Source organism: Acomys russatus, chromosome 19 (assembly GCF_903995435.1).
Source record: "Acomys russatus chromosome 19, mAcoRus1.1, whole genome shotgun sequence".
NCBI classification, from domain to species: Eukaryota; Metazoa; Chordata; class Mammalia; order Rodentia; family Muridae; genus Acomys; species Acomys russatus.
In genome coordinates this window covers 3,236,780-3,358,675 of record NC_067155.1, presented here as the reverse complement: position 1 = coordinate 3,358,675, position 121,896 = coordinate 3,236,780, and the positions used below count along the sequence as shown (strand labels likewise).

At 46.9% G+C, this 121,896-nt stretch overlaps 3 protein-coding genes and 2 pseudogenes across 3 annotated transcripts; 2 read left to right on the top strand and 3 right to left on the bottom strand.

Annotated features, from left to right (window-relative positions):
- The first annotated feature begins 566 nt into the window (after window positions 1–566).
- Slc7a9 (solute carrier family 7 member 9) lies at window positions 567–19,059 on the top strand. Its single transcript, XM_051162188.1, has 12 exons — window positions 567–694; window positions 2,375–2,522; window positions 2,822–3,064; window positions 3,473–3,598; window positions 4,314–4,413; window positions 6,094–6,138; window positions 6,849–6,972; window positions 7,801–7,904; window positions 14,195–14,291; window positions 15,120–15,269; window positions 17,002–17,176; window positions 18,641–19,059. The coding sequence occupies exons 1-12, from the start codon at window positions 608–610 to the stop codon at window positions 18,703–18,705; spliced, it is 1,464 nt and encodes a 487-aa protein (XP_051018145.1). The 5' UTR covers window positions 567–607; the 3' UTR covers window positions 18,706–19,059.
- Window positions 19,060–22,433: 3,374 nt separating this feature from the next.
- Tdrd12 (tudor domain containing 12) lies at window positions 22,434–101,321 on the bottom strand. The gene is made up of 31 exons (XM_051162186.1): window positions 101,298–101,321; window positions 95,387–95,545; window positions 84,240–84,376; window positions 82,166–82,285; window positions 71,020–71,075; window positions 70,325–70,410; window positions 66,484–66,673; window positions 64,070–64,164; window positions 63,402–63,478; window positions 61,426–61,506; window positions 55,593–55,653; window positions 55,159–55,266; window positions 51,393–51,578; window positions 49,513–49,669; window positions 48,972–49,099; window positions 47,510–47,701; window positions 47,209–47,337; window positions 45,800–45,917; window positions 44,845–44,984; window positions 44,440–44,660; window positions 42,742–42,841; window positions 32,792–32,979; window positions 31,913–32,123; window positions 29,857–29,949; window positions 28,025–28,197; window positions 24,909–25,018; window positions 23,566–23,629; window positions 23,369–23,482; window positions 23,125–23,278; window positions 22,977–23,043; window positions 22,434–22,528 (listed from the first exon to the last, which is right to left on the bottom strand). The coding sequence occupies exons 1-31, from the start codon at window positions 101,319–101,321 to the stop codon at window positions 22,434–22,436; spliced, it is 3,834 nt and encodes a 1,277-aa protein (XP_051018143.1).
- On the bottom strand, window positions 78,862–78,960 carry LOC127204087 (uncharacterized; annotated as a pseudogene).
- LOC127203425 (histone H3.3A-like) lies at window positions 96,150–97,047 on the top strand (annotated as a pseudogene).
- A 10,259-nt stretch (window positions 101,322–111,580) lies between the features above and the next one.
- On the bottom strand, window positions 111,581–118,327 carry Nudt19 (nudix hydrolase 19). Its single transcript, XM_051162185.1, has 3 exons — window positions 117,503–118,327; window positions 114,001–114,208; window positions 111,581–111,989 (listed from the first exon to the last, which is right to left on the bottom strand). Exons 1-3 carry the CDS (start codon window positions 118,214–118,216, stop codon window positions 111,775–111,777), a joined length of 1,137 nt encoding a protein of 378 aa, XP_051018142.1. The 5' UTR covers window positions 118,217–118,327; the 3' UTR covers window positions 111,581–111,774.
- Between the last annotated feature and the right edge of the window lie 3,569 nt (window positions 118,328–121,896).

Below are 121,896 nucleotides of genomic sequence, written 5' to 3'. Positions count from 1 at the left end.
GATTTAGACAGAGGGTACCACCATCGCCTTAATGTACTTTGAGCTGTTCTATTCCGGCAAACCACCCCTTGCTAACATTTCAGTATGTTTCAATTTGGTTTACTGTATTTATTTATTTATTTTTCCTTTCCTTTTTTTTTTAGAAGCAGAGTCTTTCTATGTATCCCAGGTTGGCCTGACTTGCTGGGTAGCCCAGGCTGGCCTTGAGCTTGCGATTCCTCTACCTCAACTTCCCCAGCGCTGGGAGAACAGGTATGCGCTATTATTTATGTAATGTGTAATAATCTCTTTTTAGTTTTGAAAAACAGTGACGCGCGGTTAGAAGTGGAGTGTGTTTTAAATGTAGTGGGGCCGGAAGGAGGGTACTGAGTAACTTTGGAAGAGGTACAGCAAGCTCTGTGGCCTGGAGAGCATCCTTTCATCCTGGAGTGGAGCAGTGAATCTGTGGGGGGATTGAGGGCTATGAGCCTTGCTTTGGGGCAACCACCTAGCTGCCCAAGCGCAAGAGAGAGCTTGATGAAGTCCCCTCTGCGTGTTGCTTACACCTACTGACTCAAGGTTAGAGTCTGGCTCTCCTTCCAGACCCTGGAAGGAGCCTTGAGGAACAATGGAAGAGACAAGCCTGAGGAGGCGGAAAGAGGATGAGAAATCCACCCACAGTAAGAAACCCAAGACCACAAGCCTCCAGAAAGAGGTGAGGAGTGGCGGGGCTGGGGCTGGTGGCCCCACTGGTCCCTGGAAAGACAGACAGGGTTTGCTTGTTTGTTTGCTGAACCAAGGGCCCGCTATAGAGCTCTGGCTGGCCAGGAATTAAGGATTCTTCTGTGTCAGCGTCCTTAGTATTATAGTGACAGGTCAGCAGTGCCTGGATGTGTTTTTGTGGTTTTGGTTTGATTTTTTAGTCTGTTTGTCAAATCTTGCTGAAGCTGTAGCTACAGGCAGTTGTGAGCCACCACATGGGTGCTGGGAATAGAGCTTGGGCCCTCTATAAGAGCAGCACTCACTCCTAACTGCCCAGCCAGCCCTCCAGCACCCTAGCTGGTTTTGCAAAGCGTGTGTGTGTGTGTGTGTGTGTGTGTGTGTGTGTGTGTGTGTGTGTGTGTTTATTTTTATTTATTTTTTATTTTTTGGTTTTTTGAGACAGGGTTTCTCTGTGTAGCCTTGCCTGTCCTAGACTTGCTTTGTAGACCAGGCTGGCCTCTAACTCACAGCATGCAGGGAGGGGACCAGCTGACTGCACCAGACCTGCTGTGGGGGGAGGGGAGCAGGTAGGCTGAGGGGACAGGGTTCCAGGGTAAGAGTGGAGGTAGATCGGAGCTGGGCACTCCATCCTGCGCCTATCCCAGGCACACAGGCAGAGCAGGAGCCAGACATGAAGGGCCAGGGGGCCTTTGAGGCCCATAGATGAGGAACCAGGTCCCCAGGGCAGCCCAGGATAGACTCTAAGCTTCAGGGACAACACTGAGGGACTGACAGGGTGGGGAACTTCTGGGTCCCACCCTGTGGCAGGCAGAGGAGCTGGAGAGGGCTACAGGAAGCTCTCTGGCCTGGTGGGGGGAGGGTGATACACCTCACCATGGACCAGCATGGAGTCTTCACGCCCAGCTGTCAGACTTAGGGCAGTGACACTGTCCTCCCTGCCGTTCTGAGTCCTGACTCCAGCAGTGTCACCCAGCACAGCAAGCAAAGCCCAGGGGTCTATGCTTAGGCAGCCAGATGCTGACTGGCTACTGGTATCTGATTTGGAAACTCTGTCTCTGTCTCTTTCCTCTCCTCTTCTCTTTTCTGTCTCTCCCTTCCTCCTTCTCTGTTCCTCTCCCTCCCGCCTCTCTCTGTCTCTCTCTGTGTCTCTCTCTGTCTCTGTGTGTGTGTGTATATCTCTTTGTCTGTGTGTGTGTGTGCGCGTGTGTGTGTGCCTGTGCGTGTGTCTATCTCTCTTTGTCTGTCTCTGTCTCTCTCTGCTTCCTCAGTGCTGGGATTACTGGTGACCTTTGTCACACCCATTAAAGAACTCTTTCCTGCTCCGACCAACCAAGAGGCATTTTCCACAGGCTCTTGTTTCTAGAAGCCTGTTGCCCGAATCAGTGTTTACATGGAAGGCGGGAAGCAAGCTTTGCTTCGCCTTCCTGGCTGTCCACCTCGATTTCCCCGTGTGTGAAATGGGCATGATAGGTATAGCCCAAAAAATGGGGCGGTTCTGAGGTCTCCACGTAAGGAAAGTGGCCTGGTGCTCCCACGGCAGCAGCACAGGGTGGGCACGCCTGGGACATGAGTTAGTTTGGGCCGTTCTGGTCACGCTGGGCTCTGGGGGGCGGTCACCTCTGCCTCCTGTGAGCGCCTGGCTGTTCAATTAGCTCCATCCTTGGACACGCAGGTGGGCCTTCTCAGCGGCATCTGCGTCATTGTGGGTACCATCATCGGCTCCGGCATCTTCATCTCTCCCAAGTCTGTGCTGGCCAACACAGAATCCGTGGGGCCTTGTCTCATTATCTGGGCAGCCTGTGGAATCCTGGCTACGCTGGGTAATAGAGGCGACTCCCGGGTGACCTCCCCATCGGGTGACACGAGCACAGGGCCTCAGTTTGTAGCCCAGGCTGGTCTCAAACCCTCAGTCCTCCTAAGGGTCAGGGTTATAGGCTTGCGGCACCATGCCGGGGCTGGGTCCTTCCTGTGGGTGTGGCACATAAGGGAGAATCCAGCAGCAGTCAGAGGCCCAGAAGCCAGAAATGGGCACTTCGGGATGTGAGCACCTGAGGGAGGAAGGCTCCACAGAACGGGATGCAGCCTCACAAGGGGTCGGCTCCCCTCTTCTGCGTTCCAGGTGCCCTGTGCTTTGCGGAGCTTGGCACAATGATCACCAAGTCTGGGGGTGAGTACCCCTATCTGATGGAGGCCTTTGGGCCCATCCCTGCCTACCTCTTCTCCTGGACCAGCCTGATCGTCATGAAGCCTTCATCCTTTGCCATCATCTGCCTCAGTTTTTCCGAGTATGTATGCGCAGCCTTTTACTCGGGCTGCAAGCCTCCTGACGTGGTTGTGAAACTCCTGGCAGCCGCCGCCATCTGTGAGTGCCAAGCCTGCAACCCCGGGGGTGCGGGGAGGGGGTGGGTTGGAGGGGCGGGGGGGGGGAGGCAGAGAGGGCCTGCTGGATTCTAGTCTAGGCTCTTCTTTCCCCAGAGAGAGGCACAGCAGGCCTGCAGGGTCTGGTAAAGCAGGCCAGGGCTGGCTATCCCAGCAGGCCTCTGGGGGCTATCCTGGGCTATCCTGGCTGCTTCTCCTTTATGGTTTGAGACTGGGCATGATTTGAAGGTCAACATTGGTGCATTTTTAAAGGTGCCGAAGCAAGCTTATTTAGTTCTTCATTGAGGATGTTGCGGGGGAGGGTCGGGGGTAGAGGACTAGAAAGGAAGGGATTGCGGGACCCTGGGAAAAACCATGACTACGGAATGTCATCCCACTTGGGCCTTCCCAGTGCTTATCACTACCGTGAATGCGCTGAGCGTGCGGCTCGGGAGCTACGTCCAGAATGTCTTCACGGCAGCCAAGCTGGTGATCGTAGCCATCATCATCATCAGCGGTCTGGTCTTCCTGGCCCAAGGTGAGCCGCAGCCCCACCCGGCCAGTGACGTCTTGTCTTCTGGAGCAGTCTTGCCCAGGAGCATGTGTGTTTTCTGCCTTATGTATTTGTGCTTGCATGTCAGTGTTTATTTATTTATTTTTATTTTTACTTTTTTTTTTTTTTTTGTCTGTTTGCTTTTGGTTTTTTTCGAGACAGGGTCTCTCTGTGTAGCCTTGGCTATCCTGGACTCACTTTGTAGACCAGGCTGGCCTTGAACTCACAGCGATCCGCCTGCCTCTGCCTCCCGAGTGCTGAGATTAAAGGCGTGCGCCACCATGCCAGGCTTCTTTTCCGCCCCCCCCCCTTTGGTTTTTCAAGATAAGGTTTCTCTGTGTAGCCTTGGCTGTCCTAGATTCCTTTTGTAGACCAGGCTGGCCTCTAACTCACAATAATCCTCCTGCCCTTGCCTCTCTGAATGCTGGGATTAAGGGAGTGCACCACCATGGCTGGATTGTTGGTATTTATTTATTTATTTGTTTGTTTATTTATTTATTAATGATACAGGAACTCACAAAATATAGCCCAGTCTTGCCTCTAACTTGAGATGCTCCTGCCTCAGTATTCTAACTTCCACACAGAGTTTTGGTTCCTATAATAAACAGGGGTCACGAGTGATGCCTTTCTCTCTGGTAGACAGGGGAATGAAGTCAGCGTCTGGGCAGCTGACATTCACTCTTCACTGGCTTCGTTTCAGGACACACAAAGAACTTTCAGAATTCTTTTGAGGGTGCGCAGAACTCTGTGGGTGCCATCAGCCTGGCATTTTACAATGGCCTCTGGGCCTACGATGGGTGGTAAGTTCTCCCGAAACCCCCCAAGTCTACTGGTGGGTTCTCAGGACAGTCTGATTTCAGCTGCTATAGAAAACAAAGATGTCGGGGTCTGGAGAGATGGCTCAGTGGTTAAGAGCACTGTCTGCTCTTCCAAAGGTCCTGAGTTCAATTCCCAGCAACCACATGGTGGCTCACAGCCACCTATATTGAGATCTGGTGCCCTCTTCTGGCGTGCAAGCTCACAATGCAGGCAGAACACTGTGTAAATAATAAATAAATACATCTTTAAAACAAAACAAGATAAAACAAAACAAAGACGTCTCCTTTTTGGGGTTCAGTAGCACCACCTTCATAGTTCTTTTATGTGAAGTGCCCAAACCCTGAATTCCCCCCCCCCCCCCAACACCTCTCTAACCTCATGGATGAGATCATGGGGTCAAAGTTCTTGCTTAGCTTGAACTGGCACCAGCTCCTGACAGTGTCCAGGGAGCGGGTAGTTGGTGAAGCCCTGTTTAGAATCTTTACCAGGAGAATCCCATCTGAGCTGAACAGAGGCAGCACGGACTGTCCCACAAACCTGACAAGAGCAAGGAAATTCAATGGCGCTGCCACAGCAGTCCTGAAAACATTAGGTGGACTGTGCGTGTGTCCTTCAAGGCAGAAGCATGGCCACAGTAGTGCTGCCCTTCCCCCACTGCTATAGATTTCATCTTTCTTTCAACCTCATTCCGGTTTTTCTTTTCTTTTTACTTTCTTTCTTTTTCTTTTCTTTTTTCTTTTTTCTTTTCCCAAGACAAGGTTTCTCTGTGTAGTTTTAGGCTTTCCTAGACTTGCTTTGTCGACCAGGCTGGCCTCGACCTCACAGTAATCAGCCTGCTTCTCCCTCCCGAGTGCTGGTATTAAAGGTGTGCACCACCATGCCTGGCTTCTTTCCAGTTTTTCAAAGTACTCTGAATATTTTTGAAAATTCATGTGATTTCCACAGAGAGCAAAGACTTAACCCATTGATAGACACCTGGCTCTTGGCAGTTGTGAGGCTGTTACCACCAGATCTATGGGGCAGAACTTACCTGCATTTGTGTGGGGAAAGCTCTTTATGGTCTTTTTATTTTTTCTTCAGCAATTACCACTTTTTTTTTTTTTTTTTTTTTTTTTTTTTCAAGACAGGGTTTCTCTGTCCTGGACTCCCTTTGTAGATCAGGCTGACCTCGAACTCACAGAGATCCACCTGCCTCTGCCTCCAGTTATGGGATTAAAGGCATGCGCCCCCATGCCCAGCTTCTTTGCATTATTTTATTTTGTTCTAATTTTAATGTTGGGGGATGGAACCCAGGGTGTTTTATATTCTAGGAAAGCATTCTATTGCTGAACCACACCCCAGCTCCTCACTGGGGGATTCTAGGCAGGGGCTCTACCACTGAGCCACACCCCAGCCCCTCACTGGGGGTTTCTAGGCAGGGGCTCTACTACTGAGCCACATCCCAGCCCCTCACTGGAGGATTCTAGGCAGGTGCTCTACCACTGAGCCACACCCCAGCCCCTCACTGGGGATTCTAGGCAGGGGCTCTACCACTGAGCCATGCCTTTAGCCCTACAGTAGAAATCTTAAAATGAGCCATCATTTGTCATTGCTCCACAAACTTAGCCAAGAAATTCACATAGCAAGTCACAGTGACACCCTTGTTACTTTTCTTCATCTAGGAACCAACTAAACTATATCACCGAAGAGCTCAGAAACCCTTACAGGTAAGAGCACTGCAGGAGACAGTGTGCCTACAGCGTATTTCTCCTCTGTGTAAGGCAGAAAGTAGGGCTCCTGCCTCTGTCTCTTATTTCATGACCCTCTCCCGCTCAGTAGATCCCACCCCCTACCCCTGTGGGTGTGGAGCCAATGCTGTGAGCATGCCGACCAGTGCTCTAGCCCTAGGCAAGGCACCTGGCACTGAATGAACCCATGTGTGCCCTATCCCGTTGTTACGTTTGTGCCATTGGACAGCGACATGGTTGGTAATTGGAAGGAAGACCATTGGCTTTATCTCTGCTTTAACCACTCAGTTCTCCTGCTTTGGAGTATCCTTTGAAAATGTCTCTTGTCTCTGTCGGTGGCCCCAAGTATTCCTGGGGCCTCAGTGTACTTCGGAGTGGAGGCAGGGCTGACAGGAGGGAGATGAAAAGTCCATCTTGCTGAGCAGTGGTGGTGCACACCTTTAATCCCAGCACTCGGGAGGCAGAGGCAGGCAGGTCGCTGTGAGTTCCAGGCTGTCCTGGTCTATGAAGTCAGTCCAGGACAACCAAGGCTACTCAGAGAAACCCTGTCTTGAAAAACAAAACAAAACAACAACAACAACAAAAAAAAAAAAACGAAACAAACAAACAAACAAACAAAAAGTCCATCTTACCAGCTTCATAGGATGCTCTGGTGTGACTCTGGGTTCCTGTGTCTCTGTCCCTCTCAGAAACCTGCCCATGGCCATTGTCATCGGGATTCCCCTGGTGACAGTATGCTACATCCTCATGAATGTTTCCTACTTCACAGTGATGACCCCCACAGAGCTCCTGCAGTCCCAGGCTGTGGCTGTGGTAAGTGGCGGTGGCCGTGGAAAGTGGCTGTGGCCATGGAAAGTGTCTGTGGAAAGTGTCTGTGGCTATGGAAAGTGGCTGTGGCTGTGGAAAGTGGCTGTGGCCGTGACCTTTAGAAGGAAGGAGACTCGAAGAACAGAAGGCTGGGGCACACATTTAGGCTGGGCGCCAAAGGTAGTGGTTAAGACTGCCGATGCGCAGCGGGCCATTGCTCCGAGGACCCGGGCGTCCCTTTCAGGTACATACAGCAATGGCTGAAGGACCCTGGGCTGGAGTTCCCAGTGGAAGGAAGGAGGAGAGTGCAATTGAGTGAGAGGAGGTGATTTTAGTAATGGGTGGTGGGACCCACACCGCTGAGGAGGGGTTTCTAGGATGGTTGAAAAGTCCATAACCCTGAGATGGGTGTTAAGGCAAGGCCATGTCTAGTGAGGGGACCAAGGAAGAAAGCAGTAAAGTAAGGAAGATAGGGCCAGGAAGTGAGGTGATTAAAGAGAAGTGGGTCAGGAAGTAAGTGAGGTACACTAGGGCCAAGAAATAAGGTAAGTGAGGTACATCTGGGAGGTGAGGTGAAGGAAAGGAGGCGGAGCTAGGAAAATGAGGTGAGAGATGAAGTAGGGCCAGGAAGTGAGGGGCAGGTCGGTGAGATGACTGAGAAGGCCAGGGATGTGGGCAAGGGTCCTGTCCTCAGCAAGACACAGGGCTGCTGTTCTGAAGGTTTCTCCCTTTTCTCCGGTAGAGGGCCCCAAAGGCTGTTGTGGACAAGTGAAGTGAGGTGGGGGTGTGGGTGCCCCGAGAAACCCCTCAGGATTGCCCTCTGTTTTTCTCCAGACCTTCGGAGACCGCGTTCTCTATCCAGCATCTTGGGTAGTCCCCCTATTTGTGGCATTTTCAACCATTGGTGCCGCTAATGGGACCTGCTTTACCGCGGGCAGGTAGGGTACCACATCTTCTCACGCTCTCAGGATGGGCAGTGGGCAACAAAGCCAATGATGGATGCCCTACATCCTTAGGGCTCTGGCAGGTTAGATCTCACATGGGGTGGTGGGCTGACCCCAGAGCATGCTGGGTACACATGCACAAACTCTGAAGTCTGGACAAGGGATGTAGTTTGAACCTCAAAACAGAGTAGCGAGAATGGGGTGGGCAGCCTTGCTGGGTAGAGCTGGGCATGGCTTGTGTAGTTCAGTGACCCTGGGCTCTAAACTAGGAAATGCTGGCATGGCAGAACAAGGCTGAGGGTGGTGTCACCAGGTGAACAAGGCTTGGCTCTCATGTGGCACTTTCCGTTTCATTTTCTCTCGATGATCCTTCCCGAACATTCTGTCATGTTAATATATGCCTGGCCAGGAGTTGACGGGGTCAGTCTGTATCATGCCTCAGCTCCGTGGAGCCCTGGACAGCTCAGGGCTTGTCACCTGAGTAGGTGTAGTTTGTCACTCTCTAGATCCCACTGGTGTGGACAGTTAACAATTGTGTTCTCTCTCTCTCTGTCTCTGTCTGTTTGTCTGTCTCTCTCTCTCTCCTTCCTTCCCTCCCTCTCTCCCTCCCTCTCACTGTGAGGGGCATGCTTTAACAAAGCCCACAGTGATGGACCAAGCGTGGGTTGTTTCTATGAGCACTGCTGTGGGAACATTCTGAAACATGTCTTTGCGCACAGTAGTGCTCTGAAGAATAGACTTCCAAGTGGCCTGTCAAACACCACATGTTAAACATGAATTCCAACTACAAACTAACCCTGCTAAAGCTACAGCGGAGCGTGGGTCTATCTCACACTCATCCCAAGCATTCTGAGCTCGGGGCTGGACTCAGTGGTAGACTGCCTGCCTAGCGTGTGCCAGGTCCTGTGGTCCTTGCCTAGCAAGGAAGGGACGAGAGATAGAGACAAAAGAAAGACACTTTTGGCTAGTCTAGGGCCTTGGTATTTATGCATAAATTATGTTTTCTCATTAGCAAATAATTGCATGTGTTTCTGAGCATCAAGATGATGTTTTGATAGCTGTGTGTACTGTTGAAAGAGCAAATTAACCTACCCGTCACCCCGCATGCTTATTGTTTCTTTCTGCTGAGAGCATGTCCCATCAACTCTTTGCAGTAGTTTTGAAATATGCATCAAGAAAGCAGCAGTAGACATGTGTGTGAAAGGATCTCTGCAGTAGGACCCTTAGGTCTTTTGGGGATCCACCCAGGCATGTCAGTGCTGGGCTATGCGGAAGACCTAGTTTTAGTTTTCTGAGGAAACTTACAGTGGTTTCCAGTGACTGTACCTGTTTTCTTTTTCTGTTTCTGTTTTTGTTTTTCGAGACAGGGTCTCTCTGTGTAGCCTTGGCTTTCCTGGACTCTCTCTGTAGACCAGGCTGGCCTCTGTGGTTGCTGTGGTTGAACTCACAGCGATCCACCTGCCTCTGCCTCCCAAATGCTGTGATTAAAGGCATGCGCCTCCGCCGCCCAGCTGACTGTACCAGTTTTCAATTCCACTGACAGGGAATAAGGGTTCCCTTTCCCTCACATCGTTGCTGGCGTTTTTTCCTGATAGTGCTTATCTCGATTAGAATAAATGGAATCTCAAAACAGTGTTCAGTGGCGGTCCCCCGCGGCTACGGATGCTGAACACTTCTTTTTCTCATATTAAACTCAACATTGTCTTTATGACACTTATTTGTGCATGTGCACATGAGTATCTGTGTGGGCATGCGTGTGCTGTGGTACGCATGTAGAGGTCAGTGCAACTTTCAGGAGTCAGCTCTTTTCTTGTATAATGTGAGCCCCAGGAATCAGCCAAACTTCATTGCTAGGCTTTGCAGCAAGTGCTTTCACTTGATGAGCCATCTTTCCAGCCAAACATGGGTGTTGAACATTTCTAAATTTTGAGACAGGGTTTCTCCATGTAGCCTTGCCTGTCCCAGACTGGCTTTGTAGACCAGGCTGGCCTCGAACTCACAGCGATCCGCCTGCCTCTGCCTCCCAAGTGCTGGGATTACAAGCGCGTGTGACCGTGCCTGGCTTTGCTGAGCACTTTAAAAAGTGCTTATTACTTATTTGTGTTTCTTCTCCTGAGGATTCTGTATCCACTATCCCATTTAAACATTTTTTTTCCTAGCTTCGTTTTAAAGTAATTCGTGTCAAGTGTGTGGCTGGCAAAGATGTTATCCATTTTGAGGACTGCCTCTGCGCCCAATTAACCGTTTTTCCTTTGCATTTCATTATTTTCCATTTGTCAACTTTAGTTTTGTTGCTTGAGTGACTAGAGTCCTTTTCAGAAAGTCCTTACCTATGTCTGTTTCTTGAAGTGTTTTCCTTACTTTTTCCTTTCAGTAAAGTCTTTGATCCACTAAGCTCTAGTCTCACTGTCTGTCTGTCTCTGGCACTAGAATTACAGGATATGCCTTCATGACTGGCTTTTCTCACAACTTAAAAAAAAACCCTTTTTATTGGTTCTTTGTGAATTTCGCATCAAGCACCCCAATTCCACTCATTTCCCCATCCCTTCGTACCCCCTTCCAGCCTTGCAACCCCCCAACCGAGGAAAAAAAACTTAATGTGGAAGCTACAGTGTGCCCCACAGTGCACCCTTCTGTCTGCCCGCACTTCTTTGCTTGCAAATGTTCATGGCAGTGACTCGGTGGTCTGGTACTCGGCCTCCGGCTTCTGCTGCTCTATCAGTACCGGAACTGGGACCCCTCTCTGACACCCTGTTGTTGGCCTGTGTCATAGAGATCCTGTAGATTTGGATCTGAGGGACCGGCCCCTTCATGCACTCCAGCAGTTCATCAATGGGGTAGGTGCTGGGGTGGGCCGATTCAAAGCCCTGGATCTGGGCCTGAGAGGTGTCTGAGCAGGTCAGCCCACTGGCTCTCCTGCTCTCATGCCCTCGGGGCTGGCTCGTCTACAAACCCTGCTGCCCAGGCGAGGTTCAGGGCCCGTGCTCTCGAGTGCTGCAGCTGGTGAGGGACATGGCCAGCTCTCCTGCTCTCATGACCCCGAGGCCAGCTCTCCCACTCTCATGACCCCGAGGCCAGCTCTCTTGCTTGCCATAAATGGTGAGGGATGAAGGCGTGGTGCGTAGCATCTCTCCCTCACCTACACCACCACACAGCAGACAAGCTGCATGGCCAGCTCTCCCACACTCAAACCCTTGGGGCTGGCTCACCCACTGCCCCACTGTCAGGGTCAGCTCTTCTGTGCTGCCCAGGTGAGGTTCTCCCCTCAACTTCTGTTCGTTTGCTTTGATTATTGAGATGGGGTTTCTCTGTGTAGCCTTTGGCTGTCTGGGGCTCTTTGGCTGTCCGGAACTTGTTCACAGTGATCCTCCTGCCTCTGCCTCTCGAGTGCTGGAGTTACAGGCATGTGCCGCCATGTCCAGCTTCCCATCTTTTAATAGTTTTTTGGCAATTTCATAATACGCATACTGTATTCTAATTATCGTCACCTTTGAGCCCCACCCTAACCCCTTTTAATTCCCTTTCCCAAGCCATGCGTTTTAACCAGGGCCACTTGTGAGACTGGAACCAACCGTTGGAGCCTGGTGGAATAAGAATGTATCTAAAACTGAGGCCTTCCTCCCTCTCACAGAATCCATCAGTAGCCATAGTTCAGGAAGAGGAGGTAAGGTCCTAAGGTGTCTTCCCAGCCTGAGAGAAGCTGCTGACGGGTTGTCCTCTGCAGGCCCACTGTGCGCAGCTGCAGCGCATGGAGACCATGTTTGAGTTGGTTGTGTCATACTCAGGATAGATCACAGCCCTTCACCTGGGCTCTGGATTTTCTATTCTTTCCACTCTCCTTCCAGTGATTTCCTGAACCTTCAAGGGGGGGTGGGGTAACTATCCTGTTTAGGGCTGAGCCTGCCTTACTTGCATAGCCATGTGTCTCTGTATTCAACTCATTCATTGCAAAGAGAAGCATCTCTGTTTAAGGCTGTGAGAGTGGCACAGCTCGTCAGGAATAGATCTTTCTGTGGCATTCGTCTCTCGTCTGATCAGAGTGGTCAGTTGCGCCCATAGCAGCTGTGCCACCATCACATTGACATCACACCTGACCCTGACCCTAACCCTGTGCCACCATCACCACTGACACCTGTTTGTTTTGTTTTAATTTGGATGCTGGGGCCTAAACTCAGGTGCTCATACTGGACAGCAATCATTTTACCCTCTCACTCATCTCCCTAGCTATGGAGTTGATGTGTATATTGAGTTAAAAGATCTGGTTTTGTTGGGCATAGTGGCATACACTTTTAGTCCCAGCACTTGGGAGGCAGAGGCAGGTGGATCTCTGTGAGTTCAAGGCCAGCCTGGTCTACAAAGTGAGTCTAGGACAGCCAGGGCTACAAGAGAAACTCTGTCTCAAAACAAAAACAAAAACAAACGACACTTTAGCTGGGTATGGTGACGCACGCCTTTAATGCCAGCACTCGAGAGGCAGAGGCAGGTGGATCTCTGTGAGTTCGAGGCCAGCCTGGTCTACAAAGCAGGTCCAGGACAGCCAGCCAGGACTACAAGAGAAACCCTGTCTTGAAAAACAAAACAAAACAAAAAGTGGCTCAGTGGCAGAGCCAATGCTCAGCACATGCAGTGTTCTCATTTTACCCCTACAATAGTAGGTTAAGACATGACTGGTTTTTGTTTTGTTGTGTTTTTTTAAGATTTACTTTTATGTATACAGTGCTTGCCTGCATGTATACCTGCAGGCCAGAAGAAGGCACCAGATCATATTATAGATGGTTGTGAACCACCATGTGGTTGCTGGGAATTGAACTCAGGACCTTTGGAAGAGCACTTGGTGCCCTTACCCTCTGAGCCATCTCTCCAGCCCAGCTGACTTCTTTTTAATTGCTTACAAAATTATGAAATTTATGTTGTATAGATGTTTCCCTTATTAAAAGACTTATTGAAGCATATTGCAGTCAGTACTGCTTCTTATGACTGTAGTGAGAGTTTTGGTTTCTTTAAAGACACAGAACTATTATGGGGCTATGCCTTCATTTTAATCCCAGGTGTGGGATATGGGGCTACTTGCTGCAGCTGACTATGATTTGTCTCGCGCTCTAGCAGAGGTGTGGTTTTGCCAGCTGCAGATAGTTTCTATGATTGTGTGGCACTTAGAATTCTGGGGACCTTTCAGAGGGTATATAAATGCTAGAGCCCCAATAAGTGGGTTTTGGGGTTGCTGTTGGTCACAGTTTGTTAAATAGTTGGGCACAAAGAAGAAATTAGATGTTGTGATGGCAAAGGTCAAACTTGTCCCAAGAAACTTGACACGGCAGGGAGGAGTCTAAGGATGACATCGCCCCCTTCCTCACCCCTGACTTTATTCAAGGGTCTCTTTCCTCTCCATCCTTCTCTCTTACCTAGTGTTAGAGGCTGAGAGGGAAGAACAGGCGTGCAGGGTGGAAGAAAGGCTGCCCAGGTGCTTCGGGTGACTGTAATTCTGCTGCACTGTAACTAGAAACTTGAGTCTTTACTGACATCAGTACTTGAGAAATATTTTGCTTAGATTTTTATGTTCAATTATATGTCTGTGTCGGTGTGTACATGTGAGTGGACACCTGTGGACACTGGAGGCATCAGAGTCCCCTGAAGCCAGTCAGGCAGCTGTGACCCACCCAGCATGTGTCCTCTGCCGGAGCAGTGTGCACTCCATAACTACTGAGCCAGCTCTGCAGCCTCCAGTTTATTGTTTCTGTGTGTGTGTGTGTGTGCGCGCGCGCATATGCGCGTGTGCGCCAGCCAAAAGTGTCAGGTCCCCTTGAACTAAAGTCACAGGCAATTATGAACCATCTGCTGTGGGAGATCAGCAAGTGCTCTTAAATTCTTAAGCATGGCAATTTTCATGTATTTTCGATCTTTCCTTTTTCTCTGCTTCACATTTTAAACAGTCTGATTGCCAGATGAGGCGGAACTGGGGAAGAGAAGGGGTCTGCTCAGGTCTCCTTATGTGCCTTTAAGACATGGGGCCAAGGGCTAGGGCCCCTCGGCTTCCTGGCCGGGCCCATGCTCTGGACTAGACTTTGCACCTCTTCTTGCATGACTCTTGGGAGTTGAGCAAGAATCCACTCCTAAGCTATGTTGGCCCTGCCCCATCCTAATGACTCCATGGGACCAGGATGAATTCCTCATAGGCGCAGTTAACCATCACACAGGTCCTCCAGCCTCTTCCAGGGCCTTGCCGGAGAGGTCAGAGGCAGGCACACCTCAGACTCACCCCCAGTGCCTTCCCTGTGTTCTTTCAGACTCATCTATGTGGCTGGCCGGGAAGGCCACATGCTCAAAGTGCTCTCGTACATCAGCGTTAAGCGCCTCACACCTGCTCCTGCCCTTATATTTTATGTAAGTATGAGCTCTACCTGATGACACCAACCAGCAAGCGGAGTATCTTTCTCGGCAGGGGATGAAGTACAGCTGTGCCGCTGAGCGCAGGAGTTTCTGAGTGAGCCAGGCTCCTTCATTCCCTGATACAACCCAGAGCCTCCCAAGTCTATGTGTGCTGCGTTTCTTACATGCATGCCCTTATTCTGAGGCAAATGACACAGAGGCCTAGAGTTCCAGGGAGGGGACAGGTACATCCTTCATGGTGCCTGCTAACTTGGATCATCCCCCATGGCTGCGGTTTCTTGGGGATAGATAGGCCTGGCTCAGGGCCACAACGCTAAACTTATGTCTATTTCCCCACTGACTCTGAAGATGAGTGAACAGACCCAGAAACTGGGATCCCAAGTCCAGGACCAGGCCACAGATGCAGTCATGACCACACCTGAGTTTCATCAGGCACCAACCCATAGTGAAAACTCTTCCTAGGCTAAAGTCATCCTTGTAAAGCTGGTGCATTTCTTATTACTGTTTTTTTCTTGCTTAGAATCATGACTTTAGGTCAGACATGGTGGTCTACACCTGTTATGAGGCAGGAAGATCCCAAGTTTCAGGCCCGCCTAGGCTATAGAGCAAGACTGCACATGTGCATGCATGTGAGAGCACACATATGCAAGGGCACAACTTCACAGGCTCAAAGATTGTCCAAGCCCCTGCTGTGGAGCCTTGAGATCAGGGGTCAGCGGGGCATGCTGGGGCTGCCGGTGTGTCCCGGGGAGCCAGGCCTGTGCAGAGAGGCTGCTGCGTGTGTGCACTGCCTATCTGAAACGCTGCTCTTCTTCCTACTAGGGTGTCATAGCCACCATTTACATCATCCCGGGTGACATCAACTCCTTAGTCAACTATTTCAGTTTTGCTGCATGGCTGTTTTATGGGATGACAATCCTAGGACTCGTTGTGATGAGATTCACAAGGAAAGACCTGGAAAGGCCCATCAAGGTAAGTCTGTGTCTGGATGTCACTGCAGCTCTGGTTTCTGGGAAGAATTGGAAGGCAGCCATTTCCATTGCTCTTCTTAGCATGGCTGCTCTCCTGCTGAGCACCGGTGCTTATTTCAAAGGGTAGCTTATGATCCACAGAGACACTGCAGTGCTCACCATACAGGGGACCTGCTTCCCACCTGTGCCTACTTCTCACAGGCCATCCTCACACAGTGATAGGGACTTTAGAACCTGCCCTGGTCCCAGCCTGTGTACATGCTCAGCGTGCTTCCGCCCTCCATGTCCTCATGGCTGATGCATGCCCACACACACACACGGAGGCGGCTGACCCACCATGTTACTTTATGCTTCTTGAGGTGGAGAAGCACAGAAGGGCTGCAGTGATCAGGCTCGGGGTAAGGAGGGCCCAGCTGCTTACAGCTGTCTGATGGTCTAAGCACCACCACATCTAGGGTCATTTAGCATTTCCAACAGGCAACATCTTGGTGGCAGTGTGAATTTTTAATATTCACAGTCCCCTCATGAACAGAGTGACAGATTAGGGAAGGCAGCTCAGTCAGCGTCATCACTTGAGCAGATGAGTGATTGCCACAACCCGACTAGGCTGGAGACACCAGTGACCCAGGCCCATGTGCTCTGGAAGGCGCACACTCGGGGGGGGGACCCCAGTAGGAAGACCTGGGACCCACCAGAGGACGTGGGAGAGCAGTGTAGCAACCTTCCCGTTCCAGGGTCTTAGGAAGTCCCCACAAAGCCCCCTGACCTGGACAGAGGCATTTCCAGAACTATGGAGATGACACCCCCAATTCGCTTCTAGAGGAGAGGGAGTGGAGAAAGACAAGAGCAGCATCGGTCCCTTTCCCCACTCTCTGCTCAGATGACAATGCAGTGCTACCCAAAGGAAGAGAGTGCAACCAGGCCAACTGCACTTGAAGAGCAGCTCCCATGAAAGGCTCCAGGCTGGTAGTTGCTGTGAGCTCAGTCTACGCCTAGGAGACCTTGTTTTGGGGTGAGGGAGGTACACAGCGAGGAAGGGGAGAGGCATAAATATCAGGCAGATGGGTTGTGATCTTATCATACACCTAAGCTCAACGCATTGCTTAAGACAAAGATAAAACAAAACAAGAAACCACAGTGCTACCAGCCAGGACGCACAACTCTGAGGTAGCAGCTGGGAAGGCTACTTACAGCTTAGAGCAACTGTGTTCACAAAGCACAAGAGAAAGAAGATCAAACACAGCAGCAGGCCGCGCGCAGACCCTCCCAGTCTGCATCAGTAGTGAAGCCAGGTGGGGAGCAGCCTGGACAGAGCTCGGCCACCCCCGGAAGGAGGTGAACAGCTGCAGGAACCTGCCTCCTCCAGGGCACCTGAGCAGTACATGTGATTATCCTAAGGTGTTCCAACACAAGTATTCCACCCACCCGTTTGCAGGGAATGAGACTAACACGTGGAGGAAAAATTCACAGAGGTAAGAGTCGGACACTGTATCCATCAATCACCAACTCTCTGATCTATGACAGAATAAGGCAGGCAGGCAGAGGGAGGGAACGTGAAAGTGGAGAGCAGGGAGCCTTCACCTGTAGTGATGCACACTTTATAGTTCAAAGACAAGACAGAGATGGACGAGGAGAACTGATGTCAAAGTGCCGCAGGGCTCCCCGCACCTGTGCTGCTGTCGGGAGCCATGAGCAATGAGAGGCAGGCTGACGTGTGCACGCTCTGCTCGCAGGTGCCCATCTTCATCCCTGTCGTCGTGATTGTTGTGTCAGTGTTTCTGGTCCTGGCCCCGATCATCAGCCAGCCGGCCTGGGAGTACCTCTACTGCGTGCTGTTCATACTGAGCGGACTTATATTTTACTTCCTTTTTGTCCACTACAAGTTTGGATGGGCCCAGAGAATCTCCAGTAAGTATGGAAAGCAGGGCTGCGAGGAAGGTGCACCATCGCCAGAGTCAGTGTGGGCCCTTCCCTTACAGCACACCCCCTCCCCAGGGACACCCCTGGATCCTGCCTCAGTGTCCTCTGCTCCCATCAATCACTGTAATGAGGAGAAAGCACCATTTTCTTCTGGTACTGCAAAGTACACATTAGTTGGTAACAGTTTACCACGAAGACCACCCTTGAGGGTGTAGTTAAAAGTATAATCTCATTAGATGAGGTCTTTGCAGAACAGCACCTTTTATTGTTGTTGCTTTGAGGCAGAACTCAATAGTGTAGCTCTGGCCCCTGCTTCCTATTGAGACCCGTGGCAGACATCTAAAAGACTCAGTAACAGCCCCCAAATACCCCAAAGTGATTGTCACTGCACTCAGCTACGCCTTACTTTTAAAGTCTAACAAGATCATATTCAGTGAGCTTTTGCTGTAAAGCAGATTTGGTTGCAAGAAACTCCACTTACACAAGTTTGGAGGCTCCTCAGCATTAGCAGATGGTGATGGGACCCTAGCATGTCTCCTCCTTGTGCAGCGTGTCCCTGCAGGACAAGGACTGAGCCATGCAGGTCAATCCTGCATGGGTGTTCAGTGGCTGCAGTGTGAGCTGCAGACCCAGCACTGAGGATGAGATAGGAGGGCTCCACAGACTGTTTCCATAGGAAAACAAAACAAAAAGCTGCTTTTTAAGTAGAAATGTCCCTCTGGCCTTTCCATGTGGGGATACACACACACACACACACACCCAGTGGGGCTGCAGATGGGAAAGGCCACGTTCAGTGGGAGTGGAGCCAGACCGTGAGCCCACGGCTACTCAGCTGTGAAAGCTGGCACCTCCCTCACCTCACAGTGCTGCAGGAGCAAGATGGAGAATTTAGTTCCTGTTGACTGAAGTAAAATATAATCTTCCTTGTCCTGGGGTCACTAGCTCCTAACCTCTTCAGGGACAGCACAGCCTGCACAGAGAGGTGAGGGCTGTAGTGTGAACTTGCAGTCACCACCCTGATAGCTGCTCACTCTAAAAACTGCTAAGGCCTGATGACAACTCTCAGGAGTTTGAGTGAGGCCAGCCTGGGCTACGCAGCACGACCCTGTCTCAAACAAACCACAAAAACATTAAAGTGGCTTAAGATGATAAAAGGAAAATGAATAATCCTGTATTTTAAACAAAACTAGTTCTGGTTACTTCAGATGAATCAGTGCTTAGCAGCAAATACACATAACTGAGCCACGTGCCCCAGCAGCGTGAACTGTCGGGCAGAATATAACAGAGAAGCAACGTATCTCTGAAGAGGCGCTGCAGTGATTAGGGAAGCCCTGATTAAGCGTGACCACCAGCTGCCCCCCAGTGCAGGGTCTAATGACATCACCAGTCACGGGAGTGAAGCCCTGCAGCCGCACTGCTCTAACAGCACCAATGCCTCGGCTTCCATTTCAGGGCCAGTCACCAAGCACCTGCAGATGCTGATGGAAGTTGTCCCCCCAGAGAAGGACCTGGAGTAAAACGTCCATCACTCATAGCCCAGAGCTGCAACCAGTTCATTTTTGTAAGCATTATTTGTGGTTATTTCTTCCTGGTGTTTTTCTTAATGAAAACATGTACTCAGATATTTGCTTAATATTATTATTCTTAGCCATCCCTAATTCTCTGAGTTAAGGGTGTTTTATAGAGGTAAGAGATGTTTTTAGACATCTCAGGCGTGCTGGCTGTGGTGGCGCACACCTTAATTTCAGGACTCAGGAGGCAGAGGCAGGCAGAGCTCTGTGACTTTGAGACCACCCTGATATACACAGTGTTCCAGGCCACCAGGGCCTCATTGAGACCCTGTCTCAAAAATAAAAAAATAGGGGCTCAGAGGTTAAGAACACTGGCTGGAGCCGGGCGTGTTGGCGCACGCCTTTAATCCCAGCACTCAGGAGGCAGAGGCAGGTGGATCGCTGTGAGTTCTAGGCCAGCCTGGTCTACAAAGTGAGTCCAGGATGGCCAAGGCTACACAGAGAAACCCTATCTCAAAACAAACAAACAAACAAAAAAAACCACACATACATACTGGCTCTTCTTTCAAAGGTCCTTTCAATTACCCCAACTGCATGAAGGTTCACAACCATCTCTGTGAGATCTGGTGCCCTCTTCTGGTGCATAGGCATACATGCAGGTATATATAGTAAATATAAAACACAGAAACCCAAAAGTTAACAGGAGCTGATACGTGACAGTGCTGATTGCGAGGGAAGCTGCATGCCAGCCCCTCCCATCACACATGTGCCATTTCATAAGGCGCACACTTGACCCAAGACAGGGCAGAGACAGGGTGGTAGCTCAGGTGTTACTCTTGCGGAGCACATGTAAGGAAGGCTCTGTGTGTGTTACTGCAGACAACAGAAGCAACAGGCAATCCCTAGACCCAGTCAAGTCCACACTCATACAAAGACGCTGCTCAGCTCCACTCAGATCACTGGCAGCGGCTTTAAACTTGTTTTTTTCCTGCTTGTCCATACCACACAGTGCTGCCACTCCCATTTTTTTTTTTTTTTTTTTACCCCGTGCTGTGTGTAACTATTCTGTGGCCCCTGCAAATACCTAAGGGAGCTCTGCTGGGGTCAGCACCGTGCTCCCTCGCCCGCCCCCGCCCCCACCCGTGCCTCAACTCACTGCCTTCACTGGTATTGTTTCTAGAAAGTGTGGACATTACTTTGCATCTGAGCCAGCAACATTTGTGTAAGAACACTGGCGCTTTACTGATGATGCTCACAGCCCATGGGACAGTTCCAGAGCACAGACTCAAGCATTTCCATTTCCACCTCACATGTCAGAGACTGACCCCAATCAGTAGACTTTAATACAGAAAAGCTGATAGGCAGCCTCCTATGTGCTACAAAAGGTTCAAATATTGCACAAGTTGACCACCTGAAAAAAAAAAACTATTTAAACAGAACTGTTTCCACATTTCCGTGGATCTTTGGAGGCAGCCTGTCTCTGCACTCTGTAACCGCTGCCACCACAGCCCTCTACCAGCTGGGTGACCTGCAGAGACTGACAAAGCCTAGCCCCACAGCTGGACTGTCCCAGCAAGATACTGTGCTTTCTGCTGGCTCGAGTTACTTTGCTTTATGGCTACTCTGATACCTGCCAATCAACCTGAGAGTCAAAACAGCAGAACGGATGTGTTCCTGACCATTGCACAGGCTGGGCAGCCCATGACTGCTGGGCAGAGGTCATGCCAGCATGGCCCTCGTTCACAGCTGCTGTGAAAGCCAGGTGACCACCTCACACCACCCTGGACTCTTTTGGGCTTCATGTACTCAGGTCTAACTTTACACACGAGAAAACCAAGAACCAGGGTGGACCCAGCCCCCAGCCCTACTCTTGGCACAGAGAGCCAAGAGAGTGTGCGTAAGGTGTGCAGCAAATTGCTCCTGGGCTCCGAAGTCTGCACAACTGTGTTGCTTTTTTTCCCCCCCTCAGGATTTTGGGTTTTTTGTTTTTTGTTGTTGTTGTTTGTTTTTTGACATTAGTTCATATGCATCCAGGCTGGCCTGAAACGTCCTGGTGTCCACCTCTCAAATGCTGGACTTACAGGTTTGGGCCAGCATGTCCATCTCTGAACATCTGTATTTTCTGATGTATAAAGAAATAAACTCTTGGGGGCTGGAGAGATGGTTTAGAGGTTAAACGTACTGACTGCTTTTCTGGAGGTGCCGAGTTCAATGTTCGGCAACCGCATGGTAGCTCACAACAATCTATTATGAGATCTGGTGCCCTCTTCTGGCCTGCAGGTGTACATGCAGGCAGAGCACTGTATACATAATAAATAAGTAAATCTTAAAAAAAAAAAAAAAAAAAAAAAAAAAAAAAGCAAGTCTTGGGGACAGTCTCTCGACAGTGCTGCTTCCCCAACCCCTTTTCACCTCTAGGAGAGCTAGAGAACTTCTAGACTTGTAAAGGTCCCAGCTATCTGAGTGACACCCCTCCCCAAATCTTGGTGTGACAGTCACATTCAAAGTTGCTATTAGGCTGGGCGTGGTGGCGCACGCCTTTAATCCCAGCACTCAGGAGACAGAGGCAGGCGGATCGCTGTGAGTTCCAGGTCAGCCTGGTCTACAGAGTCTAGGCCAGCCAAGGCTACACAGAGAGACCCTGTCTCGAAAAACCAACCCAACCAAACAAAAAAACAACCAACCAAAACAAAAACAAAAACAAAAACATAAAGTTGCTATTAGTGTTTTCAGGACTTGCCTCATCTGGGTGCTCCAAAAGTTAACTACAGGCACTACACAGGTTCTTTTTAGCATTTCTGAAACAAAGTTGTACCCTATTTGCCCAGAATCCTGCAGGTCATTTGGCCCCACTGAGCTGAGGCAAGATTATCTTGGCTTTGGGAAAAGAAGCCAATTTGCTTTTCTTAGTTGCTGTCAAAGCCTGGACAACTCATGGAGTGTTTGTGTGGTGGCAGTAGGTCCATCAGGTCATGGTGCAAGAGGCTGGCAGGCAGCAGCTGAGTATGAATGTGTAAGCCAGGGGGCTACATGGCAAGTGAGTGCCCGTAACTCCACATGGTACGATCTATTTCCTACGCTATGGTCTGCTCTGTCTGTGCCTCTCTACCCTGACTCGTCAGGATGAGCTAAGAGCTAATGAAAGCACATACTCTATAAGCTTGGCTTACATTGGACCTCTGCTTGAAAAGACATTTTTGGAAACAGAATCTTCTATAGATGCCAGGCTGCCCTTGGTCTCCTGAGTGCTGGGATTAAGTGCCTCTAATTTTGTGTGTGTCCACTGCAGACCCATCGTGAACTCTGTGTTGACAGTCGTATCCTAACCTGTCAGCTGGCGTGCCCACCTGCTTTCCCTTATGTCCATTAAGAGATCATTATCAAGCTGGGTGTGATGGCGCACGCCTTTAATCCCAGCACTTGGGAGGCAGAGGCAAGTGGATCACTATGAGTTCGAGACCAGCCTGGTCTACAAAAGCGACTCCAGGACAGCCAAGGCTACACAGAGAAACCCTGTCTTGAAAAACAAAACAAACAAACAAACAAAACCAAAAAAAAAAAAAAGAAAGAAAAAAAGGAGATCATTATCATCATCACTGCAGAGCCACACGCTGACAGTGAGATTCACTCTCCAGATGAAAGATTTACACATGACTTGTTTTCTTCACTTCTGCCCCACAGCTGTGTCCGTTTCTGTTTAGTCTTCTCACTCTTGCGGTTGGCTCACTCGCTCCTCATTCACTCTCGCTGCCATCCGGGGAGTCTGAGGAGGTGCCGCTGCTCTCGGCCAGCACTGCCACTTCGCAGGGCCGGTTTTTAGAACTGACAACTAGAAGAGTTGGTGTTACTAAAACCGGTTTAGTGCAGGTTAACTACCCACACCCCATTATTTTGGTCAGTGCAGCAAACGTCCCATGGATCTGTTTTCTTTTCAAATTATTTAAGCAAGTAATGAACAGGTAAAAACACTCAAAGAGTTCTAAGGAGGAACATGGTAGAAGAGTTTCTAAGGTGTGCTTAGCAACTCAGTGGTAAAGCACTTCCCGACTATGCATGAAGCCAAGGGCTCCGCCCCCTGCACTCAGACTGTTCAGAGAACACTATCGCCAAGTGTCATGGCATGCCCATGCCTGAACACGGAACACAAGATCAACCCAAAGTTTATGGACTGTCATTAATAGCCTATTTCCAAAAAGTAGAGTCCCTAAGAAGAACGGGTGTGTTTACCCAATTTCCCTGCCCCACCCCACCTGAGGAGCAGGGCCTGCCCAGCTCACCCTTGGAGAAGGGGCTGTCCTCTTCACATTCCTCCCAGTGCTCAAAGTCAAAAACCACGTTAGGATTCTGTGTGATACAAGAGTGGATGCAGGTGAGTAAGTGCAGAGAGCTCAAGGTGAGGACCGGGTCACAGGCACACCAGCTCACCCTCTGCTTGAGGAGGCCGCACCAGCGTGCCTTTTTCTCTTTGGCAAGTGTGATGAGAGGCTCGTCATCTTTGATTATGCACTTGCAGTCATCTTTCCTTATGTCACCTTGCAGTTCCAGATCAGCCAAGTAAAACTTGTCTCCTACCCAGGCACTAGGTTTTCAAGAAGAAATAAAGCTGGCTGGCCATCTAAAATGTTGTATGGCATTTCAACTTTACTTTATCACACACACACAAACCTACCTGAAAATGACTCTATCTGTAAAGAATTTACACTTATAATCTTTGACATTCCTGATCTTTATCTTTAAGATGACCACATCATCTCTTTGGAACCACTTTACTTGTGGGTGAAAGCTGGAAGGAAAGGAAAAGGGTTTGCAGTTGTCAGCGCACAGCACAGTCGAGAGAGGTGCCCGGCAGCAGGAGCACACGGATACCTTTTCACATGTGACTGTGTAGTTCTGCTAATGGACTCACTGCCAGTGTCTTCAGATAAAACTTCTGTAAAAACAACAACAACGTTAAGAATTCCACAGGTTTTTTGTTTGTTTTTTTTTTCCCGGTTGGATGGAGCAGGAAAAAAGAACACCCAGAGCGACACGGGCCCACACATACACACATTTTTGTACCCAAAGCAAGGGAACTTTTACAGGCTGAATTATGTTAAGAATATAAATTTTAGGCAGAGGCAGGCAGATCGCTGTGAGTTTGAGGTCAGCCTGGTCTACAAAGTGAGGCCAGGACAGCCAAGGCTACACATAGAGAAACTGTCTCAAAAACAAACAAGCAAAAGAATATAAATTTCAGCCAGATGTGGTAGTGCACACTTTTAATTTCAATCCTTGGGAGGTAGAGGCAGGACAATTTTTGTGAGTTGGAGGCCAACCTGGTCCACATAGTTCCAGGAGAGCCAGAGATATGTGGAGAGACTGTGTCCCAAAAAAAGTATAAATTTCATTAAAAACTTAGGTATCCAGTAGCAAATAATAATTAGAAGAAACTAAAATGCACATCATATAGGAAATGGAAACAATAATCTAAAATATAATAAATTTTCAAATAGGATTTAGCAGGAAAGCGGGCTCTGTTGAAGGGGAGCTGCGGATGTCACATGACTGGTGTGGTGCACGGACACCGAGCTTGTGGGGCTCCCCCAAACCTGCAGGCTTCAAACGGAACAACTGCTGAACACACATTTTGTAAGACAATGGAATTTAGGCTTCTCTACCTAAAACATTTAAAGTTACCATTCAAAACAGAAAACAAGGCTCTTTAATTTGATTCATGGCAATGTAAAAAAAAAAAAAAAGTACTGAGCGTCTTCAATCACAACAGCGCCTACTGAGAAACCACCTTAGCGTTTCGCACCAAACCCTTGGTACAAAGTAAACCTTGGCCTATCCACAGTGTAGAATATAATCTAACCAAAACACAGCGCTGGTTCTAATGCTGTAGATTGGAGGGAGCACAGTGTATGCTACATGCTTCCAACTCAGCAAAACCAGCAGTGACAGGAATAAAAAGGGTAAACTGGGTCCCTGGAGAGAGTTCTGGAAACTGTTAGCCAGCATGACTTAGGACAAACCTGTGCCGGTGCTCACTTCACTGGCTAAACACTGCGTACAGAGAAAGCACTACTGAGGAGCATCACTGGCAGCCAGCACAGTCCGGTGCTGTTAGTGTGCTGCTCTGTGTCCCATATCCCACAGTGAAAGGGAAGCCTACATACAGGAAAATCCTAACTTGAGTTAAGCATCTGCATTTAAATGCAGGCACTAACCAGGCTTTTGGTTGTCTGAGTCCACCTGGAAACCGGCTCCACCTTCTGTACCTCCGTGTCCTTGGTGAGTGCCCTGCAAACACATGGCATCTTCCACTGTGCTAGGTATCCTGAACAGAAGAGGCAGAGGTTAATTGGACTCCAGGAGACTCTGGAAAAAGAGGACACAGACATTTGGTAACTGAGGTGCTTGTGTGTGGCCATCAGCTTTGCTCCGACCAGGCACCCAATAGCGAGGGACACCCATGATCAGAGAAAGGCACTGTCATTTGCTCAGCTAGCCTTTCCTTCAAGCTCACTGAACTAGGAAGAGGAACATATGTAGTTTCATACAGAAACCTACTAAATCCAACACAGCTCCCTTTAATTTTGCCTACTAGCTAATTAGAGATTACTTAACTCAGGTGACCACACATATGAATATATCTCTCAGTCAGGAGTGGTGCTGTATGCCTTTAATTCCAACTCTTAGAAGGCAGAAGCCAGCCTGGTCTACATAGTGAGTTCAGGGCAGCCAGGGTTATGTAGAGACCTTGTTTCAAAAAAAAAAAAAAAAAAAAAAAAAAAAAAAAAATTAAAAAGTTCCATATCACTGTTGTTTTGGCTCTTTAAGCAGAAAGCAGTTAGTTGTGTGTTAGGGTTGGTACTGCTGTGATGGAATACCATGACCTGTAGAGAGATTTTAATCTAGCAACAAGGCTACTCTGGCTGGAATACAGACATGCCCTTAGCACACACATTTATTCCTAAACAATGAAGGTAAAGTTCCTTTACAGAAGGGAACACCCGTGTCTGAGAGTGATGTCTAATTGAGAGGCAGACAAAGCGATGAATCAGAGAAAGATGTGACAACTCTTGAGGGAGAGCAGCACAAGGGAGAGGAAGGAGAGGCGACTAGAGGGAAGCAGCAGAGAGAGCAGGCAGGAGGAGAGGCACTGGGGCAGCTGTGCTGAGACAGGTTGCTGACACAGGTGAAGATGGACGAGCCAGAGAATGAGAAGGAGCCAGAAGATTAGAGCAGATCGCTACAGTTAGTCTGAGGCCAAGCAGAGAAATTTTGTCAGAGGCAGCGAGAGAGAAACTAGATGAGTCAGTCAGCTGGGAGAGGAGTTTGAGCCAGAACAGCTGGGTTGAACCAGCCAGCCAGAGTTTAGAAAGAAGCAGAAAGGGCGAGCTTACCCAGCAGTAAGGCTCAGAGGCTGAAAACACCGTGGGCCTACATTAGAGTGCATGGAGGCTGGCAGCTCCCAGGACTAGGTCTAGGTTAGCAGATGGAGACTGCCTCCAAGACACGGGGGACATCAGGCAAGTGTCTTTGACCAAAAGAAACTTGGAGAGGAAAGGGTTTATTTGAGTTTATAGCTCCTATCACAGTAGGGTCAATGCAGAGGCCATGCAGGGTGGTGCTTACTGCCCGCTCCTGGGGCTTACTGTGGGAGAATGCTGAGTGAAGGTATCAACTGGCAATAAAGTGCTGTTTAGCCAATCAGCTGGGCAGAAGGACAGGAAGTGGAAGGCGGGACTTCCAGGAGGGGGGAAAGGAGTTTGACAGTTGGAGAGAGAAGGGGACTTGGCGAGGACCGGCCCAGGGGTCACAGTGTCAAGTGCCTGGAATATATGTGTGTTACAAGGTTTAGAGTAGTTTGTTTAGTTTACGAGTAGATTAGAATCAGTTCAGACTCTCAGCAAAGTGCTGGCAGCTTTAAAGTACGTTTCAGTCTCCCTGTATCAGTTATTTGCTTTGTAGGCCGAACAGATACAAAATACTGCAATGGCTTGCTCAGCTTCTTCTCTTACACAGTGCAGGACCACCAGCCCAGGAGTGGATGCCCCCACAGAGCACTGGATCCCCCCCCATCAGTCACTAAGAAAATGCCCCACAGGCTTGCCCATTTTATGGAGGCATTTTCTTAGTCACGTTGTGTCTTCCCAGCTGAATTGACAAATTAGATTATATGAAGTTAAATTTCTGAACAGCAAAGGACACAACCACTAGAGTGAAGACAAAGCCTATATACATGCAGGAAAGATCTGTGCCAGCCATACTTTAGACAGGAGTCTAATATCCAGGATGTATAAAGTATTGTAAAACCTAAACACAAAATAACAAAATTATCCAGTCAATAAATGTGTTGATTAAGAAATACAAATGACCAATAATACTTGGAAAAAGTGTTCATCCTTGGAGGTCAGGGAAATGCATATTAAAACTTCTTTGAGATTCCATTTCACCTTGTCAGAAAGACTATTACGAAAACAAAAGACCATAAATTCTGGTGAGGGTGGTTCCTGTGGGCAGGCAGACAGACTGTGCAGTCACCATGGAAATCAGTTCAGAGGTACTCAGAACTGAACCGGGGACCTCAGTGGAGCCCCCTCTGCAGCCAGCTCCTCCCCCGCACACCCCTGGCTCTTACTTGCTCATGCCTGCTGGCAAATAAGCAGAGCCCAAGCCCCTTCCATGTAGTAACTATATACCACCTTGAGAGGCGAGGGGGAAGGTGTAAGGGCGGTGTAGATACGATGGAGGAGTGTTGTGCGCATGTGTGACACCATGATGACACCCACAGCTTGCTGTGATGCATGCTATGACAGAGAGAAGCTGGTGGCAGCAGCACAACTCCCTTCCAGCCACCAGAGACCACCATGAAGCACGGGAAGGCACACAGCATCCTGGCCCACAGCACACCAGGTGAGCATGAGGACACACACACTCACAGGGACAGAGAGAGAGAGCACGGTGTAGAACTATATGCTCAGTGTGACATAATGTGGCCAGGCACGGAATAGACAAAGCACATATGCTGTCAATCAAACGAAGCCCAAAGCCAGGGAGCCCATGTCTGCTCCTCCCCTGGTGTCCCCAGTGTACTGAGTATATCAGGGAGTTCAGAATATCGAACTGCACAGGGTGCCACCTGCAAATAAAATATCAACAAAAGTGCTCTCTAAAAGAAAGCTAAAGCGCCTGACTTTGTTTACAGCAGCAGCGGGAGGAAAGGGGTGCCTAGAATAAGATGCCCTGAACCCCGAAAGCGCTGAAGCTCAGTGCTACAGCACTATCACGTTTCCATAAACCCGAACAGCTTTTCCAAAGGAGACAGAAATGCACTCACGAGGTCTGTCCTGGAAGGTCCTCGAAAGCTGGCAGTTTGGCTTCTTTGTAGAGTTTTTTCAGTTGTTCTACATGTTCTGAATTATCAATACCCATTCCCATGGACAAAATTTCAGCTCGAACATTATAATCAATGATAGAAGTCTTTAGATTTGAAAGTTTCGTAACATGCACCTTCAACCAAAGGGGGAAATACATAACATTTGTAAGAGCCACACTCTGAATCTTGACTGGATCACGAGCACTCTCACAGCCTCACAAGTTCTCCTGAAAGTCACATGACTCGGATACATGCCTCAGTCTGCAAGGGCAGACGCCTCTGAAGCCCTGTCCCACACTGTGAGACACCATGAGTTCTGGGCAGAACCCTGGCATGCCACCCTAGTGCCCAGCAAACCAGGACACTGCAACCAGACACACTCTCTCTGTGCCTTGCTCTTTCTCGCTGTCCTGTGGCCTGTCTGAGCAGGCTCAGGGCCCTCATGTGCCTCATGCCGAGGCTCCAAGCCCTGTGTTCTACACCACTTCATCTATTTGTCTTTTCTCCAGCCATGGCATTTCAACTTATGCAACTTAAGCAAACCATGAAAACCTGCAATGGTGGGATTCCTGTGTGGAGCGGTGTGGACACAGGTCAGGTGCCCCCTTCTGTAGGAGGACAGGCTGGCCCTGCTAAGCACACTCCAACCGAGGGATGCAGAGAAGTGTCAGCCCTCACCCACAGGGAAGGGGAGCTGCTCTGTGAGGCAAGCTGGCGTGTGCCTCCCTTGGTATGTCAGCAGACACTGTCAGATGCTCTGCAGCTGCAGAAGCATGTTTTCAAGTGGGTTTCCTTTTTTGATTCTTACTCTGATGGTATTTAAAAATAACTTTGCTTAATAAATCTCCCCCTTTTCCCTCCAATAAAGAACAACTATAATCCTACCTATAACAACACTACTTAAGGCTCCTAAATAGCTCTCCTCATCTGCTCTGGTAATTGATATCTGTCTTTCCTAAAAATGGCTTTTTCTCTTATTCATAAATCTTATACCTAAATTCCCACTTTAATGTGTTAAAAGCTTTTCCAACTTTAAGAAATTTACTTTCAACAAGATAGGAACTGAATTCTGTTAAATATTAACAAACACGGCTTGTCTAATCCAGCAGAAGTGCGAGGAACTCCACAGGCCTCTGAGCCACATGTCATTGTGTCACACTTTCTTCCCCACAGTGGCACCACAGGGCCTTTTTTTTTCTTCCTACACGTGGAACTCAAGGGTGCAACCTGGCCTTAGCTCAACAGATGTCGATATAAAGAAACAAGGCAGGCAGAAGCTATGAACCTATGAACACAGCTCTGAGTGCCAAGGCCTGGACTCCTCATTAGCGAGTGCTGAGCATGCCCCAGGGCTTTCAGAACTAGGAGATGCAAGCGCCCTGGCTGCAGACTCTGACCTGTGACTCTCAAATAGGTTGAGCAGTAGGCTCACAAGCCTATGTAATGATCTGCAATTTATAATTCAGAGGGTAAAGTGACACACCATTGTAAATACTGCAGAGTGCCATGTGCAGTGAGCAAAGGGTCATGTTGTGCATGTATGGTACATACCATACACATGGTTCAAATTATGTGTGATACAGATGTGCATATACACAATGCACACACGCACTGTCATCATGAAAAATATATCATCACTAGACGAAAACAAAACCCAGACCAAACTCATGGCCCAAATAACATGAAAAGCACCCCACCCCCATCACAGAACCTCAAGCAATAAACTAGAATCTTCTGCTTCATTTCTGGGGGCCATCCATGCAGACTTCTTTTGAAGAAGACCATATACTTACCATTGGATCAACCCAAAGGGTATTTCCCAAAGCCAGTACCACTTTGGCATCGTGCATTTTCCCAACAATTTTATGATGAATGTATCTAGTAACCTGAAACAAAGTACTTCTGTTACTCAGCTGAGACTTTAGGCACGCATCCCACACTCTATGTGCTGTCCAGCACACAGACATCCCACACTCTGCAGCTGCATCTCCTAACAGCTCTGTGACGGTGGGCATGCAGCAGCCTCTTTCCTTACCAAAGGTTCAGTAGAGTTTAACCAGAAAGAGCAGGTCTGCAAAGCTGCAGGAACTGCCAAGACCTCACGTGAGGTCTGAGAACAGGAGGGGTCTTCACTGGACTTGTAATGTGTTTCTCACCATGGCTGGAGGACTCATCTCCTCTATCAACCCTCAGAATACCTTCAGCATCTCCAAGTTTCCTTCCTTGACAGCTCAGTGAGTGAATAATTCTGCTTGCTTCTCCAGAAGGCATTATGGCCACAGAGCTCTTTGCAACCAGTGACACACAGCGGAGGCCCTGCCCTCTCACAGGCATGTTACTACTTTCTTCTCAGGAAGGCCACAACAGACAAGACCGGTCTGAGTTATCGCTCATGCCTTTAAAGCAGGACAGGAGAAAGTTGGCCCTTGTCATGATATTGTTTTGGTGCCCCTGGGACAGTAAGTGATCTAGGAACAACTTAAAGAAGAACTTGTCCCATGTGCTGGCAAGTTTTATATCAATTTGACACAGGCCAAGTTATCTAAAAGGAGATTTAGAAAATGCCTCCATAAGATCTGGCTATAAGCCATTTTCTTAATTAGTTATTGGTGGGGGAGGGCTCAGGCCATCGTGTGTGGTGCAGTCCCTGGGCCTGTGGTCCTGGCTTCTATAAGGAAGTAGGCTGAACAAGCCATGGGAACCAGTCAGCTCCAGGTCCTGCCCTGCCTCTTTCAGTGACAGACTACAGTGCAGCAGTGTAAGCCAAACAAGCCCTTCCCTCCAGAACCTGCTTTTGGTCACGGTTTCATCACACACTAGAAACTTTGAGTAGGACCTCCATTTCTACAGAAGGCCCAGCCCTCTTTACAGACCAAAGGTTTCTGAAGGGCAAGAACTCATCCTCCTGGTGAGCACAGAGCTCAGCATGGCCCCGGACACACAATGGGCACTCAGGAAGTTCTGGTTAGAAGAAAGGAGGGAGAGCCCCAGCTGAGAGAGGCGACTGCTTATTGATACTGACGCACTGCCTATGTAGTGCTTGATCTTGTTTAAAAGCCTGTTTTCAATTCGCTCATCATAATGGTTTATCTCATTTCCATTAAATAGCTTCCACACTCAGGGGCATTATCATGAACAGAACTCACTGCTCTGCCAATGAATGGGACGGTCGATCAGGCTTCTCCACCCACCTCAGACTGCCCTGTGAATCTGAGTGGAATGGCCTCTGTGCTGCATTGCATGGACAGGCATTTTTCTTTGTTGTTGGTATCCTAACTGAATGATGACATTCTAATGACTGCATAACGTCCAGAAGAAATGTCTCTTTCCTCTGTGTCCTGTTCTGGCATATCTCTCTCCTCCCTCTCCCTCTCTTTGTTTTTTGTTTTGTTTTGTTTTGAGACAGGGTTTCTCTGTGTAGCCTTGGCTATGCTGGACTTGCTTTGTAGACCAGGCTGGCCTCGAACTCAGAGATCCACCTGCCTCTACCTCCCGAGTGCTGGGATTAAAGGCATGCGCCACCACGCCTGGCCTATCTCTCTTTTTTAATCCACACTCCCAATCCTGCCAGGATCACTGGCCACTCCAGGAAACATCCAAACCTGTGCCCCAATTGTCATAGCTGTTCACACTGTTCTCTTGTCCAAGCTGATGCTCATCTGTTTTATCACGACTCTCATTCTAAGGTAGAACACTAGTGACTTTGGCTACAGTGCCAGGGGCAACATAGTGAGGCCCATGTTTAAAACAACAAAATGCCCACATTCAGACTATGTCCCAATGCTTTGTATATTCTGAGCTGAATGTATTGCTGAAGTCAATAAAACATAAGAAGTTAAAGGAACGCACCTTCGGGTTCCATTCAATTTCACTGTCGGCTGGTTTAACTCGACAAACAATGAACTCCACGGCCTGAGGGGGCAGAGCGTGGAACTTCTCTGGGAGCAGCAGCAGCTGGTCTCTTGGGATGAGCTTGGTCCTGCCTTCATCTATGAACTTCACCAGGACGCTCCCCAAGCCCCAGGCGTCCTCCTTCTGGCTCACCTCCAACACCTGTACCCTAAACAAGAGCAGGCACCTGAGGAACTGCAGAAGGAAGCCTCCTTACTCTCCACACTGCAGCGTTTACACCTCAGAGGAGCCCTCAAGTGACAGACTGTCTAAAGCAGGTGCACTGCTCAACAGAACAAACCTGTATCTGATCAATTAACAAAAATTAGCTCGGCAAAGAAAAGGTTCTGTGTTTCTGAGATGAGGCTAATCCCAACATTGCGGGCCATGTGCATTCAGAAAGGTAGGTGCACACAAGCACATGGCTGGGTGGCCAGACTGCACACTAACTGTGCCACCCGCTGAGCGGCCTTAGACAAATTACCCTACACGGCCATGGCTGCATTGGCTTTGCTGTAAACTGAAAACAATGGCTCTCTTACAGGACTTTGTGAGAAATCCACTGAATTGCAGAGGAGAGTGTGTACTCCACACAGTGATGGACCAATACATACCTGGAGTAATATGGCCACTGTACTCCATGCTCAGGAGCCAGTAGAGTGTCCTATGCACATCTGTACCGGATGTGGTGAGCACAGTGTACAAGCTCCCCTTTCCTGGAAGTCAGCCAGGCTCAGGGGACACACACTCACACAGCAGACTGCAGGAGAATAAGCACTAACTTAACCCTGCTTACATTACGTCTCAACTGTAGAGAGGAGGTGACAGGGAATTTACCTCTGGAAAAGTGTTTTTTCTTCTAATCCATACAACCCCGAATTCTCCACCTTTTCAGCAGCTGTTTTATTACTGGGATCCTTAAAATATTCATTCATTTCCGCGTTGAGAGTTGCATAAAGATCCACGTGTTTATCAATTATACGACCAAAGTAATTAGTTGCATTTGAAACGTAAAAAGGGATTATCTGAAACAAATACAATGAACAAATGTAGAAGACAACTGAAATAAAACCCGACAAGGGACACCTGCAGACGTCAGCACGTCCCAAGGACCGCGGTGTGCACAAGGGCAGAAGGATGAGGCAGGGAACAGGCCAGACACTGGCCAATCCAAGACAGTACTGAACGCACAACAGTCAGTCTCACTTTTACTTAACAGAGCACATTGTAGAGAAAATTCCGTCATTGAAAAACCTCAGTTTAGGGCCAGAAGGATGGCTTAGCTAGTAGAGGTACTTGCACACAGCCCTGAAGACCTGAGCTGGGTCCTTGAGTCCCAGATCCCAGAAACTGGCAGGAGAGCACGACCTTTGATCTCTGACCTATACTTGTGCACTCACATGCATATACACAATAAAACTTTTTTTAAACTTCATTTTGGTTATGTGTTCCTTTGTTCACTTTTTTGTTTCTGTTTTTCAAGACAGGGTTTCTCTGTGTAGCCCTGGGTGTCCTGGACTCACTCTGTAGACCAGGCTGGCCTCGAAGTCACAGAGATCCGCCTGCCTCTGCCTCCCGAGTGCTGGGATTAAAGGCACGTGCCACCACGCCCAGCTCCTTTGTTCACTTTTTAACTAAAATCATTATGCATCTATTTACAATGCTGTGTGTATATTTTAAAGGTTTTGTTCATATATATATATACGTATATAATGTGTGTGTGTGTGCATATACCCATACACCCCAGTCCTCACCATCCTTTTCTTGCCGCTTGTCTCTCCTGTTTATCTCCTTTGTTCCCCTAGACAATTTCACTTCTATTTTCATTTACTATAAATACCTATGTTTTATGGTACTATATAAAATAAATGGGAGAAATTATGTGGTTCTTTTTTTCCTGAGATGGCTTAATTCACTTAATGTGAGTATCTCTCAGTACATCCATTCTCCTGCAATACACAGAACTACAACTACTGCTACTTCTCCTCCTTTCTTTGAGACGGGTTTCTCTGTGTAGCCTTGGCTGTCCTGGACTCAATTTGTAGACCAGGCTGGCCTCGAACTCACAGTGATCCACCTGCCTCTGCCTCCTGAGTCCTGGGATTAAAGGCGTGCACCACCACGCCTGGCTCTTTTTCTTCCCTAACACTGTTGATGACAATTCTCCCATAGCAACCCACATGAAACCTCCTGCCAAAAGATTCTTATTTTACATAAAAGAATAAAGTAAAGTGTAGTGGGTATATAGTTCAGCATGGTGGTATCCTGTTCAAGGGACTCTAACATCATGCCTCAGCACTGTCACCCAAACGTAACATAAATATTAATTAAGAAACTTAAAAATGAGTTGAAAAAATTAGAAATGAAAGAAAAAAAGGTTGGTAACGAAAGTGTACTGGATTGGAAGGATGGCTCCTAGAAAGGCACGCACACACCCTCATGTGTAAGCTGGGCCACCAGGACGCTCAGTGGGTGAAAGCACTTGCCCTACAAGCCCAAAGGCCAAGTGTGAGCCTCCCATCTGTGCTAAGAAGACATGTGTTGGTGTGCACATACAGCAAATGGGAAAGGGGAAGAAGAAAGCAGTTACCTGAAAGCTCATGGCTACCAGCCTGCAGCCAACAAGGCGGACAAGGGAGTCTGCCTCAGCAATAGGAAAGGTTGTCCTCTGACCTCTATGTGCACACTTTGCCTTCTTTTTACTTCTGTCATACACACACGCACACACTACACACACAAACTACACACACACAAACTACACACACAATTATTTTAAAAGTTTTAAAGGACATGCTAACATCCAAAGTCACTACAAGCATGACCTTATTTTTTTAAAAGGGTCTTTGCAAATATAGTTAAGTATCCCCACATGAGGATACATGCAATTTTACTCCACATTAGAGGAATCCTTACATGGTAGACTATGTAAAGCACACATAACCATGTAACAGGTAGTACTCCTGAATACAACCAATGTTCTATGAGGGGTAGTTTTACACTAATAGGTGGGCCTTCCTCCCAGTGACAAGCAAGTACTTGTTTTTTAATAGGGGAAAAAGAAAGAAGAGGAGCCTTATTTGAAGAAAGCAGCAGCACCCTGAAGAAGCAGACTAAGAGAGATGTAATTGCAAACTAAGACATGTCAAGCTGCAAGGTTCCTGGGAGTAGCATGGACTAGGGGGAGCAGCAGAGGCTGGGGGGAGGCAAGCAGCAGGGGCTGAGGGGGAGCAGCAGGGGCTGGAGGAGCAGCAGCAGGGGCTGGGGGGAGCAGCAGGGGCTGGGGAAAGAAGCAGCAGGGGCTAGGGGAGGAGCAGGAGGGGCTGGGGAGGAGCAGCAGGGGCTAGGGGGAGGAGCAGCAGGGGCTGGGGGGGGGGAGCAGCAGGGGCTGGAAGGGAACAGTAGCGGCTGGTGGGGTGGGGGTGAGCATCAGGGGCTGGGGGGAGGAGCATCAGGAGCTGGTGGGGTGGGGTGAGCAGCAGGGGCTGGGAGAAAGGAGCAGCAGGGGCTGGGAGGGAGCCCTACCCCCTACCTGGATGTAAAATTGTGAGAATACAGCTGTTGTTATGAGGCATTAACTGTAGTGCTGCCCAAGCAACCCTAAGAAGTTAACACAGCAGACAGTGCTTCTTACTGCTGCTTTATGAACACACTCCCTGGCGGAGCAATCATGCTCCAGCAGAGGATGTGGGATGCTCAAAGAATATGTGGGCAGCACAAACTGGACTCTATAGGTGTTTTTCAAAGCAGACACAAGTTAGGTGGCTAAGGAGGTGGATCTAGGATGGGTAGAAGAGGGGAATAAATATGATCAAAACAAGTTGTATAAAATTCTCAAAAAATACTAAAAAAAAAAAAAAAAAAGAATTTAAATAGAGGGGCTTCCCACAGCTTCCCATCTGGGCTGTGCATCATGGTGTGTGCAGTGTTGTCACTGTAGTGTGTGCAGCGTTGTCATCATAGTGTGTGCAGTGTTGTCATCATAGTGTGTGCAGTGTTGGCATCATCATAGTGTGTGCAGCATTGTCATCATAGTGTGTGCAGCGTTGTCATCATAGTGTGTGCAGCGTTGTCATCATAGTGTGTGCAGTGTTGTCATCATAGTGTGTGCAGCGTTGTCATCATAGTGTGTGCAGTGTTGTCATCATAGTGTGTGCAGTGTTGTCATCATAGTGTGTGCAGTGTTGTCATCATAGTGTGTGCAGTGTTGTCATCATAGTGTGTGCAGTGTTGTCATCATAGTGTGTGCAGTGTTGTCATCATAGTGTGTGCAGTGTTGTCATCATAGTGTGTGCAGCGTTGTCATCATAGTGTGTGCAGCGTTGTCATCATAGTGTGTGCAGTGTTGGCATCATAGTGTGTGCAGTGTTGTCATCATAGTGTGTGCAGCGTTGTCATCATAGTGTGTGCAGCGTTGTCATCATAGTGTGTGCAGTGTTGTCATCATAGTGTGTGCAGTGTTGTCATCATAGTGTGTGCAGTGTTGGCATCATAGTGTGTGCAGTGTTGGCATCATAGTGTGTGCAGTGTTGGCATCATAGTGTGTGCAGTGTTGTCATCATAGTGTGTGCAGTGTTGTCATCATAGTGTGTGCAGTGTTGGCATCATCATAGTGTGTGCAGCGTTGTCATCATAGTGTGTGCAGTGTTGGCATCATAGTGTGTGCAGTGTTGTCATCATAGTGTGTGCAGTGTTGTCATCCTAGTGTGTGCAGTGTTGTCATCATAGTGTGTGCAGTGTTGTCATCATAGTGTGTGCAGTGTTGTCATCATAGTGTGTGCAGTGTTGTCATCATAGTGTGTGCAGTGTTGTCATCCTAGTGTCACCCTAGTGTGTGCAGTGTTGTCATCATCATAGTGTGTGCAGTGTTGTCATCCTAGTGTGTGCAGTGTTGGCATCATAGTGTGTGCAGTGTTGTCGTCATAGTGTGTGGAGTGTTGGCATCATAGTGTGTGCAGTGTTGGCATCATAGTGTGTGCAGTGTTGTCATCATAGTGTGTGCAGTGTTGTCATCCTAGTGTCACCCTAGTGTGTGCAGTGTTGGCATCCTAGTGTGTGCAGTGTTGGCATCATAGTGTGTGCAGTGTTGTCGTCATAGTGTGTGCAGTGTTGTCGTCATAGTGTGTGGAGTGTTGGCATCATAGTGTGTGCAGTGTTGGCATCATAGTGTGTGCAGTGTTGGCATCATAGTGTGTGCAGTGTTGGCATCATCATAGTGTGTGCAGTGTTGGCATCATAGTGTGTGCAGTGTTGGCATCATAGTGTGTGCAGTGTTGTCATCATAGTGTGTGCAGTGTTGGCATCATCATAGTGTGTGCAGTGTTGGCATCATAGTGTGTGCAGTGTTGGCATCATCATAGTGTGTGCAGTGTTGTCATCATAGTGTGTGCAGTGTTGGCATCATCATAGTGTGTGCAGTGTTGTCATCATAGTGTGTGCAGTGTTGTCATCATAGTGTGTGCAGTGTTGGCATCATCATAGTGTGTGCAGTGTTGGTATCATCATAGTGTGTGCAGTGTTGGTATCATCATAGTGTGTGCAGTGTTGTCATCATAGTGTGTGCAGTGTTGTCATCCTAGTGTGTGCAGTGTTGTCATCATAGTGTGTGCAGTGTTGTCATCATAGTGTGTGCAGTGTTGGCATCATAGTGTGTGCAGTGTTGTCGTCATAGTGTGTGCAGTGTTGGCATCCTAGTGTGTGCAGTGTTGGCATCATAGTGTGTGCAGTGTTGTCGTCATAGTGTGTGCAGTGTTGTCGTCATAGTGTGTGGAGTGTTGGCATCATAGTGTGTGCAGTGTTGGCATCATAGTGTGTGCAGTGTTGGCATCATAGTGTGTGCAGTGTTGGCATCATAGTGTGTGCAGTGTTGGCATCATAGTGTGTGCAGTGTTGGCATCATAGTGTGTGCAGTGTTGGCATCATAGTGTGTGCAGTGTTGTCATCATAGTGTGTGCAGTGTTGTCATCATAGTGTGTGCAGTGTTGTCATCATAGTGTGTGCAGTGTTGTCATCATAGTGTGTGCAGTGTTGGTATCATCATAGTGTGTGTAGTGTTGTCATCATAGTGTGTGCAGTGTTGTCATCATAGTGTGTGCAGTGTGTCATCATAGTGTGTGCAGGTGCATCATAGTGTGTGCAGCGTTGTCATCATAGTGTGTGCAGTGTTGGCATCATAGTGTGTGCAGTGTTGTCATCATAGTGTGTGCAGTGTTGTCATCCTAGTGTGTGCAGTGTTGTCATCATAGTGTGTGCAGTGTTGTCATCATAGTGTGTGCAGTGTTGTCATCATAGTGTGTGCAGTGTTGTCATCATAGTGTGTGCAGTGTTGTCATCCTAGTGTGTGCAGTGTTGGCATCATCATAGTGTGTGCAGTGTTGTCATCCTAGTGTGTGCAGTGTTGGCATCATAGTGTGTGCAGTGTTGTCATCATAGTGTGTGCAGTGTTGGCATCATCATAGTGTGTGCAGTGTTGTCATCATAGTGTGTGCAGTGTTGTCATCATAGTGTGTGCAGTGTTGGCATCATAGTGTGTGCAGTGTTGTCATCCTAGTGTGTGCAGTGTTGGCATCATCATAGTGTGTGCAGTGTTGTCATCCTAGTGTGTGCAGTGTTGGCATCATAGTGTGTGCAGTGTTGTCATCATAGTGTGTGCAGTGTTGGCATCATCATAGTGTGTGCAGTGTTGTCATCATAGTGTGTGCAGTGTTGGCATCATAGTGTGTGCAGTGTTGGCATCATAGTGTGTGCAGTGTTGTCATCATAGTGTGTGCAGTGTTGGCATCATCATAGTGTGTGCAGTGTTGTCATCATAGTGTGTGCAGTGTTGTCATCATAGTGTGTGCAGTGTTGTCATCATAGTGTGTGCAGTGTTGGCATCATCATAGTGTGTGCAGTGTTGTCATCATAGTGTGTGCAGTGTTGTCATCATAGTGTGTGCAGTGTTGGCATCATCATAGTGTGTGCAGCGTTGTCATCATAGTGTGTGCAGTGTTGGCATCATAGTGTGTGCAGTGTTGTCATCATAGTGTGTGCAGTGTTGTCATCCTAGTGTGTGCAGTGTTGTCATCATAGTGTGTGCAGTGTTGTCATCATAGTGTGTGCAGTGTTGTCATCATAGTGTGTGCAGTGTTGTCATCATAGTGTGTGCAGTGTTGTCATCCTAGTGTGTGCAGTGTTGGCATCATCATAGTGTGTGCAGTGTTGTCACCCTAGTGTGTGCAGTGTTGTCATCATCATAGTGTGTGCAGTGTTGTCATCCTAGTGTGTGCAGTGTTGGCATCATAGTGTGTGCAGTGTTGTCGTCATAGTGTGTGGAGTGTTGGCATCATAGTGTGTGCAGTGTTGGCATCATAGTGTGTGCAGTGTTGTCATCATAGTGTGTGCAGTGTTGTCATCCTAGTGTCACCCTAGTGTGTGCAGTGTTGGCATCCTAGTGTGTGCAGTGTTGGCATCATAGTGTGTGCAGTGTTGTCGTCATAGTGTGTGCAGTGTTGTCGTCATAGTGTGTGCAGTGTTGTCGTCATAGTGTGTGCAGTGTTGGCATCATAGTGTGTGCAGTGTTGGCATCATAGTGTGTGCAGTGTTGTCATCCTAGTGTCACCCTAGTGTGTGCAGTGTTGTCATCATCATAGTGTGTGCAGTGTTGTCATCCTAGTGTGTGCAGTGTTGGCATCATAGTGTGTGCAGTGTTGTCGTCATAGTGTGTGGAGTGTTGGCATCATAGTGTGTGCAGTGTTGGCATCATAGTGTGTGCAGTGTTGTCATCATAGTGTGTGCAGTGTTGTCATCCTAGTGTCACCCTAGTGTGTGCAGTGTTGGCATCCTAGTGTGTGCAGTGTTGGCATCATAGTGTGTGCAGTGTTGTCGTCATAGTGTGTGCAGTGTTGTCGTCATAGTGTGTGGAGTGTTGGCATCATAGTGTGTGCAGTGTTGGCATCATAGTGTGTGCAGTGTTGGCATCATAGTGTGTGCAGTGTTGGCATCATAGTGTGTGCAGTGTTGGCATCATCATAGTGTGTGCAGTGTTGGCATCATCATAGTGTGTGCAGTGTTGTCATCATAGTGTGTGCAGTGTTGTCATCATAGTGTGTGCAGTGTTGGTATCATCATAGTGTGTGCAGTGTTGGTATCATCATAGTGTGTGCAGCGTTGTCATCATAGTGTGTGCAGTGTTGGTATCATCATAGTGTGTGCAGTGTTGGTATCATCATAGTGTGTGCAGCGTTGTCATCATAGTGTGTGCAGCGTTGTCATCATAGTGTGTGCAGTGTTGGCATCATAGTGTGTGCAGTGTTGTCATCATAGTGTGTGCAGTGTTGTCATCATAGTGTGTGCAGTGTTGTCCTCATAGTGTGTGCAGTGTTGTCATCATAGTGTGTGCAGTGTTGGCATCATCATAGTGTGTGCAGTGTTGTCATCATAGTGTGTGCAGTGTTGTCATCATAGTGTGTGCAGTGTTGGTATCATCATAGTGTGTGCAGCGTTGTCATCATAGTGTGTGCAGCGTTGTCATCATAGTGTGTGCAGTGTTGGCATCATAGTGTGTGCAGTGTTGTCATCATAGTGTGTGCAGTGTTGTCATCATAGTGTGTGCAGTGTTGTCATCATAGTGTGTGCAGTGTTGGCATCATCATAGTGTGTGCAGCGTTGTCATCATAGTGTGTGCAGTGTTGTCATCATAGTGTGTGCAGTGTTGTCATCATAGTGTGTGCAGTGTTGTCATCATAGTGTGTGCAGTGTTGTCATCCTAGTGTCACCCTAGTGTGTGCAGTGTTGTCATCATCATAGTGTGTGCAGTGTTGTCATCCTAGTGTGTGCAGTGTTGGCATCCTAGTGTGTGCAGTGTTGGCATCATAGTGTGTGCAGTGTTGTCATCATAGTGTGTGCAGTGTTGTCATCCTAGTGTCACCCTAGTGTGTGCAGTGTTGGCATCCTAGTGTGTGCAGTGTTGGCATCATAGTGTGTGCAGTGTTGTCGTCATAGTGTGTGCAGTGTTGTCGTCATAGTGTGTGGAGTGTTGGCATCATAGTGTGTGCAGTGTTGGCATCATAGTGTGTGCAGTGTTGGCATCATCATAGTGTGTGCAGTGTTGTCATCATAGTGTGTGCAGTGTTGTCATCATAGTGTGTGCAGTGTTGTCATCATAGTGTGTGCAGTGTTGTCATCATAGTGTGTGCAGTGTTGTCATCATAGTGTGTGCAGTGTTGGCATCATCATAGTGTGTGCAGTGTTGTCATCATAGTGTGTGCAGTGTTGTCATCATAGTGTGTGCAGTGTTGGCATCATCATAGTGTGTGCAGTGTTGTCATCATAGTGTGTGCAGTGTTGTCATCCTAGTGTGTGCAGTGTTGTCATCATCATAGTGTGTGCAGTGTTGTCATCATAGTGTGTGCAGTGTTGGTATCATAGTGTGTGCAGTGTTGTCATCATAGTGTGTGCAGTGTTGTCATCATAGTGTGTGCAGTGTTGGCATCATAGTGTGTGCAGTGTTGGCATCATCATAGTGGGTGGAGTGTTGGCTTGCCGCAGCTGGCACTGGGCCGATGCGCTGTTCCGGGGAATGTGGGGCTTGCTGAGGGCACTCAGGCACGCGGGCCGAGAAGTGCGTGGGCTGCGAGGGCTGCATGCCCTCCTGGCTCAGCTGTGGCTGTATTCCAAACTGTTTTTCATCCAACTTGGGTAATTATCCAAAGAAACCTATGAGTTCATACCTTCGATTTTCTACAGAACAGCTAACCAGATTTAAAGCTAAACACCCAGACGCAACACTTTCAGAATTGGCTAGAACAACTGCGGCCCTGTGGAAGGGACTAACAGGTGAAGAAAAAAAAAATGCATGAAGCTGATTTCAAGGCAGAGTGGAATGCGCACAAAGCAGCCATGGGCAAGTTTAAAGAACAGCTAACACCAAGTCCGTTCGTGTCTTCTGAGAAAGATGACGGGCAAAAGGGCTTAAAAAAGAAAGCATTAATAAAAAGGAGAGAATTAATTTTGCTTGGAAAACCAAAAAGACCTTGGTCAGCGTACAACATTTACCTATCTGAAAGCTTCCAAGAGGCTAAGGATGAGACTGTAAGTTAGGCTTGGAAAACCCTGTCTAGAGATGAAAAGCAGGCATCTGTTCATCTTGCTAAAGATGACAGAATTCTTTACGATGATGAAATGAAGTCTTGGGAAGAGGAAACGGCTGAAGCTGGATGAAGTGATCTCATCCGACAAAGTGTGAACTGACCAGGAGACATCACCGAGTGAAATTAAGACAGAAGACAGAGTTGTCTTTGTGATTAGGCCCAAGAAATCAGTTAGGTCTCAATACCTTAAGTCGTCAACTTAGAAAGGATAAAGGTGGTTAACACTTGGTATTCAGTTCCCTTTTTTGTAGCCACTATGAGCTTCTGCCTGTTGAATACATTCTGCTACCATTTTGAGCCCTGACCATGGAGTATCCTGCCAAACTCTGTCTTTTGCTAAGAACTGGAGTTGAGCCAGGTGTGGTGGCACACGCCTTTAATCCCAACACTTGTGAGGCAGAGGCAGAGGCAGGTGGATCACTGTGAGTTTAAACCCAGCCTGGTCTACAAAGCAAGTCTAAGACAGCCAAGGATACACAGAGAAACCCTGTCTTGAAAAACCAAAAAAAAGAAGAAAGAAAGAAAGAAAGAAAGTACCAAGTCTATGCATATTGCTTTATTACATAGAATAAAACTAATTTTCAAAAAAAAAAAAGTTAGGACAGAAAGACTTCAGGAATGACTGTTAGCCAGTAGACAAGAGACGCAGGCAGAACTTACCCTAATGTGTCCAGACACTGGCAGAGTGTTGTTGGATAATTTCCTTGGGTTGTCCATTTCTGGATTAATGTGGTGCCGGTCAGGACAGATCCTTTTGTCTCTGAAAAAAAAAAAAAAAGGACTAGATTTTAAAACAAGGAGAAAAAAAAAAAAAAGTAACACGAAGAGTTAAGACATCTCCAGGAAACTGACCTGCAGCTACAATCAGAAAAGTTTTATTTCAAACATTTAAATGCTAAGTAGCTAAAGACTGAAGAGGATCAACTATGCACATGGAGGAATAATTCCATTTAATCAACACTGGATGAGCATAAATGACTGAGTTCTTTATTATTCCTCAAGACATTCTGAATTTTTTAATTTTGTATTTTCATTTTATGTGTATGGATGTTTTGGCTGTATGTATGTCTGTGCACCTCATGCATACCTGGTACCCCAAAGGCCAGAAGAGGGCATCAGATCCCCTGAAACTAGAGTATGAGATGGTTGTGAGCCTTCATTGGGGTGCTGAAAATCCAACCTAAGTCCTCTGAAGGAGCAGCCAGTGCTCTTAGCCTCTGGGCCATCTCTCCTCAAAACATATCACCATAATCTGCAACAAAGGCCAATTACCTTCTAAGACAGAAGCCTCTCCTTAAGCATGTCACCCACAGGCATGCACACACACTCCCTAGGAAGACACGCGTGGGACACTCAGAGCAGCACCATACGTATCTCACCTGCACACTGACTGACACAGCCACTGACTACAAGTGGCTACACACATGGCAATACAGGTACAGAACACAATAGGAGGCCGTGAGATAAATAAAGTAAAATCAGATACACTGAAATAAGCCTTGTCTCAGCCAGGGTCTCATTGATGTGAAGAGACGCCATGAGCATAGCAACTCTTACTGCTAATGGCCCCTAGGAGCCTCTGGGAGTCAATCACATCCAAACTACCACGAACCTTTTCCTCAAGTTTTTTTTTTTTTAAAGATTTATTTATTATTATGTATACAGTGTTCTGTCTGCATGTACACCTGTACACTAGAAGAGGGCATTAGATCACATTATAGATGGTTGTGAACCACCATGTGGTTGCTGGGAATTGAACTCAGGACCTTTGGAAGAACAGGCGGTGCTCTTAACCACTGAGCCATCTCTCCAGGCCCCTTAAGTTGTTTTTAATCAGAATGTTTTATAATACCAACAGAAAAGCAAGCAAACATAATACGCATCAGTAAATTAATGTGAAAATAATATGAGACACACACAGAGAACATAGTAATATTCAGTTATGAAGAAAATTAAGCCCTACAATGTGCAGCACGTGGAGGAAATGAGGAAGGCAATTGAGCCACAGAAAAACAAGCGCTTTATGCTTAGGTGAAAACCTGAACACCAGCTGGGCCAGGAAGTACAGCTGCGGCTGCTAAGCTGGGAAGGTGTGGGAGGGGGGCAGGCAGCAGAACAGGGGGTTAGAGCGGGTCACTGTGCCCTGTGCACATGGATGGGTGCCACACCGAGCTCCACTCATATGTGCAAGTAATTTGTCACTGAAAGAATTCAGAGCTTGCCAGTGCTAACGGCTCTGGGAAGGCAGCCGTGTGAGGAATTCTGGGTGCTCCTTTTGCGCTGAGTGGGTTGGCACCAGGACGCAGGTGTGTGATATTTTATGCATGTTACTGCTCGATTTAAAAAGCAGTGACTTACTTGCAAAACCCAAAGGCCTTCAGAGAGGGGCAAAGAGGCCCTCTGGCCTTCTTGGCCTCCTTGGCTTCCAGGACCCCCGCAGTGAACTCATAGAGCTCTGATGGGATTGTGGCATCTGCTCGCTCCAAGTACCGCAGGGCACCGACAGCATGGCTTGCGTTTCTCTCCGTCAGCAACAAGACAGATTTAGTTTTCTTATCTCCCTGCTCTGCGGGAGAACCCTTAAAATTGGAGGTTAATAAAAGACACAGATCATCCATGCCAATCTGATCTCATTCAATAAAGCTTTGTAGGCTCTGAATTTGCCAGCGCGCGCGTGCGTGCACACACACACACACACACACACACACACACCCACCCACCCACCCACCAGCGAAACAAGAACTATAATAAAACTGACCAAACCTGTTCAGTTGAGCTCTGAAAGTGATCAGACATGCAGTGCAGGCGTCCCCCGAACACTTTAGGCGATGAGGGGAAGCTGAAGTGGACCACACAGGTGGCGTCAGTGATGGCCAGCAGTGGGATGCAGTCATCCGTCAAGGCTGAGGAAACAATGTCCACAGGCACCAGCAGCCGTGACAAACAGGCCCAGCACCCACACTGGGCCATGTTTCTGTACCGCACTTACTTTGCTCCCTTATTTGAGGTGCAGAGGGTTGACTTCAGGCCTCATGCTTGCTAGGCAAAAGCTTAACTTTTAATATGCAAAGTACCATCTCTCTCTCTCTTCCCCCCCAAATGCCTACTGATGAAATTCCAGAGGACAGGAGCCTCTCTCAGCTTAACAAATTTCTTCCTCTATGATAAATCAGGCTGCCCATAGAGTTTTCTCTTGCTCTGTACATTAATATTCCTATTATTAATCTTAATTACAGGTGTGTCCATGAATGGCTGGATGGATGGACAGACAGACACATGCACAGACCAACACAGACTTTCTACCTAGGTGAACCCAAACTGGAACTACAGGAAGAACCTGCCTCCTAAGCTGAGAGCCCTGAGCCCCTAGGTCAACCTTGTAAGGAGGCAGATAATTTTCTTTTTTCTTTCTTTTTTGTTTTTTGTTTGTTTTTTGAGACAGGGTTTCTCTATGTAGCCTTGGCTATCCTGGACTCTGTACACCAAGCTGGCCTCGAACTCACAGAGATCTGCCTGCCTCTCCCTTCCGAGTGCTGGGATTACAGGTGTATGCTGCTGCCACCATCCAGTGAGGTAGCAAATTATCATCTGAAATGACGATTACTAATAAATCCTGAAACCTTAATAATGAGAATTCTGAAGATGAGATATATAAATGAAGAAATTATCCCTATTAGCTCAGCCTTGTCTAAACACAAATATAAATTAAAATACTTACTTAATACAATGTGAGAGCCAGAACTTAACTTCTTCTTCCATTGTTCCATGATGCTTTTTAAGTTAAAAGTCATTTCTTTATGCATTTTCAAGCAAAATATTGAATTGCTTTCTACTACCTGAAGACGCAATCAAAGACATCAGCTCACAATCAGGCCCCACGAAGCTCAGGCAATGTCAATTTTAAACTGGCAGCTGGAGTGGAGAAGAGCCCGAGCCCGTCACCTCAGGCAGACATGCCCCAGACTCTGGAGCTCTCCTCTGCTTTAAGTGGCCTGAACACTGACTGTCCAGGCAGCAACTGTCTCTGTCAACTCCTCTTTTGGAAGCTCTAACCTGCACTTCCGGTTCACTCAGGTAATTAAGTTTTATTCCTTCTCAAGTCTCTAATGGGGTTGAACATCAGATAATTTAGTTTTACAATTAAGCTTAGCTGGTTAGGGGTGAAGATATTTTTAGATCTAGATAGATGTTTTAAGTTCACAGAGATGAAATATGATAGATATTGATTTACATTCAGAATTTTAGACTCACAAAGATAGGAAAGATGTTTTCTTCAAGGTTGTCAAATACAAATAACCAAAACACTATGAATGTGGCATTTATATAATCCTATTGTTTTGTGGGTCTTCTTACTGTATCTAGTTTATTCTATATATGTAATAATATAAATGTATATATAAAAAAGAAAAATAATAATAAAAAGGAGACACTATTTGCAAAGCTATTTCCCTTTCTTTTAAATAGCATGCACATGGGCTGGAGAGATGGCTCAGAGGTTAAGAGCGCCACGTGCTCTTCCAGAGGTCCTGAGTTCAATTCCCAGCAACCACATGGTGGCTCACAACCAACTATACTGGGATCTGACGCCCTCTTCTGGCCTGCAGGTGTACATGCAGGCAGAGCACTGTATACAAAATAATAAACAAATCTTTAAATAGCATGCACACAAATGTATGCAAATATGTGTGTCTACATCAATTATGTGTGCTACCGTCAATAAGGCCTTTTAGGCTTATAAAAATGGTGCTAGTTCTTAATCTTGTACTTGGCTTTCTTCCTACATTTTAGCATGAATGCTTCTAGAATTAAGATTAGTAGAATAAATCTTAAGACGATTCCTTTGGCTCTTTAGTCTACATTGTAGACTCTACATGAAATGATTCACATCCTCTTGGTTTTCTTAAGAGTACACATGTTGGTGTTTTTTCACCACCTCCTATGACACAGGCACACAGCACTGCTCCTCCTCCATGCCAGGTCCCTGTTTTCAGAGCTTCCCAGCACCCCAGAGCCTGGTGGTACACCGTGAGACTGCATCTCCCCACCCCTCCCAGTCCATTTCTGATCACAGACCCAGCTGTGGCTCCCACGGGTGGAGGGACTGTCCTGGCACGAGCACAGGCTCACCTTACATACAACTTCTGTCTCAGCCACAGAGCAGGTGAAGATCAATGTCTTCTGGGCCTGACCTGGAACAAAGTCAAGAACCTGGAGAAGAGTAGAAGTTTTCTCACACTCGAGGCACAGATGCACCACCTGCAAACAGACACACAGACAGGTGGTTGTGAGGCGCCAAAACACTCCAGCTGTGCTTCTCCCAGAAAGAGGATAATTGTAACAGGGAAGCACGCACAGGGAAGCAGCCTGGGTCTCAGGTACGCGACAGCAGCCTAACAGGCGCATGTGCTCACGGGCCCCTCCCTGTCACCTGCCGGACGTTGCCATAGAGCGCGGCCTCCTCCAGGGCGGTGATGACGATGCAGGGGTCCTTCATGAACTCTCTGACCAGGTGGCCTATGTGCCTGTCCCAGTGAACGCCCACTGCCACAATCTGCTGTGGGGCCGACTCCCGCTCCTCCACTTCAACGTTCTTTTTAAAGTTATCTAATATGGCAAGCATCTGCAAAATTAGTAAATTTAACCTTTGTTTCAAAATAGAGATTCAAGGACTGTCCATCTGATGTTTTTAGTGTGGTCAAAGCCTTTCCAAAGATAAAAAGGGGAAAACAAAGGTTTTTAAAAGAAGAAAATGCTTGGTCAATAAACACTGTAAAGTTCAGCAGGACAGAATTAAAGCACAAGCAGCGTCTTGCTGTATAATGCTGTAACAAAGGATTCGCACGCTTATATTAAAGACTGCAAAACTCTATGACAGAAAGACAACCATCAACTAACAACAACCAACACATAGAAGAAAAGACACAAAGATCAATTTGCATTGCTTTTCAACCAAACTAGCCAAGGAAATAGGAACCACTGTTTACAAGTTGGCATGGAAAACCTAAGCCGGGCCCAGGTTTCCATATGGTGCAAGCAGCACGCATGGTGTGCGGGCACGCTGACAACAGCAGCAGACTGCCCACTGCTCTCAGAGAAGCACCGGTACAAGGCTGTTGTGTCATCTAAGAAACCAGGTTGGCAAAGCACACTGAGACTTCAAGGAAGCCCAGACAGTCACTAAGAAACAAAGCCTGAACTGCACCTGGGGGCCACCAGCGTCCCCAAACATCACTCTTGGTCACCTTGTCACGCTGCTTCTAACAAATGCGCCACAAAAACTCTGGTGATGTGGCTCAGCAGGAGGGCATTTCTCTAGTGTGCACAAGCACAGGTTTAAATAAGTTATTATGCTTACAAGCAGTAACAATCATGTGCAGAATAGTATAGCATTAGTAACTGTAAAGTTAAGTTTTAAATCGGTACTAAGTAGCTCTTGCTATTAAGTGTATGTTTCAGCAAAAAGTCATTTAAAAGGAAGGAAATACCTCAGAATAGACTGTCTCTGAGTATAAGAGACCAGGGATAGTGGATTTTTTTCATGTGCTCCTCTATTTCTTTCTTTTTTTTTTTTTTTCTTTTCTCTTTTGGTTTTTAGAGACAGGGTTTCTCTGTGTAGCGCTGGCTGTCCTGGACTCACTTTGTAGACCAGGCTGGCCTTGAACTCACAGCGATCCTCCTGCCTCTGCCTCCCGAGTGCTGGGATTAGAGGCGTGCGCCACCACACCCAGCTGTCCTCTATTTCTTAATTTTCTAAATTAAAGACATTACCTAACTGATTTGCCAACTGGATATTCTCTGTGATTACTTGAAGCAGTGAAGTGCTGACACATTTTGGAAACATACAGGCTCTTGAGCTGTGAGCCAGGGATAGGCAGTGTGTCCACACCCACCTGCTCACTAGCTTCAAAGAACAGCACTTGCACTTCATCCAGAACCAGGTGGCAGAGTCTAAGGAACAGCAAGCTCCGGTACGTGAGCAGTCTCAAGAGGCTGTGTGGAGTTGTGACAATCACGTCACCTACATTTAGAACAAACAATAAACTGTTTTTAGGTTTCCAACAAGGTTCTCCAGGGTCTCCTTCACCATCACTCCACTTCCTCCTTAGGGGCCATTTCCCTAGGGGGTGAGCCAGGCGATCACGTCCACCCAGTCTGAGCCTGCAGTATCTGACCACACCCCCAGCTGCCACAGGCTCTGCGGGCCTGAAAGCAGATTTCCTCAGCCCTCTGTTCAGCATCTGACAATGACACTGAATGGGATCATGCAATGTCCTCAGAGACATAAGTCAGGACTGAGCCTTCATCATTGGCACCCACTGGTAACTAGGAAGCCAAGTCAGAGCCGGTGGCCGGCAACTGAGGTCCCAGGCTGCTGAGGCAAGCTCACTGTCTGCTGCAAAGAAAGCCGAACAGCTTGGAAAGGATGCTTACACCCCCTTGGAAGCTTCATATTTTTGGCTTCATCTTTGTGAAGTCCAATTGTTAGTAAGACAGGATGAAGAGGCCTGGAGGACATGCTATAGTCTCCCAACAGCTCAAAAATAAACTGGGCCTTTTTCCACCCAGGACACACGATGACTGCAAGAGGCTGCAAGACAAACAGAGTCAAATAATTTGGACAGTTGTTAGGAATGAAACACAACACGTGCGAGACGTCCACACCATTTCCTGGCATAGAGTAAGTCTTTAGCTATCTTCACCACACAGATGAGGAGGGTGGGCATTTCACTAGCGTGGGTTTACAACACTGAACTAAAGCTCTCCCTAGGTTAGTTAAGCCTTGACGCACTCTTACAGGGCAGGCCCGCTTGCTTCATCTCACAGGATGAGAGGCCGAGGCACAGAGGAAGAAGTCGCTCCTCAGGGTTGCATAGCTAATACATCAGCAAGAAACAAGAACCCAGAAGTCTGCCTCCATTTCCTGTTCCTGAGCACCAGGGTGAACGAATGCCTTCTGAACTCGGCTTTCCACCAGCCCACAGACTCCCCAGAAGTGGCCTGCCTGCTAACATTTCATGGCATATATATGTGTCCTACTGACGTGGTGAACCTGGTCTCCTCCTTCCTCTAGGAAGGTCCATGCAGGTGCCAACTCCTCCACAGGCCTGAAAGCAGGCTGCCCATGGGGACATGGAGGAAGCAGGGGGACACTGCAGTAAGGGCTGAATGTCACATTCTGCCCCAGACAAAGCTCTGTCTCTGCACAAAATGGCACTTCCATCAGCAGCTGAGCTCAGCTGCTAAACTTAATTCAGGGTGTAAATGCAACCGCTGAAGTCAGCACATAACAGTGCAAACCTCAAAGATAAATCAGCACACTGCATGGTAGGCTCAGGAAAGCAAACATGAACTCTGAGCATGCTTCCCTGCCACGCTTGCTTTGTGGTGCTGGTGGGACCTTCTGTACTGCGTCTTTTGCACCATGTTTTGGGATGGATGTTTTGTAACTGCTCTCTAGACAGCCATAACCCACCACCAGTTTGTCCTCATGTCTCATTTCCCTCATCTTTCTTGTCCATGGGGAAGCATTACTGAACAGCATGGGGTGCTATGAAACAAGAAAATGTGGGAAGAGACAACAGAAACTGAATTTTTCCTTTTTTGGGTTGGTTTTGAGACAGGGTCTCTCTGTGTAGCCCTGGCTGCACTGGACTCACTTTGTAGACCAGGCTGACCTCGAATTCACAGAGATCTGCCTGCCTCTGCCTCCCGAGTGCTGGGAGTACAGGTGTGCGCCACCGTGCTGGGCTTGAAAGTGAACTTCTAATCACACTCACCACTGCTCAGTTAAGCCAACAGCTTTCCACGCAGCCAATGTTTTCATGTGAGACAGTAGAAAGACACAACCTGACCATCTCATCCAGCTGGAGTGGCAATTCCATAAATTAAGGTAATATCATTTTACAAACTTTATATTCATCTCTAAAGGCCACGGCTCTCCTGCCCAGCTGGAGGCCACAGATGGGCATCACAGTAAGAATCACCTGTGGACTTAGTGACCCCTAAAAAGTAAAGCCTACTAATAGTCCAGGGTTTGTCTTGTTCAAACATGGTCCTAATGTGTATCTGAGGCTGACTTCAAATCCAGCATGTAGCCCAGTCTGGCCTCAAACTTGTGATCTTCTGTCTCAGTGTCCCAAGTCAAGCCAGGCTCATAGTCTAACTTCTAGTCTAGCAGTTTCGGGGGAACTGAGTAACATAACCTCAGCTTGACAAAAAAAAAAAAAAAAAAAAAAGAGAGAGAGAAAGAAAAAAAGTTGTGCCACTTGAAAATAAACATTTAATCCATTTCAAAACCATCTGCAACTTACTCCATTTCTACTTGGTAATGACTTGTAGCAACCCCCCATCTGCAAAATCGTAAGCAGCGGTGGCAGGTACAACAAAGGGTCATTTCCACAATGAGAAATGACTACCACATCACAGCCTCGTGCAATAGGAGGCCAAGAGTAAGATGCAGTGTGGCTGGGTCCAGGGAACTTGTTTCTTTGAAGAGCCTACAGAGAAAATGGTGGGGGAAGAGAGAGATATAAGGGACAAAGAAAAAACTCCACTTCACAGCTCCATTCACCTCCCTCTCGCACCGGGACGCCTGCGCACATGGCTTACCGTGACGGTCCCCCAAGACCCCCTTTAAGTTCTGGTCTTCCCCAAGCATCAATCCCTTTTAAAGACCACTGGTTCTCCGGAGCCATGAAAGGATGTGCTCATGTGCGGAGCGGGCAGCCCTAACCAGATTACTAAAGCACTCTGCAACACGACCGTGGCTCTGGCTAGTCCCTTGACAGCCTGCAGCCCACATGCCTCATCTGCACAACTCCTCTTTTTATCTCAGAGACTGTGTTGCCATACAGGCCGGGCTGCCCTCCAACTCTCTCTTTACGGGCATGGGCACGTTGGCTCCATGTGTGGTCCGGGTACTGTGTTCATGCAGTGCTCGAGGAGCCCAGAAGGCAGCACTGGATCCAGTAGAGCTGGAGGGACAGTTCTGAGCCACCACATGGGTGCTGAGACCCAAACTGGGTCTTCTGCAAGAGCAGCAAGTGCTCTGATCTGTAGAGCCATCTCTCCAGCCCCAAACTCTGGATCCTGTTGCCACAGCTTCCCAGGTGCTGGGATTACAGACACGTGCCGCCTTGACTACCTTGCATCTTTAAAGAACATGGTTTTGTTGGCATATTATTCTTTTCACTTATCACTAAACCTGAATGTTCTATCAGACGACGTCTACAAGCACAAACAGCTCTGCACTATCCCCAAAGGTGCACTTCCAGCTGAGCTCACAGGGTGTGTGGCAGGTTGCTCCTCTGCCTGCAGCTCACGTGGTCTTCATTCTTGATGCTCTTGTGAAGACTTTAGTAGTTTCTAGACACGGGGTAGAGGAAGTCCATCTTCTTGAGAGTTTACAAACCTGGAAACACCTTTCTACCCACACAGCTCACTGAGAACATGAGCGCAGGCCTGCTTGGAGGCCTAGAATGACTGAAGGCTCAAGTCCAAGGTCCACGCCTGAGGTTGTTCTGAAATCTGACCTGTGAGGGGATCACTTCTTTCATAGTGGCTTTCATGACCTCAGTAGCTGAGTTCAGCTGGGTCTGTTCATTCATTTGTACCAGTCAGGGGTTGACTGTCAACAGGGGATTCCCCTTGCTCAGGTCCACAACATGCTTACTGTCCCTCCTAAGAGAACCTCTCGTCCTTTTCCTTAGATCTAGCACCCCAGTATTTTGGACCTCCAGCTAAACCCTGAACTTTATTCTACTTTCATCATTATTCTTTCAGTTCATTTGCATTTCACACCTCAAACACGGTTTATAAAAATGTTTTTGTGCTGTGCACAGTGGCACACACCTGTAATCTCAGCACTCGGGAGGCAAAGACAGGTGGATCTCTGTGAGTTCAAGGTCAGCCTGGTCTACAAAGCAAGTACAGGACAGCCAGGGCTACACAGGGACACCCTTGTATTGAAAAATCAAACCAAAAGAAAACAGAAAGAAAAAATGAAAAAAGTGCTTTCGATATTTCTATTTTCTGAATGTTTCCTTCCTTCAACTTTGTGTGTGTTGATAAGGTTTCATGTAACTCAGGCTCCATAAAATTGATCTTCCTGTCTCTATCTCCCAAGTATTGAGATTATAGGTGTGAGTTACATTGGTCCCTCATTTCAAACCTGGGTCTTTTTCTTCTTGTACATTATGCCATGAATCCACAGGAAACAGATCCGGCAGCTCGGGTCTTTTATTGGCTCTCACAAACTACCCCGTTTCTGGAGCAGGCGTAGCCTCAGGGGAACCCACATACACTTCTCCTTGGCTTCTTCCCCGTCCTCCATTTTCCTATACCTGTTTGAGGAAGCAGTCGGCTCTCCAGAGTGCTTAGTATGTTCAAGACACATATTGGCTCTCTTGACATGAACTGTGCGTGTTTACAACAACGCTAACAGCATGTGAAGTGGGCTGCTGTGGTAGTGTACTCATGGGGCATTCCTTTGCAAACAGTACCCCTTTCTCTTCATGTCTGCATCGTCCTTCTTGTAGATTTGCGTAAATGTGGCAAAGGGCGAGCTGCACGCTCCCTAGAGGCTGAAGAGCATGTAACACAGTGAGACTCGGCATCCCGCAGCCCGCCAGCCACTGTTCCTCCTCTCCTTTTCTGCTTGTCACCATAGTCAATTACGGTGAGCTCCTGTGTTCAGCTGAAAGGAAATGCTCACACTCCAAAAGCAGAAACACAAACAAAAGCCTCGTTACTGCTGAATGATGCAGGATCTTCTTGTGTCTCTGGGGTAGTTTTCTTTTTTAAGAGCTCAAGTCTCATTATGCTGACTCCAGACTTCTGAGCTCACGGAACCCTCATGTCTCAGGCTCCTGGGATCCTCGGACTGCAGGGCCACAGCACTGCACCCCGCCATGTGTGCTTCCTAGTAGTCTCTCCTCCCTGAACCAAATCTGGTTTACCTTCTCCTGGTTTAGGGGAAAGATCATCTTCAAAACATCTATGACCACCAGTCTGTTCGCACTGAAGAGACACTGACACCCCACAAACAGCTCAGAGGGTGAGAGGCGCATCTTGTCACCAAGGAATCCGACACTGTAGAAAGGCGTTTTGACTGGAAGCTTTAAATATTATCATAAATGCTCTCCAGTGGGGGAGACCTGGTGGCACTCAAAGGAAGGACAGCAGGTTACCAAGAAGAGACTTGATACCCTATGAGCATATACAGGGGGAGGTAATCCCCCTCAGGCACAGTCATAGGGGAGAAGAATAATGGGAAAATAGGAGGAAGGGAAGAATGGGAGGATACAAGGGATGGGATAAACATTGAGATGTAACAAGAATAAATTAATTAAAAAATAAAAAAAGAAAGTAAATCTATAAAAAATAAATAGATAAATAAATAAATAAATAAATAAATGCTCTCCAGAATGTAACCCTAGTTGTTCCCCTCTTAGCGCAATACAAACTGGAAGGGAACAATCAAGAAACAGACTTTGGAAAAACAAGACAAAACAAAAAAGCATTTAATCCCAGCACTCAGGAGGCAGAGGCAGGGAGATCTCTGGAGTTCAGGGCCAGCCTGGTCTACAGAGTGAGTCCAGGACAGCCAGGACTCTGTTACACAGACAAATTCTGTCTTAAGAAACCAAAATTAAAAAAAAAAAAAAAAGAAAGAAAAGAAAAGAAACCAAAATCAAAACCAAACAAGAGGAAAAAAAAAAAAAAAAGATAAAAAAGAAAACTTACATCAGAAAAAAACTGACAGCTGCACAACGGGCTTTTCTACAAAAGAATGACTCTTCTGGGACTTACGAATACATGAGAAATAAATAACAAAGATTTGAAGAGGATTTCAGAAGCAAGAGCTATGCAATACAGCCGTGGAACTGTTTATTTAAAATCCTCCTATGGGACTGGGGTATGTGCGGTTGAGTGATACACGCGTGCCTAGAATGCATGAAAGCCTGGGCTCCATCCCCACTGCTCAAAGAACAGAATAGACAAAGCAAAACAAAGTGACCCTTCTGTGTTGGAAAGGCTGGCATGTCTGTAGGAGTCCAGCATTAAGAACACGCTCACCTTCTTCAGGTCTGCCGACAGGGGCGCTTTGTCCATGGTCAGGCAGGGCTCGATCCTGTTCCGGAGCACCACACCAGGCTGTAGTGTGCCCAGCTTCACCTTCTGCAACTAACCAACACAGACATTAGACAACCACAGCCACGCCGTCTCAGAGTGGACAATGGAGTGCTGAGGGCTTTACCAAGACAAAGACAGAAGATCATCGTGTAAAAACCTAGAGCACATACTTTCTGCAAAACATATAAGCCACCCAAATTAAGGATCACTTGTTCCCCAAATAGAATGCAGCCACTACAGCAGTGGCTCTCTAAATTCTACTAGAGCCGTGACTTGGGAAAAGCCCTAAGGGAGCCTCAAGCCTGAAGAGAGAAAGGAGGATTAATAACACGACCAGTTTCTCTTATTTGACCTTCTGTTTTTAGGGTTTGCAATACCTGGTGCAGATCAGAGATCTCATCAGCTCTCAAAGGATCAGGATTTAGAAACTGTAGTAACCTGTAAAGCAGTTAAAAGGTCAATTTGAGGGAGATACAATGGCCGTCCACCCCAGAGCACATCTGGGAAACACTGTGCTCTGTCTTGCTGGCCTCACTATGAATGGAGAACCACGGAGGGCACACCCATTTCCTGTTTCCCACTCAAAACCTGGGCTGGCCTCTGCGCTACCACACCTGTCAACAGTGTCCTGCACAGTGTCGAAAAATGGGTCCAGCTAAAGTCAGACCACTGGTCTAATCATTAGATTTATTTTATAGTCAGACAATACCAGATGAAGACTTGTCCTCTGCTAATGCAGAAAAGAAGTCAATTGAAAGTGTTCTTCTTTATACCCAGACCCACTCGCTCCTCAATATGGGCAAAGATTGGTGAGAACTGCAGAGAAGTCACACCATTTTCTGAGGTGGGAACTCAAGGAGAATTGTGGTGGTCATAATCTTTCCTTTCCACAGACTTTTTTGTTTTGTTTTATTGGGACTAGGTTGCTCTGTATAGTCCTGGCTGTCCTCTCTCTCTGTAGACCAGATGGCCTCGAACTCAGAAAGATCCTCCTGCCTCTGCCTCCTGAGTGCTGGGATGAAAGGTGTGGGTCCCTACTGCCTGGCTTAGATTTTTTTTTTAATGCAAAAACTGTAAGACTCTCCTATCTTTCAGCTGATGAGTGTGCACATAAAATGTGCTGCATTTGCAATGGGAGGCTGCTCAGATTCACCCACGCGCAGGAGAGAAAATTCTGAAACATCCTGGCATGTGAAGGAAACCACTTACTTACAAAGAACCACAGTACGACTCTCTCTAAACAATATCCCAAATAGGAAAAACCCAGGCAACCGATTTGTGCATGCCAAAGGATGCAGAAATGGATCGTGACTGTGATACAGGAAGAAGGGACAAAAACAAGACATTAGCTTGCTGGTGACAGCTGTACGGATGCCCTGACCCACTGAGCTCTGCGCCTTGAGATGGTAGTCTTCATGGTATGCACATGCTGTCTTGGAAAAGCACTATAGGGAGCCACTACCAACCACATGGAGTGGAATCTCATCTCACATGCATCCAAGGTTGGCTAATGAAGTTGGCAAGAGGCTACAGCCACGCTGTAGGCCCAGCAGAAGCTTCCTGGCATTTCCAGAGGTCCTCAGAAGAACAGAGTGGGAGCCTAATGCAACACTAAAATCCCTCAAGAGATGTTTGTTGTGTTGCTGCTCCTCACAGACTAAAACCTTATCTTGGAGGAAGGCTGGCTAAGACACAGGAGGTTACAGAGGAGTTGAAACAACAGGAAGGAAGCTCCAGGAAACAATACTTACAGGCAGATGAAACCACAGTTGTTCTCTGGGAAGGTAAAACACCCCTGTTTCAGGGACACTCAGTGAATTCAGAAAGTAAACAACTCAAAGGCTTCAGGAGTCCCCTGAAACTCACCAGATACACTAGGCTCCCTTCCCCCAGCATACCTAAGTCGTAAGGGTTCCTGAGGATGCTCTCAAACCAGCAAAGCTGCTGAAGAAGCCGAGGCCAGCTGAGCTATCTAGAAAGGACACTCAACCTGCTGAGTGGCCTGCATGGTTTGCAGCACATTCCAGGCTTCCAGGTTTTGTGAACTGTTAGCAATGCTGGGGTGGGCTTTTTGTGATTTGCCTATCTTGCCTCATTACTGCTCCTTTAAGAGACCACAATCAACTCACTAGTTTGTAAAGTTGGATTTTGGTGGTATCTATACTTTTGTCTGTTACTGGCTTCCTCACTGAGGTAAGCAGTCATTTGTTCATGCCTCCCCAGAACAGTGACTGGCGTACAACACTGCCATATGGACCTGGAACCCATCTATTTTTCATTACTCAAGGGTCCTGTGTTGCAAAGGTAAGGGAGGCATGCAATCGGGACTGTGGAGGGTGATTAGGTTATGTGATGGGCATGCCCGGGTCTAAGAAGCAACTGGCTGAGGTACTCAAAGGCTCGACTGTGCCCTCAGCCTGACGAATAGGAGAAGCCGCCACAGACTCAGCAGGGAAGGCTAACTGGGTGCCTGGCAGGAGCATGTCCTCAAAGACAAGGCAGGAATCGCCTCTCAGTCTGCCTTCACTGCTCTAGCCTGAAACCAAGGCTATGGCTCCACAGCCTTCAGACACTGCAGCTGCCCCAGCTGCTCCTTCTCTGCCAATGGGGGCTGGCAACTTGGGTTTCTGCCACTGTGATGAAACACTAAGCAAAAGCAACTTGGAGAGCAAGGGCTTATTTGGCTTACACGTCCCAGGTCACAGTCCACCGAGGGAAGGCAAGGAAGGAAGCTGGAGGCAGGCACGAAGGACTGCTGCGCTGCCGCTGCACTCCCCTGGTAACCTTGATGAAGGCTGGTCCTTCTGGATACAGTCACTGAAGACCTGGCACCCGGCTCAGGCTCCACGAGGCACTGTCTCGGGGCACTGTCTGCGGTCTCTTGGTTGTTCTATGGCTTCCACACAGGACTTCGTGTCCTAGGAGTCATCTTTTCTGCACGTGTCTGTTGCCCTGTTCTTCCTCGTTTCCAAGGTTGATGGAGGTCAGCGACTCTTGCTTTCAGGGTTGTCACTGCCTGCTGGCACGTCTTGAGCACACATAGCTCAAAGCTCTGCCAGAGACTTGTGCCTTTCCTCTCTGACACAGAGCTGTCACATGGATGGCTTCCACAAAGCTCCCTCCGTTGACTGTGCTCGCTCTTTCCAGTTACACGGCTGCCTGGTAGGTAATGAGAGCCCTTGGCTCTACCACAGTGCTTCAGGGCCAGTTCAAGTCTTTCGTCGTGGGTCTATCACTCACTGACTCTTTTTCCCTCGGTGCCTGTTCTTATTCTATGGGAGACCTTGTGACTTAACCCTCTTGGGTGGGGCAGGGTTGTGGGGTAATGCAGCTCAGACGAACCCTGGGAGTGTATGGAGACTGGCCACGATCTGGTGACCATCAAGTTGTATGCTAAGCCTGGATGAATGGCTTTGCCACTGGCCCATGAGCAGGTAGGATCCCTGAGCAATGCCCCTATCCTGAAATCACACTCCAACGTGGTATAGGTTAGGTTTGTTGAAAGGGCACATAAATTTTCTCTCTGCAAACACCTCTCCCTTTGTATTCTACATACCCTTGTAGTTGAGGGTTATCTGCTATTTATTTATTTTTCATGTTTAGGTGTGATATGTATGCATGCATGTGTATATGTGTGTTCCTATCTGTGAGGAAGCCGAGGTTGATATCAGAGATCTTCCTCAATTGCTCCACCACCTTATTCTTTGAGGCAGGATCTCTCACTCAAACCCAGAGCTCACCAATACAGGCAGCCACTAAGTCAGACTGTTCCAGAATTTTGTTTCTATCTTTTACGAGTGAAATTAAAGGCGCGCTACCATGACCACCCAGCATTTACATGGGTTCTAAAAATCCAAATTTCTACCCTCTTGCTTGCATAATAATTGCTTTACTGCTCAGTTATTTCCCCGACCCATTGTGTTGTGTTGTGTTTAAATTTTTAAAAATCTTTTAAAAACATTTATTTATGTGTATGTATGTATACACATACATACATGTATAGTTTAGAAGATAGCTGGTAGAAGTTGGTACCAGTAGGGGGTACCAGATCTCAATTTAGATGGCTATGAGCCACCATGTGGTGGCTGGGAATTGAACTCAGGACCTCTGGGAAAGCAGACAGTGCTCTTAACTCCAGAGCCATCTCTCCAGCCCCAGTTCTATCTTTCTACCATGGTGTCCTGGGGATCCAATTCAGGCTTGGAAGCAAGAAACTTTGCTCACTCAAACATCTCATCAGCCCTAAAGCTTTTAAAAATACACATGTAGCCAGAAGGTGGTGCTGCATGCCTTTAACAGCACTTGGGAGGAAGAGACAGAGGAAGGCAGGGATCTCTATGAGTTCCAGGACTGCCTGGTCTACAGAGTGAGTTCCAGGATAGCCACAGCTACATAGAAAAACCCTGTCTCGAAAAAAACAAAAACAAGCCCTCCACGTGTTGTGCATGTGTGCCAGTGTGGAAATCAAAGAACTGGAGGCAGCTGCTTCTGTCCTTCCACAATGTGGGAGGCACAGACCGAATTCGTGGTTAGGCCTGGTGGCTGGTACCTTCACCCCTGGCCTCCTACCTGCCGTGCATCCTCATAGGGCTCAGGCACTCGAGAGCTACTAACTTTCTTAATACACCCTGCTCAAGATGAGGTTTTTGTTTGTTTGTTTTGTGTTTGTTTTTCAAGACAGGGTTTCTCTGTGTAGCCCTGGCTGTCCTGGACTCACTTTGTAGACCAGGCTGGCCTCGAACTCACAGAGATCCTCCTGCCTGCACCTGTGCAGATGACAAACAACTGCTGTACCTTCCATTAGTAAGGACTCTAAGCAGAGAGGACTTGGCGAGACAGTGAGACAGGCTTTATGTTAGAAACATGAAAGGAATAGGCATTTATTGTACTGGCTGGTTTTCTGTCAGCCTGACATAGCGAGAGTCATCAGAGAGCCTCAGTCGGGGACTTGCCTCCATGAGACCCAGCTGTGAGGCACTTTCTCAATCAGTGATTGGTGGGGAGGGCCCAGCCCACCCTGAGTGCTGCCATCCATGCACTGGAGGTCCTGGGTTCTCTAAGAAAGCAGGCTGAGCAAGCCACAGGGAGCAAGCCAGTCAGCAGCACCCTCCATGGCCTGTGCATCAGCTCCTGCCTCCAGGCTCCTGCCCTGCTTGAGATCCTGCCCTGAGTGCCTTCATCTATGAACAGTGATGTGGAAGAGTGAGCCACGTACACCCTTTCCTCCCCAACTTGCTTTCTGGTCATGGTGTTTCACCGTAGCAACAGACCCCCTAAGTAAGACACTTAAAATAGCAAAATCCATCAAGCACTAGGCAGGAGAGCTCTCGGGGAGAGGGTGCCAGCACTAGAAGCACTGACCGCCAGCCTGCAGTGCGCCCACCCCAGCCTTCAATGCACTGGACTCCTGACACTGAGGGGCTGTGCTATAGAGGCCACACAGGGCATGGGGCGGCCCCGCAGGCTAGCAGTGACAAAGAACACAGACTGTTTGTTATAGCAGCCAGGCGCTCAGATGCAGCTGTTTCAGCTGTAGCGTCTAGTATAAGAACATCAGGAATGGTTCTGTGAACTAGCCAGGCAGAAAGTAAAGCTCCTATGCTGGCAGAGAGCAGGGGGTGGGCCCACTCAACACCAGAAGACGGGAAGGAACGCAAGCATCGCCCACCCAAATCAACGGCCATAAGATGCAAGAAACTGTACCTACTACCATTTAGAACTGTGCGCCTCTGAATGAACCAGGACAAGAACAACCCGTACAGAGCCAGGACATAACCTCACCCATCCTGACAGAGCCTAAAACCTACAGGACACCACTCAGAGGAAGGATAGCAGGCTACCAAGAAGAGACTTGATACCCTATGAGCATATACAGGGGGAGGAGGTCCCCCTCAGTCACAGTCATAGGGGAGGGGAGTAGGGGGAAAATGGGAGGGAGGGAGGAATGGGAGGACACAAGGGATGGGATAACCACTGAGATGTAACAAGACTAAATTAATAAATTAAAAAAAAAAGAAAAGAAAAGAACCCTACAGGACACTTCCTGCATAGTTACTGCTTTATGGGAATGGAGGTTTGATGTCAACAACAAGAGAGATTAATTCTTCGTGTGTATCGTTTTATGTGGTTATGTGGTTTTATGTGGTTCTCCAGTCAGGGGAGAAATAAAGCGCCCAGCAAAGCAGCTGGGCCCAGACAGAGGAAGCTTACTTTACACAGCCGTTTTTCTCATCGCAGTCTTTCTTCTCGGTCAGCCGCGCTGGCTTCTCAGTTGGCTTTTGGCTAAACCCACTAGAAACCAAAACACGTGAAAAGACTATTCACACATCGGCACTGCTACAGGCTGTCCACTAGACCCTAGATGCTAAGTCCCTGCTGCTGAGGGGGCCACAGAACAAACTGTTAGGTCAGCATCCTGTCCCTGTCCATGTGCCCTGCCTACCCACCCCATGAATCTGCTCTGACCACTGGAAGCCTGTCAGGAGTAGCTGCTAAGAAAGTGAAAACAGAAGCAAGCAAACAAACAAACAAACAACCCCCAGCACTAAGAGATCCCTGGTGGAAAGCAGCAGGCAGCCGCCAAGACTGCTGTAGGACTGGGAGGGAACACAGAGGCCTTACTGCTTCCCCCGCCTTCGCTGGCGACAGGGAGCAAAGTTCTTCCCCTCCCCCCACTAGGCCTAGCAGGGCTGCTACAGGAGCTTATAGAGGAAGAGAAGAGCCCAGGGCTAGCCCCAGGGGCTTCTGGGTTCCCTTAGGAGTAAGAAGCCGGAAGACAGAGCCCAATGTCCAACTGGCTCGATTATCAGAGTATGTCTTCAAGACTTGCCAGGGACAATGTGAGCGAGGCTTCAGCCCTGAGTGCACTCAGCCCGCCCCCAGGCCTAGGACTCCCTCCTGCTCAGCTCCAGCACTCATCACATCACATTCTTCCCTGAAGCGGCTTCCAGCTCCCAAGACCCACTGCTTCCGTTTCAGCCACTCCTCCCACTTCCAGACCTGAAGCTTCAGAGGTTCCTGGCGTTAAGACCCCAGGGACCTGCTGGCGACATACACTGCCCCACAGACCTGCTCTGCCAAGGGACGGCTGGCTCTCAGGCGCATCCCAGAGCTCTCTGGGCTCCTCAAAGTTCTAATAGTTGCCCTACCTGCAATGGAGCTTGGCTAGCATCTGCCTGCTACTAAGAATTCAAATCTTGTTTCATTTAAACCTGGCAGAACACTCTGTTTTACATTGTTTTATCCTGTTTAAGGCAGTTAATCTTCAACTGACAAAGCAGTCTCTGTTTATATTCCTTCGCCATCCTTGGAGGAAACCCAGAAAGAACAGTTTCCACTGACTGCTTCAAGGCAAGGCTGGGACTGGGCTGGAAACAAAGGTAACTTTTTTCTGGGAAGAAATTTAGGAAGCAGCAGTAAGGGAGCACCACCTAGCTGCATTTCTGTAAAAACAGAGGCTAAGCATTAAGCACAGAAACCTGTCTGGCCTGGCTACAGGGCCTCTCTGCTGCTGAAACTGGTTTAGTTTTACATTACAAACTGATTAGGGAACCAAAGCAATCAAGGGATAAGGGATAAGTAACAACCTGGAAACCAACAGAGTTCTGGAGATTTCTCCATCTTTTCCCTTCCTCTATCCCACTACCAGTTTTCAGCCCACTGTGTGGCCAGCTAAGCAGTTGTTATATAAGATTATTTTTCCTTGAAAGTAGTGTGCTTCTCAGACCACCTTTTTCAGGGTGTGTGTGTGGGGGGGTAATGGGATACTAGCCTATGATCAACCTTTACATAATCACTGACCATGTACCCCTCTGTATTTGTGGCCTCAACCAACCACAGACTGCAACTATTTGGCAAAAACAGACTGCCTGCATTAAACATGTGGATTTGCTTCCTTGACATTACTCCCTAAACAATACAGTGTAACAACTACTTATATAGTATTTACATTGCATTAGGTATTAGAAGTCACTTAGAGGTGTTTAAAATATGCATGAGAATGTTCATAGGCTATATGTGAATACCATCACAGGTTGTTATCTGGATTTGAGCACACGAGGTTGGCACTCTCAGCAGTCTGGAACTAAGCCACCCCCACCTTGCTAATATGAAGGAACAGCTATGTAAAACTATATTGCATAGTCCTAAGACTCTACAGTCTGCTAAGCTAAATTTTCAAATCATACCTTGCTGCTGGAATTTCTGGATCAGCATATATGGTTATGCCTCTTTTTGCTGGCCAGTACACTGAAGATTCAATACACTGTAAGAATGGAAGAAAGGAAGGGGGGAGGAAAGGGGAGGAAGGGGAAAGGATGGGAGAAGGAGGGGAAGGGAGGGGAAAGGATGGGGGAAGGAGAGGAGACGGCCATGTACACTTTTAAGAATTGTAATTTTTGGAGCCCAAATAAATAAAATGGACATTATTTCATCAACAATCATTCCAGGCAGTGTCCATGCACACAGCGTGCAGAGTCATGGTTGGATGGTTGTGCCATCGCTATAATCATTAGATTAAAATGCCAAGCAGCAGGCAATTGGCATTTCACATGGGTGTTTAAAACGACTACAATTACTTCCATTTGTCTTTGTCAAAAGAACTGTTAGTCACATTAGAATTGAAATTAATTATCAGAATGCCCCCCAAATCCAGACAGTAACACATCTATCTATGTTTAGTGAGCATAAGAGTGCCTTTCACAGCCAGGTCACACAGTTACCTTGCTCCATCAAAACAGACACACAAACAAACTACATTGTTCAGAGATGAAACCACACTGGCGCACACGGTGTGCTGATAATAGGGGACAATGTCACGTGAGCTTTCCATTCATGGGGCATTTAAACATACAACCTCATCCATGTGCTTTAAAGGGAGGCTCTGCTGTTTCTTCTCAAACATGGTTTTAGGCGAGTTTCCCAAGGAATCCTTATAGTTTATAGCTTTATCTGCAAAATAAAAATAGTAATAAAAACTACCTTGGAAAGTATTTATATAAAATAGAACAAAAATAAAAACAAGCACTGATATAAACTCTCAACACATGGATTATTATCAAGTGGGCTTTATATTAAACTTGTAGGGATTAAAGTTAAAAATCTTGCTTTGGGACTGACAAAATGGTTCATCAGGTAAAGGTAAAGGCAAGCCCGACACCTAGAATGAATATGAATATATATTATGCAAAAATCTTGCTTCAATTGTTTTTTTTAAAGGCTGTAGAAATTCATATATCAACTTACTAAGAATAAAACAATTTTCCCAACTTGGCAGACTGTGCTTTCCAAAGGAGGCCACAACTGTATCTCCAACACACACTCTCCTCCTACAGTGTATAGGACATACACCCCCCACCCAAAGCCCAGGTCTTAAACTGAGATCAAATTTCCAAGAATTTGGGAATTGCTAAATTAAAGCCCTGCCCCTGACTCCTGGAGATTGCAGAAGCAAAGCAGCCAGCTAGCTGCAGCAGATAACAGATCAGGGTCTGTCAGTTTCAAACACAGCTCTCTGAGGAAGATAGCTAACTTCCCATTCTGCCCCTAACACAACCCCTTCCCTCTTTCCTATCCTCAGCTATAAAGGCCCCGGCTTGAAGCCTGTAACACAGGAGGCCAGGCCCAGACACCACCTTTCAGGTTATCAAAGCTGCTGCAGCTGCCGAGGCTACCTAAACCTCTGCCCTTTATTTCTTCCTATAAACTTAGTTCTCACACAATGTAACTGACTCTCACCAAGAGAGAGGATCTAGCGGGGTGCAGTTGCACACGCCTTTAATCCCAGCACTCAGAAGCAGAGTAGAGGCCAGCCTGTACTACAGAGTGAGTTCCAGCACAGCCAAATCTACACAGAGAAACCTTGTTGAGAGAGAAAGAGACAGAGACACAGAGAGAGAGAGAGAGAGAGAGAGAGACAGAGACAGAGACAGAGACAGAGAGACAGATAAAGACAGACACAGACAGACAGAACCAGACAGACAGACAGATACAGGATCTATATCCCTATCCCACAAACCAGGATAGGAAATTCCAAAGCAAATAGAAGAAAAAACTACTTAAACAAATAAATAAACAAACAAAAAAAGAACTATGAAACAACTGCAAAATACTTGTATCAGTCTGAGTGAGTTGCTTAAACAAGAGAAATTACTTAATTTTCTTATAGTTCTGGAGGCTGAAAATCCAAGATCAAAGCATTGTCCAATGTGGTCCCTGGAGTGCTGTCTTCCTGGTGTACAGATAACCATCTTCTCACAAGTGCATGGGTGCTGGGGAGAAAGTCGGCTCTGGAACTCTTCCCCTTCTGAGGGCTCTCCATCTATCAGAGCCCGGCTATCCTTATGGCATCACCCAGCTGAATCTCCTCATGAAGACTGTGTGTACAGACACAGCCATACTGGGGGGGAAGGACTGCAGTATACAGATTCTGAGAACACAGAATTCAAAGAGCAACAAAATTGCTAAGGCTCAGGCTGGAGAGTTGGCTCAGAAGTTAAGAGCACAATCTGTTTTCCCAAAGGTCCTGAGTTCAATTCCCAGCAACCACATGGTGGCTCACAACCATCTATAATGAGATTTGGTGCCCTCTTCTGGCGTGCAGGTGTACATGCAGGCAGAGCACTATGGACATAATCAAGCAATCAACAAATAAGTATTTTTTTAAAAATTGCTAAAGCTCTGACTCAGAGGTGGAAGAAGGGAGATTAAGAGAGAGGCGGAGAAAGGAGGAAGTGAGAGAGGGGACATGACTGCTGACCACAGACACCGAGAGGCTAATAAAGGATACTCCACGTGTGCTGATGAGCAAATCAAGAAGTGTGAAGACAGTGGGATGGACAGCTTTCTGCTCACATTTGACCATCCAGGGCAGTGGTCCTCAACCTTCCTACAGCTGTGACCCTGTAACACAGTTCCTCATGTGGTGTGACCCCTAGAAATTATTTTGTTGCTACTTCATAACTCAATTTTTTTCTACTGCTATAGGTTGTAATGTAACTATCTGATCTGCAAGATCCCTGATGCATGGCCCCCAGGAAAGGGCCCTTCCATTACTAAGGGCCCCAGGCTGAGAACCACAGATCCGCATGAAATACATCCCTTTAAAGACACACTTTCCAAAGCTCCCAAACAAAACAAAAGTAGGCAACAAGGGCACGTAGGTCTTGGGGATTGAACTGACAGTTAATAAAGAGCACACACCTGTCCCCAAGGAAGAAGGAGCTCAGACAGAGCTTAGTTTGCCAGGAAGCAGCATCATTCAATACTCACTTTCCAGTCGGTGAAAGTCTTTCCCTTGCAAAAGCATTGGCCACAGAGTAAGTGATGGGCTGAGCTTACTGGAGCAGGGCACCGAACTGAGACCGGGCCTCGGTTTCTCCAACGTATTGAGGTTTTTACTCCCCATGGGTGACACATAATAAGCAAAGTTCTTTGCAACCAGGTCATCATTAACACAAACCTACAAAATTTTAAAGATTTTAAGTTACCATCCAGACGGGTGTAATAAATGTACACAAGGTCAATATTCCAAACTCAGCCCCTAATTACTGAAATATTGTTTTATGAAGAATAATTTGACAGAAATACCTCTTGGTTCCTGCTATGTTAGCAACAAATTAAATAATCTTTATGAACTCCCTCATGAGAAAATAGCAATGGGCTTCTTGAAATATAAGGTGTACCTTGGAGGAAGAGAGAGCTGAACACCATCTGGCCAGGGTCAGATTTGCTGGGAGCCCACTAACAATAAAAGGGAAACTGAAAAACTAGATCTTTAATTTTAGTATTCAGGAGGCCAAGGCAGACAGATCTCTGTGAGTTTGAGGCCAGCCTGGTCTACAGGACAGCCAGGGCTACACAGAGAAACCATCTCGAAAAAACAAAAGCCCAGCCAAACCACCACCAACAAAACCTTAATGCTTCAAGCCAGGCATGACAACGCTGCCTGGGAGGCAAAGAGCTGCTCACAATGGCTAGATAGGATAAAATACTGTAGGATTGGGTCTCTGGGCAGACATACATACTAAATGAAGCACCTGGGGCTGGGAACATATAATAAAGGCTTGCTTTGTGGATGTGAGAATCTGAGTTTGATCCTTAAGACTCAAATAAAAGATTCCCAGGCATGGTGGAGGCCACTGGTAACCCCGATCTCAGGAGGCAGGTGATCCCAGAGCTTGCTGACCACACAGTCTAGCCTAGTTGGTGAGTTCAGGCCACTGAGAAAGAAACCTTGTCTCAAAGCGGGTGAACAGCATCCCCGAAGAACTCAAGGTTGTCCTCTGGGCTCCACATGCATCAGTGCACACCAGGACATGTACACACATACGTACATGTATACATTCATACAAATTACAGAAGAACTCTCAAAATAAAAGCAATCCAATTAGGCAAAGTGTGACTACTCTACCAAAGCATGGATTACAAATGAGCACGTGAAAGCATCGCTGGTGATTTGACAAATGTGTATTTCATCCACTGTGAGATGCCTACAAACACTGACTGAGAGAGCAACACAAGAGTGGAAGCACACGGAGGAAACAGAAATCTCACATAGTGTTGATAATGATATAAAAAGGGGCTGTCATTTGGCAAACAACATGGCAGTTTCCAAGTGTCAACAGTCGGACCCAGAAGCTGCATTCCCAGGCATTTCCCTGAGAAGGACATGTTCAAGCAGAGGAAAACTTACATCAGCACTAACTGGACACACAAAGTCCATGGTAGATACTGGGTTGTTACACAGCCACGTAGAGGAAGAGCACTGACATGCACACCATACACACAGAAAGCAACCTACAAAACCCACTAACATTTTCACACATTCAACACAAACTCACTAAGAAATAGAGGGGGACTCTCATTCACGTTAAAAAAACAAAAACAAAAAGCCAACTCTCAGAGAAAACCTAACAAAGGAAGTGAAAGACTCTGTAACGAAAGCTCCAAGACACTGCGAGACATACTGCAGCTGCTGTGGTAGTGCCTGTAACACCAGCATTCTGGAGGAAGCTCTCAAGAGAAAGGCTGAGTGCTCTGTGAGTTGGAGACCTGCCTAGTCTATGTAATGAGTTCAGGAAAGCCAGAGTACATAGTAAAATCCTGCCTCAAACAATCAGAACAGGCTGCAAAACAGTAGGGCGAAACAGCCAGCATTGATTTCTGGCCTCCATATACACATCTGTGAACAGGCAAGCCGTTCACACACACTAGTTAAATTAAAAAACTATAAACACTGTCTAAATAAAATGACTAGGTTAGGTTAGGTTAGGCCAATGTTTTTTGTTCTTTTGTTTTGTTTTGTTTCAAGACATGGTTTCTCTGCACAGTTCTGGCTGTCCTGGACATACTCTGTAGACCAGGCTGTCCTGGACATACTCTGTAGATCAGGCTGTCCTAGACATACTCTGTAGATCAGGCTGTCCTAGACATACTCTGTAGACCAGGCTGTCCTGGACATACTCTGTAGATCAGGCTGTACTAGACATACTCTGTAGACCAGGCTGTCCTAGACATACTCTGTAGACCAGGCTGTACTGGACATACTCTGTAGACCAGGCTATCCTAGACATACTCTGTAGATCAGGCTGTCCTGGACATACTCTGTAGATCAGGCTGTCCTAGACATACTCTGTAGACTAGGCTGTCCTAGACATACTCTGTAGATCAGGCTGTCCTGGACATACTCTGTAGACCAGGCTGTCCTAGACATACTCTGTAGATCAGGCTGTCCTGGACATACTCTGTAGACCAGGCTGTCCTAGACATACTCTGTAGATCAGGCTATCCTAGACATACTCTGTAGACCAGGCTGTCCTTGAACACAAGAGATCCACCTGGCTCTGTGTGAGCAACCACTGCTTGGCTTATCAATGTTTTCAATAATCAACAGAAGACAGCCTCTGCAGCTGATGCCTAGGTAGAATACTAGCACGTACACGTGTCTGTCAGTCTGTCTCTCACTCGTGCATGTGCACAGACATGAAAGGAATAGCTGAACAGTTCTACTAGGTTCTATTCCAAGCTAGACCTTAGAAGATTAAGATAACTCCCACTGTATGAATTATTGTTTTATCAAAGTTTAAAATAAGGATATAGATTTTAAAAATACAAATCTTGTAATGTATGGTGGTGTCATGGCTATAATCCCAGCACTTAGGAGTAGAGGCAAAATTAAGAATATAAAGTCGTTCAGTGCTTGGGTGACCAAGAACTTAGGAGTAGATAGCCCAAGGACCTAGAGAAAAGCCAAATACTAGTGGAATAAATAAATTATTTAATTAATTTAAATAGAAGAAATAGCTGCAAATGACTCCTGATGACAGACTTATGGACCAGTGCCTTGCTCAGTCATCATCAGAGAAGCCTCCTCCTACAGCGGATCCGATGCCGAGACCCACAGCCAGACATTACAAAAAGAACGAGAAACCTTTGAACACTCAGCCCTCAATAGGATGTCCGTATCAAATCCCTCCCCCCCAGGGCTCAGGAAGCCCTGAGGAACATGCAGCAGGAAGAGCACAAGAGCCAGAGGGGATGGAGGGCACAAAAACACAAGGCCCTCTAAATCAACACGGCCAATGCGCGCGCATGAGCTGACAGAGGCTGGGCTGCATACACAGGTCTATGTTAGGGCTTCCAGTTTAAGGTTTTTAATGGGATTCCTGAATGTAGCGACAAATGGATATATTTTTTGTGCCTTCTTTTTTGTTGTTGTTTCTTATGTTTTTCTTTCTCTCTCTCTCTGTTTTTTGTTTTGTTTTGTTTTTCAAGACACGGTTTTTCTGTATAAACAGCCCTGGCTGTCCTGGACCTCTCTTGGTAGACCAGGCTAGCCTCAAACTCACAACCATCTGCCTGCTTCTGCCTCCTGAGTGCTAGGGTTGAGAGCCTGCATCAGCACACCCAGCTTATCCCTTCTCTTTTACTTCTATTTGTTTTGTTCAATTCCTGTGTGTTTTTGTTTGATCTTTTTATATTTTAACAACAAAAATTTAAGATCATTCTCAGGAACACTGAAAGTTCACGGCTAGCCTGGGCTATACAAGACTGTCTAAAAACTCTAAAACTGGAAAACAACTGCACCGCCCCCCACAAATCCTTCACTTACTTTTTCATTCTTTATTGTTGCATAAAGGTAAACCTCAAAAGTGTCTTCTTCCACAGCGCATAATTTGGCTTCCACTTGAGAAGTTGCTAAATGGCAGCAAATGGCGAAACAGGTGAGCTGAGGTTGATGAAGAGCAAGCATGGCCTCGTCAGGCAACACCCAGGCCCTTCACGTCAGTCACACTTCAGCGGCCAACAGGCAGGCAAAGCCACAGGAATATGCTGACTGACAAGAGTTAGGGCAGATGGTACGAAACAGGCTTCTACAGTTGCCAACATAAACAGGTAAAAGTCGTTTACACGCTTAAAGTTAGCAGTGGTCTACAACAAATGTCCACTGACTATCCCTCGCTCAGTAAAGCAGCTGGGTTTTTAATCAACTGCTGAAGATGCAGGTACACTCACTTGTACACTCTCAGCACTTCACAGCCAGCTGAGAGGGAGGCAGGCACTGTTCCTGTGAAGGGGGCGTCTGCATAACAAGCCAGTTCTCTATTTCAGCTGAGAACTGCTGACATCCAACCCACCTGCAGAACTGCAGCGGTACAGTCAGTGCGATGCCTGGCATGGAAGGCACTCCACTATCTCACGGAGCCCTGGGAGGCCAAACTGTTATGACCTCCGACATCTGGCAACACAAGCATAAGCCACCGCAGGGATCAATTAAAGCAGTGTGCAAACAAATCGTGGCCTTACCTCTTAGAATGTTCTGAAAGTACTGGATAGCTGCACTGTCCCATTTTGTGGCAGGTCTGGAACAGTAAACAAATGCAGTTTCATTAAGTAAAAACCACAGCCTACTACAGCACTGCTGTTTTGTTAGCTGGGTAATGGTGTTTCTGACACCAAACATTAAGCATCCAAGACAGACAACAGGGAGCCTGTGCCAGCTCAGCTTCAGGGTACAGGCTCCAGATGTCCCTGACAATGCCATGGTGTCTTCACACCTCGGGCAGGACAGAGGCCCTGCTGAGATGACACTCCCCATGCCAGCGTATGGCACCACTGTCCCCCAGCACCTACAAGAAATCCTCCCGCCTCCCCCACGCACACACGGTACAAGCTCCTTGGAGAAAGCCCAAGTGCGCACCATCCGTCGCTGGCTGCCAGAGAATGGCACCACCGATTAGCCAACTCCGGAGACAGCCATGCGAAAGCCAGCGACACCCTGGAGGCCCTCTCTCTAAGACTCTAGAACTCTGGCCTAGCTCCTTTTCATCTCCAGCAGCTTGCTCTCTCTACACTTCACGAGGGCTGTCAGAGGAAGACTTGTAGGCACTGTAAAAGCAGGACAAAGCAGTGCTTACAAACAACAAAAGCAAAATAAAGCTTGTTACTGTTAGGTCCACAGGAAACCCCAATCCCCAAACGTCAAAAGGCAGTCCAAATACCCAGAAACAGGCCCAACCCGGGCCTGGGCAGGATTTCTGGTGGTTAGGACCTTCTGAAGACTGGTTCCCCTCTACAAAAGGAGTCATTTCCCCCACCTCTGGCAGAAGGAACCTATGGTCTCTTGTGCTGCCTACTGACATACCAAATGGCACGCTGGCCTCCAGGCTGCCTCAGCATTCCAAGTACATGTCTGCTACATATCCTAGTCCTTCATGGTCACCTCCTCTCCTGCACCCCCCGCAGCTCACTTTCCGTAGCCTTGCTCTTTGGCTGTGCCCACCATCCTCAGCCCTCCCGTCCTCGCCGTGCTCAGCTGGTGCTCCTCATGCCGTGTTCCCCATCTCCTGTCCCCGCTGTTCTCTCCTTGCCTGTAGACAGGCCTGGCCATGTCCAGTCTTCTGGCCAAGTCTACTACTTTCTCTCTCTGCTCTCAACTTTTCTAGATGCCTCTGGCTGTTCTCTTGCTCCAATAAAATCTCTTGCTTCAAACCGGCCCCCCCCCCCCAAAAAACAAAACTTCCCCTTAACCACACCAAGGAGCACACATGTCATGTTTCTACGGTTACCAGGAGAAATACTGTGTTTCTAATGGCTTTGGTCATTAAAGATGCTACCACTGCCCTCCAACAAATGCTTTAAAGATCAAATGGCGTGACACACATGGCCAGTGACACACATGGCCAGTGACACACATGGCCAGTGACACACGTGGCCAGTGCCTGGACAAGATTGGTTCCATCTATATTTGTTTTTCACTGAGTGATTAAACACACTACTTACAGGAAATTGTCAAGGATTTCTAAAAAGAGCAAAATAAAGACAATGATCTCAAAAGTCATACTAAACATGAAAAAAATTCATAGAAAAATTTCAGAAAAATATATTAAGTTCCTATCAGGCAACAAAAAGAAGAGAAAATTCACTACAGTATGAATGGGTGTCTGTCTCTGTAGATGTGCGCATGAGAGAAGAAACACATGAGAACACAAGAAGAGAGATCAACACCAGCACCAACATTCAACATTGTGTGGAAAAACATCACTTTGAAGAGAATCTTGCTTTTTTTATTTGTGTATGGTGTAAGTGTGCCGTGTGTACATATATGCCCATGGTATCTGTGGATGTCTTTCCTCCATCATTGGCCATCAACAACAACAAAACTAGACTAAGCCTGAAGCACGTCAGTTTTCCTAGGCTGGCTGGCCAACAGGTTTTGGGGATCTTGTCACCACTCCTCCTCCTCCACACTAGGGCTACTGGCATGAACTACCATATCTAACCTTTTATGTGGGTTCTGGGGTTCAAATCCAGATTTGTTTGCAAGGCAGGCACTTTACTGAATGACCTATATTCTCGGCCTTAAAGAGACCTTTAAAAATTATTAAGTGTAGTACTTGGGAGGCAGAGGCAGAGGCAGGCGGGTCTCTGTGAGTTCAAGGCCAGCCTGGTGTACAAAGCAAGTCCAGGACAGCCAAGGCTACAGAGAGAGACCCTGTCTCAAAAAAAAAAAAAGTGTATGCACGTTTTGCCTGTGCATGTCCATGCACTATTTAGTGTGTGCCCAGTACCTGTGGAGGTCAGGAAGGGGCACCAGATTCCCTGGCATTGGAAGTTATAGATGACTGTGACCACCCGTGCTGAGGGCTGGGGACCAAACCCAGACCCTCTGTGAGAACAGACAGTGCTGCTTAACTGCTGAGCCATCTCTCCAGCGCCCAAGAAGCTCTCTCTATATACAGCAAAGACGGTAGAGGTTGCTAGTCTTTTTGAAGGGAAACTTAACAAGCATCTATAAAAAATAACAATATACATATTAAAATTATTTTAGCTAAAATGAGAATAAAAAAGTATCCCATGTTGAAGGGTAGCCTCTGCCAGTGCGGGGTACTCTAGTGATGGACAAGGTGAGGAGTGTGCAGAAGCCTCTCCCTGAAAGCCACTGCAGTCCTGTGCGCAGGATCCTGTGCTGGGAACAAGGAAGGAAGCAGCTTCTCTGAGGTGCTGTGATATGCAGGCTGAAGTCCACCCATCCCTGGAGGAACACAGTAAGCTCAGGTCACTGTCCCGTCCTCAAAGGCCAAGGTTACTAAGTGGTGGGCTGGCTGGAGGGGAGCTCACTACTCTAAAACCAACGCACCACCTCCAGCAAACTTGTGACGTAGGAGAGAGACGAGCATGTCACAAAGAGCCCACGAAAGCATCCAGATTGCTGGGCACCTTCCACAATGCAACATGTGCAGAACATGTGGGAGAGTCAAACAGGGCTGCTCCCTAAGGCTCTGCCTTCCATACCACCACAGTCCTGGAGTTATAACGGCACTGCCTACTGACTCTACAGCAGGCTGGAGACAGAAAGCAAGGCCATAGAAAGCAAGGCCTCCACTAACATCTATCCCACACAGAATGACCACTCACACCTAACAGCTCTGCCAGTGCAGGAAGCCATGCTGTGCAGACACTAGTACCATGGCAGATGCTGACAGAGAACTGAGGACAGGGGACACATGCACACCTCTCTCTACAGCTCAGAGGTTTGTGGGTGTGTTGTTCATGTGTGTGTGTGCATGTCTGTGTAGGTGCAGGTGCATGTAGACAGAAGTGGGTGTGGAGGTTGACGTCACCTGTCTTCCTTACTCTGCTCCACTTAGTATACAAAGACAGAGTCCTTCACTCAAGTCAGAGCTTACCAATCCAGCCAGTCTGACCCCGGGATGCTGAGCAAGGATCACAGGTGACGTCCCACTGACACTGGCCTTTGTGGAGGTGCTGGGGATCAAGGTCCTGGTCCTCCTGCCTGCACAGTGAGCTCATTCCCAGGAGCCATCTCCCCAACCCACATCTCCGTGTGCTACATGGCATGTTAAGTGATTGGAAAGACTGTAACTAGCTGTCAAGAGGGAAAAGGTTAGACACACATGACAACTGTACCCACTTATAAAAAGGGCTGAAAACTAAAAGGAGAGGCACATATATTGACCTGTCACACAAATGTATATAAACACCATTAAAGGTATGGCTCTTGGGAGCTTTAAAAAAAAAAAAAAAAAAAAAAAAAAAAAAAAAAAAAAACCACAAGGCCTTCTAGGAGGGAGGAGATAGGGCTGGGCAGGAATTGCAATCAACTTTTTTCCTGGGGGAGGATGTGTCACTATGTTGCCTAAGCTGACCTCAAGTTTTTATGCCTAGGCCTCAGAACCCCAAAAGTAGCTGGGAGTTCAGGCCTGTAACAGTACCCTCAGATAATATACTTTTTTGTTGTTTTTGTTTTATTTATTCATTATTATGTATACAGTGCTCTGTCTGCATGTCAGAAGAGGGCATCGGATCACATAATAGATCGTTATGAGCCACCATGTGGTTGCTGGGAATTAACTCTGGACCTCTGGAGGAGCAACCAGTGCCCTTAACCTTTGAGCCATCTCTTCAGGCCTGAACTGACTCTTTGGGTTTTTTGTTTGTTTGGTTTGGTTTGGTTTTGGTTTGGTCTCTCTGTGTAGCCTTGGCTATCCTGGACTTGCTTTGTAGACCAGGCTGGCCTCAAACTCACAGCTATCCACCTGCCTCTGCCTCCCCGAGTACTGGGATTAAAGGTGTGCACCACCATGCCCGGCTGATAATATACTTTTTGAAATGGTTTGAGATTTTATATTTTTCTTTACACTTACTTTTTACAACTCAAAACAGGGCAATAAGCACAGAACTCAGGTCTTCACAAAGAAACTCACTCATGGCAGCATTCAGGCTGAGGCTGCCTTGGGGATTCTGCTGTGCCTGAGGAGAGCACAGACCATGGACCTGCTCAGCACTGCTAAGGGGGAAAACACGGCTAATGAACCCTACACAGTTGGCTCAAGGTTTTTCTGGAGGTCCACTTAGTTAATAACAAGCTGTACTTACACTTGGCTCAAGGCTTTTCTGGAGGTTCACTTAGCTACTAACAAGCTGTACTTACTGGGACCTACACGCCACCCCAGCCAGGGAAGCAGGTAGCCCATGCTAGCTTCCCATCTCCCCTGTGCCTACACATCCTGCCCTCGGCTCCACAGCAGAACATGCAGCAGCATCTCTTACCCTGCTCCCATCTCTAATAGACCACACAGCTCTTCCCATTCTCACCTGCCTCCCACAGCTCACTGCGGTATCCCAGCAGGCACTCCCTGGGTGCCCACTCTGACCAGGGGCTTTAAGTAGCTAACTGTACATCTTCACCTCTCCCTCCACTCCTCCAAGTCCAATCCCCAGTCTCATCCTCAGCTCTGTAGCACACCTTCTGCTGTGGCCTCTCCTACTCTCTGCTCCATTCCCAAGAGACTAAGAAAACACTGGTGGAACACCCTGTTCCCTCATTCCTGTGAACCCCCTCAGCCTGATACCCAACCTGTCCCCATCTCTAAGTGTCAGGCCCCAATACCCAAAAACACATTTTACTTGGAATTCCCAGTAGCCACACATATCAGGACCCCAGAAGAATTTCCTACCAGGCAACATACAGCCACTACATTCTCAAAAGTACAAGAGAGGGTAACAGAAACCAAAGAATACAGTATCACCCAGCACAGACCAGACCAGACATCAGCACCTAGAATTACATCTTCCCAATCCCAGGTGCCTAGATGCCAGTGTGAAGTCAGTAACAGGCAGGACAATGAATGTGTCTCCAGTAGAACCAAGAGACCCTACCACAGCTGGCCCTGAGTGTTCCCACACAGCTGAAGCACACACCCACTCTATGAAGATGACAGGAGCCCTTAGAGAGGAAAGGAATAAATCCATTAAAGAAATCTATAAAAATATAGAGAGTGGAAGGAAATGAAATAAAATCAATAAAGAAAACCCAAAATGAGGGGACTCTTGAAATGAAAAATTTACAAAACCAGACAGGAACCGTAGAGGCAAGCCTTACCGACGTAATAGGAGAGATGGAAGAAAGAATCTCAGGCCCTGAAGACACAATTGAAGAAATGGACAGACCAAAGAAAATGTTGGATTTTTAAAAGCAAAAACAATAAAACTTCTGCCATCGAATATCCAGAAAATCTGGGACACTTCATATAAAAAGGCCTAATAATGGGAATAGAGGAAGGAGAAGAAACCAAGATTAAAGACCCAGAAAATATTCTCAACAAATCACAGAGGAAATTTTCCCTAACCTAAACAAGATGCCTATCAAGATACACAAGCCCACGGACACCAAATAGACTGAACCAAAAAACAAAAGTCCCTTCAGTATATAAAAATTAAACCACTAAACATACAGAACAAAGAAAAATATTAAAATCTTCAAGGGGAAAAGACCAAGTAACATATAAAGACAGAACTATTAGAATCACATCTGACTTCTCAGTGGAGACTCTAAAAGCCAGAAGGGCCTGGACAAATGAGCTGTAGACTCTGAGACCATGACGCCAATGCACACTACTACACCCAGCACAACTTTCAGTCGCCATAGACAGAGAAAATACAACATTCCATGTTAAATTTACATTTTAGCAATATCTACCTACAAACCAGCGCACACACACGCACAGACACACGTGCGCATGCACACAGACACACACCACCACTGCCACCAATACACATAACAGGAGTCCATCATCACTGCTCATTGGAATACACATAACAAGAGTCCATCATCACTGCTCATTGGAATACACATAACAGGAGTCCATCATCACTGCTCATTGGAATACACATAACAGGAGTCCATCATCACTGCTCATTGGAATACACATAACAGGAGTCCATCATCACTGCTCATTGGAATACACATAACAGGAGTCCATCATCACTGCTCATTGGAATACACATAACAGGAGTCCATCATCACTGCTCATTGGAAAACACATAACAGGAGTCCATCATCACTGCTCATTGGTATACACATAACAGGAGTCCATCATCACTGCTCATTGGCATTTCCCAACATCAGTGGTCTCGACTCCCTAATAAAAAGAATGGAATGGACATGAAAACAGGACACATAGATCCATCCTTCTGCTGCATCAGAGAAACACACTTTGTTACCACCAAGGACAGACATCATCTCAGAGTAAAGGGATGGAAAAGGACACTCCAGGCAAATGGACTTAGGAAGCAAGCTGGTGCGGCCATTTTAATATCTAACAAAGTAGACTGTAGCCAAAACTAATCAGAAGAGACAAGGATGCACACTACATTTTATTCTCCAAAGGGAAAATGCGCACCAATAGCATACTGCAATAGCTGTGCATCAAACAGAGGGGCCCTAGATCCATTAAAACAAAACAAAACAAAACACTACTACAGCTAAAATTACATGCTGGTCCTCACACAGTGACTGTGGCGACTTCAATACCTCACTCTTACCAATGGACAAGTCATTCAGACAAAAAAACTAAATGTAGCTAATTAAAGTTATAAGCCAAATGGACCTAACCGATATTTACAGAACATTTCAAACAAACACAAAAGAATATACTTTCTTCTTAGCATCTCACAGAACTTTCTCCAAAACTAACCACATAATCGGACACAAAACAAGTACCAACAGACTAAAAAAAAATTTAAATAACACTCTGCCATCCTATCTGACCATCACAAATTAAATCTGAATTTCAACAACAACAGAAAACTCATGGAAACTGAACAACTCACTACTAGGTGAAAATTAGGCCAAGACAGAAATTAAGAATGAAAGTGAAGGCTTCCTAGAATTGAATAAAAGTGAGTACACACCATACCCAAACTTATGGAACACAATGAAGGCAGCAGCTCTAAGAGTCACGTACATAGCACTAAGCACCTACATAAAAATACTGGAGCTATCATACTAGTAACGTGACTTCACACCTAAGAACTCTAGAGCAAAAAGAGGAAATCACACCCAAAAGGAGTAGATGGCAAAACATAACAAAACTCAGAACTGAAGTCAATAATATACAAACAAACGAAAAACATACAGAGTTAATGCAACAAAGAGTTGGTTCTTTGAGAAAATCAGTAAGATTGACAAATCCTTATCCATTGTGCTCCCGTTCCTCCCCTTTGGAGAGGTGATGTGTGTCCTGTGCCGTGATATGTTGGGAGTGTGTGAGCTGCTTTTCCATTTGATTTTATAGGTGATTACAGTTAAGAGACTGCCTTGAGTTTCTGGGCTTTTTTTTTTTTTTAAATATGAAATGCTTCACGAATTAGTGCCATCGTTGTGCATCCCTGCTAATCTCTGTATCATTCCAATCTTAGTATATGTGCTGCCAAAGTGGGCACAAACCTGGGACTTTTAAACAGTGTGGAGATTGTTACAAACTGTGGGGACTTTTGGAGTTGGGCTGTATGAACTTGCATCATGACATGGCTACAAGCCGATGGGGGCCAGGCAGTCAGTGTGATGGTCTGAAGAGGAATGTGAATGCTGGTCATCAGAGAGCAGAGCCAGCTGAGAGGGTTAGGAGGTGTGGCCTTGCTGGAGAGGGCGTGGCCTTGTTGGGGAGGGCGTGGCCTTGCTGAAGGAAGTGTGCCATTGGGGTGGGCAGGGAGGGCTCAGCAGCTTTTGGATTGGGCTCCTTTTCCAGGACCATGTCTGTCTCTGTGTTGACATGCTCCCTACCATGACGATAATGGACAAAACCTCATGGTGTCTCTTCACAGCCACAGAACACTGACTAAGACACTACCAAAAGCAACCTACAGATTCAAAGCAATCTGTATCAAAATTCCCAGCACAACGTTTCACAGATAGCTAAAACAATACCGAATAATAAAAATACTGCAGGAGGCATCACTATCCTCGATTTCAAGTTGTACTACAAAGCCATAGTAATAAAAACAAGGTGGTAATGACACAAAAACAGGCACACTGATCAGTACAATCAAATTGAAGACTTAGACATAAATCCACATACCTGTGGACACTTGATTTTTCTTAAATAACAAAGCCAGAAATACATGCTAGAAGGAAAAACCATATCTATCTTTTCTTTCCTTTTTCTTTTTGTTTTGTTTCTTTTTTTAAAAATTCTATTATTTTATTATGTTTTTAACATATGCTTTTATATTATTATACATAAAAAATAAACTACATACAGCAGGAACACCCAAGAGACAATCATGAGTTAGATAAATATTACATTCATAGTGATTTGGTTATTTGTATTTGTCAAACTTGAAGTAAACATCTTTCCTATCTTCTTGGGTCTAAATTTCTCAATGAAAATCAGTATCTATCATATCTCATCTCTGTTAACTTAAATCATCTATCTTGATCTAAAAAGAACTTATCCCCTTAACCAACTAAACTTGATTGTAAGACTAAACTATCTGGTCTTCAACCCCATCAGAGACTTGAGAAGGAATAAAACTTAAATGCCTGAGTGAACCGGAAGTGCAGGTTAGAGCTTCCAAAATGGAAAAGTGGCTGAGACAGTTTACTGTTCGAACAGTCACCCAGCACTCTCTATAACATGGGGCATCATCTTCGGCCTTCTAGCCCATTATCCCTGCCAGACATACTTGATACGCAGGAACTATTGAGGACTTGCTTACCCTGTCTTGGCAGAGTTCAGCTGTTGACTCTGCCTTCTGTTTGTTTTGTTTTTCAACCCAGAGTTTCTCTCTATGTATAGACCAGGATGGCCTTGAACTCAGAGAGATCCACCTGCCTCTGTCTTTCAAGTGCTAGACTTAAAGGTGTGCACCACCTGGCCAGTGGGGTCCCATTTATTAATTGTTGATCTTAGTGTCTGTACTAATGGTGTCTGTTCTGAAAGTCTTTCCTGTGCCAGTGAGCTCAAGGCTGTTTCCCACTTAATCTTCTATCAGGTTCAGTGTACCTGGGGTTTTTGTTTGGTTTGGTTTTTTGAGACAAGGTTTCTCTGTGTAGCCTTGATTGTCCTGGACTTGTTTTGTAGACCAGGCTGGCCTCGAACTCAGAGATCTGCCTGCTTCTGCCTCCCAAGTGCTAGGGTTACAGGCATGTACCACCATGCCCAGCAATTTCCCCATTTTTTTTCTCTGAGACAGGGTTTCTCTGTGTAGCCTTGGCTGTCCTGGACTCACTTTGTAGACCAGGCTGGCCTCGAACGCACAGAGATCAGCCTGCCTCTGCCTCCCGAGTGCTAGGATTAAAGGTGTGCGCCACCACGGTCGGCAATTTCCCCATTTTTAATTTTAGAAAAAAATTCACTGAGATAAAGCAGCTTACCACAGCTTACCTTGCTAGCTAATGAACCTACATGGTATCCAAAACCACTCAAAAGAAACAGAAACCAAAGGACCCAGAGAACCTCTGTGTACGAAATCTGTCTATGTGAACGGCTATTTCCCTCATCTCACAACAACCAAAGGGCTGCCTCAGGGCGCTGTGCAATGTACTGTCAATTTGATTGAAGAGAAAAACAAAAACCAAAAAGAAATCTATATGATCCTTATGCTTAAGCGTCCTGAAGTCAACACAAGCTCTTTCTTCATAACATTTTATCGCCTTCTCGTCACGTTTTCCATGTTGCTTACTAGGAAGGAGAGCTTAACTCTGCAAGTGTCCTATGTCACCAGGGATTGCCTTTTACTTCTAAACAACCAAAGCACCACACCCTCCCTCTTAGTCAATGAGCCAGTGAGCCTGTCTTATGTCAGATTGTTTCACTGTGCGATATAACCTGGAGGTGAACAGTTGCTGGGAGCATAGCACAGAGATCCTTGCACCCACAGATCTCTAGAGAAACCAGGAAGTTAAGCACAGAGCATTGTCTTTGCAGTGGGGAAGGTGAAAAATCTGTTCTTCCATGCAAAAAGCTGAGAACCGGGAGCGGTCAGTAGCAGGTGACCTGTGTTGTTGAGAGTCCATATCAAGCTCCTAACCAGGACTAGAAGCGGCTGGTCATCTAAATGACCCTTACAACCGGAGGCTCCCCATGCTCCCACAGCAGGACCAGACGTGGCTAGTAGCCCAAATGACCTCAGCACTATCGGTCTGACTGAGGCCTGGCCAAACCCTTAGGCTCTTTAGCTAGCACAGTGGCACATCTCTAGAACCCATCTTCTGGGGAAAATGACATGTACCCTGAGATGAATTTCAATGTCATTACTCTTCCTTGTGCACCAAGGACTGCATTACACCAAGAAACTTTTTTTCCCCAAATTACACTGGGCTTAAATACATTGGGAATAAACTGCTTATTATTAGACTCCGCAAGTCTGACGCAGGTTGATGAAGGCATCTGCACCAGGTTTCATTCCTACCTCTGCAGAGTTTGCCTCCTTGCCGGGCCCCGCAGGGACCACAGCAAGCAGTGGCTGCGCAACACCACACCACATACGGCAGGGATATGGCTCAGGCCTGCAGGCAAGTAGAATCAACTTTTAACTGACTAGCTCGTGCTTCCTCCGGTTGTGCTTTTTTAACAAACAAGGATGGAAACACACACAGAAATGAAAGGAGTGCTGATGTCTTCATTTTCCAAAAGGCTGTACTTACACAATTTCAGCATTGTCCTCACAGAAGTCAATGTGTAACGTCACAGGTTTTGTACAGTAGAGTCTGAATTTTTTTGCTCTATAAGGAAGCTGCATAAAAGAGTCCACTGCAACACGGATGCTTAACAGTAAAACACAAATAATTCTAGTATAAGTAAAAATTACACACAATACATTCATTTAAAGCACACCAATAGAATATTCTTCATATAGAAAACAATTCTTCCCTTTTCTGATATAGCTACAACAGTGCTTAGAGACATCTGACCAAGCGTCCATAATGTATAAAGATCCATGTGTTGTATATAATCTATGGTATTAAAATATCATGGCAAAAAATAGCTAGTGAGGCTACAACAGTGAGAAATACTGAATAGCTGAGTAACAAACCTGTGAAGAAGCCTATTTAAAAATTGATTTTTATTATTTTAGACAAGGTCTCACACGGTTCAGACTGGCCTGTTCCCAAACCCCAAGTGCTAGGACAGGATTACTGGCATGTGCCACCATCACCATGCCTGGCTACTTAAGATTTTTAAATACCAAATTCGTGCAGATGAGGAACCACAGACAGATAAGGCGCCTGTCCCCAAGCCCAAATTTGATCTCTGAGCCCCACATGGTGGAAGGGGAGAACTGACTCTACAAGTTGTCCTCTGACCCTCACACATGCATGGTGGCTTAAGTATCAACCAATCACACACAACAAATAAGCATAACTAAATATAAAATGCCAATTTTATCATACGATCAGAATCACAAATGTTTCTGTAAACAGATGTATGTTGTCACAAGAGCTAGAGTGCTGAGATTTGATAAATGACAAGTTCAGTATTTTTGCTCCATTCTTCTTCAGGCCGACTACAGGCCACTTTAACCTGTCACATTTCAGATATCAGCTGGTTCTCCTCCTGGGTCCCCACCATATCCTCCATGGGCAACCACACAGGCTTGTTGTCCAGGACAGGTTAGAAAATGGTGGCTGAACCGGGTGCAGTGGCGCACGCCTGTAATACCAGCACTCGGAGGCAGAGGTAGGAGGATATCTGTTAGCTCAAGGCTAGGTTGGTCTACAAAGTGAGTCTAGTATGGCCAAGGCAATATAAGAGAAAAAAAAAATGGTAGCTGTACTGAACATGTTATTAGACTCAGCATGTAAAGCTGTGGACACAAGCTACTCCTTCCTGTACTCTCTATGAACCCTAACACCCCACATGCCTCTTATGCAACTGTAGCCTGCTTGGTATAGTGCCTGACTCAGTGGGAAGAAGGGGCCTCCTATTTACTTAACTACCTTTTATTCTGGGAAGGAAACCGGCAGGGTTGTCTCAAAATGCAAAGACTGATCTATTAGTTCCAGTGAACTGTGACATGTGGCCCCAGAATCAGAGCAGCCTGCAGAGTGGACATGTGGCTCCTGTGTCCTACCTCAGGAGACACCACGCCCTCCCTTTGCTCCGCAAGGTCACCAGGAATGCATGCTGCATACCTTGCCCTGTCTACCCTAACTCTGGTCTGCACCCTCCTCTTCTCTGAGACTAAAGTGTCCACCTGTTGGCAGCCTCTTCTTGAGCCATATCTTCTTCTAGGACCTACCCCGTCCATGAGTAAGCTCAGGGACAGGCCAGAGGGCAGTCGGCTAAGGCACCAGAAGACGCAGAGAGAAAGGCAGGCCCTGCCCTTTTGGTAAAGAAGCCGCCTGTGAGCCCCGTTTTGACTACTTGATCTTCCAAGCATGTCCTTACTTTAAAAACTGACACGTAGTTGGAGAGATAGGTAAGCAGCTAAGAACATATGCTGCTACGGCAGGGGTCCTGGATTTGGTCCTCAGTACCCACATCACGGGGCTCACGGTGCCTGTAAGTCCAGTTCCAAGGATCCAGTGGTCTTCTAGTGCACGAGCAAACACGCACACACACACATGTACACACACAAATGCATGTACACATAATTGAAAATACATCTTTAGAAATTTTAAAAACAAGACTTTAAATGCATTTCATTTTTTGACATTTTCCCTTAAAACTGCCATTTGTCTCCTTAAGGCATATAAAGCAAAATGAACGCATATGTACTTTTTAGATTTTACTGGAATGTACTTGGCAAAATCCACAAGGAAACACTCTGCCAGGTAATGGTCTGCAGAAGAGATGATTGACTTAATCACGGCCCTGCACCAGCACTTCAGCTCCTGACAGTACACCACACACACCTGCAAGGTAAAAACAAGGCCAGGGTTAAGTCTCTAGTCACAGCAGAGCGCCTCAGATCACCACAGGGCAGAGTGGCAGGGAGCTGGACCTGCTCACCCTAAGCACTGTCTGCCAGGAAAGGGGTTAGGACAATTTTTCTCACTACAGTAGTTCCCAGTAGTCGCAGTTTATGCTGTTCAAAGTAAACTATAGTCTGAAATTATTAGTTAACAATTCACCACTTAAACTATCCTCTGCTCCAACTATCATAAGGAATTCTTGCACTGTCTTGCCCCTCTGGAGCCTCGACTGTGAATTGCTCGCTTGTCCAGCACATGGTGTATGAACAGTACTGGCCTCGTAACCACCCAGTCGTCATCCTGTGTGGGATGTCAGGCCAGCTGTCACAGGACTGAAGCCCTGGGTTCAAATAACCTTTATTTTACCAAAAAGTGGTCCTACGGCAGATTTTTATTATAGTATATTGTCATAAATATGTTATTTTATTATTGTTGCCAGTGCCTTCCTATGCCTAATTTGTAAACTAAGCTCTGCAGTTAACTCAGATCTCCAGTAGGGTATTGACAGAGTAGCTCCTTACCTGCAGGCTGTCTCTACAACAGGCAAGTTAAAATGCACTGCTCTCTCTTCCCCAGTCAGAAGACAAAGCCTACACATGGCTGTCTGAAGCTTCGATCTGGGTTCCTTTACTCCATGGCTTCCCACACTTTAATGTCCATTTTTCGCCTGGCAAGAATAGTCCTTGGCTGTTGGCAGTATGAACTCTTGTCTTTTGGGGTTGTTTGGTCACTGTACACTGCCTGCCATACAATAAGTCTTCAAAACTACCTGCTGAATCCTGCAGTTGCTCTTAGGGGAAACACTTGGCTACAAAGTGACAGCCAGCAGAGTTTTGACACTATTCTACAGCAATCTATCAAGCATAACACTGATTACAAATAATGACCAGCAATCTACATACCTACAAGCAAGAACTCAGCTCCAATCCCACTATCCAAAACACACAGCTTCCTGGTGGGGGCAGGCTCCCTACAAGAACATGCCTTCCCCATCACGCCTCCGCATGAGCTGAAGAGCAAACACAAGAAGCAAGGCCTGGAGCCGGGCTCCAATTCCTACCTCACGGATGTGAAATGCCCAGGACGCTGTAAAGTTACGTGGTCTTGAGCTATGCACAAACTGCAGTCTTGTATGCTGGCTGCTGCCCTATCTTGTCAGCCACATGCAGAAGAGCGGAGCCTGCAGAAGGCCCCTCCTTCCAGAGAAGCAGCACCAAAGGCCCTGGGCCAAGGAGCCATCTAAAGACACGCATCAGTTTTAGAAAGGAAAAGGAAGGAGACAAACAGCCACTATGAAGTGCAAAGGGGCCGGGGGCTCAAAGACATGCATGGAGCTCTGAAGCTCTGGGTTCCATCCCTAGTATAGAAATAACAGTTAATTAAGTAAATAAGTAAATGGGGGTGAGGGATGATGTGGGGGTGGAAGGGATGATGTGAGGGTGGGGGGGATGATGTGGGGGTGGGGGGGATGATGTGAGGGTGGGGGGATGATGTGGGGGGGGATGTGGGTGTGGGGGGGATGATGTGAGGTGGGGGATGATGAGGGGGTGGGGGGAATGATGTGGGGGTGGGGGGATGATGTGGGAGTGGGGGGGATGATGTGGGGATGGGGGCTGAGGTGGGGGTGGGGAGGAGAGACAGACAGACAGAGTGACTGACTAACTGACTGACAGACTGAGACTCTGAACACCAAAGGGGATAAGCAGGCACCAATCACTAAGATGAAAACTGTAGGAATAAGAAGCACTCTTAGAGCCGGGTGTGGTGGCACACGCCTGTAATCCCAGCACTAGGGGAGGCAGAGGTAGGTGATCTCTGTGAGTTCCAGGCTAGCCAAGTCTACAAAAGTTGAGTCCAGGGCAGCAAGGGCTACATAGAGAAACCCTGTCTCAAAAAACAAAAAAGAAAAAACAAATCATTCTTACAATAAAGGAAATGTGGTATATTTACACAGTAGAGTATTACTCAGCTACTAAAAACAATGACATCATGAAATCTGCTGGTAAATGGATGGACCTAGAAAAGATCATCCTGAGGCAGCCCAGACCCAGAAAGGCACATATAGCATGTACCCACCTAAGTGGACACTAGCCATAAAGCACAGGATAACCATGCTACAATCCACAGACCTGAAGAAGCTGAGTAACAAGGAGGGCTGGAGGGGGCACATGATTGTAAGAGTGTGTTTGATCCCAGGTATGGGAAGTGGGGCTGCTTCAGACAACAGGCCACATGGCCAATGTTCAGCCATCTTGTCAGAGCCTGCACCTTTAAGTCTCTGTCTTTCCCAGAGCTTGCCTTTCACCAGAAACTAGCTGACCCTGTTGTGGGTCGGCAGTTAGACTAAAGACAGATAGAGATGGAGCGACCCTGTTGTGAGTCGGCAGTTAGACTAGACAAAGAGGAAGCCAGATACCCTGTGTGGCAGGACATTATGACCCTGCCTGGAATTCCCTGTGTTTTGAGAAAAGCCTGCAGCTGGGTTGCTATAGCAACATGCTTCCCTGCCTTCTGACTTATAAAAGCTGCTGCCTGACTAATACAGTTTGAGAGTTTGATCAATCAGACTTGCTCTCCTTCTTTGTGTCTTGCATTTTCAACAGGTGAACTCCATCCTGAGTTTTAGTCGAACCCTGCAGGTTGGGGCAAGTGGCGCCTAAGGACAGGCTCGAGCAATGGAGCACTCACCTGTCCGTCGCTCTTCAAGGACCGGTCACCCTGGATCACCATGGACTTTGTGCCCGTGAGACAGATCGACTTGGATCACCACAGAATACCCACCCATGAGACAAATTGGCTTGGATTGCCACAACTCCCCAGTCGTGAGACAGATCGAACAAGGTAAGCGACGGCAACACACATATGGGACAATCACTTAGCAAACATGAATTATTTATCAAGGGACTTAAAACCTCCCTCAAGACACAAGGAACGTGGGTAAAGAAAAAAGACTTAGTAAAATTTTTTCTCTTCATTATTTGCCCCTGGTTTCCAAAAAAGGGCACTGTGGACAAAAAACGCTGGCAACAGGTAGGGGATTGCCTTCGTGATTATTATACGTCTTTTGGGCCCAAAAAAGATCCCTGTCACTGCCTTTTCCTATTGAAATATGATTAATGATATCTTGTGTGTTAGATACTTTCATGAGGATATTAAAAATGTATTGGATAAAGGTAAAAATGTTATTTAAAAAAAAAAATTTGGAAAAAGTCTGGGGAAATGTAAAAGTCGGCCTACTCAGTCCTCCTTTAAGGACCCCCATTAAGGCCAAAGGCTGTAAATCTCCTCTGCTTGAAGAGTCCCCTCCCAGACCTGGACTCTAATCAAGGAGTTAGGTAAGGTGGCCACCACTCTTCTTTGTCTGTCCTCTTTGTCTGTCTCTCTGTCTCTCCATTCTTTAGTTTTGCTTTGAAGCTCGAGCATTTGAGTTAGTCACAATGTCAGGGTTGCTCTTTGCCTGTGCCAGGAGAAAGTGTACCTCTTGGCGGGGAAGCTGGAAGACGTTCCTGACTTCCGGGAGGGGCAATCAATCCCCCTCCACTTGGGGAGTGCTCTCAGCCTGCTTGATCACCGGGTCTGATCGCTCACTTGGTTCTGGTTTTGATGTAGTTCAGACTATTGTGGCTTTTGGCGCCGTTTTCTGTTTTTGTTTATTTGTGTCTATTTGTGTGGACTTTTTCACTGTGAGAAAGAATCAGCCCCCCTGACTGTTGTCTTAGACTACTGGACTGACTGACTAGGGCACATAACTTATCCCTCATAGTGAAGAAAGACAAACTTGTCATTTTCTTGTCTTTGTCTGGTGTTTAAATGTTGTTTTATGTATTATATTCTGTTGGAGGAAAAAAAGAACAAAATTTTATCTGCTGGTCATTAGTTCTAACTCATTTCAATGATTCTCAAGAAAAAGAAACAAACAAAAACTGGTAAACTAGCTCTGTCCTTGGAGCTGGTGTGCCTGGATCAAACTGGCAGGAAGCCCAGAGCTGCCTGAACTCCTAAAGATGTGCTCTAAACTCCAGTCAGCCCAAACCCCTCAAACATGGTAAATGCAAGGTCACTACCCACAAAAAAAAAAAAAGGTGGCAAAAAAATGAGAGCTAATACGATGGGTCTTTCCAGGAACTACATGGTAAGCAATGACCAGATAGAGCCACTGGTAAGGTCTTTTTCAGTCCTAGTCACTCCTTGGACTCCTTGGTGATGGGCTCTGAATAACTTTCACTATAGAGGCTGTGCATTTTCAACAGGGGCTTGTGTGCAGAAACATCCTGGGCAGGATGCCAACTCGGATACTCCTAGTTTCTCTATTATCTTTCACTGGTTCTGCCTTTAGCATTTAACATTTAGGTGTAAGATCCTTTTAAATTATGCTATAAAATTAAAGAAATATTTTGTGTTTTACTACATGTTTGTTTCTTATTGGCTTTAAAGGTATACATTTATTGTACTCTGTATATCTTGGTTAAAAATCTTTATAATGTGTAACAAATAGTTATAATTTAATGCCAGAGCCATTCTAACAGCAAATGAAATGAACCAACTTAAGAAACTGATCTCCAACAGTAATAGACTTATAGAAAATAAGATTTTAAACAATGTTTCCTTAATAAAGATGTTAAAACTACGTCTCCGGCATTTATCTGTGAACTTTTATCTAAGGATTAATGATTTCCTTATTGACTATGATGTTTAAAATTTAAGTTCAAACTCTTGCTTAAAATATATGAGAGCATGTGTGTTTGTAACACAGATATTATGTGATTCAATCCTAGTTCAAAGCACTATAAAAATCTGGTTTTAAGTTCTAAAAATTATGGTTATACTCTATGACTTCATTCTTAAACAAATATAACAAGACTCGTTTGTATTAATTATGTTACAGTCAATATAAAGTATTAATAACTATATTTTTCTATAAATTAAATATATTAGTAGCACTGATAAATGTTCTTAAAAAACTGTTGTATTCTATAATGATATGCCATATGGAAACCAGAAAAGTTTCCAACATCTATATTTATAGATCTTGATGCTGAAGTAAAGAAACTCTTAATTAAATGGTTATCATTATGTAACTTCTCAAGGTCTTATTGTACATCAAAATCACGGTGTGTAAAACAGGAGATGCAAATTAATGCAGGGGATAAAACTGCTCAGCTGTTACTGTTTCCCTACATTAAGAGCAAAGCCATTCCAGTAAAAAAAAAAAATGGGTATATTTGAGAATACTGAAAAATATATGTTCTGGCAAACAATGGTATAGTTATAAGTAGATGTTAGCCCAACATAGATGCTCTCTGAGAAACTCCACCCAGTGGAGGATTGGGACAAATACTGGAAATCATTGCCAAACTCTGGGCAAAGAACTGTGAATTATATAAAAGAGTGGCCCAGATAAAAACATTAACAAGTATTTAAGATTATGGATAAAAGGTAACTTAATAAAAATCATTAGAAACAGATGACATGGGATTAAGACAAGGATCCCATACCAGCCCATATATATATATATATATATATAATTAATTAATTAATATGTCTTGATTGATTGCTAGGGGTTAAAAAACACAACAGTAATAATAATTATAGACACAATAATAAACATTCTTAAGCCATACTGGTACTCTAACTACAACTGGTGTGTAAAGTTAAGAGCTACTATCACAAACTGTTTAAAATAATTAAAGCTTATGGTTTTGTTAGGTACTAGCTCAGTCAATCACAGGTGTTTTCTAAAAATAATGAGCAAATATATAGCTAGAAACAATTCAGACACACTAAAATTAAACAGATGTGGTCCTCTAGCACTTATCTACAGACTACAGATGATAACATTTCTGTTTTATGTCTATAAAATATAGGTTAGAGCAGACAACTGAAAACAGACGAGGATTGAGCACAGATATGCTGGTCCTCAAGCTTATCAGATATCTGCTAAATATAGCATTAATTATATTTAAACTAATTAAAACAGAGATTAACACATCCTAGCAGTGGCTTCCTATGTTTAAAGGTCTGAAAAAATGTTTAATATTTGAGGGTCTAAGAAAGTGTTTAAATGTTGGTAAGTACAAGTTACAGGTTTAAAATAAGAGCAGTGGTTATACTAAACTGGTAAAGTACTGGCTGCTTATTAAAAACGAGTCTGTCAAATCTATATATCAAGTCTTCTGGACCAAAAAAATGTTCATGCTTTTACTGGGTTTCAAAGATATAAGCCTACTCTAGCTGCCTTATGGACACAATTTTAACTTCTGTCTCCAGTCTGTATTTGTCTCAACAGATTTTTACCTGACTTAACAGACTCCATCCAGAGATCACCTGTAAATTACAAGCTGCTAAGATCTAGATCTGCTTTTCCTCCAACAAGGTGGACTTTGTGCTGCCCTCAAAGAGGAATGTTGCTTTTATATAGACCACTCTGGGGTGATCAAAGATAGCATGGCCAAGGTTAGAGAAGGCTTAGAAAAAAGAAAAAGACAACAAGAACAGGAACAGAGTTGGTTCCATAACTTGTTCTCCGCCTCCCCTTGGCTTACTACCTTGTTGCCCTCCATTCTGGGCCCCCTGGTAGGATTTCTCCTCCTTATCCCTTTTGGCCCCTGGGCTTTTAGACGCCTCACTGCCTTTGTAAAACAACAGCTGGATGCTCGAGATGCCCGAGCAATACAGGTGCATTATCATAAACTTGACTTGGCCGACCAAGGCCATGATGAGCTTGAACACTAATGTGCCTCCGTTCCCCCTTCCTTGACACGGTGAGAATGGCATATACTCAGATATTGCCTGCCATAAGGCATGGGCACCTGCAAGGGGTGTGGGACAAGGTACCGCAGGGGGAGGACCCAATTGTCCAACTCGGAGTCCCCTGAGAAGTAAATCTGATTGCATAGAGGTTGATGTCGAAAAATGTCTTGTTCACTGTACGTTGGGGACGCCCACAGACAGTAGATCAGGACCTCCCTCTCCTCCTCAAAAAGACATCTTGACAAGCCAATCTGGCCCTAGGAGGATCAGGTCAATGCTTCCCCCCTCTGCTTAACGCCTGCTCCCTCTGGGGACCAATGCTCCCCTATATAATGGATCCATCTACCTCCTCTTTTAATAAAGAGAGGGAGGAGATGTTGGGGACAATAGGCCATATGGCCAATGTTCAGCCACCCTGTCAGAGCCTGTACCTTTAAGTCTCTGTCCCCCCCACCCCCAGCTTGCCTTTCACCAGAAACTAGCTGACCCTGTTGTGAGTCAGCAGTTAGACTAAAGACAGATAGAGATGGAGCGACCCTGTTATGGTTTAGCAGTTAGACTAAAGCTAGATGAAGACAGAGCAAGATACCCTGTGTGGCAGGACGTTATGACGCTGCCTGGAATTCCCTGTGCTTTGAGAAAAGCCTGCAGCTGGGTTGCTATAGCAACATGCTCCCCTGCCTTCTGACTAATAAAGTTTGAGAGTTTGATCAATCAGACCTGCTCTCCTTCTTTGTGTCTTGCATTTTTCAACAGGTGACCTTCCTCCCGAGTTTTAGTCGAACCCCGCAGGTCAGGGCAGCAGACTATGGTTTGTCTTGCGCTCTGGCAGAGGCACAGTTTGCCAGCTGCAGGTAGTTTCTCCAGTTGTGTGACATTTGAAATTCTGCTAGTGTGTGTGTGTGTGTGTGTGTGTGTAGTTGGTCATTTAGGGAGATTAGTTGCAGTTTGCTAGTGGCCATTGTCAAAGAAGAAAAAGGAAGGAAATTAGATTCAGGTATTTTCGTATTTCCACTCTCCCCTCTATCCTTGTTTCTTTTCTATCTAGTGTTAGGGGGTTAAACGGGGGGGGGGGGGCGGATTAAGAGTGGGAAAAATAAGGACCCACAAAGTAGCAAAGAGCAGCTACAGGGACACATGAATCTTACTGCAAAGGGGAAACAACAGACACTGAGGGTGGATGGGGACAGGGGACTGGGGGTTGGGTGGGGTCGGCTGGGGTGTGGGAAGGAGAGAGAGAGAGAGAGAGAGAGTACTGGGAGAGACAACTGGAATGGTGGGGGAGGAGGGCATCTCTGGGAAGAGCTAGAAATCTAGGGCAATGCAAACTCCCAGGTATCAATGAGGGTGACCCTAGCTAAGATTCCTAGCAATGGGGCTCCGCAGCCTAAACTGGCCATGTCCTGTAACCAGGCAACACTTCCAGTGGAGGGACTAGGACACCAAGCCAGCCACAAAACCTTCGACCTAAATTTGTCCTGCTTACAAGATGTGCTGGGGTAAAGGTGGCAAAGAATTATGGAAGTGGCCAACCAATGGCTGGTCTAGCCTGAGACCTGTGCCATGAGAGAGAGGAAGCCGTGGATGGCCAGGAGCCAAAGGCCGGAGAGCCCAAAAACCTAGGTAGAACCAAACATGAATGAGGGAGAGAGAGAGAGAGAAATAAGGAGGGAGGGAGGGGAAAAGAAAAAAGTCAGCAAAACAACTCTTAATGGTACTCTGCTATACTCATAGATTGACATCTGGCCCAGCTGTCACCAGAGAGGCTTCACCCCGCCACAGAGGAAGACGCGTGACCCACGGCCACACATTAGGCCTAGCTTGGGGGATCCTGCAAAGCAGGGGAAGCAGGAAGAACTGTAGGAGCCAGAGGGGTCCAGGACAGCACAGGAAAACCCACAGAATCAAGCAGCCTGAGCCACAGGGGCCCCAGACAGCCAGGGAGCCTACACAGGGCTGGCCTCGGCCTCTGCACACATGCTCCAGTGTGTAGCTGGCCTTCTCGCGGGACTCCTAAAAGTAGGAACAGGAGCTCTGACTCTGCTGCCTGCCTTTCCGACCCTTTCCTAACTGGTTTGCACTGTCCTAACTTGACAGGAGAGCAGGTGCCTGGTTTTACTGTAACTTTATATGCCACGGCTGGTTGATATCCGCGAAGCCTGCCCTTTTCTGAAGAGAAGGGGAGGAGAGGTGGATGGTGGGGAGGGGAGGAGGACTGGGAGGAGAGGAAGGATAGAAAATTGGTCCAGATGTAAAATAAATAAAAAATTAAAAAAAACCACTCATTCTTAATTGTTTATACTATAAACTCTTTTTCTTTCCATTTTTGTTTTGTTTTTGAGGCAGGGTCTCTACAAGCTCTGGCTGTCCTGGAGTTCACTCTGCAGAGCAGAGCAGTCTGGCTTTGAACTCTACAGAGACCTGCCTGCCTCTGCCTCCTTCTACATGCTGGGATCAAAGGTGTGCGCCATCATACCCACCTAACTAGTCTGTATTTTATGAGTTGATAAATGAGGGAAAGCTCTACACAGGTGAATCTTAACTCTGGGTACAGAAGGAAGGAGAAAAATATTATGTCAAAAACACAAAGGAAAGAGTTGATCTAGGCAGTAGTGGTCACTACTGAAGCATTGGTGACAATGTCCAGGCTGAGGCCAGGCTGTCACCACCTCAATCCACTGGCATCTTGAACTGTTACAGGGTTTCTCAGTTGTGTTATATAAACATGTTTTTGTATTAATCCCAGGTGTGGGCTATGGGGGCTGCTCCAGTTTGCCCAGGGCTGATAACAGCCTGTGATGAGAGAGCTGTGACCTTTGTCAGCTGTGAACTGCCCCGTGTGGGGGCGTGGTCTTTGCCAGTGGGAATAAATACCAACACACACACACACACACACACACACACTCACTCAAACTCACACACACACTCACACACTGCTCCTAGTTGCTGTTGATGCAGTTTGTCAAGGAGTTGAAGATATCCTGAAACACGGATCAGACTTGCCCCAAGGAACATTAAGACCCTAAAGAGTGGGCAGTAGCTAAAGAGAACCACGCCCCCTTCCCCCTAACCTTCTTTCTCTCCTACCTGGTGTTGAGGTGTTGCACTGGATTGGGGTAGAGAAGAAAGAAAGAGAAATAAGGAAACCAAAATAAAAGTAGATTTTTTTTTTTTTTTTTGATTTTTCGAGACAGGATTTCTCTGGGTAGCCTTGGCCATCCTGGACTCACTTTGTAGACCAGGCTGGCCTCGAACTCACAGCGATCCGCCTGCCTCTGCCTCCCGAGTGCTGGGATTCCACGCCCGGCTTAAAAGTAGATTTTTAAAAAGCATACCTACAAGGAAGTTCATGGCATAAATATTATTGAGGGAAAGAGAACCCAAATGTGTCCAAAACATCTAGCTTTGCTTATCAGTCTATACAAAACATAAAGGACAAAAGAAAAAGTTTACAAAGCAATCAGGCCATATGAACGCATGTGCACACACACACTCACACACACACTTTAAAGGTATGTTTTGAAGCTAACATTCAGTGTTACATGAAAAATAATACATTATGTTACTAATGATAATGGGGGGAGGACTCAAATATTTTCTAGTTCTCAAAACACATTTTTTAAGTCTTTTCCTACCACACTATTATAAAATTTCACTTCCCTGAGAATGGCCTAAAAAGAGGGCCAGACTATGGGTAATGGGAGTTTATATTACAAGAACACAGAGGGGCCAGGGCATGGAACATTAATTGACCAAAGCCAAAGGAGAGGGAGAGACAGAGGGAGGGAGGGAGGGAGGGAGGGAGGGAGGGAGGGAGGGAGGGAGGGAACGAGCCCTGATTTAACCCCATGCCATTTGCTGAAGGCCCTATGTGTGTATGTTGGGCCCAGGAGACAGCCTGTGCCTTGGTTTAGACCTCATGTTGTCTCCTTTGCCCATGTTATAAAAAGTCAGGTGAGTGAGATGTCTCTGCTGCCAAGGTCGATGGCCCAAGTTTGATGCCCGGAACCCACATGGTAAAATAACCTTGCCAACATCCTCTTCAAGACTAGGTTCTAGCCTGTGCAGAATACATCAGCACCAGGCAATCATAGGAAACAGGAAAAATATTCCAAACGCTTTTACTATCTCCATACAGAAGATTTTGTAGTTTGAGCACTGTTTTAAGACCCTGAGATGAAAGCACATTTAGGTACATACCTGCCCTTCTTCCAGCATTAATGGTTTTATTTCTATGTCTTGACACATGCTGTTATAGAAGTCATTCATGGCACTGTTTAGTTTTTGGTAGTCAACTTCTTGTTCTAAAAAATGGCTACATCCTTTTATAATTACCCAGAAGCAACCTGGATCTTCAATCTGTAATATTTTAAGAAGACAAAGCAATGTATGATTTAAAGGTAGAGTCATGTGCTATCAGCCTTAAACCACAGTGACTATTTCTAATGTAAGCGACTAACAAGTCCTTGACAAGCACTTTGATGATCGGATTGAGAGCCCCAAGGTGGCATATCTATGTGAGTTTGATGCCAGCATGGCCTATATAGTGAGTTCCACAACAGCCAGAGCTACGTAAGTGAGGCCTGTCTCGAAAAAAACAACAAACAAAAAATAAACAAGTTCTGATTGAAGATAAAGTCCCAAAATACACAAATAAGAATAGGCAAGCAATTCTCAATTACGTATACAATCAAAAGGACATAGTGGCACACACATGTAATGGCAGTACTCAGGAGGCTGAGACAGGGAGATCCTAAGTTCAAAACCAAACTCTGCCACCACAACAAGAAAAAAAATGCCCTTAATCTCCAATATTTAAAAAGTATACATGATACATACAAGCAAGCCATGGACAGTATCTATATCCTGTTTTTAAGAAACAAAATGAGGTGTTCGCAGCTGTCGCCGTTTGCTGAGCTCCAGCCGAGGGAGAAGGGGGGGTAAGTAAAGAGGTGCCCTTACCATGGCTCGTACAAAGCAGACTGCCCGCAAATCCACAGGTGGCAAAGCACCCAGGAAACTACTGGCTACAAAAGCCGCTCACAAGAGTGCGCCCTCTACTGGAGGGGTGAAGAAACGTCATCGTTACAGGCCTGGTGCTGTGACACTCCGTGAAATCTGACGCTATCAGAAGTCCACTGAACTTCCCATTCGCAAGCTCCGCTTCCAGCGTCTGGTGCGAGAAATTGCTCAGGACTTCAAAACAGATCTGCGCTTCCAGAGTGCAGCTATTGGTGCTTTGCAGGAGGCAAGTGAGGCCTATCTGGTTGGCCTTTTTGAAGACACCAACCTGTGTGCTATCCATGCCAAACGTGTAACAATTATGCCAAAAGATATCCAGCTAGCACGCCGCATACGCGGAGAACTTGCTTAAGAGTCCGCTATGAGGGGAAACATTTCATTCTCAAAAAAAAAATTTTTTTTTCCTCTCCCTGTTATTAGTAGTTCTGAATGTTAGATATTTTTTCCATGGGGTCAAAAGGTACCTAAGTATATGATTGCGAGTGGAAAAATAGGGGACAGAAATCAGGTATTGGCAGTTTTCCATTTTCATTTGTGTGTGAATTTTTAATATAAATGCAAGATGTAAAGCATTAATGCAAGCAAATGTTTCAGTGAACACATTTCAACAGTTCAACTTTATAACAATTATAAGTAAACCTGTTAAAATTTTCTGGACAATGCCAGCATTTGGATTTTTTAAAAATAAGTAAATTTCTTATTGACGGCAACTAAATGGTGTTTGTAGCATTTTTATCATACAGAGGATTCCATCCATTCACTATACTTTTCTAACTGAGTTGTCATACATGCAAGTACATGTTTTTAATGTTGTCTGTCTTCTGTGCTGTTCCTGTAAGTTTGCTATTAAAATACATTAAACTATATATATAAAAAAAAGAAACAAAATAAAACAAAAAAATCCAAGAACATGTGTGGTGAGCCAAGCAAGCCCTGAGTGAGTGTGTAAGGAGAAGATAAAAGCCTACGTGCATGTGTCTTGTTGACATGGACACAGGCACATCAAGGACACCAGTGCCTCAGACCTGTGGGACTAGCAAAGCCTTCCCCTGGTGGAGTGTGGATGTTCACAGTGTGTGTAAGCTGGCAACCAGAGCTTCCTCCCCCTGCATGACTGCCACCTTAGATGGCTGTCCTACATAGACTCCTATTGAGGCTAGCTAACCCTCATCCTCCTGGTGTACAGACTGCACTCACTGAGGTGCTGGTTACTGCCTATAGATGCTGTCACTCCATCAGCGTGCACACAGCGCACCAATCCCAGCCTGTGGCAGGAAGCATGGCAGCACACAGCTGGACATGGTGCTGGAGCAGCAGCTGAGATCTACATCCAGACCCCCAGGTGGCACTGGGCGTGGCTGGGGCTTTTGAAACCCTCAAAGCCCACCTCCACTGGCAAAAGTCCTCCACAAGGGCAAACCCTCTTTCCCCAATCTTTCCCGACAGCACCAGTCCCTGGCGAGCAGGCATTTACATCAGCCTACGGAGGCCATCCTTCTTCAAACCACCACACATATAAACACCCAAAACTCCACAAAAGTGCCATTTTTAGAAATAAGCTTCAAAATCAAAGAGTTAAATTTGAATTAAAAGTATCAGTTAAAACTCCCACTGGTTTTTCAAATGCATACCCCACCGCTGCCTACTGAGAGGGCCAAGCAGCAATAAGACACCATAACTTTGTAGGCCACACACCAGAGGACAGGAATGTAAGCGTTTGGGTTAGTATTTTTCTAGTCTTTTGAATGTTTGATTTTGTTGTTTCAAGACAGGATTTCTCTGTGTAGCCTTGGCTGTCCTGGAACTCACTCTGTAGACCAGGCTGGCCTTGAACTCAGAGATCCCCCTGCCTCTGCCTCCTGAGTGTTGGGATTATGATATTTTCTTTTAAAGACCAGATTTCACTATGTATCTTGACTGACCTGGAACCAGCCACATAACACAAAGATCTAGACGCCTCTACCTCCTGAGTGCTGGGGTTAAAGGTGTGCACTACCATGCTTGATTATTTGAAGGTTTTTATAATAATTGGGAGATGGGGGAAGACAGCAGTCATTCCGATTTTGGTAACTGAAGATTCACCTATAGTCATTAATTAGTAGCATAGATACCACCTCCATGCTGACTATAATAAGGATGGGATAAGGCAAAGCCCAGTAAAACCATATGAAGAACCAGTCACTGGGGACGTAGCTCAGCGGTGCACACTTGCCTGACATCTCAAGGTCCAGCGCTCTAGCCTAGAAAGGGAGGGACGGAGGGAACCCAGGCTGCCTAGATGCTTAACTTTCGAGGGCCTGAAAACAGCTCTTACAGTATGCTCCAGAACTTGAGGGCCAGATGGTTGTTGTAAGCGTTCAAAGAGTCTTAGCCATGAAACGGAACTCTGTCATGTTTTGGTTTTGAGGCAGGCTAGCCTCAGATTTGCTATCGCAGAGTGACCATCTCCCGAGTGCTTGTAAGAGGCTCCCAAGAGTGTGGCACGACACGCAGCTGTCTTTACAAATGGGCTCTCTATTAATGGACAGGAAGTAAAACACAGGAAATGAAAGTCTAATGGTGTACCCACTGCTTCATTTAGCATTGGCTGGATTGTGCTAAGTAACACTGTAAGACAAGACTGTCAGGAAAACCGAAAAGAAATAAACTTGCCAGTTTCTATAGGCATGACTATCTACACAGAAAATCCTAAAAAAAAAAAAATTACAACTACAGTGAAAATTATAAAATTATGATAAAAAGAAATCGAGTCAAAAATACACGGAGAGCCAGAGCGCACGCCTCTAGAGCTCAGCACTCTCAGGAGGGCAGCACCGCCTTAGCTTCAAGGCCAGCCTGGTCTATACAGTGAGTTCCTGGCAAGCCAGCGCTAGAGTGAGACTCTGTCTCTTAAAAAAAAAAAAAACATGGAAACACAACCACACTTGCGGGTTGGAAGATTTAATATTGACAGAAATTGATTAAGATGTTAATACTGAGCCCTTTAATCCCAGCCCTTGGGAGGCAGAGGCAGGTGGATTACTGTGAGTTTGAGGCCAGCCTGGTCTACAAAGCAAGTCCAGGACAGCCAGGACTACACAGAGAGACCTTATCTCTAAAAACCAAAAAAACAAAACAAGCAAACAAAAAAACCCAAAAAAACAAAAACATAACAAAACAAAAAAAATGTAAATACTGACCTACAGATTCAGTTCTCACTGTTATCAAAGCCTAATGGAGATATATATATGAATGAAACTTTAAGGGACCCTAAGTAGCCAATAAACCTCTAAAACCAACAAAGCTAATGTGCTGGGGACGTAGCTCATTAGTAGAGTGCTTGCCTAGCTATGCATGAAGCCCAAGGTTCAATCCCCAGCACTAGAGAAAACTGACCATGGTAGTGCATGCCTGTGCTCCCAGCACTCCTGAGCTGGAGGTGAGCATCGGGCAGACGCCAGTCTCAGCTGGAGACACTGTATCTAAACAAAACTACAACAGAGGGCCTCATACCTGATTTCAGAAACTTACTATAAAACTACAATCATCAGTCAGTGCTGTTTATCTCTGAGCCATCTCTTAAGCCTCCAGAGGACCTGGCTTCAATTCCCAGCACCCACATGGCAGCTGACAACTGTCTGTAATTCCAGTTCCAGGGGATCTGACACCCTCATATTGACATGCATGCAGGCAGGCAGAACATCAGTGTACGTTAAATAAAGATTTTTAAAAATTACAATAATCAAAACAGTGTGGTGCTATCGTTAAGTTAGACACACGGAGCAGAAGAATAAAAATCCCAGGTCTGCCTCCTTGACGACGCGGCCCAGTAACAGCTGACAAGGGTATCAAAGTCATTCTAAAGCGAATGATAGTCTTTCCAAAACGTTAGTAGGAAACCGAATATTTCAGCCAAAGAACGTACTTACGAGTTAGCACCATGTGGAAAAATGAATTCAAGGGCCTGGCAGGATGGCTCGGCGGGAATAGGCACTTGCCGGGGAAGCCTGGGAACCTGTGTTCAATCTCCAAAACTCACGGGAACAGTACGAAGAGAAGTAACTCTACAACTACCACATGATGCCGTGCACATGCCTCCTCATAATGAACATGAATGCACCCACACAATAAAAATGTAAAAAAAAAAAATCAAGCCAGGCGTGGTGGCGCACGCCTTTAATCCCAGCACTCGGGAGGCAGAGGCAGGCGGATCGCTGTGAGTTCGAGGCCAGCCTGGTCTACAAAGTGAGTCCAGGATGGCCAAGGCTACGCAGAGAAACCCTGTCTCGAAAAAAAAAAAAAAAAAAAAAGTAAAAAAATCAAAATGTACCAAGGCTAACACAGAGAAACCCTGTCTCGAAAAACAAAAAGGAAAAATAAATAAATAAATAAGTAGATTAGTTCAAATAAGCAGGGCCTGTAAGACAATTTTAGTAAAAGGTGCTTGCCAACAAGCCTGACTACCCAAGTTCAATCCTCGGGGCCAGCTGCCCTCTGACTTCTACACGTGCATCAGGGCACGAGCACTCCCACACCCATAATACACAAATAAATGTTAGAATAAGTGACTGTACTAAGATTACAAGGTCTACCTTTACATAATAAATTTAATTGTTGTTACAATTAAACTGATCTGTCGATTAGCTTGCCAATGAATATATAATTGTGGGAAGTGTGTGTGTGTGTGTTTACAATTTATTTACTGTATATGAGAGCTCTGTTTTCATGCACACCAGGAGAGGGGTTCAGATTCCAACTACACATGGTTATGAGCCACCATGTGGTTGTTGATTACTGAACTCGTTAGAGCCATCTCTCCAGCCCCCAAGGGAGGTGGTGTTTATAAGCTCGGTCCTCCCTACGTAGCCCAGGCTAGCCCGGGCTGTGATTTTCCTGCACGCTCCACTGAGCCCAGTTCACACTGTTGGATATTTGAAGGATGTTAGCATTTGCCGCCATATCTGGAACCAGGGTGTGCAACTGCGTCACTCGCTTCTCTGAGAGCGAGGCGAGGGCGCCCCGGGCTTCGGGGGGGCGGGGGTCCCCAAGATGGCAGTCGCACGTGGGGAAGCTCCTCGAGAAAGGAAGGCAGGCCTCGGGCACTCCTCACCTTCAGCACCAGGACCTCGAGCATCCCGACGATGATGCGTCCCTCCTCCTTCTCTCTCAGGCTAGTTCGCACCACACGGGCCCGGAGGCAGCGCGCTGAGTGGCAGTGAGCGACCCTCACCACCGAAGGCCTAGCCTGGGGCCTAGTGCAACCAGCAGCCTTCGCAAGCCCCTCGCACGCACGCACGCACGCACGCTCGCACGCACGCACCCTCGCACCCTTAACGGCCCGCCTCACTCCGCGCCTGCGCACAGGGCTCCCGAGGGCTAGAAAGCACCTGCGCGCCAACGGCCTGGATAACGGCGAGGTTGTGCACAGCGCCACCCTGAGGCGGGGCGGTGAACTACAGGGCTAAGAAGGATGGACGGTCCCTTGGAGTCAAGTGCAACCTTACAGAAACTTTTTTTTTGGGGGGCGGGGGTTGGTTTTGGTTGGTTGGTTGGTTGGTTGGTTTTTCGGAGACAGGGTCTCTTTGTGTTAGCCTTGGCTGTTCTGTACTCCCTTTGTAGACCAGGCTGGCCTGGAACTCATAGGGATCCTCCTGCCTCTGCCTCCTGAATGCTGGGATTAAAGGCCTGCGCCACCACGCCTGGCTTTACAGGAACTTTATAGTCCCGCGAGGACGAGTCTCTAGCAGTATTGTCTGCCAGGAAGCCCTGCTCTCCACTTTCCGTGGGCAGCTTCCCTCGTCCATCTCAGCACTTACATTGGGTCTGTCCTGTATCTTCACCTGACTTTGGCTTGCAGCTATGCGCGGGGTCTTAACCAGCCATCCAGGTTGCCTGGCTCCCTGACAGCATTTCCACCTGGCCACATTCCAGGAAAGGCCCCACCTCCTGAGCCCGGTTCTGCCCACACCTGTGTTTTATTGTTGTAGCATCCTAGGGGTTCTTTTACCTCCCATTTTCTCATCTCATATGGGGCCAGGCACACATGGCGGTTCTAAGTTACATGTGGCCACAGTGTGGAACATAGGACACACAGAAGCCCAAGGAAAGATAGCCTATCAGTGCGTCATCAACTAACAAGAAGAAATGGAATAATATCCCATTAAAATGAAAGGAACCCTGACTCTTCTGACCCAAATAGTTTTGCAAAAGAATTTCATTATTTGAGGGTCGAATTTTGATAATTTTTTTTCTTGAGTTTGTAATTCGTTTTCCGGTAAGGGGATCAAGATGGCAAACAGACGACCGGTTTCAACTGTGGAAACTGCAGGAAAGGGGGTCACGTGTTTAGGAAACTATGTACACACAGCATCCAGGTTTAAAAGTAAGCTTGGTGCTATGGACAGAGTTCAATGGGTAAAGTGCTTCTTGCCACATACATATAAAGACCGGAGCCAATCCTCAGATTTCATTTTTAAATTTATTTTTTTAAAGATTTATTTATTTTATTTATTGCATACGAGGGCTTTATCTGCAGAAGAGAGTATCAGATCACATTATAGATGGTTGTGAGCCACGATGTGGTTGCTGGGAATTGAACTCAGGACCTCTGGAAGAGCAGGCGGCGCTCTTAACCACTGAACCATCTCTTCAGCCCCAGATTTCATTATTTTTTTTAAAAAAAAAATCCAAGTGTGGTGGTGCAATTACAGTGCTTGTAAGGAAGAGATAGGCAAAGACCTGGGCCTTGGTGACCAGCAAGCCCACGCCTACTTTGTAAGCATCAAGAGGGGGAAGACAAAGAGGAAAAGAAAAGAAAAAAACAAGTGGGGCTAAGTGGATGGCTCAGTAAGTGAGAGCACTCACTGTGCAAACATGAGGACTCGAGTTCAAATCCCCAGCACCCATGTACAAAGCTAAGCATGGCTATGTATGCCTATAGGCCCAGAATTGAGGTAAAAGACAGCTGCTTCCTAGGAGCTCCTGGCCAGCCAACCTACTCAAAATGGCGGCCTTGAGATTCAGTGAGAGACCCTGTCTCAAGGGACTACAATAGAGAGCATATGCTTTCCTTTGGCATCCATGTGTTTGGTGGTGGGTGTGCACATCACACATGGTGCAAACACACGTACATAGCCAAGGTAGATGGCTCCCAAGGCACAACACCAAAGGTTTTAGGCCCACAGGGACAAATGCACCCAGAAAAATAAGCTTGAAGCTGGGCCTGGTGGCTCATGCCTTTAATCCCAGCACTCGGGAGGCAGAGGCAGGCAGATCTCTATGAGTTCGAGGCCAGCCTGGTCTACAAAGTGAGTCCAGCAGAGTCAAGGCTATACAGAGAAGCCCTGTCTTGTGAAAACATTTTTTTTACCTGGCTTATGGAAATTAGAATTGCGTGTTCATGACTCTGAATGGCCAAGGCTACTGAGTTGACTATGAAGACACACTCCTGTTATCCTAGGACTCCAGAAGCTGAGACAGGAGAATTATAAGGCAAGGGTAACCTGCATTGCTCACATAGCTCTTGAGCAACTAGGTCAGCTTAGGAAGACCCTGTCTCAAAAGGATGACAACAGTAAACAAGAATCTCTCTTTGGGGGGCTGGAGAGATGGCTCAGTGGTTCAGAGCATTGCCTGCTCTTCCAAAGGACCAGGGTTCAATTCCTAGCACCTACATGGCAGCTCACAACTGTAACTCCAAGATCTGACACTCTCACACCAAGGCACATAAAATTTTTAAAAAATTAAATAAAATAGATTTTTTAAAAAAGAATTTTTTCTTTCTACTTTTGAGACAGGGTCTCACTATGTAGCCCTGGCTGGCCTGGAATGCACAGAGACACACCTGCCTCTGCCTCTCTCCCGAGTGTTGGGATTAAAGATGTGAGCCACCACCTACTAATATACAGCTAACAAGAGAGCTGACCCTGGTGGTCCAGTCGCCAGCTCATCCTTACCTGTTGCCTCTGCCTGCACCATACCAGCCACACACATTTTTCTGTTCTATGTAACAAATTTTTTATAAAACTACCAGCTTTTTTTCCTCTCATATTCTTCCCTACTCCTCCCACAGACACTTCTGCTTATTAAAGAAATATGCTTTTTTTTTTTTTTTTTTTTGTCTCTCTGTATAGTCCTGGCTGTCCTGGACTTGCTTTGTAGACCAAGCTGCCCTCAAACTCACAGCGATCCACCTGCCTCTGCCTCCCAAGTGCTGGGATTAAAGGCATGCGCCACCATGCCCGGCAAGAACTTTTATAAGTTTTCCATGAAATTTCTGAGAGCAAGCTCCTGTCTGAGTTCGTTTAAACACTTGCAGTCTTCTCCAGCCTTGCGTAGTTATTCGGACTTACCGCCTATACTTGATTGAGTTCCACATCCGCGTTTCAGCTGTACGCTTCCATCTCCAGAGCCCATACGCAGGGCTGGACCGCTGGCTCAGTGGTTTACAATGCTGGCTGCTCTTTCTGAGGACCCAAGGTAGGATCCCAGCACCCATAGCGGGTGGCTCACAACCTCTGGTAACTACAGCACCAAGGGATCCAGTGTCCTGTTCTGTGGGTACCAGCATACATGTACACACACACACACACACACACACACACACACACACACACCACACACATTATAGATGTCTTATTAAAAGAACTTTGATTAAATTAATCTTTCAGTTATCTGTGGAACTTGTACTCGTGGCTTTTTTTTTTTTTTTCAGAGATGGAGGATTTTCAGAGCCCACATACACAGCCTTTACAGGCGACTGATACAGAGTTATTATGATGGTGTGTACGCCCCTCCCCGCCCTGCCCCCACCAATTTTACATATATTGCCCAGCTATCCCATTACTGACTGCAGATGTTTGTAACATTTCTTTTTTTTTTTTTTTCCCCTTAAAATCTGGTTGTTTTATTTACACATTCTTCATTTGTTTCACTCTCTATCCCAGCCAGACTTTGAAGTGCTCAAACTCAGCATCCTTCCTGACTGAGCTGCTCAGGTTCTGAAATTATAGGTATATTCGTCTCATCACCATATTATCACCCGACACGCTCTCTCTCTCTCTCTCTCTCTGTGCGTGTGTGTGTGTGTGTGTGTGTGTGTCTAGGAGTAGATGTATGTATGTGTGTATGCATGTATGCGTGCACATGCATTCATGTACGTGTGTGCAGTCGCCTGTGTGTGTGTGCATGTGTGTGTGTGTGTAAAGGAGTGGGTATATGTATGTGGGTAGGTGTGTGTGTTTGCGTGTGTGTGTATAGGGATGGGTAGGTGTGTGCATGTGCATGTGTGTGTGTATGTGTGTATAGGTGTGCGTATGTGTGTAGGTGTGTGTGTGTGTGTGTGTAGGTTTGTGTGTAGGTGTGTGCATGTGTGTGTGTATGTGTGTATGTGTGTATAGGTGTGCGTATGTGTGTAGGTGTGTGTATGTGTGTGTGTGTAGGTGTGTGTAGGTGTGTGTAGGTGTGTGTGTTTGCGTGTGTGTATAGGGATGGGTAGGTGTGTGCATGTGCATGTGTGTGTGTATGTGTGTATGTGTGTATAGGTGTGCGTATGTGTGTGTATGTGTGTGTGTGTGTGTAGGTGTGTGTAGGTTTGTGTGTAGGTGTGTGTAGGTGTGTGTGGCAGCCAGAGGTTGACATTGTTATATATGAATGACCTGGCTTGGTGGGGCGCGCCTTTAATGCCCGCACTCTGGAGGCAGAGGCAGGCGGATCTCTGTGAGAGTCAGGGGGAAAAGGGACTGTGAATGATAAGAGTACTGGACACGGGCTGGGCTCTAAGACAACAAAAGTTCAGGTTACAAAAGCAGCTCTTATTCAGAGCTGTTGGAGAAGATGGTCGCCGCAGGTAGGAAGCCTTGTAAGTTTCTCAGAATGACTCCTTGCGCGAGACACGTTTCGTTCAGATTAAATGAATGCAGCGAGCAATGGCCCAGACCTATAATCCCAGCACTCAGGAGGCTGGAGCAGGAGGATCAGGAATACAGGGCCATCCTTGGCTACGTAGAATGCCTGGGCTACACAAGGTTGTGTCAAAACAAGAGACGTTGCTGGCCATGGTGGCGCACGCCTTTAATTCCAGCACTCAGGAGGCAGAGGCAGGCGGATCGCTGTGAGTTCGAGGCCAGCCTGGTCTACAAAGTGAGTCCAGGACAGCCAAGGCTACACAGAGAAACCCTGTCTCGAAAAACCAAAAACAACCCCCCCACAAAACCCCAAGAGGTCTCAAACAATGAGGTGAGCTCTTGTAATACCTTATCTCAGAAGGCCAAGGCAAGGGGATGCTGTGGAGTGTTGGGGGATGGTCTGATGTATTTTGATGCTAATTATTGCTTGCTGTCTCTGTGACCCACCTTTTTGATTAATAAAAAGCCATCCCACCTGGGCAGGGCAAAGGAGATAGGTGTGGCTTAGAGAGAGGGTGAGAGAGAGAGAGAGAGAGAGAGAGAGAGAGAGAGAGAGAGAGAGAGAGAGAGAGAGAGCGGGGGGGGGGGGGGGGAATTCTGGGAAGAAGAAGAAAGACCACCATGAGGAGGAAGGAGGGGGCCCCCGCGAGGAGAAAGAAGGCCGCCATGCATTAGATGAAAGAGAAACACGTAGCGGGCATGGATGGAGATTCGACCCAGATGAAGAACATTAACAAGTATTTGGGATTATGGATGGGAGGTAGCTTGATAGAAGTTATTAGAAGCAGATGGCATGAGATTGAAGCAGGGATCCCATGCCTGCCCCACTATGGGAAGTAGTTTAGAAGATTAATGTCTAACCTGCCCCAGGTTAAGTAAGGCTATTTTAAAATATAACAAAGGTCTGTGACTTAATTGATTGGTAGCTTTTTTAAAAAAAAGATTAATTAATTAATTTAATATATATACAGTGTTCTGCCTGCATGTACACCTGCCTGCCAGAAGAGGGCACCAGATCTAATGATAGATGGTTATGAGCCACCGTGTGGCTGCTGGGAATTGAATTCTGGAAGAGCAAACAGCACTCTTAACCGCGGAGCCATCTCTCCAGCCCATGAAGCTTATGTTTAAACAAATACAAAAGAGTCTAAATGACTTGTGTGATAGCCGGGTTAAGAAATAAGCTAAGAAAAACAGACGCTGTTTTATAAAAAAATAACTTCCATAAGCCTAGATCACATGGCGGGGCGGTTTGGGGGAGGAGTGTGTGGGGGCCCCTCTTTTTTTTTTATTATTTATTTATTTGTTATGTACACAGTATTCTGCCTGCACGTACACCTGCAGGCCAGAAGAGGGCACCAGATCTCATTATAGATGGCTGTGAGCCACCATGTGGTTGCTGGGAATTGAACTCAGGACCTCTGGAAGAGCAGTCAGTGCTCTTAACCTCTGAGCCATCTCTCCAGCCCCCCCCCCTTTTTTTATTTTATTTATCATTATGTATACAGTGTTTTGTCTGCATGTACACCTGCATGCCAGAAGAGGGCATCAGATCGCATTATAGATGGTGAGCCACCTTGTGGTTGCTGGGAATTGAACTCAGCAGGCAGTGGTGCTCTTAATCACTGAGCCATCTCTCCAGCCCGGGGCCCCTCTCTTAAGAAACAATCATCCTATGAGGAAAGCCAGCTATTATTTTCTGGGACATCTCCTAAAATTACAGGGAGGTGGGGCGGGGGGGGGGGGCGGACAATGTCCTCACTAATAGGTCAGGGCTACTGTCAAAATTCTCTCCTTAGCCGGCATGTCAGCATGCATCTGCCTCTCCACTTCCTCGCGGGCAGGGTGACGGCAGTGAGAGTGAGCACTGTGCTCAAGGCTGCTAATCCTGAGCGATTGTATAGCCTGAGAAGCCACAGAGAACATTATCTGTGGACCCCAAATTTACACACTGGGCCCCGAGAGATGGCTTGGCAATTGAGGGTGTTCTCAGAGCCGGGAGATCGTGGCCCACGCCTTTAATCCCAGCCCATGGGAGGCAGAGGCAGGCAGATCACTGTGGGTTCGAGGCCAGCCTGGTCTACAAAGCGAGTCCAGGACAGCCAAGGCTACACAGAGAAGAAACCCTGTCTCGAAAAACAAACAAAACAAAAAAATGTGAGCAAAGTTTATTCCGGCTGCAACTATTAGTGTGTTGTCATCTCCACCACCACCCCTCTCCCGTCACCTCCCCCCCCCCCCCAATCCGGCCTCTGCTTTGCTCTCAGAGGGGGAGTTTCTGTTTTTTCTTTTCTTTTTTTCTTCCTATATTCCATCTCAAAATAGGTTGGGAGAGTGGCTAAGCAGTTTAAAAACTTTCAGGTGGGAGTGAAGGAATCTGAGACACACACACACACACACACACACACACAATGGATGAAATGGGAAAACCAAAAAACGCTAGTCTCTCGTTTTTGTTTTGTTTTTTTTTTTTTTAATTTTTATTTTTGGTTTTTCGAGACAGGGTTTCTCTGTGTAGCCTTGGCCATCCTGGACTCACTTTGTAGACCAGGCTGGCCTCGAACTCACAGCGATCCGCCTGCCTCTGCCTCCCGAGTGCTGGGATCGTTTTTTTTGTTTTTGTTTTTTTGTTTTTTGTTTGTTTTTGTTTTTTTAAAGGGTTGCAGACTTGGCAACAGGAAGAACGGTAGGTAGAGGTGGAAGGAAGTACATCCTTAGGAAGAAAGTGGCGCTGTTGAAGGGAGAAAAAGGGCTCAGCCCCAGAGGCAGCAAGATAACAGGGGCTTCCCGCAGCATGAGAGAGGGAAGCAAACCGGGTTAGAAGGTACACCGCGGCCCCACAGGGCACCTGGAACTTTCGGTTTCAAGCTCCCCGGGTAGGGATGCGGTCAGGGTGAAAGGGTTAAAGAAAAACAGACTGTTCTGAAAGCAAGGGTTAATCTTGAGCCAACCGCACTGCCAGAAGCAGGTGGCCTGGGGTTACGAAAATCACCTGACATAGTTTTCTGGCGTCTTGGAAGACTCAGTTGTGTCACGTGATGCTTTGCTGACACCTGCCTTGTGAGAGGGCACATTATTTAGTTATCTATTTATTATTTTTCCTGGAAGCGAGGTCACATGATGTTTTTTGGAAGACTTGGGAGTTCTGGGAGAGGTCACATGATTTTTTTTGGGGGGGGAGGAAGAAAGGTCACACGATGTTTTTTTGGAAGACTCTTGTGAGAGGGTGTGTGGTGTTTTGCTGGGAGCAGACACGAGAGAGGGCAGGTGATGGTGGGAAGGAATATAAACAGAACCAGGGATGGTGGCTTTTGGCATTTCTACACTGAGCAACACTTCTCTGGTTTTCGCTTAGCAAAGAAACGTTCCAGAGAAGTTCTCGCTTCCGCAGACTAGTGCTGATCTGGCGGAGCCTGGTTCTGCTGGCGCTCGGTGTTGGCTGTTGGACTGGACTGCTGGTACTCCCACAACGTGGAGTGGAGCTGGCCCGAAGAACTACATCTAAACAGGTCCACAAACCCTTTTTCCTGTGAACATTCTTAATTTTTTCCTCTTCCTCTGGTTTGTGGGCTAGAAGTGAAGTTGAAGTGTTTAAGAACCCTGAAGTAAGGCTGGAGAGGTGGCTCAGAGGTTAAGAGCACTGGCTGCTCTTCCAAAGGTCGTGAGTTTCCTAGTAACCACATGGTGGCTCAAAGCCATCTATAATGTGATCTGATGCCCTCTTCTGGCCTGCAGGCAGAACACTGAGATCTGGTGCCTACTTTTAGCAGGCAGGCAGAACACCGTATACATAATAACTAATTTTTTTTTTTTTTAAAAAGGACCCTAAATAAAATAGGTTTTGAAAAATCTACGCCTACAATCACCATCGGTTTCCCCAGCAATATGGCCACAAAAGACCATTTAGCAAAAAGGTGTCACAGACCTGGTTTTGTTTCCACACTTCCAAGCTGCCTCTGAGTTAACCAGTGACCCTGTTCCTGAGACAGGCTCTCAGAAAATTTACTGTAAGCAGAAGCGATAGCCTGGGACCCGCCCTTTCGTTTTGCAATCCCAGGTTTGAAACCTGGGGTCCCCCGAGGGGGAAAGTCCTTTTGTCATTTCTTTGTCTCTCTTCCCTGTTGGTCCCTTTAATTTCTTGGCTGAGCTCTGATTCTTTTCTTTTCTTTTTTTTTCTTTTTTTCTTTTTTTTTTTGGTTTTTCAAGACAGGGTTTCTCTGTGTAGCCTTGGCTGTCCTGGACTCACTTTGTAGACCAGGCTGGCTTCGAACTCACAGCGATCCGCCTGTCTCTGCCTCCCAAGTGCTGGGATTAAAAAGGCGTGCGCCACCACGCCCGGCCTGATTCTTTCTTTTACACCGAATGTATGACACTTAGGATGCATTAAAGCTTAGCTCTTTGTTTCTTGGCTACCTCTGCACTCTCTCCAGCCTAGGAGGAGCATCCCTGAGGAGAGGCGGGAGAACCTGGAATCCTTCCTGCCAGCTCCCTCTCCTGGGGAGCAGCTGCCTCGCTTTCTCACAGCTTAGCGGCATAGAACACACTGGCCTACGACCCTGTTCTTTCTAGTCCTCTGTGCTGCGACCCGGATCTTCTAGAACAAGCTTCCCCGGAGCTCTGAGCAGTGTGGACGCCACATAGGACATCACCAGAGGACCTAGGTTCAATTCCCAGCCACCTACATGGCAGCTCACAGCTGTCTGTAACTGCAGTTCCAAGGGATCTGACTCCCTCACACAGGTATACATGCAGGCCAAACACTTAAGCACACACACACACACACACACACACACACACACACACACACACGCCCATTTTGTTTTAATCCAAACATGTACGTTAATTATCAAGTTGAATATGTGGCCCTTGATGTCACTCTGAATGATGTCTCAATCACTGTTTCTTTGCACTAACACTTTCCTTACTGTGGTCAAATGCCTGACAGAAACAAAGCATGTCGTTCATGGAGACAGACACCTGAGGCAGCCTGTTCTCACATCAGGAAACAGAGAACTCTTGAGAGGTGGGACTCAATCCCCCAAGACACCCTCACCATCCCCACCTCAGCTAAAGCCGGCCTTTCGGTTTTCACAACCTGCCAAAACAGTGCTACAGGCTCCGTTATCGAGTAAGGATAATCTCACATCCAAACCTTAACCCTGCCTCACTAGGTGCCTCTGAACTAACTCCTACCGAAAGCCTGAGAGGTCTGGGGCGCAATCTCCACCGCAGACCAGGAAACCTGCTAATACAAGGGACAGTTAGAAAATGCCAGGACACCCCTTTTTAAATGTTCAAGCTAGTAAAACAGCCATTGTGAGACTGTTTATCTTGGTAACAAGATCTTTAATACTTAATACACTCCCCATCCCCACTCCCAGAGACAGGGTTTCTCTGTGTAGTCTACTCACTTTGTAGACCAGGCTGGCCTCGAACTCACAGAGATCCGCCTGCCTCTGCCTCCCAAGTGCTGGGATTAAAGGCCACCACCGTGCTGGGCTAATCCTTCATGCACTTTATACTCATGGCTTGCTGTGTACTTTGAAGAACGGCAGCGGCTCCCACAACGCATGTGACACAGGACACAGCTCACGGAGACTTTTATTGGCACGTTCCTTAGACTTTAGACCAGGTCAGTTGCTCCTCCTCCTCCTCTGTTAGCAGTCGGTTAAGTAGGACGGCTCACAAGTGGGCGACACGGGCCCTGTCCACTCTGTAGTTCTTGGGGTACACACAGTTGTTCGTTGACGGAAGAGTCACGTAGATTTCGTAGCAGTGGGAACCGCGGACCACTATTCGGTTAAGCACTTTGCCTTCCTTCAGAATTTCTTCAGTCTTTTTGTCAGTTAACATATTCTTTTCCAAGAAGTCAGAGTCTTTCACGTACAGCTCATCTCCTGAAAAATTGTAAAAATTTATTCCCACAAAGCCCTGTTTGATAGATCACACCCCAACATGTTAATGACCCAAAAGTTTGTTTTTTGTTTGTTTTGGTACATGTTTCATGTTGAAGATGAGTCGGTGGTTTTTTTGTTGCTAGTTTTAACTTACTCTTACATTTATTTTGTTATTAATCCACATGCGTGCATGTGTGCGTACGTGTGTGTGTATGTGTACGTGTGTGCGTATGTGTACGTGTGCGTATACTGCCTAAGGTAGGTCCTGGGAACTGAACTCAGAATCTCTGAGAAACAGCACAGCCTCTAGGCACTGCTGGCCCTGTTTCGTTGTCTGAGGAGGGGCGAGGGAGCCGGGTTTCTTCTCCTCCTGAGGGTGTGCATGACTGTAGGCAAGCGCAAGGTCTCACAGAGGCCAGAAGACAACCTCATGTGTTCCTCCAGAACTTTCCCCCTCTTGTTTCAGACAGGGTTTCTTACTAGCCTGGAACTCCAGGCCAGGATAGCTAGCCCATCAACTTCGGTGGATCTGCCTGTCTCTGCTTCCCATCCCGCCGTTCCAATGCTGGTTTACGGGGTGCCTGCCACCGTGCCTGGCTCTTTGCACTGGCTCAGGGGGTCCAGACTCAGGCCCTGACACTTGCCAGGCCAACATCTTACTGACTCAGCCAGCTCTCTAGGACTCTTTGTCAGAACAGCAGTTTACAAGCTCTCATGAAATAAAAATATAAAAGTGAGATAACACACGAGAAAAGAATTTTGTCTGTGCCTAGGAAATGTATGTGCGTGTTTATAAATTCAGAATTTTTAGTTACAATAAGCATTATGGGGACACGTGCGATGCCAGTACAGGGGCAATGACAGCAGGACCACAGTCCCCTGAGGAGAAGAGTCTTGACTGAGGGACTGCCCAGATCATAGTGGCCCGTGGAAGGATCGACCTCATTGTAATCTGATGTAGGTGGGCCCGGCCCACTGTGGGCAGCACCATCCCCTAGTCAGTAAGTCCCAAACTGAGTAAGAACGCTAGCTAAGCATAGTCCTAGGTGAGCCAGCTAGCGAGCAGAACTCTTCCACGGTTCCAGAAGTACGTCTCTGGTTGGAGGCAGTGCTGTGTGTCGTGCCTGAAAGCCTGCCTTCGAGTTCCTGCGCCACTTCCCTCAGTGGTGAACTATAACCTGTGATCTGATACATATAAGCCTCTACCACCTCAAGGCTGCTTTTGGTCATGCTACTTGGCACAGTAAAGGAATGAAACTAGAAATACGCATATTTTTTGACTCTTGCTTTTCTTTTTGTTTCTCCCCCTTTGGTTTTTGTTTTTTTTTTCTCCCCCCCCCCCCCCCCCGCCTTGGCTTTTTTTTTTTTTGGTTTTTCGAGACAGGGTTTCTCTGTGTAGCCTTGGCCATCCTGGACTCACTTTGTAGACCAGGCTGGCCTTAAACTCACAGCGATCCGCCTGCCTCTGCCTCCCGAGTGCTGGGATTAAAGGCGTGTACCACCACGCCCGGCTCCCGCTTTGGTTTTTTAACATAAGGTTTCTCTGTGTAACAGCCCCGACTGTCCTGGAACTCTCTCCGCAGACCAGGCTGGCCTCCAGCTCACAGAGATCCACTGGCTTCTGCCTCCCTGAGTGCTGCAACTAAAGGCGTGTGCCACCACGCCCAGCTACTTTGACCTTCTTTTAACTAATATTCTACCAGGTGTGGCAGACGTCTTGACATTACAAAGTTTACGTCTGAGAACCACAGCTGAACAAACAAACAAACAAAACCCTTAACAAACCAAACCAAACAAAAGGCCCCAAATGGTTAAGGCATCTTATGCTTTTGTACTGGGCTGCATTCATACCGATCAGGGGGCACATGTGTCCTACAAGCTACAAGCCAGAGGTTGGCCACCCCCACAGGCTATAAAACAGGAAGTCAACTCCTGCCTCTGCTAGGCGATGGAGCCACGCTGGTGTGCCAAATGTGACCATTTGAGTGAGCACGGGTACTGTGCGACTTACCAGGAAGAAGATGGATGGAGCCATCGGCAGTTAAGAGTATTATCTGCAGCCATCTCTCGGAGACTTCTCGTGGGCGATCCCAACAAAATCTGTGCAGAGCGGAGAGGGAGGCAAAATTTTCAAGTCTCCTCACTTCGTAGAACTGCGGTGGTGCCAGCCAGATTTCTTTGGACAGGAAACATTCGGTTGCCTCCGATGGAGATAACCACTGCAGGAGGCAAAGGGAGAAGCCTCATGGGATCGGTCCACAGACTTATTAGATGGGGATACGGGACCCACGTGATGTGGAAAACTAACCCATTCAAAGGCCTCGCGAGATCTCTCCAAGACAGCGTGTTAAGAACACGCTGGGGCTCGGCACTGCTATAGACCTACCGCCCTGCTTAATCAGGAGGCCAACGCAGGAAGCCGCCTGGGTCCAGGGGCTGAAGTCTCGCCTGGGTAACACAGTGCCGTCTGGAGGCTGGAGAGCTGCGGCAGCATCTAGGACTCTTAGCAACTCAAGGAGACACAGATCAGAATTTGGGAACAGCTCTTCCAGAGGACCAGAGTTGTGTTCCCAGCACCCCCACAACCACCCATAACTCAAGTTCTCGGGGACCCACCGCTCTCTTCTGGACTCCACAGCGTGTTAAGGAACAAAGACAATCAATACTAACCAAACAGTAAGTATTAAGTAGTAATACTTATTCATAATAAGGCTAGCAACTATTAAATAACGACCACCATTCATAATTATTAAATGCCAATCAAAATATTAATGATAATAAATGAGACAAGTCCTTTCAGTCACGAGAGCTAAACTCATGCGTAATGCGTAAACGTAATAAAAATCTATTTTCAGACACCAAAAATGCCTAACTGTAAGTACGGAAATAAATAATGAAACAATGAGGCGAGGCCTACCCCTTGTCCAGGGCTCTGCCTACAGCCATTCCCAGACTGCAGAACTGCTGGGGAACCTAAGCAGCATCTAGGATTTATTTTTTGTTTTTTGTTTTGGGCGGGGCTGGGGGGGGGGGGGGATGGGGACGGGGGAGGGTTTCCAAGACAGGGTTTCCCTGTGTAGCCCTGGCTGTCCTGGACTCGCTTGGTAGACCAGGCTGGCATCGAACTCACAGCGATCCTGATCTGTGTCTCCTTGAGTTGATAAGAATCCTAGATCCCACCACTGGCGGTTGCGGCGGCATCTAGGACTCTTAGCAACTCAAGGAGACACAGATTGGAATTTGGGGGGGGGGCTCAGACAGGGCGGTAATTGGTGAGCAGTGTGCCTGAGAAGACCCACACAGACCTGAAGCCTAAAACTCCACTAAATACCTGTGTACGAGCAACCACCCAGAGCCGAGACTTTCCCCCCCAAAACAATGGGAAAGCCTTAACTGGATGTAGGAGCACACCCCGGCCCCCGGCCCCCGGCCCCCGGCCCCCGGCCCCGAGTGACCAGAGAAGGGTCCCAAAACTGAACAACATTGCTAATAAGGTAACTGCCCGCCAGGAAAAGCACGCCGCTATTTAAAGGAACAGAACAAAACCCAGCACTGAACAACTTAAAAACAGTGCTCAACGGGCACCCAGAAACTTAAGGACCAGTCAAGTACAGAAAATGTGGTCCATAACAACATCAACAAAAACCCCACTCACATTCATAAAATTAAATCAATCTCAATCTCTCAATCAAGGGTGCTCTCTCTCTCCCTCCCCCCCCCTCCTCTCTCTCTCAGATGAATTTGGCTGGGGGTGGTGGCGCACGTCTTTAATCCCATCGCTTGGGGGGGCAGGTTGCTGAGTTCGAGACCAGCCTGGTCTACAAAGTGAGTCCAGGACAGCCAAGGCTACACAGAGAAACCCTGTCTCAAAAAACAACAAACAAACAAACAAAGATGAATTTAAAAGATTCAAAGAGAAGCTCAAGGACAATTTTAATATTTTACAAGAACAAAGAGCTGGAGAGATGGCTCAGAGGTTAAGAGCACTGGCTGCTTTTCCAAAGGTCCTGAGTTCAATTTCCAGCAACCACATGGTGGCTCACAGCCATCTATAATGACGTCTGGTGCCCTCTTTTGGTGCGCAGGTGTATGTGCAGGCAGGACACTGTATACATAATAAATAAATCTTAAAAAAAAAAAAAAAAAGAGCGAGCAAAGGGCAGACAAGCTATCAGTCTCAGCAGATGCTAGCAGAAGGGAGACGGGGTGAGAAAGGGAGATGTTTCAAGTGCCACCGGCTAGAAGGGGGTGAGGGTTAGGTCGGAGAAAGAGGGAGAAAGCCAGTGTCTGGGCTACCACACCCAGACTTTGGACAGGTTTTCAAAGGAAAGGACAGGCGAAAAAAGGCATTTGTGAGTAACAAGAGAAGCGAGCAGGTTCCCCACGCCATCACGGAAGCATAGCAAGAATTCACACCTGGGAGTTCTGGGTTGTGACAAGTTGACAATTAAAACTATCATACTTTAATCCCAGCACTCAGGAGGCAGAGGCAGGCGGGTCGCTGTGAGTTCGAGGCCAGCCTGGTCTACAATGCGAGTCCAGGACAGTCAAGGCTACAGAGAAACCCTGTCTCAGAAAACCAAAAACAAACAAACAAACAAACAAACAAACAAACTATATATATATATATATATATATATATATATCACTGTGAATCTTTTCTCCTTTTCTCAGCAGTGGTTCAAAGGTATAAAGAAATATCAACATGATAAAAAAATTCTAAAAATTAAGATTATATGTATTTACTTTTTATATGTATGCATTCTGTGTGCATATACATGTGTGCCACATGTGCAATGCCTGTGGAGGCCACAAGAGGGCATCAGATCCTCTAGAACAGTTAGCTGGGAAGCTTCCAGAAACACTATTTACAGTTGACATTTCATAGAAAAAAGTGTTAACTAAAAAAACTAACTGGCCGGGCAGTGGTGGCGCACGCCTTTAATCCCAGCACTCAGGAGGCAGAGGCAGGCGGATCGCTGTGAGTTCGAGGCCAGCCTGGTCTACAATGTGAGTCCAGAACAGCCAAGGCTACACAGAGAAACCCTGTCTCGAAAAACCAAAACCAAAACAAAACAAACTAGCAAAATTCAAATAGGTCGTTTTATTTATTTTACAAGAAGAAAATAATGGAAAAAAATCTGACTAAATGAAGGTGAAGTAGTGGGTACACTCAAGACTTTGGGGTCTAGGCTGCGCCTGAAACTAGGGGAGGGAGGGAGAAGAAAGAGAAGGGGAAAGAAGTTAGAAAAGGGAAAAGGATGGAAGGGGAAATAAGGTAAAAAGGGGGGTAAGGGGGGGGACAAGGACCGAGAAGGGATGAAGACGGGAGAAGTTAATGGGACCGAAATCCTATAATATGCTCTAGAAAACCGAATTAAAACGATTTAGGTGGTGAAGTTAATTTTAAAGTCCCCAGAACTAGCAGCTGGGGGATGCGGGATGGAGTTGGGGGGCGGGCGGGGGACGGGGGAGGGGACACTGCGCATCCCAGGGATCCCGCTAGCCCCTACCTCGTAGCCCTCCACCTCGGCCAGGTCGGGCTCCACGCTCGGGGTCTCGCGCAGGCAGCACAGGAAGAAGGCGGTGTCGAAGCGGCGGCTGCCGGCCCCGTACGGCGTGAGCCAGCCGCCCCAGTCGTGCAGCGCCCAGATGTCGGGCGTGCAGTCCAGGTGCGCGCACAGCTGCAGGAAGTCGCGCGGGTCACTGCGCACGCGCGAGCGCCATTCGGCCAGGCCCGGGGGAGGGGGCAGCGCGTGGCCCGGGTCCCGAGACTCCGGCGGCAGCGACGGCGGCGATGCCGACGCCGAGCCCCGCGGCCTCAGCAGCAGCACCCCGGCTTCCTCGAAGGTCTCCCGGATGGCGCAGATGCGCAGCGCGACGTCATTAGGCAGCGCCGCGGCGTCCGCGTCGCTGGGGAAGAGCCCCGGGAGAGGGAGCTGCTGCCGAGGAGGCGGCGAGGGCCCCAGGCCGAAGCTCGGCGGTGTGTGGCGAGGCGCGAAGAGACGCAGCCAGTCGGGCGAGCTGTCGGCCGCGTCCAGCACGCCCCCCGGGAAGACGTGCGCGCCCGGCATGAAGCGCTGGTTTGGGGAGCGCTGGAGTAAAAGCAGCCGGAAGCCGTCGGCGGGTGCGCGGGCGGCGGGTCTCGGGCGGGTCCAGCCCGCGGCCAGCACCAGGGTGGCCGCCCGCCGCCAGCTGCTCGGGCCGGATCGTAGTGGGCCGCTCATGGCCGGCGGCCTTCAGGTCTCTCTCTTGCGGCGGTGTCCCGAAGCCCGATGAAATTGAGGGCGTGAGGCGTCCGCTGGTGGGAGGAGCGTGCTCCCCGCGCCACTGCACCTCCTCCCTCTGCCCTCCTCTTCGCGGTCACCTGAGAGCGACTGGGACGGAGTGACCCTCCTGTGGTCGCCTAGGTGCTGAAGGGGGGTGGAGTGGAACCCAAAATCTAGTCGTGTGCCACTCCCATCCCACTAAACCCATGTGACTAGGACTTTGACCCCTACATGGATAATCAATCTGGTGTGTCGCCTTTTTTAGGGTTCTTAGAGTAGGAAGTCCCAAGAACAGCTTTGCAAACTCACTTGAGCCGTGATAATAAGGGACGAATGGATGGACAAGATGGCAAGTTAGGAATTTCCTGCCTTGTAGTTTTGAATGTCTGTGGTGAGTCCAAAGACTATTGTCCCTCGGGGCAGTTTGTCTTAAGTTGTAGATGCTTTTATTGCCTGGGCACCCCTAGCAGAGCTTTCCTTCCTACAACACTTAAGTGGCTGGAAGACTTGCCTTCTCCTTGGACAGCTCTTTCTTAATCACCAACTCTTGCAAATGCCATCCTCACTGGTCACCTATTTGTTAGGTTTTGGGATGCCTGGGGCTTCACAATTTCCTGTAACTCCAGTTCCAAATGATCCTAGACCCATTTCTGACCTCTGTTGGTATTGCAACCACATAATGCAGGAACAGACAGACAGGTAGGCAGGTCTCTCTTGCCGGGTGTGGTGGCACCTGCCTTTAATCCCAGCACTCGGGAGAAAGAGGTGGTGGATTGATGTGAGTTTGAGGCCAGCCTGGTCTACAAAGTGAGTCCAGAACAGCCAAGGCTACACGGAGAAACCCTGTCTCGAAAACAAACGTGTGTGTGTGTGTGTGTGTGTGTGTGTGTGTGTGTGTGTGTGTGTCCTGTTGAGCCTCTTGGAAACATGTATTTATCTAGGGAATGGCCTGGAATTGGTTATACAGCCCAGCCTGGTCTCCAACTCTCCCAATCGCTGGGATTGCAGATGTGACTACCCATCACACCTATCTAAACCAGAGTTTATGTTGTTGGTTGGGTTGGTTTTTGTTTGTTTGTTGTTTGTTTTGAGAAAGTATTGTTATGTAGCCTTGGCTTTTAGGGAACTTGCTATGAAGACCAAGCTGGCCTAGAACTCAGACATCTGCCTGCCTCTGCCTCCTGAGAGCCCAGGGATCAAAGGTGTGCGCCACCAACACCATTTCTAAGTTGGCTTTTGTTGCTGTTAACATGCTGTCTAAAGATGCAGGTGCCTGTGCGCTGGCTGCATCTCCAGCAACAGAAAATGGGGCCACAGGTTGAGAGCCACCTGGAGGTGGGAGGGCAATACCTGCTCTACTAATATCACCTGCCACCTGTCACCTGCCACCTGCGTTTGAGTCAACCGACTACCCATGTCTAAACTGATGCTCTTGGCACTGAAGCACGAATCTTCATCTGAAACTCATTTCTAAATGTATTGCAGACTGAACCCCAGGTGTCATTATGGGAACTTTTTTTTTTTTTTTTTTTTTTACATCTATTACTTATTTATATTTGCAAATGCCACTGGGTGCCTGTGGAGCTCAGAGGACAGCTTGCAGGTGTCACTTCCCTCCTTCCACGGTGTTCGTCCTGAGCAGCAAACTTGGGTCATCAGGCTTGGCTGCAAGCACTGTGACCTCCCCCCTACACCAGCCATCTCACCTGAGATCACAGCATTCTGTTTTGTATTTACAAAGTCTAGTTTAGAGCAGATAACTAGATTTAAAGATGACTTAACTCAGATAATGCTAGCTAGCCCTCGAACTTGCCAGAGATCTGCTGAATGTGGCGCTGAACTCATGTGAACTTATTATAGTGACAGAGAATCCCAGATCATAACAGTGGCTCCCAAGGTCTCAGGAGACATGGACGCAAGGGCAGGTGACTCCAACCTGGATTGTGGTTTCTGGCCACAGAGCAAAACTGCTCCCAACATCTGCTGTGGACAAAACTATAGATACCTGGAGAGTCATGTCTCACGTTGCTGAACACAAGGTGAGGTCAGTCTCTTCCATGTTCACCTTCCACAGAAACAGCCTCTCGTCCTCTGTGCCTGATGCAAGACTGTCTCTGCCCATCATGCCATGCTGCCACAGGAGACAACTGGGACACTGTCTATTTACTGAGATATGACTTAACTAGTCATCTCTGTCATTTTTATGAATACATAGGTTCCTTTAGATTACAGTTTATTCTTCTCAAGTCTCTGATGACACTGATGGCTCAGCTGATGTTAGCTTGATAGCTAGTCAACTCAGTAGCTAGTTAAGACTACTAGATACTAGATCTCTTATTTAAAAGACAAACAGAGCCGGCCAAAGTGAGTTCCAGGACAGCCAGGACTGTTACACAGAGAAACCCTGTCTCAAAAAACCTAAAAAAAAAAAAAAAAAAAAAGACAAACAGGCTTGTCTTACTTACTGACCTTCTCAGTTCTCTTCACTGTCACAACCCCTCCAGTGGAGTCTCTGTGACAAACGTTGCCACAGAACCAAGGCCACAACCCCTGCTCATAGAGAAAGCCTCCTGGAAACAGGTCTAATGTTCTTGCCAGGAGTAGCTAATTATAGTCCCCCCTCCTTTTTTTTCTCCTATCACTCATTGTTTGGAAACATTCTGACTGTTTTCTCTTTCCATCTTTGTTTTTATTTTTCTTATCAGATGTAACTATGTTGCTAGACGACCCTTTACTTGAAACTGCAGCCAATGGTCATTTCAGTCAAGTTTACCACTAAATTCCACTCCACTTGTTAATGAAATCATGGCTAAGAATTAATCATAGTTCATATTATGACTTACAAATAAAAATTTGAGTAAAACTCCACATAGTGCTGGATGAACTAAAAAAAAAAAAACTGTCTTGACTCACAGATGTTTGACATGATGAGAGAACATTAATCTTTGATAAAGAGGACATATACACTGATACCAATCTAATAACTTATAAATGATTGTTCAAGATTAGTGACAATGTAATTACACTGCATCCTGCATTTTTAAATTGTATAGAAAAATAATGTAACCACAAGAGACACACCCGTTTTAAAATGTGTGTATAAACCTGGCTTGCTCGTCTCCAAAATATACTCGGACTCAGACTTCCTCAGAGTTGGTCTGTTTGTCACTCGCCTATCTCTTGCCCCCGACCCCAAAGACCTATACCTGACAGAAGACCAAACTTTAACTGTCAAGTCTAGATACAGTCTACTTTCCCACTCTTTTAGCTAAGGACAATGACTGCTTATAGCAATCTCACCTATGCCTTATAGCTTCCAAGAAGTTGTTTTAAGGTTAAAAAAAAAAAATACTAAAAGGTCTAAGAAAGTGTTTTAAGTTGATAAATGCAAGTTGTGAAGGTCAGTCAACATGTCTAAAGGGTACTTTATTTGTTCCTGTTGCTATGATATTATTGTATTAACCATTCAAAATATTGACACTGAACAGTGGAGCTCTAGTTTATGAATCTAACTATAAAAAACTTTCCACTATATGAGCCTGTCATAGTTCCAAGATTTTAAATTTCCTTTGTCTTTTTCTTAAAATGTCTCTCACTGTACTAAAATTATGCAGTCTTCTAAATGGGAAAGAAGCCTC

Coding starts and splice junctions, on each gene's coding strand:
- Slc7a9 (XM_051162188.1), top strand. CDS start 608: ATGGAAGAGACAAGCCTGAGGAGGCGGAAAGAGGATGAGAAATCCACC. Junction 695..2,374: donor CCACAAGCCTCCAGAAAGAG/GTGAGGAGTGGC, acceptor TTGGACACGCAG/GTGGGCCTTCTCAGCGGCAT. Junction 17,177..18,640: donor ATGGGCCCAGAGAATCTCCA/GTAAGTATGGAA, acceptor CTTCCATTTCAG/GGCCAGTCACCAAGCACCTG.
- Tdrd12 (XM_051162186.1), bottom strand. CDS start 101,321: ATGCTCGAGGTCCTGGTGCTGAAG. Junction 44,985..45,799: donor TGGCTCTCACATTGTATTAA/GTAAGTATTTTA, acceptor TTGTTTCCTCAG/CCTTGACGGATGACTGCATC. Junction 42,842..44,439: donor AAGGCCTTTGGGTTTTGCAA/GTAAGTCACTGC, acceptor TTTTTTTTTCAG/AGACAAAAGGATCTGTCCTG.
- Nudt19 (XM_051162185.1), bottom strand. CDS start 118,216: ATGAGCGGCCCACTACGATCCGGCCCGAGCAGCTGGCGGCGGGCGGCC. Junction 114,209..117,502: donor CCGAGGTGGAGGGCTACGAG/GTAGGGGCTAGC, acceptor TGCCTCCTGCAG/TGGTTATCTCCATCGGAGGC. Junction 111,990..114,000: donor CTCCATCCATCTTCTTCCTG/GTAAGTCGCACA, acceptor ACAATTTTTCAG/GAGATGAGCTGTACGTGAAA.